General features: G+C 41.5%; 1 protein-coding gene across 1 annotated transcript; it reads left to right on the top strand.

The window, feature by feature from the left end:
• The first annotated feature begins 8,836 nt into the window (after positions 1–8,836).
• SLC44A5 (solute carrier family 44 member 5) lies at positions 8,837–100,822 on the top strand. The gene is made up of 22 exons (XM_054212512.1): positions 8,837–9,012; positions 51,123–51,171; positions 59,890–59,963; positions 65,928–66,012; positions 69,485–69,569; positions 72,328–72,456; positions 73,261–73,321; positions 74,943–75,066; positions 76,279–76,362; positions 78,936–79,048; positions 79,470–79,601; positions 82,076–82,175; positions 85,014–85,106; positions 86,049–86,136; positions 87,379–87,641; positions 88,684–88,778; positions 89,170–89,273; positions 90,554–90,627; positions 92,430–92,500; positions 93,871–93,959; positions 94,559–94,643; positions 95,796–100,822. Exons 1-22 carry the CDS (start codon positions 8,976–8,978, stop codon positions 95,906–95,908), a joined length of 2,148 nt encoding a protein of 715 aa, XP_054068487.1. The 5' UTR covers positions 8,837–8,975; the 3' UTR covers positions 95,909–100,822.
• Positions 100,823–102,982: the final 2,160 nt, after the last annotated feature.

Below are 102,982 nucleotides of genomic sequence, written 5' to 3'. Positions count from 1 at the left end.
ATATTTTTAGCACCGCTATTGCCTTGGTGCGTTTGGTTCTTAATTGCTTGTTTTGTTTCTGACGGTTGAGAGTATCGATGTTGTACTTAATGCCAGTGAAACAACGAAACACTTCAATAGGAAGCTAGCCACGTAAGAGTTATCTTTTGGCATAGATATAGCAACTGATTAAAAAGAAGCTGATTGTAATGTTCTATAGGCTTTACGCCGTAATGACTCCAGGTCCTTACTGCAGCTTTGACTCAGTGCACAGGCTACTGTTTTTTCACACCAACATCAGTGGATTTTATTTTATTTTTTCCTGTACTTTAAGAGTAGTTGAGTAAAAGGTATAAGCATAATTTATAAATTTGTTACTTAAGTATTTCCTGCAGATTTTTGCATGTTCTTCCTCTTCCAAATCTAGTTTCAAGTACACCAGACCACTGGCTTTTAAATTCCAGCACTCAAGTCTGCAGTTTGTGTTCTGTTTTATATAGGGTTCTGTTACACAGGTCATGTATCTCTGCGTTCCTCAGTTGATTTATCATCACAGCAGCCCTTGTTGTGATGATATACAGGGAAATATATTAATCTAATTTGAATGTTTCCAGAGTTTAATTTTAGATAGGCAGCATGGATTTTACTATGCATCTTCTAACTAGGATTACACACACAACAAAATTCTAAAGATGGGTAGATGGATTCAGAATCTGTATGAAAAGCTGATGTCATGGGTAATCTGACAGCGTTGGTGGATAAGGGAAGAGCAACTGATGTCATCAACCTGGACAATGATTTTTAAGGTCCCTTTCAGCCCAAACCATTCCATGATTCTATGATAATGCACACTCTCATAGGTAACAAGCAACTCCAGCTGAGTCAGTCAGGTGTCTGAACACCTGTAAGGATGTTATACACTGAGAATATTTACTAGCTGCAGGAAGAGCTTTAAATGCTGCAGTGCTCAGAATTGAGGCATTATTTCTAGGTGCCTTCAAGATTAGGATCCGTAACCCTTCAGTAAGTAAATAAGCTCTCTTGCACTGAGGCAAAGAGACAGCTTGGGGTGGTGTTGAGGACATGCCTAAGGCTGAGAGACTGAATAAATCAGTACACTGAGGGAATGTTGACATTAGGAAGTAATGCAGACCAATACTGTTGGATTTATAGAGCGAAATGATTGGATTCAAGGCCTGATAAGCATTTTGGAGGGGTTTTGCTTTGGGCTAGATGGATTTCTGCCTAGTAAGTGGTTGGAGCACAGTAGGTGCACTCCTAGATCATCTCTTCCAGTTAGTTTCATCCAAAATTTTGTTCATGTGCTTTGAAATCTCTCTGTGAACCAAGTAAGGTGCAGTAAGTCGGGACAATTGGGAGATTCACCTCAAAATTACACTCCTCACCTGAACTAAACTGTTCATGTAGACACAGCCCGAGAAGGCAGTTGTCGGAAACTGTCCAGTTGAGGAAACTGAGTCAGGAATACACCTTAACGTTTGCTGTTCTCCAGGATTGCCTTACACTAGAAGCACCTTTGCATGTGAAATTTGCTACTTGCCTCTGAAAACAGGTGTCTGTGCACTTTCTGGAAGCAAGCTCCTGTATTAAAAAGCTGCAAACTGTCTGTGATCTCCTGCAGAGTTATAGAGGTTAAAGAACAGAAGTTCCAGAAAAAGGAAGGAAAGAGTGCATGACAAAGCCAAGACAAAGGTGTTCAAGGAGATTTCTGCCAAAGGACAGGAGCAACTAGGGTAAGGTACTAGAACCAACTCTTGATTAAGGTCACTAGTTAATGCAGCTCGCAGTTACGAAGCTATACCCTTGCTCAGCTTTCTCTGCTCCCACAACTCATTTTCTCACAGCCTCTCTTCACATCTCCCTCTTGGGTACATGAATGAGAATTTTTTTTACAATGCCAACAGAGTTTCTACTGAGCCAGTCTGGAGGGGAAGATCCAGTGGTCTGTGTCTGCTAAGTATTTGGGAAGAGGAGGATATGAAAGAAGGCAATGTTATCTGTCAAAGCCAGAGCCACTCGAGCTTTGGGGGTCAAAATTATTTACATGGGGAGTGACAACACATAGAAGTTTCTGTTAGGTGTATCTAACACTTTTAACATTTCTCAAAGAAACAAGAAATACAGCATGTGTCTTTCCTTTTTATTTTCTCAAACCCTTACTACTCTGACATATTTCTTACTTATTATTCCTCTGATCACTTTTACTACAGTAAAAACTGTACAATGCACTGTTTATTCCATTACTATCCTAGAATACTCTTTTATACTAACCACCAGAATGCATGGTGTTGCAATAAACACATCTCTCAAAACGTTAAGTGGAGTTTTAACGGCACAGTGACAGTAGGGGGAGCTGCAGAAAGACTTTTATAGGCTGGATCTTAATAAACATTTATATTATAAAACATCAGCTGTGGCTATGCAAGACCATACCAATGCTAACATTTAATAGCATACAAGAACTTAACCATGTAAATGGATATTGATGTAAGATACAATGTGACATTAATTTTATAGTAAGAGCTGTATAGTTGTTTTGATCAAGTGCAGCAAATGACAAAACACAAAGTAAATTCTGCCCTAAATCACAACAGTTCCATTTCCATAACAGCTGACAGAACTTGTGCCTGCATGCTGAAGACGGAATTCAATAACGACTACAGCTGTTGCTGTTGTTGGAGTGCGTACGGTAGAATTCAGAAAGACTAGCTGAGATTACAGACCTATTGAGGCATGTGCAGTGAAAAAGTAAAGAAAGAGAGAAATCTTGTGTTGGAGACCCTGGAAGAAGAATAATGGGAGTGAGAATATGGGCATAAGAAGGTGAAGGTTGAGATTTTCATCTAACATTCATGTGACCAATGACTCGGCCCTTTGCGACACCGGTAGCTAAAACTAATTTTTACCATGAAAGTAACAAGTCTGGTACTAGGTCAGATCAAAGGTCCATCCAGCATAGTACCCTGTTTATGGCAGTTGCAACAAAGATTGCCTAGGGAAGGGTTCAAGAACAGAGCATTTACCAATAATGTAGTGATATTTTTTTCAAGGTTTTTTTCTACTCTCCAAAAATTTTCCAATTACAAGTTTCCTGAGATGGAGGTGATGCCTTTGTATTTAATCATGCTTCATGGATGCCTCTTCTGTTAACTTGACCAGCTGCTTTTTGAACGTGTTGGGAACCACAGATTAGTTTCTTACATTATAAAGAACTGCTCCTGTTTGCTTGTTTTCAACCTGATATCTGCTAACTTCGTTTTTTGTTCCTACTGCTTGAATTGGAAGAGGCAGTGAACCGTCAGCCCCTAGTCATCCTCTTTGTATCAATGATTTAAGATAAAAATGTCTTGATGTCCCCTTAGCTATTTCTTTTCCAAGCTAAATAATCCTCTTTGGGTACTTTTTATAGTGTCTTGGTTTTGTGGTGAAAGAATCAGAATCATAAAGTGGCTGATGTTCTTGCATAAAGATGAGAGTATAAGTTCTGTTCTGTTCTCTTTTTCTGTTATTGTCCAGTACTCTTTTTTGACTACCTCTGAACAACAAAATGAAATTTTTCATATATTATGTATGATACAAAATATGATTCCTGGGATGTAATAGTCAACTCAAAGCTCATTTTTGTATATAATTACTTCTCTGCAACCCTTGTCTGTATCATTTTACATTTACCTACTCTGAGCTTATCTGAAATTCTTTCAGTCCCAGAAATAACTTAGTATTGGCAGCAAAATTTTCCACTTCAGTGTTTGTCTCCTTTTTCAAATCATTGATGAGTATCTGGAACAGCAAGAGTCCTAATGCGTCTGTCTTTGAGATTCCATGGGTGACCCCACCACTGTAACAAATTTTTGCTTAGTCTTGAAATTTTTTAAAAATATTTTTTAAAAATATTTTTTGTAAGAGTATGTGGAAGGAAAGTGCCTGCTCCTTTAAGGGTATCTGGTCAAGAACCTTTTCAATGCAAAAAGGGAGAACAAGAAGAGAAGAAAGCCATAAACAAGAACATAAAGAGAGTCAGTGGCACTAATTGGTGAGGGAATGTTTGTTTCAGTGACATTATCTGATCAAAGGTCTCATCAAATTGGATACCAAGGAAAACTGGGAAGCCATAAACAAAATATGGAGACACAAACTTGACAGGCAAACATAACAAAGACAAGAAACAAACTGACTCTCAGTTAACTGCAGGCAAACTGGGATTTTGCAACTGATGAGGATGCAAACCTGAGGGTCCAGAGTGTTGGAAAGGCATCCGTGGAGCTATACAAGTTACCAAAGGAATGCACAGGGGAAGGGCATCTGGAGGAATGAAGGAGGAACAGAGAGAATGGGGTATAAAAAGGGCCAGTCGTGTGTGAGAGGGCAGTCAGTGCACTTGTCTGACAGCCCAGCGCCTGACCAACACAAGTCTTCTTATTAAATCCCATCTTCTTATTAAATCTTTTCTTAACTCTCTCTTTGTAATATCAGTATCTATCCTGTGTGTGCGTGTGGTCAGGATGAAATGCCAGCTGCTGGGGGCCCTGTGTGCGTGGGTTTGGTGCCAGCGAATGGAGTGGGGCTGGCAGTGTGGTGCTGCGGCCTGTGGTGCGGCCTGTGCCAGATGCCGGAGCGATGGCGGGCTGGGAACAGCTTCTGTCCCCAAAACCTGCTGCTGGGGGGGACCGGGGTCGGGGAGGCGAGCGAGGAGCTCAGCACCAGAGCGGGACGGTGGGGACAACCCGTGTGCTGGCACTGGGGGCAGTGAGGGCCAGTACCTTCTCCAAAGTGGGCGTGCGTGTCTCGTCCGCTGGCCAGCTTCAAGCTGGACTTGCTGGTAAGTAGGAGATGCTGGTTCCAGGCTGGGGTATGGGGCAGGCAAGGATCCATGCTGTTATCCAGGGAGAACCGTGAGGGTGGAGGGCCTGTGGGATGATGCCTTTGTGGCAACCACCAAGGGAACGAGCCAGCATGGCGGTTCCAGGGCTGGGACCCGGGGAAGGCACTGGGCAGAGAGAGGGGCTGGGAACATACGTGTGCTTCTGCATCCAGAGTCTGTGCATGTGCCTGCACCAGAGACGTGTCTCTGCCAGCCCAAAGGAGGAGGGAATGTAGCATTCGTCAATGTGGGTCCTGTTTGTGGGTGCTGCTGAGAGCAGTGCCTCGTCCGTGGCATCGTGTGAGCGGCCGAGCTGGTGTCCTGTGTGTGCCCGAGTGTCTGTGTGTGTCCGTGTGTCTCCAGGGCACACTCTGCTGTGCTGCTGGCTGGGCCTGCAAACGGGAAGGTGGCAGCCGTGTCCCTCAGCCTGGGCAGAGACCCCGGTCCCCAGGCACGGGCCGGGGTCCAGTGGCCGGGCAGGTGGTCCTGGGACAGGCTGCACAATGTGACAGCCGCTCCTAATGTCCCATAACGTTTTTTAGCCATAAAAAGATTTTTTTCTTTTCCATCTATGGTGGATTAATTTATTTAAGACTTTTTGTTAAGGAACCTTGTGGAATGTTTTCCAAGTAACCTGAAGATCAGTTTCCAAGAAATCCAAGTAACCCGAAGATCAGGTGGATTCCCTCACCTTCGTGCCTGCTGACTCCCTAGGAGGTCTCCAGCGGTTCTGTGGGCCCTCACTTCTCTTTACAAAAATCATACTTCCCAATATATCATATGTTCCAAATCTGTCTGCATTATTGTAGTTTCCACTATTCGCAATGTGCAGAGATGAGGTTTATCAGTCTGTAGTTTTCAGAAGTATTTTCAAAAATTTCCAAAATGTTTACACCTTCAAGTCTATATATGCGTAGGAAGCTCAAGGGAAATATTGTGTTAGCCCCGCATGTTCTCTTCCTGCTCTTGGCCTTTAAAAAAAGTATTATTTTCAATGTCCACGCTTTTTGCAAATTAATGTTCAAACTCTTTTTTGGCCTGCCTTCTTATGCTTTCACATTTAACCTGACAAATTTTGTGATCCTTTATAATTTACTCATTTGAACACAACTTTAACTTATCAAAAGATTCTTCCTTGTTTGCAGCAATTGCCCTTTTCATTCTGCCTAGACATGCTGGCTTGCTTTTGCCATTTCTCAGGCCCTTCTGGAAAAACATGAATATATAAAGATGATCTGCTATGTCTCCAAGTGGTGTCCTTACATAGCCTTCTGTATGCCTGAAAAACTCTAACTCATGTAGTTTTCAGCACTATTCTAACCTTTTTAATTCTTTTTAGCAAGTTTTCTCTTGTTTTTAGTGTATTTTTAAGTTATTCCTTGTTTCTGATAGTCAGAACCAAGTCAAAAGTTAATTCATCTGGAGGATTTTTCACTAACTTCTTAATATTATACATGATTTTAATTTTTTTAAAAAATCATAAGAATCCTTATTTTATGTTTGTCTGTAAACTCTAATGAAAATAAAGATGAAACTTTGTGAGGTTGGTTGTTTTTTTTTGCCAGAACGTGGAAGTGTTGTGTAAGTAAAAGCTTATTTTGGGTTGTTAGCCATAGCCCAACATATATATGTGTTCTGTTATATATAAAATATATATCACATATATAACATATGCTCTATGTTATATATAGCATATATGTTAAATATATGTTAAATACAATGCATAATACATAAGATAAATACTAGATTATATAGTATGTATATTATATATACACAATATTATATATACACACACTATGTAACATATTGTGTATGCTGTATGTTATATATACACTATATGTAATATATGATTCATATATATATATATTATATATTTATTTGTAGGACTGGCTATACAAACTCTATTACCTATGTTTTCTACTGTGTAGTTTGTTGAGATTCCCATGTCCGTTCCTGAAAGTAGGCTCTATATAGACACTTGCACAGAGGGAACAGAATATGTCTATATAGACACTTGCACAGAGGGAACAGAATAACACTGAGCAGTAGAATAATACTGAAGGTTCTCAGAATACGGCTTCAGCTCTGACTAGCAAATTCTGACGTGCTCTGCTACCTTCAGGTTCCCCTGCCTTATTGAGCCAGAAGACCTTGCCTCTTACAAAGCTGTCCTACGCAGCTTTTCTCTCATTTGTCTCAATCTCTGACACAAGAAGGGCTGCTTCCTGTAGGTGAGATTGTCTGAATTGTTCTCCTCGTCGTCAACGCTGAGATAAAATAAAGATTCATCCCTTTTCCACATCAGGTGTTCATCCTTGGGACCCATTTCCTGGAACAGAGACAGGCATCTTGGGAAGCTGGTGGGTGCTTACCGCTTGGGTAGCGAGTGGCCTAAGAGCACAGGTGGACTAGGTTTATGAAAGAACTCTCATTAACTTTGCAGACCCCCAGTGGCGCACGGAACGCATAAACCTGTGCATCAGAATGCATAATTCTGATGAAATGGACTAACTGGAGGAAGCAACTACTTATTTAAGAAGTTAGAGGCACAAATAAATCCTCACAATTTAATGCAGAGGGGGAAAAAACTTCCCCCAGTACTTCCTCTACTAGCAGACAAAACTGCACGTGTGAAATTCAGTAAGTATTAGAGCAACTGGCCTGAACTGAGGCTGCTGGGAGGATGGATCAGGGGCTACATGTGCCTGATTTGGTTTTCTTAAAACTATCCAAGGCAGCTAGCTCTGTGAGACTTGACGTTGCACTGACTGTGGAGGAGGCACATACCCTTACTGCCTTTACTGCATATATGGTTGGTTTATGTTTCCATACAAGCATAGTAACAACTTCCATGACCTATGCATATTAATTTACTCGTGAATAAAATAATCGTGTGCTTTTGAGGGCCTTAGGGCAATTTTTGAAAGGGTACCTTTGTTTGCAAGCCTTGCAAAGTACCTTTTCCTCAAACTGCTCGTGTGTAAAAATGTAAATGATGGCCTACAGATGCACTTCTGTCAAGAATTACATAGGGTTATTTCAATTTTTTTTTCAATACTAAATGTTCTGTGTGTTGGATTCAGCAACTTTCCCTATGTGACATCTGAATATAGTGCCCTTTTGCTGTAGTGGTGGTTTGGGCTGTCACAACTGAAGGAATCTCAGCAATCAGGCTAATTGCTCTTTAAGCGGCCATTGCCCCATTCAGGTAGAACAAAGGGCGGTGGATGACAACTACAGGAAAGTTTATGACGAGCGAGCGGTGTTTGCCGGGACTGAACCTGTTTCTTCGCAGAATCATGAAAACGCCCCCGCCCAGAACCACGACCGAGGTGTCGGCGTTCCCCCCGCCCGGGAGGAGACAGAGAACCCGGCTCCCTGCGAGCACAACGCAGCGCTCCAGCTACTGGGGCGGCCGCTGCCGCCCGCCCCGCCCCGCCCCGCCCCGCCCCGCCGGGCTCAGCACGGCGGCCCCGGACAGCTCCGCGGGGCCGCGCGGTGCTCGGCCGCCCCAGCGACGGCCGCCGCTCCCCGCCGCCCCAGCGCCCCCCGTCTCGGGGCAGGGAAGGGGCAGCCCCCCCGCCCCGACAGCGCCCCGGGCGCCCGCCCCCCTGCTCGGGCCGCCCCGGCTGCCGGCTGCCGCGTTCCGCGGGGAGCGGCCGGCGCTGAGCGCTGCGCCGGGCAGGACGGGGGGAGGATGGAGACCCCCCCGCCGCCGGCCCCCCCAGGTACGGCGCCCGCCGCCACCGGCTGCCGAAGTTGTCGCCGGCGGCCGGGCCTGGGCGAAGTTGGCGAGGCGCGTCGCGAGGCAGGGGCACGGCCTGGGGCGGGAGGTGTGGGGGGGCACGGCCCGTCCCGCCGCCCCTGCGCCCGCCCCGCGGCCCCCCCCCCGTGCCGCCCGGCACCGCCCCCGCGGGCTCGGCGCAGGCGTGGGCCGCGGAGCCGCGGGACGGGAGGGTCAGGCGGGGGCGGGTGGTGTTCCGAGCGGAGCGGAGGAGTGGGGGCTGCCCGGCCGCTGCCGCCTCTCATGCCCGCACGGCAACAAAGGGCGCGCTGAGCGGCGGGCGGAGGTGCCGGGCCCCGGCCGTGCCGGCGCGGAGGGCACCGGGAGACGATGGCGAGGAAGGGAGAAGCCTCCGCGCCTCTCTACGGTGAGCGTGGGGGCTCAGCGGGGCGGGGGCGGCGGCGGCGGGAGCTGGTGCCTTCCTCCGGCCTGTTCACCCGGCGGGTCCGGCCGGCGTGCGGCGGCGGCCGGAGTTTGTTTCCCCATGGCGGATGCCGGGAGCGGGTGGGCGTAGGGACCCCCCGTGCAGCGGGGAGCCCCCAGAGGCGCCGGGGCTCTGCTGGTGCTGCGGCGGGCCCGGCTGGGAGCTGCCGGGAGGGCCGGGCTCGGAGCGGGGGGCAGCCGGTGGGGCAGAGATGGGGGCCGACAGGGCCGGACTCCCCCGGCCCCCTCCCTGCCAGCAGGTGCGTGGCGGCCGCTTTGTCCGCGCTCCGGGGGGAGAGGCTGCGGGTCGGGGCGGCCGGGCCGGGTGGAGGGAGGGAAGGGAAGGCCGCCGGGCGGCAGGTGCGCGGCGGCAGGGAGGGCCCGGCCGTTGTGGCCGCCGGGCCGGGCCAGGCCGCGCGGGGCCGGTGTGGGGCTGGCGGCCGCTCACCCGCCGTAGGGCCGAGGTTCCGCGGCCGGTGCCGGGGGTGCCGGTGTTCGGTCTCAGGGGTGGGAGCGCCGGAGGGTGCCCCGCTCCCCGGCGGGGAAGGTCAGCGGGGGCAGAACCTCATCCCCCGGCCCTGCTCTGCCTGCCCGGCGGGAGCCGGTGTGTTTGCGGCAGAGGACGCGGGGCTCGCCAGGCTGCCCAGCCCGTTTGAAGGTGTCGCTACGAACCGATTTCTTCTCCCAACGTGCGCGAGATTTCCATGGCAAAACAAGTGCAGAACGGGCAGAGCCCCTTGGAAACAAGGCTGCCGCTGTGCGCGTCCCGGCGGCGGCCGGCCATTGGCTGCGTGCGGCGGCCGGGCAGAGCGGGGCCGGTGGGGCAGCCGGTGCCGGGATGTCACGGGCGCGCTCTGCGGAGTGTTTACAACTCGGAAAACTGTTATTTTATAATTCATCTCTGTGGTCTGAACCTTGGTCTGGCTGAAAGAAAATTCACACCTTGGCTTTCTCCCAAAAAGGAAAAGGGGGGGGGGGGAAGCCTTTAGGGAGGGAAAACAAGCTAGAAAGAAATTAAGGGTGTTTCAAAGGTGAAATCTAAATAGGTGAGAGTGTAGTTATTTAACTTCTGAGAGAATCTGTTCCCGCTTCTGTGGAATTCCAATGGTTTTGCAGGTTACTGCAGAGGGAGTAGGCCTAGGACCGTGGATACTCAGCACTGATGGTAGAAAGGTGGGCTTGGAAATACTCTTCTGAAAGAAGAGCAGGCATACAGTATTTATGGAAGGGGAAATACCTTTGGGAAGTGTTCAGTAAGTGCTGTGTATGCTTCCTCACTTGCCGTTTGTAAGCAAGAGCACCCTGGTAAGAAAGCCATGACAGGGACTGGTGAGCGTTGTACTGTCATAATACAATAATTTTTTAACTTCATTTTTTCGGATAAGAAAGGGTGATCCGTTAGTTATTCAAATTGAGGGAGGAGGGCTGTGTATCGCTAATCAATTTGTAGTTCTGAAGAATTATTCCGACAATAAATTTTGCTATTTTAGCTGTTTCATGTCATCAGTGTGTTTACTTCCTTTTATCTCATTTGCATCTGTGGATTTGGTTAGTGATAGCATGTACTGTGTTACCACATTTGCAGGGATCTTGAGTAATTGCTCTAGTCTTGTATTGGGAAGCAAGGTTTGAATTCAGACTTGTTTTCCCTGTTAGATCACATAATGTTAAAGACTTACAAAAGGAAAGCGCAGCATTTCTAAATTCAGCATATACAGTATGCTTTCCTTTTAAATTAGGTTGCTGTAATAGTTATTCTCTTGACTTTGTTGTCTCTGCCAGTAGCTGGTTATTTATTAGCCCACAGGTATATTTTTCATAGGTATAGGTGTCTTAAACCTTTCTCCTTGGAATATCAAGGATTCCTCAGTTTCTGCATTTATAAATGACAACGGCAAATTCTTCTCAAAAGTGCAGGTCTTTTAACTTGCGGCATCAGTCTGATTCTGTAGAAGAGACGAGTCGAGCCCATGGTTGACAGCTGACCTTAGGCTCTGTGAGCAGTTTTGTAACTGCCGCGGGTTTTCTCTTTGCGGCAACAAGGATCCCATCCGATGGCTGGTTATTAGAGTGACTGCTGGAAGCCCAAGGTGTGGGACAGAATGGTTGGCTGGTGGTGCGATTGTGGCTCTGTAAAGGTTCTGATAATCCCACAGGCACTTTGAGGCCTGTTCCTCTTAAGCTCTCCCACGTTTAAGCTGCGTTGTCTGTCTGCATGTGTGAGTCGGATTGTGAGTTCATCTTCGAAAACAAGCTTCTTCGTGATTCCTTAAGTTTAGTCTTCATTGGGGTAGCTGTAAGCTGTCTCCAGGAATTGCATCAAGTTTTTCCTTAAAATGGGTTAAATATGAAGGATTTGTCAAGAACAATGGCATTGACTTTATTGAGGCCTCTCTCTCTAGCAGGGGACTTCCAGATGAGAAAAAACGAAGTTTTTTCACAACAGGAAGGTTGCCACTGAAGCTTAAGGAGGCAAATTACTCATTATTTCCTTTTCTCATTATAGCTCATTTTTGAGGTTGTGGGATCTTTATTTTTTAGCCAAAGTAGTATTAGGGGCTGTGATGTGACCGTTGAAATGGATGGTAAAATTCTTGTTGACTTCACTGCAGAATGAGGCTCTTAGCGGTGATTGTGCCATAAGCAATTTCCTGTGGTAGCGGACTGCAGTTCAGTTGTTAGCTTACAAATCACCAAAGACCAAATGTATGATGACATTGCCTTTAAAGAAAGCTTTTATCACTATTTTAAGGAACATTATTGAGAGGAAGTATATAAAGTGCCAAATTTTATTACTTTCAACTCAAATTTAGCTAGCTAGCTTTTTTGTTTCTGCATGTTTAGATCCTCTCTATGCCTGTGATTTCTTTTGCCAGTAGCAGCTGCAACCAAAACTTGATCTGTAATTGGGATTCCTGGTTACTGCTGTGAAGTGACCATGCCAGTATTTTTTACTAAAAAGAATTGTATTTGTTTATTTTCCCAGGTGGGGGAGGTTCTTCTGTTTCCCTTGGAAGAGCTTTTGATGAACTATGAAACTTTCTATTAACATGTGTTATTTCTTGTAGCTTGGCCTGCATTTCCCTTTCTTAATCTCATCCAGCGACACGTGTGTGCCGTGCAGGAAGGGCATTCCCAATCTGAGGCAAATGGGCTATTTAGCCGTAGCAGCGTCATACGATGTGGAAGCTGTTGGCTGTGACGCTGCTGCAGATAAAGCCTCCTTTGCTCCTGCTGGTAAATCCTTGTGTGCCATGTAATTCATTTCACCTTCTGAGGTTCAAATTTCAAACCAGTGGGTGACATTCATAGTAAAGCTGAAACTTGATTTAGCACTTTATTCATATTTGAATATACTCAGAAGTGTTAGAAGTAGGTGAAACTCAGATTCAGATTGTTTGAACCTTTCTTCCTCTGACGTAAATTTGGTCCGCTTTATCTAGGCTTTGCAGTGCCTATTTTAGGTGGGATAGGTCATTTACTCTTTGAGCACATCTGCTGAACCTAGGTACAGAGCTTCACCAGTGTCTGATTTTGCTAACATCCTAGTTTTAGGTAAAACAATTCACTGTGTAATAAATTTAGGATGCTGGGGAGAAAAGCAGAGAGAATTTCAGAAGCAGCACTTTGTAGTGTGTTTCCTGTTCTTTATTATGGCACACAGGTCTCTCTGAGTGGGAACTTTCTCTCTTAGCATGCTGCTTCATCTTTTGCCTGGTGCTGTGGTACTGTCCTCCACAACATCCTTGTCCCAAGAGTTGCAGTCAATGGCTCAATATCGAAGTGGAAACCAGTAACGAGAGGTGTCTGCATTGGGACCAATGCTATTTAATATCTTCATCAACAATAATGGATAGTGGGATCGAGGGCAGCCTCAGCAAGTTTGCAGATGACACCAAGCTGAGTGGCGCAGTTGATTAGCTAGAAGGAAGGGATGCCATCCAGAGGGACCTGGACAGGCTTGAGGACTGGACCCATGAGAACCCCTTGAAGTCCAACAAGGCCAAGTGCAAGGCCCTGCACCTTGGTCAGGGCGATCCTTGGTATCAGTGCAGGCTGGGAGATGAATGGTTTGAGAGCAGCCTTGCAGAGAAAGACTTGGAGATACCAGTGGCTGAAAAAGTGGGCATGAGCTGGCAATGTGTGCTCGCAGCCCAGAAAGCAAACCATATCCTGGACCACATCAAAAGAAGCGTGTCCAGCAGGTCGAGGAAGGTGATTCTGCCGCTCTATTCTGCTCTGGTGAGACCCTGCCTAGAGTACTGCGTCCAGCTCTGGGGTCCTTAGACGCAGACCTGTTGGAGTGGGTCCACAGGAGGCCACAGAAATGATCAGGGGGCTGGAGCACCTCCCCTGTGAGGACAGGCTGAGAGAGTTGGGGTTGTTCAGCCTGGAGAAGAGGAGGCTCTGTCCAGGGAGTCCTTATTGTGGCTGTTCAGTATATAAAGGGGGCTTATAAGAACGGTGGAGAAAGGGTTTTGTTACTAAGGCCTGTATTGACAGGACAAGGGGCAATGGTTTTAAACTGAAGGAGGATAGATTTAGATTGGACGTAAAAAAGAAATTTTTTATGATGAGGGTGATGAGATGCTGGAACGGGTTTCACAGAGAAGTTGTGGATGCCCCATCACTGGAAGTGTTCAAGGCGACGTTGGATGGGGCTTAGAGCAACCTGATCTAATGAAAGATGTCTGTGGCAGCGGGGTTGGACTAGATGATCTTCACAGGGCCCTTCCAACCCAAACCGTTCTATGGTCTGTATATCGCTTTGTATTGTAGCAAGCACCTATTGTCCAAGTTGTTTAGATAACTAAAATACTTACACCATCCCTCAAATTTGCCTGGGTAGTAATTACATGAAGGAGAAGGTGGTGTGTTGACTGAACAGTAGTTAATTAAATTGAATTTTATTATCTGTTCCAAATTTTTTGCATTAAAAAAATAAATTCCATGAGTACTGAAACTCAGGAAGCCAGGTTTCCTATGCTCGTGTCTTGTGACTGATTGACTTTGTTGTCAAAGTCAATGAAGTTTTGGGGGACATTTAGAGAGTAACTTGCTTTCCTCCCATCTTTGGTTCTCTGCAGTCTAATATGGTGTTTGCTTAACCTTTCGTGTCTGACGGCATGTACAAGGTAGTCTTTCTCTGCCATCTCCTGATTTTCACAAAATGTAAGATTATCTTAATATGCATATCCACTTTTCTAGCAGATTTAATGGAAGTTGATGATGGAATCATAAGTTACTGGAAAGTATAAACAAAATGCATGCAGAAGGTTTATGCAATCACATTGTAGATTTATTGAAAAATAGGTTTAATAAACACAACACTTAGAATACTTCCAAAAGGGTGACTTGTTGAAAAAAGCCGAAGGTACTGCAGTATGTACTTTTGTTGACATAAAAGTGACAAAACAATTTTAGGTCACTTATGTGGCTGCTGTTTCTTTTTTGGCTTCATAAACATAAAATGAATGCAGTAGGGGAGACATACAAGACCATCACGCTTTGTGTATGTGAGCTAGCTTTCTAACACTGCAAAGTATGAGGAACGTTTCTTCCCGGAGCAGAACTGGGCTCTAAATCAGGTGTCTGATGTCGAGATGTGCCTGCATACTCCAAGCTGTATGACACATTTATTACTTGTAGTCAGGAAGTTCATGATCCTGTTGAATGTTTTTATAATGAGTTTGTTTTCTTGGAATAGATAAGACATAAAGTATATATCATAATTCACTGAACAATCAGTATGGTGTCAAGAAAGAATTAGAAAAGCAGTACAAATTTGTTTCATTTTACCATTTTGTCATTAGAAGATTTTAACTGAAATATATCTCTAAAGAAGTTAATAGAAAGTTGTGCCCCAAAACTTTAGGAAGTATAGGACTGATAATCCGAACTTTTTCATGTGCATATTAAATTACAATTTTAGAGAGAAAATAAAGATCCCTATAGAACTACATGAGAGTAAACACAAAGTTTTGCAATAGCTTTCTATATAAATTACATTTGATTATGTAAATATGCATTTCAAGACTGCTTAAATACACGTGTTTGTAATCCGTACTTTGAAGACTTTAAATGCATGTTATTGACTGCAATAGGATATGATATAAATATGTATCTAGACAGCATTAAAGACACATACTATTTTTATTGGACTATGGTGACTATCTCTATTAACGTGTATTTTAAAAAAAAGTGGAGTATTTACCCAATAGAACAGAGAGTTTCTGAACAGCAGTGTGGTTTATTGTGTATTATGGTAAAACCCTGATAACAAAGATAACTGGACGTTCTTAGTTTTTTGTGCGGTTGTGGTATTTCAGAAGCGTGGTGATAGTGATACCTTCACGGGATTCCTACGTTTTGCTGATCTCGGAAACAGTTTAAACTTCTTTTCCTCATTTGTATTATCATGGAGAATTTTAAGGGATGACTTGGATTTATAAAGCTAGGTGTATTATAAGTTTTTGCAAGAGGTCTTCAACAGGTTATTGACGAGATGTAAACAATACTTCAGTTAAATTTACAAACATCTCCTTTGATACAACAATAAGTGCTTACTTTATTAATCTAAGTATCTGAGTTGAATTCGGTGTACCACCTTATAATATGAAAAGTACTGTGTACCAGAAACGGTTAGGTCAGTAAGTGAATAGACAGTAAAACCAGTAGGATTTACTCAATACAAATGGCTCATCTAGTGGTCTAGTGCTTCTTTGTATTTCCTGAGCCAAATTAATTACTTCAGTTTCCGGTCCAATTAAGATTCTGGAGTATGTGAAAGCATCCAGACTCTGATTTATCATCCTTTAGAGCTTGAGTATTGTAGTTCTTTCAGTTTATTGACTTAAGCTGAGCCGTGCTTGGGAGTAAGGTGTTGCTCGGCCGTGAACAGGGATGACGCAATTGGAACATCTTTAAGTAAGGAGATTAACTTAACTGTTACACACAGTTATACGTTGTTCAGTTGGTTATTGCTGAGGGGTATGACTGTCACTGAACATTACCTAAAAAGAAATAGTTTAACAAGCTAGGCTTCTTTATGATTAAATAAACGTTGTTTTGTCTTTTAACAGGCAGGATATTCCCCTCAACTACGTTGAGGGGAAATCTTCTCTGCTAACATACACTTTAAAAATGATGTAATGAAACTAACTCTGACCTTTGCACAGTTTCTACGTGATACAAACTGGAGGGAAGTGTGGGTGTGTAATGGAGCTGTCATGCAGCAGGAGATATAGCACAAACCCAGGGCTCTCAGTGGAACTCCCTGTGCTACGGGAACTCCCTGTGCGTATGGAATTTTTAAAGCCTTTAGTGTTCTTATTTCCCTGGGCTGTGTGCTCTGAAACAGGAGACGTTGGACAGAAACATGAAGCATAACTTGTGGAGTTAGAATTACTCAGCATAACTTGGTAGTTTTGCCAGAGTCAGTGAATCCTTCTGTTCAGGAATCCATGGATATTTCTCTGCATCAGGGCACCAAGAACACTAACAGGTCATCGTTGCCCTGAGGAGTCTCACCTGGGGCTTCCCCCGCCTCCTCTGCCCACGGGAGCCATTTAAGCTCAGGGCAGTGCCTTTGGTTCCCGCTGGAGCTGTGTCCCGGGGGTGTCTGTCCCTAGCCCTCTTTCTGAAGGGCTCCGTGGAATCCCCGGGCGGACCCTGGCCTGTTGCCCTGTCTTGCCTGATGGTCACTGAGCTGTCAGGAGGACCTTTGCTGTCCCTGCTTTGCCTCTGGCGCCGTAGGTGCGAGGTCGTTGCACAGCTGGTGTTTTGGGTATCCTGGGTTCCGGACTTGCCTTGTCTTAGGGAGCAGTCCTGCTCTTACTCTTCCTCGGCTCTCTCTAGTCTGTCTCCATGTCAGTTTGCCTTTTCAATATGACTGTCAAACACTAAAAGCTGATCCTTTTTTGGATTAATCAGCATTTTGTGCATTTGCCACAAAGAAGTTGTTTTCACATCTCAGCTTGATAAAAGAGAAGTCAAAGAAACCTCTTTGTATCAAATGCAGAGACACTAATGACTTTGTGAAAGTGAGATGTGGTGCTTTTCTGATAACTATTTGATGTGTTTATGCTCTGGTGTGCTGGCAGTTAAATATCCTCAGGTGTTCCATCTCTTTCCAAGCTTCTCTTACTTTCAAAACCAGGTACAGCCTTAATGTAAAATAAAACCAAAATGACATCTAGCCCTGCCTATTTTTCTCTGATGCACATACGTGTAGTATAGTTGTTTACATATCCTTGAAAGCCATAGAGTCACAGAATGGTTAGAGTTGGAAGGGACCCTGAAGCCCACCCAGTGGCACCCCCTGCTCTGGGCAGGGACACCTCCCACCAGCCCAGGTTGGTCCAAGCCCCGTCCAGCCTGGCCTTGAACCCCTCCAGGGATGGGGCAGCCACAGCTTCTCTGGGCAACCTGGGCCAGGGGCTTACCACCCTCACAGCAAACAATTTCTTCACAATATCTCCTCTAAATCTCCCCTCTTTTGGTTTAAACCTGTTCCCTGTCGTCCTATTGCTATGTTCCCTGACAAAGAGTCCATCCCAGCTTTGCAGGTAGGGATGGGATGCTCCTCACTGTTCCTTCTAACTAAGGAAAGGCCACGCAGCAATACTTGCACTTTTCCAACCTTGATTCGCATAAGTGAAATCATCCTTTCCCTCCTAGACAGCACTGAAGAGAGCTGCAGCAAGTGACCGTACTCCTTGAGTGTACTCTGTTGAGCAGTCACCTCTGAGGTAAAAGCTCTTTTATTGTACTAAAACCTGAAACCATGCCTTTGGTTGTCCTCTGACAGCTGCTAAGGCAAGGAAGTTTGGCCTAAAGAGATCCTCTCCCTAACAAGGACAAAGAACTAGGGTTCTCAAAAGATGTTTGGCGAGTTAGTTCTCCAGCAGGAAGTCCCATGCTTGTACCTCTTTCTTAAACCAGGAGATAATCCATTAAAATATATGGTTTAGCGTGTGCTTCTGACATGATAAGGATGGGAACCTGTTTCTGCCTCAGGAGCATGTGTCACCAGAAAGAGGAGCTCTAACACGAGTAGGACAGGATTCTGCTTAATTATCTCTTCTGCACGGCAGATAATATATAGAAGAAAGTAAGTATCTTTTTCAGGTTAAGAGATTCCTGCTGGGCCAGTTGCACGCAGAGCATCTAGACTTGCACAAGCTGATGTGCCATGAAATCTGGTAGCTGAATTAGTGTCCTTCATGATCAGTGAAATAAATGAATATGCTGAATAATAGCTCTGGTACTTATTATTTAAGATTATTTATACTGGATCGTACAGTAAAATTAATTGTCTTTTTTCATCACATGCGTTTCTACAAGAGAATTTCTTGGACGTGATCAGGTTGCTAAAAAAACAGCTGACTAACAGTGTAGCAAAATACAGTATTTATTTTTAGATTTTTTTTTTTTCCCCCAGCAGAATGATAAATAGTTCCTACGTTGCTGCTTTGCTCTATCTGACAACAGGCAATGAGCTGTATCTGTGAATACTCCTTTTTGTTGGTTTCGGTACAATGCAAGGTCTGTGCTAGCATCTAGACAACTGCTATAAACAGGAAAATCATAATAAGTGCTATGTCCCTGTGACCAATACTCTTGAACTCCTGTAATATTTACCCCCATGAGTAATTTAAAGGATTGAGTGGGATTTGTGAGATAATAAAGTGCTTAGATATGTGTATGTATATATATATGAAAATATGTATATAATAGGTACATACATATCCATTTTCTGTTAGCGTTTTTCTAGCATCTGTCCAGGTCCCAATTCCACCTGGACAGAACATCAATAACAGAATTATTATGGCCTTGAATACTTAGTTTCATTTGGAAAGCAAGTACCATAAGATGCGCGTACACTGTATTTCTGTTTAGGTAGTTGATGCTGCTCACTCGCGCTCATGGGCTCTCCACAAATGACTGAGTGTTGTCACAAGGCAAGTGTGACGCCAGCCCAGTCTCTTGCCACCAGCGTGGGGGCAGCCACTGCTTTGGGACTCTGTCCCGAGGGAGAACCTCTGTCTTGGCAGCTGTCGTAAGGCTTATTTTGCAATTGTAGAGAAAAATAATAAAAATAGCTCAGCTACGGGAAACTGCTGGCCTTTTCTGCTGATCCCTTTGTAAGGAAAGGTTTCCCTTTCAACCAAGGGAATAAAAAAATCTGTAGGTAGTGAATGAGTGGTTTGGGATACTGAAAAACAAAACAGGAAGAGAAATCAATGAATGTTCCTTAACAAAACAAAAGCAACCCCAAACCAAGTGAATCTGTAACTGGGGATAGTAAACAAATAAACAGCCCCCCATGAATTCTGTGCCATAAGCTATCAGTGACGATGCATAGTCACCTGGAAATGTGGCTCTTGTTTATGGCTAATAGCTTGCTTCTGGCCTGCATAAAAGGTGAACCTGAAAGAGGAACTGGTTTCTGTGGTTAGTGTGGGAGCGCTGGAGGACAGGGCAGGACTCTGTTCTGCCTGGCTCTTCTTTTCTGGCCATTTCAAGCATGTTGGCCCTGCCCTGCCCTGGCTGCTCGTCCTCTCGTACAGGTCTGATGAGCACTTGCAGACCCTTGGGATAGCTGGGCAGTATCTTAAAACATGTCTTCCTGATGTTAGTGCAGTTTAACTTAGATATCGGTCGTGGTTAGTGCAATAAAGGGCAAAGCCGTGTGTGTCCCTGCTTCCCCTTGCTGCCACTGCAGCGTACGGTGTTGTACGTGATTTCTTCTTGCGATCGGGATTGGTTTGCTTTTCACCTCTGTCCTCACCTTTCCTTTTTCAAAGATGGATGAAAACAAAATATTTGATTAGAAGATTAAGTTATGTACTTATACTTCTGTGTGCTACACTTAATATTTAATGACAACTCCACGTTACGCTCTTTCTCTGCTGCCGCAAGTGCGTTACAAAAGCAGCAGCAAGTGACGTTGTTGGCTGCAGCCGCTTCTTGTCCATGTGAGACAATCTCCCAGCCAAACGCTGCTGGTGTTACAAGTGTAGATGCTTCCAAGGAATTGCGAGGTTGCGTTCCTGCAAGGAAAAAGAAAACTTATTGACATTATGAGCATAGATGAGAAGTTCTTGTACTATGTTGTCACTGCAGGCATCTGCATTTGCATCACCTGTGCACCTTGTGTGTGGAGCGTCTGCTGTGTCTGTCATCATTGTCTGTTTGTCTCTCTAAGCTCTATCTGTCTTTTTGTTAAAAAATAACTGTTTTTCTTGAAAGTACAGTTTTAGTTTATTGTCTGCTCCTTCATTGTTTTCTTCTGATTTAGAGGAATTTTGTGGATTTTCCTCCCCACCCTCACTGTACTGGTTTCAACGCTGCAGATCTGACCTGCAGCAAAACAAAAGTGAGTGAAAGGCAAGGGATTTGATGTTTCTTCTGTGTTATGTTTGTGTTGTATGTCACTATCAACATTTTTTTAATTTTTTACTTAAAGTAATTGCTGGTGGCCAAAATATAATCATAGATAGAATACAAGATTTCTGTCAGGATGACTTTGTACTTGATTTCCAGCTGTGAGTTCTTCATAATGCGTGATTTTTCCCTGTAGGAAAAACTGCCATTTTCTTTTGGTAAAACCTCAGTAGTGAAAAACATTTATCAGCAAGTTGTTGGAGGTGATTCTGTTCATTTGTTTTGCGGCTTTCATAGAACTAGGTAGAAAGCACATGGCAGTGGACTTTCTATACAGCTAAAAGTTATTTGCAAATCTTTTCCAAATCTTCTGGTGAGTTATAATGCTGGATCTGTAATAAAATAAACATTTTGGCTATGAGAAGAATCTTCCTCTGAAAGCGCTGAGTATGATGAATATTGTCATGGACTACCGCATTAGAAAAAGATCAGGAAATATTTAACGGATAAAGGAAACTTCTTGTTTTCATCAGTTAGCTTTTAATGACTTGTGTGATACTCAAGACAGGAAACTTCTAGAATATATGAAAAGAAGCTCACGCTTCAGGAAAAGCTTCACGCTTTTCTGGTCACTTTTCTTGAACAAGTAATACGCTCAAAGCAATTGTGAATGTAATTGTATGGATACAACTCTGACAAAATATTGGAGTATCCCAGAAATAATAGGTTTTAATACCTAATGATCAGAACTGTATTTGACTTGATGTACACATTTCTGGTGGTGCACTGTGCAAAACAACCGAAACACTTCTAGCACTGGGAACACGAGTGGGATGGAATGTGGACTGTGTGACAGATTTTTGCTCAAATTCTTTAGTGAGTGGGAAGTTTTTAAAGAGGAGGGGAAAATCCAAGCACGGAGGTAAAGAAAATGCCATGTTTGGGTGTTTTGGGTTTTCTTTTTTTTTTTTCTGTAAGACTGAATGATGGCTTTAATGCATATAGTGAAAACACGTAATTGTTTCAGTGTTCCAGCACAAGCTGGATAACAACTAAGGCAGGGCTTACCAGGGTAGGTATCAAAATCGTACTGAGGGAGACAGGGACTGTGTCTTGACATAAAACGATCGGTGAACATGTAGCTAAAAATGTGTCGCAAGACTATAGAGGTCACAGGCAAAGTGACTTCAGTATTTCCAGATTTCTGAGTGCAGTAATTCACAACTCTAACAGGTTTTTTACTTTTTTTTTTTCAAGTATATAGTGAAGTGGGAAGAGAGGCTGAGGATAGTTATTGGTATGTCTGAAAAAGCTGGGGACTGAAAAGCATTGACTTCCATCCTTAGAACAGAATAGTAACTTGTAACAGCCTTCTGGCATGTGATCTTAGAAAAGTCGGTTTTGTGTCCTAGTATTCCCAACCTGTCATGTTTAAACTATACTAGTCTTCTCAAGTTTTATAGAAGCTTTGATTAGGTTTAGTGATTGAGATCTCGCGCAGAAGGTGGTCTAAGAGAAAAACTATTTGTAATCCTTCATTTTGCCTGTCAATAATAGGAAAACACATGGTTGTGGTTCAGGTAATATTTTTTGTTTTTTCTTCAAGCAAGTTCATTATTGCCTCTCCTAAATCATTCAGGATATACATTTATTATCTTATTAAACTGCATTGTGCCAGTACATGCTCATTGTCTATATGGTTCTGTCGAGAAATCATATGGGGCTTACTGTGTTTCTTTGTAAGCATTCAGGAATCATTTCATTAGTGTATTATCCAGAAGTCAAAACAAAGTAGTAACATATTATAACTATCTCATTTATACGCAGTTTACTAGGGTTATAGTTTGACTTATTTGGATTCAGTTGATGGGAATATAATGTTCAGTTGGAAAATGCTTAGATGCCTTAGAAGAAATTATTGCCGATGGTTAAGATCAAGTCACATTATGGCTTGCAAGGAATTGTGTCTTGAAAACATGCTTGGATTTGACCTTCTTTCCTTTCAATTCATATCATTCTTAATCACAAAATTGCTATGCTTTAGATTCAAAATTTTAATTCAGAAACGGGTTTTTTGAATTGTTTATTCCATTTCTCAGCTGTCAGGATAACTGAAGTCCAATTTTAACTTAATGCCCTTAGGCTGCCTACTAAATATAACTTGTCGTAGACTTGTCTTTAGTGAAGGACATATGGATAAATCTGCTGTTGTTCTCGGGCTCCTGATGGGTCTTGTAAACTCTCCTACACTTACGTCACAGTTTGTTTGCCACGTGTCCTACTGCATCATCTCATTCCTGCCTCCCTTGCCTACCTGATTAGGCGTTTCCATTTCCACTTGCTTTGAAGTTCACCCCTTTTTCTTTTTTTTTTCCCCCCTCCAGAATAATTTTTGTTCCAGTTAATCAAGCTCCATTAATTTCAATTTGGATGGAGATCTGGTATTGTATCTTTTAAGCCAGAGGACAAATATTGCCATTGCTGCCTGGAAAGCGGAGAACATAAGAATTCTAAAGCATTTGATCAGTCCTGTTTAAGAGCAATATGATCTTAAAAGCAAACAAAAAACCCCAAACAAACAAAAAAAACCCCTTTCCATCCTGGGAACAGCACTCACAAAAAGAGAAGCATCGCTATTGCATGGACCAGAGACTCTTTTTCAGCAATAATATTGAGCTTGTTTAGGAGACTGGGGAAATGGAATGGGGCAACACTTGTAATTGTTTCACAATATAAGAGTTTACCACTGGTAGCATGAATTACACATTTCCTGAAGCTGCTACAGATCTAGTTTCCTCAGACTTAACCTCTTCTTGCACTCAGAAGTTCTGCTCAGGAACTTTGAGGGCTATAGATACTGTGCAAAATTTCTGGATCCCATGTAGTTGGATACTTCTGCTCTCCATGCTCAGCTGTGCTGGAGGCATTCGTTCAGCCATCCCAGCAGCGCTGGCAGCTGTTAGAACAATCATGTATGTGCTGTGCTGTGGGGGGGTGTAGGAGGCTGACCCTCTTGGAGGCACAGCCTTACTTCGTGTGTCCCACCCCTTCCGTTTGGTGCACGTGTTGTAAATCTGTGTTTGGAGGAAATGTCACACCTACTGTGTGTTCACTTGGCAGTTGCTACCAACCTGGAGGTGCTGGACTTAAGCCATGTGGTGCGGACATCGTTTCTCCTTCCTCACAGTTCCCCATCTTCCGAGGAAAAGCCTGTTGTTTGTCTGACTTGGAAAGCTGTGGCTTGAGCCAAATTGCTGCTGTTGGTCATCCAGGGATCAGTTCCCGGGAAGCGGTGTGGGGGTGTCCTGTTCTCACTGTTAAGATACAGGTTATATATTAACTGATTGAGTCTGATCATCTGTAAATGGGACCTGAAACGTTCATTGTTCAAGAGAAACACATTCACACAAAGACTAAAGTGAAAGACTGATTAGTGCTTGCGAAATCAAATATTTCAGAGGTGAAAATTTGTGACTGTTGTCATTTATTAATGGAAAACACTCTAAATGTTGAAGAGGCTGGTGAACCTTCCAGTGTCCTAAAAACAGATGAATGTTTCTTTCTTGATCAAATTTTGATCTCCTGTGTGGATGATGCTGTTCTGATTCAGACCACGTAGAATCCCATGTGATGGATCAGCACACCCCCACAATGGGGGAAGGCTCAGGGGAGATGGGCAATAACCATGAGCTCTGGGAATAATGAAGGGAAAGACCAGCAGTTACTGTAAAGAAAGCTGAACGCTTTCAGCTCAACGCAGAAAGAACTACATGGTAACCTTTGTTTTAGATATACAGTGGGTAACATAGTTGTGTGAACTGCCTTTCCTGAGACAGTCAGTCATGTCTTCCTGAGCCAACCAGACCAGCATGGGGCAGGGCAAGTACATACGTGGTGCAGCCCATCATGAAGTCTAAAAAGAAAACGACCAACAAAAGGACCTTCAAAGAGGGCCATGGGCTTGAGCTAGCTTTGACTCGTGCATTTCTTCCCAGTGTTGTGATGATGGAGCACATGGCGACAGGCGCTGGGAATCACATTTGTGTTGTGATCCAACTGTACATTGCAATTGCTATATTGTGCTTGCGTTGTGATTTCCGTACGTGGTGGCATCGCTCTGCTAAACCCATGGAATGCCAAATATCATCAAATAAGTAAACTTGATACTAAACATTAAACCCTCCTAGTGTGGAATATCTAAAGTAACCTGGTCAGAGAGTATCAAACTCTGACACTAATGGACTCGTGACATTCCACAAGGGAAGAAAATCCCCTATTTTCAATGACTGACTTTAAACCAATTTTATTTGCTGTGAGTTACATATAACTCTTACTTGAGTTACAGACATCAGGTTTTCTTGCAAGTAAATTCAAAATACGCATTATTAAAGGCTACCATTAACCTGATGTAAATCTATGGTGACTATAAACGATAAGCATCTTCCTCCGTTTGTCTGCTATTAAAAAATATCCTAAAGCTTTAAAACCTAGTTAACCTTCATAGCTGCATTCAAAAATAACAGTAACTTTCTTGCATCTGTAATTCTATAAATTTGTAAAGGTTCTTACCAGTTTTGTTCTGTAATGTTGTAAAACAGTATATGTACTATTTGGCATTGACCTGAACTGTATATTAAAACAGTAACCTTTTTCTCTGAAATAGCTGTGATATGATGTTTTATTTATGCAACTTAACTTTCTTTTAAAGTAACAGTGGGAATTGTGTTTTTCTTGATCGTTACGCTTTCATACAGTGATCTGGCAGAAAGTCTGGGTGAAATGGCTAGTTTGGTTGGACTCGATGATCTTAAAGGTCTTTTACAATCTGAGTGATTCTATGATTGTGACACACCTGATGGGGTAACGCTTCCCTTTGGATGCAGTATCACAGTATCCGAAGTCAAGGCCAGGCCTTCTGCAGTCTCATTGTGTGTACGCCGTTCCTCTCTTTTCTGTGGGGACTTGTGCTCAGACTGATGAAAACTAACTCTCCCGAGGACAAAATAAAGAGTGTTGTCTTTGGCGAGCTTGGCTGCCGAGCTGGCTTGCTGTCCAGCCGCAAATATGGAAGGATGCTGGCAACTCTGACATGAATTGCCTCGGGCTGCTGTAGAATTGGGTTAAATAGCTTCAAATTTCTGGTTTACAGGTGTTTACAACTCAGTGTTTTTAAACAAAAAGCTGTAGCTCTTGTTCCTCTTGTGAAAGTTCGGGAGCATTTTAATATCCCGTGATGGAAGCTGCTGTGTGGCCATGGTCTGTATAAATACAACTACACTAGTATGGAGCACAGAAGGGTGAATGTATGTTTGACGCCGCGTCACAGACTGTCAGCCTGTTAAACTTGCGATGGCTGCTAGTAGGATTAACGTGGTTTTCTAAAAGCCAGTGTAGAAAGCATGTGGGAGTAGTGGTGGACTTGTCTCATCAACTACCTCGCTACCTAATGAAGTACCTTGTGTTTAATCTGACATTTGGTCCTCTTGTACTGATGGCTGAGTAACAATGCTGTGACAATTGCAGTCATCCCATACAGGGTGGAGTGGTGTTAGGAAACAGTATGTATTGAACCAGACTGGACACGCTCTGGCGTCTGCTCAGAGCTCTGGTTTCTCCGCAGCTGTGTAGCCTGATAGAAAGCTGGACTGTGACTTGCCGAATCTTTGTTCTAACCTTGCTATTGCCACTAGTCTTCTGGATGACCTTGGGCAAGTTACTCTTTAGTCCTTTCACCGATTATAAATTACAGAAAACTATAACATTTTGTATATGAAGGCATTGTATGAGAGCTAGGTATTGTTCTTCTGTTTCTTCTCAGTTAAAGATCTTGCTCGTGTTGAAGTAGCAGCAGATAGCACAATGATTTTTAAGTAGAAGTGTAATCTTTAAAGTCTTAAAAAAGAAAAAAAAAAAAAAAAAGTCTGTGGATGCCTGTGCCAGTATATAGAAATTTTACTTCATTGGATACTTTAGGATTGATGGATGAAGAATTTTTTTATATCGTAAATAATTTTTTAATATAACACTAAGATTTTAAACATTCTTTAGTTTTTCTTTCCTATGTTAATTAATAAATTACTCAGAGAACTTCCTTTAGTTAATTCTCAAAACATGGATAGCTATATAGTCAGAGAATTGCTTCCTTCAGCTCCTCGCCTGACCAAGAGAGTATTTGTTAGAGTGAGAGGGCTAAATTTAATGGTATCACTATATAACTGTTAGTTTAACTTATACTTTCAGTAAAAACAGAATTCTAGTGAACCAGACTCAATAAGTCTAGGAACGATTAGATAATTTTTATTGAAAGTTATCGTTGAGCCCAGTTAACTTTCCAAAGGGTATATCTGTCTCTGATAGAAGAAATCATTACGTTTTAGACCATGGAAATTTCTTCACCTTGTTTTCCTGTTGTCTGCACTTGTCAAATTCCTTAAAAATAAATTTTCTTTGTACTCAATGTGTCTTGTGAGATACATAGCTCAAAACCTTCTCTCTTCAGTTTCTGTCAGCTATTTTATGCTGTAAAGGTGATCCTCTGGATAAAGAAGTTTTACTCAGATGCTATGCAGGTCATGATAGCCAAGGGTATTTCTGAGCCATTGTGGTGTCTTGGCTGCATGTGTTCCTCGTCAGTGGACGGGCTTTTGAACAGATAAACCCTCCTGCTGATCTGGTGTCTGTGTGCTTTGGAATGCCTTTTACCTACAGGGAACGGGGGATGCAAAGTTCCCTCTCTGTTACCTGTAATCCACAAAGGGATTCTCTTCATGAATCTCCCTTCATCTTCTTCTGGACATTTGAAACACGGGCTTTTTATTCAAGAGCGGAAAGGTGTTCTGGAAGCAGTCAGTGATCCTCTTCTCCAGCATTAAGATAAAGAACAAAGATCTAGCAAGAGCTACCCTGGATATAGTGGGAGGTAAAAAAAATAACTCAAAGCAAGAACCCTCTGCATTTATTTGGATTTCCATTGTTTTCTGATTTATACCTTTTGTGGTGAAGACACCCTAAAGGTGACTGTCCCATCACCCCTCATTGCCACAGATATATGCCTTGAGTGCAGGTGTAATTAGCGTCCTGCAGCCACAAGTAGTCTGTCCTCTGAAAGAAGGAAGAACATCGTAGGGTAGATGTCTTCTACTGTCACTTCTAACCATGAGGTCAGACTGATAAAAGTGTCTGTTGTCTTGGGAGTTTGGTGAGGCTTCAAAGAAGTTATCTAGACCCAGACAGACAAGCTGCAAATGTTTGTAACAATTGTTAATTGTTAAGTTGGTGCCCTGGAGAAGAGAGGATCAGTCTGACCTTCAGAGTCCTCTTGTGTTCCTTCTGCCCGCTGCTATTCAGTGTCTGACAGCTTATGGGAGCTGCTTTCTATGAGCACCCCTAGTGATGAAAGATTGATGTTAGCATAACTTTCAACAGTCTTGAACAAGGAGCATACACGTGCTCAATTAATTACTGTTTTATGATGGTAAAAATTATTTACCCGTGTCTCACTTGCTAATAAAACTAGGTAAATTGAATATTAAGTCTAATTTAGAGACTGACTGTCTTGCTGTTATCACTAATGTGTAAGTAAATATTCCTGTAGGGAAATGTAATCGGAGGCGTGTAAAACAATGGGAAGCAAGAAACTTCCCTGAGAAGGGAAAACAAAAGAAAACAACTTGGCTGAGCGTGGGGTACTTTATAGCTGGCTGACAGGGAGTGGTAGGGCTAGGATATGTCTACAGCGCTGTCGGGATTCAGAATTTAAGAGACTTGATCGTGAGCTCACATTACGTGGAGCTGTTGTGCACAGATCTCAGAAGAGGTTACTGCTGTAAAACGTGAACAGGGAGGTTCCCACGGGGGGATGTTCTGGCTGGAAGACTAAGGGAAGTCCTGAACAAAGTGCCCCCCCCTTCGGTGAGGGTGCAATCAGCATAGTCTAGACAAGAGCCCAAATTATTAGATTGCAGGCTAGGCTGGATAGTAACTGTTCCTCTGTTCTGGAGGCAGGGCATGGAGCAGGATGCAAAGCAGGATTCACAGCAATAAAAACTCACAGGAGCATGAAAAAGACCCAAGTAGGAAAGCTCCTGGAGTGAGGAGAGACCTGGGTTCAAGTCTCTGTGGTAGCATTATTTTTATTTATATGTATATATATATATATATATTTATTTCTTTTTTAGATGACAGCTGTTCAATATAAAGTCAGTGCTCTCACAGGTTGGAAACCAAACCTTCCCAGCAAGCAAATGTACCCGTCTACCGGTCCAGTTTTCCCCTTGGCTTACTGACTATGATCTCCCAACTTTTACATTCCTGTCCCTGCAGTGGTCTGCTCGTAACAGGATCCCTCAAGTTTTCATAGTTTCTTTTTTTAGGCCCCTAATTGAGTTTATAGACCTGCCCCTTCACCTCAGGCCAGCCTATAGTGGATTACTACAGTGGAGAAAACCTTTCAGAAAATAGTAAAAGGCCAGTCAGAAAGCTTTAGATTCTGCTCTTTGGCATCTTTTTCTGTAGCATAAGGTTTGCTGCTTAAAACATCAGATAAATGCAACACTCTTGCTATTTTCAGTGCAAATGTTTGTAGGTTTTCTTGGAATTGCTGCTGTGTGTAGTGATTGCAACACATTTGAGTTGCTCTTTAAGAACTCCATCTGTCTTTTTAAAAAAAAAAAAAAACACCCAGAAGATAGAATTTAGATGAAGTAGAGAAAGATGAAGTTTCTGAAGCGTTATTTCAGTCTAGTTCAAGTCTCATTCAGCTTACGGGAAAGACAAACACAGGCCCTTTCCTGTGGAACAGAGAGAGAAATCTGTCCTTTTAACTGAGCAAGTGATAAAAGATTTGCAAATGTTACTGTAGAATACTTGATAAATGCATGCATAAACAGTGTTCACATTAATAAAATGTGTTAGTAAATATATCCATAGTCATGGGAAGACTAATATCTATACCTTTAAAGTCCAAATGCTCTGGTGATGTATGTGAGTATTCATTGTTGAAAGTTTAGAGCTATGCTAATTCCAGCTGGTGAGTGGATGCTTCAGTGAGGCTAAAGCTTGACGCCGCAGAGTTGTGGCTGCAACACGGTGCCTCAGTGGAAGAGGGTTTTTGTTACTGCTGTTCCCCTTGCTCCATTATGTGGATGACCACAAGTTTTTAATCCTTAACGTCACTCCATGACTTTTCTTTTAAAAAGTGCTGGCTGTGAAACTACAGGAGTTATGTAAATATCTGAGTATAAAAATATATCTGTTTACATTATTTAGTCTTTGCAGCTGTAGCGATCCTTTCTGGAAGACCCTTGCACACCACGGTGTTAGTAATCCACATAACAGTTAACCTGGAAAGGCACTATGCCGTGCCGCATGGACGGCTCAGTCTTCAGGGCTGTGGTGTGTCCTCTGGCTGCAGGAGAACCTGGCCAACGTAAAGGAGGAGCCTCTAGGCACCAGCAGTGGCCACCTTGACACCACCGGCATGGCCTTGGCTTTACCTTAAAGTGAAGAAGCATGTTCTCATGTCAGCATCCTTTCTTTGACAGTAGAAATATTTAATAGAGTTGTTTTCTTCCAAGAAAATCCTTTAAGACCTCTACAGACCAAAATGCTGACGAACTTCTCCACAGATGACAGCATGCCATGCTGTGATTTGAGGTCGGTGTGCAACACTGTGCAACTTGGGGTTCCCAGCATCTGAAGGAACGTCAGATTATCATACTGTCCTCTTCTTCCTTCTAGTGTTAGCACCAATAAATGGTATTTTAATCAATACAAGCAGCATTATAACTTTTGTGTTTGTTTATTATTAACAAGATTGTACTTGTTAATAATACAAAATGGCTTATCATCTCTTTGGAATACCAAGGGCTTTCTTTGCTGTTTTCAAAGCAGCATATAGTGTTAGTGGCTTGAGGGAGTATAGACATTCTCTTCAATCTTCTGTAACTTAAAAGGGCTTAGCTGGAACCAGTTCTACAATGTCGCATATCAAAAAAAAAAAGAAAAAAAAAAAAGGCCTTAGAGGAAATCAAACACAGCATTTCAAAATATTATACCAGGTTCTTAGAGACAAGAACTGTTTTAATTCCAGGTTTATAGAATCATAGAATCTTCAAATCTTCATGGTTGGAAAGGACCATCGAGTACAACCATATATATAAACACCTCCCCACACACCCACCCCCAACAAAAACAAAACACCAACCCTACCGTCTCTGCCACTAGAGCATGCAATGCCACATCCATTAGGACCTCCAACTTAATTTCAATTTTGAGACCTTTCTATAATAATGTGTAGTAGCTTAGTAGACAACAGAAATATTGTCCAAAGGGGGTGATAGCTGTTGTAACATTCTCGTTTTACAGAAGCACTAGTTACAACTGTCAGTGATTTTACATTAGTTTTTAAAACGTGTTACTGTGTTTCTGTAACATTTATTTTTTGCTTTGTACCCTTCTTTGAGCTGGTAAACAGTCTGTATAATACCAATAAAAATAGTCTGGTGTTAATCACACAAAGTGGCAGTAAGCCCACCTCCATTTTAGGCAATGCACTTTCTAAACACAAAAACTGAGCAACTCTGTGATTAGTATTTCTCTTGAGAAAAGAATTTCCAGTCTGTTGGTGTGATATCACACAAACCTAATGAAGCCTGAGAGCGCTGCATGGAACAAATTAAGCAAGTCAGGGCACAAATCTGATCTTGGCTAAATAGATTAAAAACTGTAGCAAGTCAAGTGAAGTTAGTGAGTTATTCTGGATTTATACCATTTTATTTAGACCGGAGAATGGCCCATACTACTGTAAAAATAGAAATGGAATCAAATCCCTTAGTATGAATGTCCTCTCAGACTTTTGATATAATCTCAAAATTTGGCCGTCTGATAGTTGAAACAAAAACGTTAACATGCCTAATAATGGAAATAAACAGTTGATAGAACGTGTGGCAAAAGGTTGGAACACAAAAAGGATTTCAGAAGCATACGTAATGGCATTTTTATTGGGATACTGATTCTGGAGTTGCTCTGAGGCAATTTGTTTTTTCAGTAGCCTCAGTGTGTAGTACACACCAAAAGATCATGTTTTCAGATTTCAGACAAACAATATTTACGCTACAGCGCCGTCAGCATGGCATTTACCTTTTTTGCAATAGATGTTTAATTTCTGTCAAAATTAAATATTAGGGGTCCTTAGATTTATTCTACCCACAGAAAACTGATTTCCTGCAAAACCAACAGAGTTTAATCTAACTAAAAGTTAATTACATCTTGAAATCTCTTTAAAGGCCTAGACCGGTCTTTGCTTCTGTTGTCATCATCCCCCACCTTTCAGAAGCGAGAATCTGCCCTCCTCTCCCCCGGCGAGAGGGACGCCTCTCCCGTGGATTCCAGCAGCAGGCATGGTGGGCGTATGCGTGCGGAGAATTTGGTGCTGTTCTTTCAGGTGCCGCTCAGCTTTAGTGAAGGTTTTGCTTTATCTCCCCATTGTATCTTTAGAAGTCTTGTTTCTAAAACAGAATTATGTCTCTGTGCTGGTCTTTTAGAATTCCCTCTCCTTATAACACAATCTTGCCCAACACCAAGATTCTTAAAACGTCGTACACATTTATCACAACAGAGGGAGGAAAAAAGTAGAGGTTCAGAAGATTATTGAAAATGTTCTCTTCAACCTTTTGATAGAAATGTAAACAAAACTGATTAAGTTGTGTTGATAATTTCCACCTTTATTTCACTGAGGTGTGCTGCTGAATGCTTGTGGAAGTCTTTGCACTTTCTTAGGGAACTCACCCTTAATGGCAACGAAAGAAATTCAAACAGTAATTCAGTCAAGTGGCATCCTAAAGCGACAGAGTGTGATGTGAATGGTTTGAGAACACCACCGTAACTGAGACTGAATTACAGCCTCCTTAACGTGAGGTCTGTGAATACTAGATGTATAAAACATTTTTATGTCTAAGGTTGAGCAGAATGAAAACCTGTCACCCAGCCGCTGCCCTGTTGCATATATATATGGCTCAGTGGAATGACAATAAAAAGGTGGTTAGGAAGAGAAGGGAGAATAATTTGGGATTCAGGATGGAGGATTATTTAAGGGCATGTGAACTAGGAAAACGAGGATTGAAGGACATGTGGTACAGAAGGAAGAGGATTACAGGGCCTGGAACGTTGGAGGACACAGATGATTGGAATATAATTTATGAATATTTGCACATACTCTGCTTGTACTTGAGCCAGGGGAATTCCATGAAGATCTGCCTGTTCCTGAGGGATTACTGTTTTAACAGAACAGGCATTTCTGCTGAACTAGAAATGAAGCGTGTAGTCTGCTAGCTAAGTGTAGGTGATGCAAGCGTTATCATGCAATAACACATGGACACATGTCACCTGGAGTGTTAAAATCTTGCATTTCAGCGTCACAGTGAAGAAAATCCTTCCAATTACGATTTTAAATCTATGTGTGTGTTTGCTCACAGACACACATGGAAACAAATTGTAGGTAAAATACAATAATTGCAAAATTGCTAGTTAATAGTATTTTCTAGCTTCTCCAGAGATCTGGAATATTTAGTGAGTGCTAATAATAAATTCACATATTTCACATTTATGTGTAGTATAGTGCAGATGTAGTGTCTTCTTCCTCACTTTCCTTTTTTAAAGAGATTAGTGGATTAACAGAACGCTAAGGAAAAAGTAGGGTATAAGCACGCACTATGAAATCTTCCCTTCACCCACTGACAGTTTAGTTTTGCAATACCTTTTGTTCGTACCAACCAGATGCTCATGAGAATGAATGCTGCGGTGCGGTGGTTCACTGTAGAAGCCAAACTCAGACTGCAGACCATGAAATTTATGTTGGTGTGCAATTGCCTCAAGGTCTCAAGAGATTAGATTAACGTACTAGGGTAATGCATTCTGTAAGCTCAATTCTAATTTAAGCATGGTATCTAAAGGGCGTGAAAAGAGTTCTGGGACCTGCCCTGTCTGCAAGTAAACGTGTCCCAGGCGTGTTCTGTCGGTGTACCATTGGGAAGGACAGAGTAGGGTTCTTCATGGCACCAGTAGCAGAGTTACTGGCCACTAGCACCTGTCTTACTGCTGTAAAGTTCAGCCTAGCAAAGCATGTTAGCAGCACCTTCATGGCCAAATCTTAGTCTCATGTGCTTTGCAGCATTTGGCAAGAATCAGAGGCAGACTGTCCTTCAGCACATCTTTTTGCTGTCTGCGTACTAATAACTGACTTCATACGTGGCAGAGAAAAGTGGAAGTAACCTGGGTGTTAACGTGTGCCATTTTAAATACAGTTTTTATTGGGACATATAACAACAATAATAACTTATTGCTTATTATTATAATTGTTCTTGACTATACTTTTCAGAGCCAGATACCCCTAATAGAAAAAAGCATTGCAGTGGATTCAGCAACAAAAATATAATACTAAATGTTCACATTTCAGGATTTATTTTGCTTCTGATTCCTATGATTTCACAGTTTTCACAGGTTATTACAACTTTGTCCCAATAGTCTTTTATAAGAGCAGGCACTCTAGTTTCCAGTTATGATCTACGCAATTATTAATATTTATCAATTTAAGATATCAATTTGTGGGAATACGTTGGAGATTAAACTCCATGTTTTACTTCTGAGGCTGGGCAGGAGTTTTCTGATCTTTCAGCAGAGTAAAACAAATCCTTATTTTTATGGCTTCCATCTTCTCTCATGTTTTTGCAGCTCTTTTAAAAATTGTCTTGGTGTTGCTAAGATTAATATGTATTCTGAGAATCTCCCCAAATCATATTTTACCTTCTACTTTGGTCTGGTTTTGATTTGTCTTTGAGGTGTTTCTTCTACACAAGTTACTTTTCAGCCTGTTAAATATTCATGTTTTAAACATTCACGTGAAATATTTGGGTCCACAGTGGGCTTTGTTTCCCCCCACCCTGCCCCAGAAGCTGGAATACACTTTTCATGTCATTTGTGTGTAAAGTGTGAGTAGTAGCCTGGAGTTGCTACAAAGCCTGTAAGGGTACTTCTTCCCTCTTAGATAACAGTGAGGATCTGAAATGGCATCTACATTTGACAAACTGTCCAGCTTCTGGACCCTGAACATTTTCTTTTTAAGATGCTACTACTTGCGTTCCTATAATGGAAGCAAATGTTGGGCTGGGTTGGCCTTTCTAAGTAGCCTTTATTTTGAACAGCATGTTTAGACTGTAGAAGGCATTGTAGAAATGTTCCTACAGGTTTTATCTTTTGTAATTACCTCTTCACTAATTCCACATACCTTATGGCTGATCGGCATCTAATGATTCTTATATATGGAGTATACTCCTATAATCATTTCAGTCCAGACTGAGCATTCAGGACTGTTATTTATGCTGTTGTGTCTGTGAATTTACATCCAGGTTTATACTCTTCAGCTGTTTTGGTTCTAAATTGATATATCAATAGCAATAGAAAACGTGTTCCTAATTGCATCGCAGACTGGTAAATCTGCAAACCAGTTATAATAAACCAAGTCTCTTACATTGAGCACATCATGTATTTTGCTATTGGTGGGGAAGGGGGAATCTGAGCCAGCTCCGTGTGCTTTAGAAAGGAACTGGACACCTGCTTCTGCAAGAACAGGTTGTTTCATAGAAAGACTTTTCTCATAATGCACAGTGCTCTGTATAGAGGATCGGGTATTCATGTCTGCAAAATATCATTGCAAGTTAGCCTTTGTACAGGTTAAAGAGTCACCATATATCAGTTTTTTCAGATCTCTAGCTAATGTGAAGTTTTTCAGACTTAATCCTCTTGCATTCCAAATAATTCAAACAATTTTCAGGTCACCATTGAAATAGTATTTTTTTTATTGTAGTGCCTGATAATGAGATGTATGAAGACACTTTTTTCTGCGTCAGTGTAACAATATCTCATTAATTGGATATGTTGGAAACACTGACAAATTCCTTTTAGGAATGAAAACCTTTAACTAATGTTGAATTACTTAATTATTAATAGTCTTATAACCTTGGAATAGAACCTGGCTCAATGGATGCAGACCAACTTGGCATAACACTTTGTGCCTTTAGGGGTCTATAGAAACAGAAAACATCAGTAGTCACAGTCCCCTTCTTTTGTATAAAAACACATTTAGCTTTGTTTGAACTCAAGCTTTTGATTCCAGAGGATTTTTTATAAAGACAAAATAGAGAATATAGTGGAAGTCTGTTTTCTATTAATAAGTGGAAAAAACTTGGAACAAAGGGTCACTTCTGACCATTTCTAAGCAACTGTAAGAGATTTATTTGCTCAAATAAATTCTTAAATTAAATCTGCCTGTGTTATCTTTTTGTGAATATATTCACTGTTCCAGATACACAGAGCCATTGTTAACACTGGTAAGGCTGCAGAGCACATCCTACAGTAAATGGCAGTAGTCTCAGAAATGAAGGCAAAATAAAAGAAAATGTGGCTGCCTATTAAAATACTGGATCTAATTAACATAATCTTACAAACTCCACTTGTAACTGTATATCTAATGGTTCAAAAACAACCACGGATAGCTGGTTCTTTGTTCATTGTACCAGACAGTGTGCTGTGCATAGACTGCTTTCAGAAAGGCAGGCATTCATAATAATGCATCTTATGTACAGTGTTACACAGACATAAATTTTAACCTCTGTTAAAGCAGCAATAGTCATGAGTCACCAAATCTCCATCTGAATAGTTTTCTTTAGATCATTCTTTTTTCTTTTTATTTTTTTACAGAATATCTCTAAAAGGTGTGCATATCTATTCAGAGGATAGACAGTGAATTAGCAAGTGTCTAATGATAAGGCTTCTAAATCTTATCTGTGAGTTAATAATTTTCTGGACAAATCTATTGTTTGCCTAACGTTGTAATCAGTCTAAAGCATAACCAATTATTTTTGTATTCAAATATCATACCAGATACTAGTAACCAAGTGCAAAAATTGGTCATGCAATTGGGCAGTTAGACTTTCATGTGAAACTGTGTGCATGGTTGAAAAAATGCCCTTTGTAGAGGGAAAATAAAACATTTTCTAGCTTTTGGAAATGGTTTAAACTGTCAACGTACTTGTGAGATGTTAAATTGTCCACACTAATGTAGTGTAATTTACCACGTATTGCGCTGCATATATGATCTATTGGTATTTCAGCAATGTTTGGGCAAAACAACCCTTCATTGTAGAGGGCATTCTTTTAAGAGAAAATGTTTTACTAATGTTAAATATGCTGGAATTTCTGATATGTTGGTCTGTGAGAAAAAATTCACAGTCAGTCTTCATGTTGTCGTCCTGCTGTCATGGCATGGTTTGCTGGGGATCCGGGCGGGGAGCCCCATGGCTGGGCTGGCCGGGCAGGGCCTGTGCCACGGCCTGTGCCATGGCGCCCAGGCGAGGCCGGCAGGGATGGCCTGGCGCCAGGAGTGAGACCTGGCCATCCCTCGGCAAGCCTGCGGCACAGAGGCAGGGCTGGTGACCAGCCAGGGACCGGCGGGGTGGTTGGAGTGAGGGCCCGGCCTGGTGGTGAGTAGGGCCAAGCAAGGCCTCCACCTTGGGGTGGCTGGGGGCCAGCAGGGAGGGCGAGTCTGGCCAGGTGTCCGGTGTGTGGCACACAGCCCAGGCTGGTGGCCCGGCACAGGCATGGCTGCCATGCAGCGGGAGCTGTGGCTCAGGGCTGGGAGGCTTGGCCCTCACCCCTCTCCAGATTCGGGGACAGAGGGTGGCCCTCAGCTGCGCCATGCTGAGGCCCAGCCTGCAGCCAGGCAGAGGGCTTGCAGGGCCATGGCACTTGCACTGCTCTTAGTCATGCATGGTCCAAAAAGCTATGCCTAAGGCATAGAACTGAATTAGAGGCAGAAAACACCTTGCTGTTTCCAGTTTTTAGTCTCTTTTTAAGAAAAACAATGGTTTTATTTCAGATACGAAATGTGGGCGTGCGGTGGAGGGCACCACAGAAAATGCATTGCAACAGCTTGCCAATAAAGATAATTAATACAATGATGACATCCAAAGACTTGTTAAGCGGAATAAGTAAAATTTTACTAATTCCCCAAGCTATGCAGGGAGATTTTCTGTATGTTTTTCTGTTTTCTCTTGCAAGCAGCTAACCATAGCTGGCTGCAGTTTCCAGGCCAGATTCTCACGGACTGGAGGGCTGAGGCTGGAGTTTCCAAAAGCCATGCATTAAATTACTAGCGACAATTTTCCCAGAGACTTTGTAAGAATGTACTTTATAGACTTGTATCCCCTTTTCTCCCAGAACAAAGGACTGTGGGTGTGAATATTTGTGTATTCTATTGAAAAACAAAGGTTGGGAGACAGTAGTTTGTTGAGTGAATCAGGATGTCCGGCTTGCAATTTTTAGAAATTATTGTAATTTCTTAGTGTTGTTCAAAGAAGTGGAACTTAATGTGTATGCTTCTGTCAGTAGATTACACCAAGGCATACCCTCATGTCATTTCTCTGGTTTTGAACTGACCGACACTACAAAGTTCTTATTCAAATACTTCTACTCAAATAGAGGGGAAAATGTGATTTGCAATGCTGCTTCCAGTACTCTGTTTACATCTAAAAGAAATTTTGACTTTGTTAAATAAGTTGTGACTTGAAGGTACTGCATAGACTGTCATAGTTTTATAGTGGATACTTGTTAGTATAAAAAAATAGGCAGTAAGAGCCAATTTTAAATTGCTATTTGATCATAGTTCTTAAAGGAACATGTTTGAAAATCTATGAATTGTCTCTATTTTGAAGTAATTAATCACATAGGACCAAGCCTCTGCCTCACAGGAAATTATAGTCATTATCAAAGGTCAGAGTCCACTACAGTGCTAAATATTTAGTGGAATAAATTTTGTTAGTCTTAAAAATGTGTTGTAGAGGAATGTTAATAATCTAATTTTCCCTTAACAATAAATTCCAACTTGTTGTAGAGCTGAAGGTGATCTTGCTTATTTTATGCCTTCCCTTTGATTTCAGTATCATCAGGCTCATTTAGTTTGTAGTAATAGGGATGGAGTTTTTGTTGTTGTTGCCCAAAAACCAGAAGATTATTTGAAATTCCTGTTTTCACCTGCAGGAATACAGAGGAACACCCTAAAAGTGGGGTCCTAGTTGTAAAAGTGAACTCGCCGGTTGCTGCACGTACTCAACATGCAGCTTGCCAGAGGGCGGCTGAAATGGAGGGGTAGTACATGTGTCCTACGCCAGGACCAGGGCAGTACACAGCAGGAATGGAGCCTTCAAGACATGAGGAGCCAAAACAGGGAGATAAAACTGACGTAACTGTCTACAAAATTTGGAGGTCTGAAACGTTTTCAAGACACAAGCTGCATTTTAAAATGATAGAAAAGAAAAAAAAAAAAAGAGGAAAGGATAGAACCTTATCTTACTGTTTTGCCATCTGAGAACTGGATAAGTAATCATAACTGAAAAGTAAAACATTAGTTACATTTTGAATTATGGAACAACATGAGGCACACGGTAGCTATGTACGTTTTATGTTGGAAAATTTAACAACATGTTACATTAGGATTTTTGATGTCCAGTTTTCACAAAGAATGTTAGCTCGCTAGACAAATTCAGCTAACCTAAACCAGACAATCATTGGCCATTCTTAGTTTAAATCAGCAGCCATTAGAAAAGGCCTGGTATACAGAGGAGGACAGCTTCTCAAAGTCATGCATTGGTGTTAAAGCTCTGATTACTGCAGTTTCAAGACGGCTTTTGTGAATTAGACATTGGTTTATTCAGAAGGTTGTGGGTCTGACTGTCCCTTTGCTAGCAAAGTTATTGAATGCATTTGTGCTAATAAAATAGTGGCAAATAGATGATGTAGACAAAGTCCAGAATAATCCAGCTTTTGTTTCCTCGTGACATTTTTATATATGAAAAATGCGTATAATTGTACTTCCTTTCCTAGCAGAAACAGTGCAGTGGTTTAATTATTAATGGTAAATGCTGATAGATAATATCCTCCTCCTGAGGTTATGAAAGTGTTATTTTAATGTTATTTTAATGATTTATGGAAAAAGTCTCAGATGGTATGGTATCTGCATGCAGCATTTTACAGCATAAGATAAACTAGAAAAGGTTGCAATGATATGTAGTGGTATAAAGCATTTGGGGCTAGAGACTCAGCTAGCAGAAAAAATAATTGGCTAGCGTCTCTTGTCCTAGATCAACTGGCGTAGAGCAGCCTGGAAATGGAAATTTGGCATTTTCTGATCCTGGGTAGGAAGCATCTGATTCTTATTTCAAATCATCACTTTTTCCAGTTAAAGCATCATCAGAGACTTTATTTTAGATGCTGTTTTTCCTAAAGCATGAGAGTATGTTTCAAGACCAAGCACCCAGCTTGATTAACAAGTATAAATGTTGGGAAAAGGAGATACTTAACAAAACAGTTGCATCAAACAACTGTATGATAACAGCTTGCTTTTCCCTAGAGTTCACCCAGTCTTCTGGGCCTGATCTCACTTGGACAAAATGTCTCATAGAATCACAGAATAGTTGAGGTTGCCGAGACGTACTCTTCCCGCACACTTTGCTCCATTTTGGAAGCATCTTGGTAGCTGTGTTTTTGCTTGGAAATTCCACGGAACTTGTGGCTGCAATAGTCCCAGAAAAAGAATAAGAAATGGAAGATGTGAGACAAAAGAACAGACGTTATTCCATCTCTAAAGAAGAATCTGGGGGGAACCGCTAACAAGCACATTGAAGTGGAAGCCTTAATGAAGCTATGTAGGTGGTCCAAACTACCCGCAAACTTACTATTTAGGGAAATGTGAAACCTCCACTGGCTATCAGTCTTCTTGATTGCATGGCAGAATTGCAGTTTAGCAATCGATTAAGTTGTAGTATGTTAAACCATGCACATTTTTAATCCCCTTTCCGTCATTAGTTTGACAACTGGTATATTTTAAAATCTGCCTAACAGCCTATGTTATCACTAGTATCAGAAGAATGTTAGGTGGGGACGTTTGAAATTTGATCATACCACACTGGTCAAACAGATTTCGATGTTTTGTCTAATCTTAAGTGAACATGTTAATTGTACAGGCACCACCTCAGGAAAAAAACATTGCACAATTCTTGGACAAACTGATACTCAGCTGGGTGTATGAGGTGTTGTCATTCACTTTGCTGTGTGGCTGTGACATGGAGAACATCATGCTTCTTTGGATACATGACTAATTAGGACAATGCAATAACATTCATTTTAAAGTTTTAGATACTTAGAGCCTAATTTCGTGCTTAGTTTTTGCACGGTGGAAAAAAGGTCGTCCATTTCCATTGGACCGTCACTGACCTCTGGATTCCCAGACAGTTCTCTTGATGATATGTACATATGTAGTGCTTATGGCCTGGACTGGTTGGGAAGCGAAGGAGTCTGGATGATGAGTAAAACTGGCGCAGAAGTACATAGTACTTTGGTCATCTTGAAACCTCCTTAAACCCACGTCTTTCACTGTGTTGTGTTTTCCCCCCTCTTCTATCATGTCCTTCAGTAAGACTTGTGATACTTCGTTTGTGAGCAGCGCCAAATGCCCTCAGCTCCACTGTAGACAGTGGCAGTCATTTTTGAAACTCAGACTGAATGTGGATGGAAAACTGTGACTTGCATGTGAAGGTTTGCGTCCCTGCAACTGTGTAAAGAAAAGGACACTTATGTGATGAGGTGATCTGTTTGTCTCATCTGTCACCTCCTCTCCCCTCTTCACCCCTCGTTTTTTTGCAAGTCATGAGCCATATCAGTAGCATAAAGGCCGTACTGGATTCAAATGTCATTTGGGTTTCAATGCTTTGCCTAGTTCATGAGTGCGCCCTGTGTGACCATTGTCTACCTAGTCAGCCCCTTGAATGCTCCGAGTGGTGGCTGTCCATGGACAAATAACCTGAGCATAGTGGCCAGCCAGTGTAATTCCAAAACACCCATTGCATATCCTTTTGCCTTTCCAGAAAAACAGGAAATGTAGTGGAAAGCTGATGGAGAACTACAGGAGGAAAGGAATGTGTGGACATGGGAACGAACTGGAAGAATCATGTGGGAGTGGTTAGAGAATGTAGAAGACGGAGAGCATTTACAGCAGTGTCAGTTGTTCTGCTGTTGAATCACAAGTTTTTTCCCCATGTGTTAATCTTCCTGAAAATTCCAGAGAGGGAATGAATTCATGCTGATCCTGTGCAGTAGCAAGTATATAGCACCATGAAGAGTTGTTCCCTTGGGTGTGTAGCTTATTGGGAAATTTATTGCACTGTGCATTACAAAAAATTGCCTGTCCTAGTTGCTATTTGTTACTGCCGTTCCTGTTTTGTGAGTTCATCAAAAACCTGTTGCAAAACATTTTACTTTGAAGTCTGAGTGATTGTCATATGATAGAGCAAATGGTTTTTCATTACTGTTAATAACTTTCCTCTTGAATTACTATTAGCAATGCAATCCAAGCCACCAGTTAGATCTTTTTGAAGCTTTGCATTCTGGGAATTTCTAATAAGATGAACGATAGAGTACTTCTGGCATCTGGCAGAAAAAACCCCCTAACTTCTGTGTAATACCATAATAAGAAATTTTTAGTTAAAACATTTAAAGGAAGGAAAAATGATTTTTTTATATTGGAAAGAAAGAACTTGCTGGTCTGGCTGTATGTTACATATTAAATATTGGAGTAGGGACAGGATTTGTGGTTGATCCACTGTGAGCTACCCGAACGTATACGTAACGCTGTTCTTTCTGACAGTAACTCTTGCAGCTTCATGGAGTACCTTTCTGTTTGCCATAAGGGAATGTCTTCCAGCCTCCTGTTCTGCAAGGTGTGTCTGAATTTAGATCTCTTGCATGTTGGGCTGGAGCAGTCTGTTTGTTTAGTGGCACACAGGCACCATCATCTCTTGTGGCACCTGTGTTTTTAAGGAAAAAAATGCCTTGGTTGTTTTTTTGGGGTGTTTTGGGTGTTTTTTTCTTTTTCCTTTTTTTTTAAATTTTATTTTTTAATAGAAGCTCCAGGGAAGGATGCCGGGCTGTGAATTTTGCCCTGAATTATGTACCCAAGTACCACACTTTTAGAAGACTCTGGCATCTGAATTTGTGAAAATATTTACTTTATGGCTAGCTATTGCGTGCAGGTTTCAAGGTCTCAGTGTTTTTGAGCTCACCAGGTGCAGGGATGAGGAGGAGCGAGACCTGGGCACTTGGCCCAAGCTGCCAACAGGATTATTTCATACCATGAACTCAATATAAATTAGAAAGTTTGCAGGGACGTTCTCTCTCGCCTGCGACAGTTGTGATCCCAAGGACTCTTTGCCTGGTGCCGGACCCCTGAGCCCTTCCCTTTCTCCTGAAGCCCCAGCGCTCGCAGTGTCTGACATTTGCTGTCCCCTGCTGGGAGTGCACAGCTTCCTGCTGAGAGAATGGGCTGAGTATAGTCCTTGTATATTTTGTATTGGTATTGGGATCAATATTGGTTCTTCAGTGTTATTAATGTTAATTATCCAATCATAGAATCATAGTATAGGCCAGTCAGTCTCACCTCTGTGCCTGGTAAGATTATGGAGCAGATCCTCCTGGAGGCACTGCTGAGGCAGAAGAATAACGAAGAGGTGATTGGGTACAATCAACATGGCTTCACCGAGGGCAAATCGTGCCTGACAAACCTGGTGGCCTTCTATGAGAAGGTCACAACATCAATAGACATGGGGAGAACAACTGACATCATTTACCTGGGCCTGAGCAAAGCCTTTGACACTGTCCCGCATGACATCCTGGTCTCCAAGCTGATAAAATATGGGTTTGATGGACTGACAATTCAGTGGATGAAGAACTGGCTTGACGGCCGCACCCAAAGAGTGGCTGTCAATGGGTCCACGTCCAGGTGGAGGCCAGTGACAAGTGGAGACCCTCAAGGATCAGTACTGGGACTGGTCTTGTTTAACATCTTCGTCAGCGACATGGACAGTGGCACAGAGTGCACCCTCAGCAAGTTTGCTGATGACACCAAGCAGTGTGGGGTGGCTGACATGCTGGAGGGAAGGGATGCCATCCAGAGGAACCTTGATAGGCTGGAGAGGTGGGCCCATGCCAACCTCATGAAGTCCAACAAGACCAAGTGCAAGGTCCTCCATCTGGGTCGGGGCAATCCCAAGCACTGATAAAGGCTGGGCAATGACTGGCTTGAGAGCAGCCCTGAAGAAAGGGACTTGGGGGTGCTGGTGGACGAGAGGCTCAACACGAGCCGTCAGTGTGCACTAGCAGCCCAGAAAGCCAATCGTATCCTGGGCTGCATCGGGAGAAGCGTGGCCAGAGGGTCGGTCGAGGGAGCTGATTCTCCCCCTCTACTCCACTCTGGTGAGACTCCACCTGGAGTACTGCGTCCAATTCTGGAGCCCCTACTACAAGAAAGATATGGACGTGCTGGAACGTGTCCAGAGAAGGGCCACGAGGATGATCAGAGGGCTGGAGCACCTCTCCTATGAGGACAGACTGAGATAGTTGGGGTTGTTCAGTCTGGAGAAAAGAAGGCTTTGAGGAGAGCTTATAGTGGCCTACCAGTATCTTAAGGGGGCCTACAAGAAAGCTGATGAGGGACTTTTTAGGATGTCGGGTAACAGTAGGACTAGAGGGAATGGATTAAAACTAGAGATGGGTCGATTCAGACTGGACGTTAGGAAGAAGTTCTTCACCATGAGGGTGGTGAGACACTGGAACAGGTTGCCCAGAGAGGTGGTGGAAGCCCCATCCCTGGAAGTTTTTAAGGCCAGGCTGGATGGGGCTCTGAGCAACCTGATCTAGTGGGAGATGTCCCTGCCCATGGCAGGGGGTTGGAATTAGATGATCTTTAAGGTCCCTTCCAACCCTAACAATTCTATGATTCTGAGTACCTGTAGAGAGCTGCACTGAAGATGCACTTATTTATTTGGTGTTCTTCTACTGGCAAGTTAATCATCGCCTGCCTCAGCGTGCTGGCTGCCACTATCCTGTTTTGTTAGACTTCTGTTTTGCTGTTGTTAGGTGGCCTATGTGACATAAGGCTGTGGATTCCACTATAGGAACCCAGAGTCTCTCTAGCCCTGACTTTAATCACCTAATGTTGCCATTTCTTAAGTTATTTTATTGTCCCCAATAGCTTCTACTTGTACGATTTTGTTCAACCTAAATTAATGTTTCAAGTGCAAAGGAAAATATTTTACTTAGTTTTTGGATATTTATCAATTTGTAATGTTCAAGGTACCAGAGCTCATATGCATGTGTGGGCACACGAAGAAACAACCAAGAGAATTTCTCCTGCCATGCAAGGTTCCTGACAAACATGACATACACAGTCTAGCCTGTGATTTAATAGAGGATCAAGACATTAAAACTCTAGTACAATTATTTAATGCAATGGTATTGCTGAGTCACATTTCAATGTGTCGTATCCATTCACGGAGACTTTTATGCTGAATTCTCAACTTTTAAAAGATGAACACATTTTTGTTTTGTTTCTGGAAACAAAAATCTGTCTGCATGAATGGCTAATAGGAAATTTAAAAAAACCCCAGCAACCCAAAGCCAGGAAAGTTTTTTGTCTTTGGAATTTAAAAATGGAATTCAGGGCGAGTTTTATTCATCCCCTCATTAGCTTTTCTTACTGACAGAGCAACAAACAAAAGACTCATACTGTCATGATAAGAGATATTTCAAAGAAATCTACCATTTAGTATGACTTATTACACAAGAGAGGAATCATAGTGTGCTTTTATTATAATTGAAATTTATGTGTATACCAGTGTATGATCTTCTAATGAGTTATAGCTGAATCTTTCAAAGGGGAAAAAAATCCAGTATGCCTGTAAACCAGGTACAAGACTTACTGGAAGAGCAGTTTTTATATTAATGTCAACATTTTGACTTACTAGAGTGCTTCTACACGTGTGTCATACAGTAATAATGTATTATTTTATATTACTAGTATCATTAGCCTGTTTCTGTGTAAGGAACATTACATGTGACTTACAACATAGCTTAAGATTGCCTAAAAAAAAATCTTTAAGTAAAATTAAATTAACTGCTACTAAACAGTAGCGTGTCTCAAACATTTATTTGGATCCTTTGCAAAATTGGACTGTAAACCTTGCAAAGGTTAGGCTTTCATATATATCAGGAAGTTTCTGCTTCTGAAAGGGATAGAAGAATTATGCAAGAACTTGTGTTATTTTGTTTTTTCGTACTCCTCCCCAGAATAGAAAGGCAGAAGCATCGAAATCTTCATATGATTTTTTAGACAAACATCAGCTGGGATGAATCTCATTCATTCCTAATAAATCCCGAGCATTTATTAGCAGCCTGATTTGTTGGCTTGTGTATTTGTATCCGAGCATTAAATTAGCAGATAGTGTACGTGTACCCTGAAGGAGGCATTACTGTTGCTGAGGCAGTACTTTTGATTACTCGACCATCCCTATTTATTCCAGTAGAGGGAAGCAGCACATACATGTACTGCTCTGACGCCTCTCTAATAAAAGTGCGATTCTCTTGAAAAGCCACACCGATCCTAGCCACAGGCACATCACATGTAATCGATGACCAAACACCAAGGAAGAAACCTGAAGAAACAAATAGTTATTAAAGTAGAAATAGCATTTTATTAGAGTTATGTGGTATCTTGCTGGGGAAACGCCATGTTAGTTGGTTGTACATCTGTGTTTAGCACTGTCTGTTTGGGGCCTTCTGTTACTGTACTATAATGAGATTTTCTGAGCAGCTTTGACGGAGGTGCCAACTTGAGTAGGAGCACAGAATCGTAGTCAATCGGCTTCTCTGCTTTTCTTTTTTTCTGTATTTGCCTAAGGATAGCAGGAAGTCTTGGGAGGCAGTTCAATCAACGTTTAATATTGTACAAAAAATCAGTCTACATCCTCAGCAGATTGTTCTTACCTTTGTTTACTGGTACTGGTTCTACTAAATATCTCATTTGGTAGACATTAGAACATTGCTGCTAAGTTCTGTAATAACAAAATGGGCTGTGACTTCATATCACAGGCACCATTTGTGAACTATGAGATCATTCTTCTTTGTCATTGTGTACTGACAATGACAGGGTTGACTTCAAAATGTTATTTTTGTGGTTCCTGCATGTACTTCTGCCCTGTCTGTAAAATTACTGCAGAAATGCCTATACAAGTGTATGTGCTTCTCATTACAGAGTTCTACAATTGCTGTTTTAATCATATTCCACAGAGAATGGAAATTTCAGTCTGGTCAGGATCACCACAAGGGGATTCTGTTCCTTTGTGGCTAAAAGGAGAGGCTGCTAGCTTTTTTTTGTTTGTTTGTTTTTTAATGGCTTCAGACTTTCGGATTCACGCACTAACTACAATGCCTGGTACTTCTTTCTCTATGTAGGCATTACACTATCTAACTTAGAATTCTAAGACTTTCTAGCGCCAGCTCCTGTTCTGCACTTTTGTGCTATGCAGAAATATGAAATGTACATTTTATTAAGGAAATAGTTTAGTAAATTATGACTACTTCTACAGATAAATGTTCCACTTGACAAGAATGAAAATTTGATATACAGCAGACAGTTTACATTTTAGACTTAAACAGGTCAGAATAAGTCTTGTTTTTCTACTTGCGTTACTTTGGGGGAGCTTGTCAGGTGTGGAGAGGAAGGAAGATTTGGCCACCTGTGACAAGGAAAAACTATTTTCTCTCACAGTAGCACAGCCTACAAAAGCACAATAATTACCAGCAGTGTGATACTTTATTCTCAGTTACCAAATCATCAGTATTTTTTTCGGTTGTATTGACTTGCGTAAGATTATTTTACAAATGGTATTTAGGTGCAGGCATTTCCCTTTCTGCTTATACATCGTAGGTTAATACAAGCTGGTAAAAGTTTTTCCTCTTCTTTCATACTGTCATCTGGCCTGGAGTAGGTGTGCAAGGCACCCAGTGATGGCTTTCTACTCAGAGAAAGGCCTGCCTACCTTGTGAATTTCCATTCTGATTGGAGGAGTCCCTGACGCTCAGCTTTATTTTAAAATCGATTTAAATAGTATTTTTGTATATCTGTGCTTGCTGGAGAAAGTGTGCTAGCAACACAGGAGTCCACAGCTGATGCCTCACACAGCTCGCTAAAGTGACCCAGGTACAGTAACATGGATAGAGATGAAGAAAACTACTATGGAAAACACGGTAATTTACCTGCTTTCTTATGACACTTCCTAAGCATCTGATCTGAACCTCATTTATTTCAACTGGGTTATTTCAATTGACTTTAATGGGCTTGGATCCAGCCTCAAATGGTTCTCTATAACTTCTTCAGTTATTAGCAATATCCTAATTCTTTTCCAGCATGACATTTGCAAGTTTATTTAAAATGCAAATCAAATGTAAACTTTATATATGTATTGTCCATTTTTATTTCAGATAAGTAATTTAGATTTGTTTTTTAAAAATCATTCAGTAGTAAAGTACAACAATTAAATTCATATGCTGTTTGAAGTCAGAATTGGCGAATGAAATATCTTGTGAAATAGTTTTTGTGATGATATTATGATTTAATTTACAAAATTTTCCTATTATAAAGCAGCCTGTGAATAGATCTGTCTCATCTGCAAAGAGAGAATATAATCTCAGTTTTTAATCCTAGCAAAAAGATGACCGTCATTATCCCACACCACTGCTTTCTTCCTTATGCCTACTGAACTCTTAAACTTGGAATTTGCTTTCTAAATACGTTTGGGCTTTATAGCTAAGGAAGTAGTTTGCTTTTACTAGGAGCTATGTAAATACTAATGACATAAATAATTGCCACCTCACCCCCAAAGGATCTTCTCAGTTCTTAAACAATGGTAGTAATTAAGTAGAGAATTTGATATCTAACTTGGAAAAATGAGAATGCAACAAACAGCGGTTTTCTGTTGTTCCATGTTCCATGTTTTGGTAAGGAATATGCCAGTGACACTACAGACTACTTCTGTCAGTGAATTTTAATGTATTTTTAACTTAGAATGGAGTTACCTGCCGTATTCTGTGGTGGATTTATCCCAGGAGCTGAGCAGCAGAGGGAGGCAGTCTGAGCTGCCCGGTGCCATGCTGGCGCGCTGACTGCCGGCAGCCAGGAGCACTTCTCCAAAGAAGTTTGCAGTTCTGCAGTGTTTTTACTGCTGTTAATGACTGTTGCTATCTCACAGCATCCCTCTGCTTGCCTGACGGAGATGGACGTCTCCATCTGAATCAGAGCTTGTTTTCTGGAGTGCTTTGTCTGTTTTTCTTTTCTCTCCTATTAATTAGTGGATATTAGTTCTCATTATAGCAGTATTGTGGAGTTCACCCACTACACTTGAATGTGCTCCATAAATACATGTATCTTTTGACATGTATTTTCTGTGTTCCATTTCAGAAGCACACAGGTATGACATAAATAACAAAACTCGAGCTATTTACAATGATGGACACTGTGTAAATAGCCATCCTATTATGGAAAGGACACTTGTGGTAACACATTGCATCTTCCCCAGCTGGTTATGTTATTAAGCCATTCTGCTTAATGGAGACCTTGTGGAAGCTGATGAGATTGCCCCTGTCAACAAGCTTTCCCAGTGCAACACAGACTGACTGCAGAAAATTCTATAAGCAAAATAAAAGTGTGTAGCTTCCCTGCTGAAAGTCTATTGTGCTTTTGAAAATCTACCTTGTTGCCATACCAAGGAGATCAGAAATCACTCCTTCCTGTCTGGAAAGTAAACAATGCATAGTATGTGAGAAAAGATAAAAAGAAACAAGCATGTTAAAATCCACGTGGGCGCACAAGGTCTCTGCTGGCTGGAACCAGACAATTACGGCAGCGTGGGACGAGGTGGGCTTTAGGAGATCTGTTTGGCTGTCTCTGTTTGGTATTGTGTGTGGTACACTTGCTTTCTGGACCACGGTGGGTTCCAGTAGTACCCATGTAACAGCATAACCTACACCTTCCACTCCCCAGCACTGCTGTCACATCACTCGCACAAGGTTTTGGCTTTACCAGTCTCTCTGTGTTAAAATGTATTTACTTTAGGAGCTTGGTAAGGTGAACCTGAACACCTTAGATGAAGGGCAAATAGAATTTTACTATGTGCTGTATTTATTGTACCGGTCTCTGTGTATTTTGATAAGGTTTTTCTGATATAAACCAAGAACAAAGTCTGGCATTTAGTTAATAAGTAAATTCTGCTTTTGAGAAGTTCCTGAATTCTTTTCTAATTGAAGAAAATAAGTATTTTTTCTGTGGGTGGGGGAAAGCTTAGGCTGGCAACACCCTTTAATACCAGGTATAGTCAGAAGAGGAGATCCTTAAGAAAGCAGGTGAGAAAGTACTCTGAAACTGTAATCTGTATTGTAGTGTTGACATTTGAATGAAGGAGTAATTTTCCTTGCACAACGTTTGCTTCAGTAAATCTCCATAATTACTGAACTTAAAAAAAAAATCCCATAAAGCTAAATAGCCAGCTTCAAAAGAAAAATCCAAATCCTGGTCTGTTCAATGAAGGGCTGCTTCTTTCTCTCATACGGTAGCTTGAAACTTGAAAATTTAAATCCTGACATAAATTTTTGTTACTCTTTCCTGAGTGAACTCATACTGCAGTTCATCTTACTCAAGTCCAAAGTTTGATGCACAGATCGGTGGGTTAGTATTTGGCAGTTTCTTAATATAGTTTGCTTTTGTTTAGAGTGAATCAGTTGGAACTATGCTAACCAGGATAGCCATGCGGAAAAATGTATCACGTTTGACTCCTTCCATCTGCAAACTCTGGCCAGATGTTACTACCTGTCTCTAGGGGGGACCTAACTTGACCTTCTAGTCATTCTGAGATTCATGTAGAGCAACAGCCATGTTCAGGGATGTATCCGTAACCAACGTTTACTAAACCCACTCTGCCTCCGGCGCTGGGAAATGGTGGTGGGTGTATCCACTTGGGAGTTAAGAGATGGGTGGAACACATGCTCTTCTGCCTGCTGTGCAGCTGTACCTCGTCTGCGAGTTGGAGAAAGCTGGTGCAGTTACCCGTCCCATGCAGGGTGGTGTTAGAGCGAGGTCAGCACGGACCTCCTGCAGTCTGCAGCCATGCTCTGTCATTGGGCCCAGTGCAAAAAGGGCAAACCTGCAACTCTCTGTCTGTAAAGTCCTGTAACCGGAGCGGTGGGAAGTAAGAGTAAGTCTGCAAGACTGTGAGCGTAACAATAAGTACGGACATGACTCCAAACTGTTATTTTAGAGAAAAATCAGAAGGACTTAGCCTGTAGCTTCAGAGAGGTAGGTTCACTCGCTGCCAACACACTTAGCATGCGGCTGTGAGACATAATCCTTGTCTCTCAAATATCAGCAACTTTCTACGGTGAACACTGTGCATAGGTGTAGTGATAAGATGTACATTAAAGGTAATTTTACATGTGCTAAATGTGAGGCCCTCAAAATTTTTAAGCTGGAAGAAAAAAGTTTTGATCTCATCTACAAAAAACTACGTAATTGTATCAGTGAATTACTGATATTGCCTGCATTAAATGATTTTAACAGAACTGATTAAATAGGAATATATGGAAAATGTTCTTTAAAGATTGTAGTTTACACACCCCTCTCTATAGATTTTATTTTCAATAAGAACATATTTTTATGCTGTTTTATTTTAAATGCAGGTGAACCAAGGAAATTTGACCCAAAGTTCAGAGGACCTATTCATAACAGGTAAATACCTTAACTCATTCTATTTAATTCTTCTGGGTTTGCAGTGAACTGGGGATAAAAAAATTTATTAACAAAACTTGTGAATTTGATTCTGCATTTCTTTTAAATCCAGAAGACAGTCCTTACCGGACTTGAGGATGCATGATTACTGGGGAATATTTGGCTGTGTGCTCGTAAATTCGTTCTGTTTGAATGCCAATTCTATATGCTTCATATTGTCTAGTAGCTGCTGTCTTACCTTGTGCTGCTGTAAGCAGGACCGTTTGAGGCGTTGTTAAGTCCTGGGGTGCCACGGCCATCTGGTGCGATCTGTCTTGTTTCCCATACAGCACAGGATGGAACCCTGGCACACTCTGTTCGTCAGTTTGCAGCTGGTTTACCTGCTTCTGCAGTCACCTCACCAAGGGATTTATTTAGTTCTCTCCAGAACTAAGTGGTGCGTGGTGTGCATCATTACAAGAGTTCTGTGGGTGGCCAGCAGGGGTGAATCCCTGGCAGAAATTGGGTGCTGCCTGAACAGTGGCAGCAGGGAAGTCCTGTCGGGGATGTGGCTGGCTGCTGGAGCAGCTCGGCCCTGGGACCCTCACTGGAGGGGAACGGTTTTTACATGTGTGAAGAGAGTCTCTGAAGTGAGCGAGACTGCCTGCGGCACTGTGCCCTGCGGAGCTGGATCCTCAAGTATTGCAGTTTAATGGTATTTTAGAGCCATCTATTACTGTGCCTTTCCCTCTGGTGCGTGAGGAGTGGTGAAACTGGTTTGTATGCCAGCAGGACTTCCCCTGGTTTTACTGGTACTGTGCGATACAGTTAGTATCTAGTTTTGCACCGTTCTGGCACTGTGGTTTGCTGTTACATCTGTGTAGTTGCTGTGACAGCTTCTGCAATTCCAAGTATACGTATATATAGTGTGCTATTCTATTTGTACATTCCACAGCAGCTTCTTTAAAACACAACCAAATGAATACAATACAACACTGCTATACCACATGTGTCCGGTACATTTTATTGTGCTTTGGTGAGTTACTATTGTTGGAAAAAATATAAAAAAATCAGTTCCCTAAATATTAAGGGTATGGCTTCATTGTACAGTAGACTGTAAGGCAGGGGTAGCTGCATTGATACTTTATTGAGCATACTTTGCAATGGGGTGTACTTGGATTTAGATTCAACCTACCATTTCTGCACAATACCCAGTGACTTGCCTGGCCTTTTGGGGTCATCAGTGCAGTACTGTGCAGTACGCTACAGACGTGCCCTTGAAATAGGTTAAGATTATTATTAAATTTTAAAGGCAGTGAATGAACTGAGTTTTTAGAATTCCTTTTTCTAGTTACTACGATTAAATGAATGAGACTACACAGTCTTTCAAGCAAATAAAGACTATCTAGTTCCTATGACAAAATGCCTTCTCAGAAGATATTCCGAAGAGTTGAACAGGAGGAAAATGGGCATCTTCCTTGATTTGTTTCTGACTTTGGGGGCTTCCTGCATTTCTGTAGGAGAAGAGATACTCAGAATCTGAAAGCATATGTTGTCCAGACAAATGAGTGCTAGTAATGAATACGTGGGTGGGGACAGAGCTGTTTGTTTGCCTTGCCATAATGGGCGTAACTCTGTGTACAGCGTGGATGGGGAAACAACTGTCTTTGCTTTCTGCTGATAAAATAATTTGTCCTGCTTTTAATTTCGTTGTCAGTTTTCATTGGTCAGGGAAAATTTTGTCTTCATTTTTTTAAAAATGGAGAAGTTTCTAGGGAGATGATAGGCTGCAAATTGTACATATCTGCATTGAGGAGGAAAAGGTCCCATCCCATCATGGAGACTGCTGAGGCTGATGCGGTTTTGGAGCTGCCGTGGAGCAGATACGATGTTTTGAAGTTGTTGAGCACCAAGCTATTCCCCAAACCACTGAAAGCCTGGAAAACTGAGAAACAGAAAGCCAGGTCTTAATAATTGTGTATTAATGTCTATTAAAGAATGGGTTATTCCCACAATCTTTGTCAGATGGATCCTTTGCAAGGAGATTCAGTTATCTCAACCTTTTTTTTTTTTTTTTTTTTTTTTTTAAATAGAACAGAGCTGTTGCAAGTGTCTGAAGTGTTGGGCAATGGTGGGTAAAAGGAGCGTCTAGCAAGGCAAAGTGTACGGTGTTTTGCTAGTACCATCATTCTCAAGGGGGCTGTGTGTGGAGTTTGGTATGGTATTGGAGTATGGTTTGGTATTGGAGTTGGGGTGTGGTTTCAGGCAAGCATCTCTTTATTGAAAAGGATTAAAATGCAATGGCTGCATTGGTTGACTCTGAGCCAACCAGCTCATGAAGATACAAGATGATGTTATCAAGATTATGTCTTTTATTGGTATGATTACATACTGCAGTCCTTTCAGTTTTCATTCTCGTTCTGCAGTGTTCAAGCCTGTCTGCCTCTGTTCTCCATAGAAACGTTAGTGTACAGTGGAAATATGGGTTGAAATAGTGGATTGTATCTCGCTTTGTTATTTATTATATTTTACTGTATCATACTTTATTGCAAAGCCTCCTGCCAGAACAATGTGGCTTGACTTCACTTCGCGTACTAGTCAGTGCTGCAGATGAGAGCAGGTCTGTCACCTCTTAGAAGGTTCAGTAGTTCACAAGCAGAGTGGAATCGCTCAGAAAGCATCTAAGAAATCGTGGGCGATTTGTCAGTGTTTTTCCAGATGTAACGTAGAGAATATGTTCTAAACTAGCATTTCCTATCCTTTGTGAGAAGAGTAAATTAGAGAACCACAAGTTATTTATCAGTTTTATCTTTCTCAGCAGAAAATTTATGACAGAGAAGAAGACTGCAGCCTTGTGGTACTCTCACTTGCACATACACACTGTTCTCGTCTTCGCAAGATGTGTTTATTCTTTCTCTTTCTGAAAACTAATAATTTTAGAAATAAATGGAAATGTTTGTTTAGGGAGTTGATCCTAATTTGAGAAGTGTGTTTATGATACTGCCAGTGAGACTTTGTATGCACTGTGTATAGGAGTGAATTTAAGTGATAGTTAGGGATGTTATTAAGTGTTCATCTATGTACATTGCTACCAGAAGGTACTTGTAAGATTTTATATATAGTATCCACCAAGGGAGTAAGCTTACAGGTTGAAGTGGTAGCTCTGCAACTTCTCAGCTCAAAATGATGTGGCAGGAGTTTTGGTAGACAACTTTCTGGAGGAGAACAGAAACTCCTGGTGTTCCTTGTCAGTCTGAGCTGGAGATGTATACCTGCCTGACACCAGAGGTGACGATCGCTTTAAGTGAGTTCATATGAGGCAAAATCTGGCACATTGTATTTTCAGTCTAAGCTATCTCTGACTCCTCAAAGGCAGAAATTTCCTCCAAGCCATCTTTCCCTAAATTCCAGTAAGGGAACGTATGCAGTCAATACAATCATGGCATATTTTTCTAAACTGCTTTGGCAAAATCAAATTATTAAATCCTGACTTACCTCCAATTTTGTGGAGCTTGTCTTAACTCTTTCCCTTGCCCCTGGTTATTTTTCTCCCTCCTCTATGTAGTTTCTTGGATTTTTCTCATATTCCTCTTGCTGGTTAGACACATTGTAGGGTTTTTTCCTTGTTATGTTTTAAAAACTCCTGACACCTCCTGGACTATCTTTAATTGTTCAACATCTTTCTAGAAATTCAGTGTTCTGGTTAAGACAAAGATCACCGTTTCCTCTGTGATTAGAAAATTTATTTAATGGATTTATTTATTTATTAGAAAATTTATTTAATGATTTTCATGCAAATTGAGTATTAGTAAATTTCCATAACCATTTAGCTATCTTCTCTAAGAGTTTGAAAAAAACTAATAAAAATGCCTGACTTTAACTAGCAATACAGACTTCACCTTCTCACAAATATAAATGTGTCACCGATAGATATCTGCATGGCAGATCACTTGATACTGTGGTCAATATTGAAATAATAAACAATTTTGACATGTAAATTATCCTTTGTACTTTTTAAACTAAATAACATGCTAAAGATGTTACTTAGACTACACTAAGAGTCTACCACAGAAAAATGTTGGTAGAATATAAAATCATTTTTCTTGCTACTGGTATTTTGTTAGTCCTTATATGTTTTGTTACTTGTTGTTGTCTATGTTATCATAATGTGCCATGCACTTGCTAATATGAGTGGGGAAACCTACAGTTTTCTTTGAGTCCTTGTTTCGTGCTTCTGGGTTGGGGTAAACAGTGTCTACAGATGTTGCTCATTTGCAGATATCCGAATTTGAGTTTTCCAGAACTAAACAATACTTCCTTAAGCATGGTGCCTATAACTAAGACATATCAACTTAGTAAATCCATGCAGGCCAGTGCAGGTCAGTTGTACTCATTAAGAAAACGCAGAAATTAAGATGATGGAAACCAGCTTGTAACGAAAACTTGTATAAATATCTTTTTCTGTGCAGTTTTGGCTTCCGCAGTAGAAGTGGCCATTCATGGGGGGATTTTGAAAGGAACTTTCTCTGCAAACATTTAGTTTATGGGCTCCCTGCACATTTATTCAGGCGCGCAGGACGATGCCCTCAATGTCACTGTGCTGATGGAAATACCCATTTGAACAGCAGATCTTTCTTCTCAGTTCAGCCCCAGTGAAGAAAGGGGTCCTCGGGGCTATTCATGGCACTGTGTGGCATATATATTGTATAACATCACCTTGGCACCACGCGATTTGGGGAAGTCTCAGAACCCAAGCTGTTGGTCAAGCAGGGAGGAGAAACTTGGAAGTGAGGACAGTAGTGGTCACCTTAATCTGTCAGCAGAGTTGACGGTGGTAACCTGAAACTCACGCTCTGAACTTCTTGAGCCGTGTTTTTCCTCTGTGGTTGCACTATTTGTAGGTGCTAATCTACTGCTAGTGCTGTTTAACTAATAAACATTGTAGTTTATTGCTGGTGCAGCATCTTGAGTGAAATTGCAGTTGTGACAGATTGGGCGTGAAACTGCCAAACAGAGAGAGGTTCTAGTCGGTCATTAACGATTAAGTGCATGAACTGTCAGTGAATAAATGGCTTTTATGCACTAATCCTGTGTGCAGATGATTTTATCTTTGCATTCATGTATTTGCTAGGATGCCATTGCACATGCGCAGGGTATTGTTTGCGTGCGCCGCCATGTGTAATGCGGCAGGAGAAGCCAAGGAGGCAGTGTGCTTCTGAGAGAGGGTGGAAAGCAAATCAGGCACCATAAATTAAGCTAAGTGACAGCAGTAAGCAGTAAAATGTGATGTGGGAGCCTGAACTGTGCACTTAACCAAATGAAGGTCTTTTATTACGTTATCTGAAAATGATGAATGTGATGGTTTTATCAGCAGTTTATCTCTATGGAAACTCCTGTATTCAAATACATAGACACACTGGTTTTTGATTCAGATTATGGAACTAAAAAACATCAAAATTTCCAGTACTGGCTATTAGCATTTTTAATATTTTTATCATCTATACCATAAGAAATGTAAAGTGCTTTTTCTCATTAATCCTTGAATGTTTACACATAATTATTATATAAAAGTATGATAGCACTGTCTGTAAGAAAGATTATAGAGCCTGTATGATAATCAGTAGCCTCAGTTCCTATTCTCATAACCGTATTTCCATTAATCCATCTTCTTTAGGGTTCAGTTTAACAGTTCAGTCTCCTGAGTGATTTTACTCTGCTTCATTAGCCTAAAACAAACCGAAAAAGCAGATTTGCCATAACAGATCACCTTCTTATTTTGAAAAAAATCATATCAAATCTGTTTTCAGTCAAAGCATGGCTGGATAATTTCTCATTAAGTTTCAGTAATAAGCATGGGCTTCCAATATCTCCCATTTATGAAGAGGCAGTTGCCATTGTTACAGTTCCTGCAACTTTGGAAACGCCCAGAATCTTCGCAGTATAACCTTGTATCTTTACAGAGTTATTTTAATTTATTCATTTATGATGTTTTACAATTTTTTTCCTTTCCTGTGGAGTGTTGTATTTATGAGGTAATATTATGATCTCACTGAAAGTGAGCTACTTGAGCTAACAGTGATATTAAATGGAGCCAGGGTTTCACCTGTACTATTTAAGCAATGATTTTGTATGAATAACAATTAGTCTGTACAAACTATTTCAAAATTTTCTGAAGCCGCTCAAAAGAGGATTTCATAGAATCATAGAATGTGTTGGGTTGGAAGGGACCTTTAAAGGCCATCTAGTCCAACCCCCCTGCAGTCAGCAGGGACATCAACTGGATCAGGTTGCTCAGAGCCTCATCCAGCCTGGCCTTGAATGTCTCCAGGGATGGGGCCTCCACCACCTCCCTGGGCAGCTTGTCTCACCACACTCATTGTAATGAACTTCTTCCTAATGTCTAATCTAAACCTACCCTGCTCTAGTTTAAAGCCATTGCCCTTCCGTCCTATCGCTACATGCCCTTGCAAACAGCCCCTCCCCAGCTTTCCTGTAGGCCCCCTTCAGGGACTGGAAGGCTGCTAAAAGGTCTCCCTGGAGCCTTCTCTTCTCCAGGCTGAACACCCCCAACTGTCTCAGCCTGTCTTCATAGGAGAGGTGCTCCAGCCAGATTTATCTACTTCTTATATATTTTTTAAATACTTATATAACAGCAATACTTGGCAACAGTGAGTTTTACTAGGTGCTGTACAGAAGTTTGTGTATTACAAAGAAGAAAAATTCCTGCATTCTCGTAGAGAGTTTATGGGTACTTGCTCATGGTGGCTCCGCAAAACTTTAAAAGGAAGCTTTAGTGCAAATGGGTATAACCTTTAATTTCATTTAGGTATCATAAAATGAGACCGGTGAGAATTGGACTGGAAGAGGTTTTTGAGACTATAGGAGTTGTAATTAAGGTACTTACGGTGCCATATTTCTCTTGAGACATCTTGAATTAAATATTGTACCTCTTAAAAAGGGCTCTGATGGGGTGAGAGCCAAGCTTGAGCAGTCTCAGAACTGCTTCTGAACAGAGGCTGGGAAAACAAGCAGCATTATTTTAGCATCACTTCTTCTGCTTTAAGCAGTTGTCCTTTCTTAGATCACTGTCATATTGACCTTGAATCATGTACCACCTTGGCCTCACTAAAAATTTATTTCGGTGAGATGCTAAAACCCTGTCCCTCTAGAGAAGTGTACAGGATTTTTCTTTCCTTTTCCACACCTGGATAAACTTTTCAAGTTCTCCAACTGTTTAAAGGATCTGCGTTCTTTATCTCCTTTATGCTAAAGAATAACGGTTCTCTGTAAGAGGAGACGTGGTTTGGAAAACGGAAGGAATGGTAGATGCTAAAAATGACTGTGTGTCAGTTGGATTTGGACTAGAAGAATGCTTTTACTGGTGAGATGCAGCTTGCATCCGCTGGGCTCCTTGCCATGGCCTGGCAAGCAGAGATGACCATCGCTCGTTTCATGAAGGCCCTTTGCTCTAGCGGGAGGCTGGCGCTGGTGCTCACGAGGTGGTGGCTGCTCCCTCCTCGGTCACAGAGACGTGGCACAGGATGGGCTTGGGTCCCGCGGCCGGGGACAGCCCCAGCAGCACCGGCCGTGCTGACACACCAACCCTTCTGATTGGGGCCGTCAGCGATGATCGTACAGCCCTTCTTCACCAGAACTCTGCCAGATAGGCAGGGCATGGCAAATGACAACAGCGATTGAAATCCTTCGGATGAGGAGGCTCTGGGCAGCACACACTTTTAATTCACTCCTTTGTTAATTAAATCCTGTCAAGACCATTAGCTGCAAATGTTTCTTAACCAGTGAGGCCTGCAGAGGCCTGTCAGACAGTAACTGCTGTGCTTCCACGGGCCTTCAGCAACAAGGGCTTGTGAAGGAGAGAACTGCTTGCCCCGGCCGGAGCCGTGGGGCCGGTGGTCGCCACGAGCAGGCACTGACCTGTCCGCTTGGGAGTGTCACGCGTCATAGCGATGGCACTCCTCGAACGGCTCTGGCCAGGGTCAGACACTGGAGAAGAACCAGTCTAGCGGTCTACATCTCCATTCCTCTGCCTGCGTGAACTTAATATGCAGACCAATAAGTAGAAGACAATAATTTAATTGAGTACTCTCTTTTCTCACTGGCTCAGTTTTCAGACTGGAGAGTGCTGTTCTTTGATTGCTTGTCTGTAAGAGAAGGTATGGCTCTTCACAATATGTTGGGCGTTTTTTTCCTCTCCCTAGAGCATATTTTGGTTGTATTAAATGAGGTGTAGCAGCTGAGTCAGAATTTTGCGCTGAGATCAGGGGTAGTTGTGTATAGGCTTTTTTCATTTCACGCTGCTATTCTTCTATTCATAAGCTATTTATAATACAAGTAAGTTGTGCTGAATCTTTCTTTCATCATATCATTGGCAATATTTGATACCAGCGTTACGGACACGCTGAGGCAGATGTCCTGTAGTGGCCAATACCATAAGTGATCTCATGGATTCAATGCTGTAAGGTATTACTTGTTTTAAGAATATTTAAACCTGTTGTTCAATATGTATTTATTGCTGTCTACAGTGCAAAAGGCATACACATTTATTTGCTGTTCTTGCTGCGAAAGCAGGGCCTTACACCTCAAATGTGATGTTGTGAGTAAGACTTCTACTAAGTGCGGATGCAGACATTCAGATGTTTAATACCCTGTGACACTCGGTGTTTTCAAAGGGTCATATTAGACACCTTATTTTTAAAAAGTGCTTCTTTCTGTCCCTAGGCACTGTACAGACACTGTTTGCTGTGTGATCTTCATAGTCGTCATTCTGGGTTACATTGCATTAGGAATTGTGGGTAAGTAAATGCAGGTATAGTAGCGCTTTCTCATACCCAGGGGAGGCAACTTTATGAATGTTACAATTTTTAACTGGGATGTCCCTTTTGCTTATATCTGTGTAGAGTTTTCCAATCAATAAATAAATAAATTAACATTCAGTGTCTATTGTAATTAGGGAAGAGTTCAAAACTGTGTGTTTATTGATGAAAAACTCAAAATTAAGTATGTTCAAGTAAAAATGACATGGTTTTATAATTTTGCTATCATAAAGTGTGGTGGAAAAAATCACTTTCATTTGGCGTTAATCTGGCAGCAAAAGTTAGAGGTAAACACTTTGGTTTTAAGAGGCTTTTTGTTCTGAAGATATTACTGAAAGAACCTATGTGAGGCCCTCATGGCCTAATTGAATTGTTCCCACTTTGCTTAATTCCAAATTGACACCAAAATTGATTTGACTTGTGAAACTATTTGGAGCAGAAATAGTCACGCAACTCCCAGTTATAGGAGATCGGAGACGCACTTACCAGAATATACATGCAGTGTATATCTCTGCTTACTAAACCTGCTCTGAAACAGGCTGAAGAAAAGGAGATAATTTATTAGTCCTAAGAAGGAACAGCAGCTGCTGGACTGTGCACAGCTGCTGCAGACCTGCCATGCCTCCCACTTGGTGCTGGGAGTTTGCCATGTCCCAAGGACATCCCTCTCCTGTCCGTGCTGTTGTCCTCCTCTTCCTACCTGATAGACTGGTTCTTCATTGATGTCCTGCTCTCTCCTTCAGTCACTGCTCAAATGCAAAGCCAGAGCTGAAGAAGCTGGACTCAGAGGAACATTTGCTGTTTTCTTGAGCATACAAATGCTCTGGTGACTGGTGACTGCCCCTGTGCAGGCAAACAGTATTCTGAAGTGCTGCTGCCCAGACAGAGGGACAGGAGAGCATGGGCAGTTTCTAGCTGTACAGTATTCTTGTGCTGCCAGATCTTGTCTCTCTTTCCAGCACTGTATATATCTCCTATTTTTTTTTTTTTTTGCTAGAACTCTATGTCAACTCTGTATGTGCAGTTTCCAAAGAACCCCACCTGCTAGACATTGCAGAAGTAGATAGCAGCAGAAGGGGACCGGCCAGTTCCTCGCTTCTTCATGTCTGTGGTCTCAGACAATGCAGTTACTGTGATGTGAGACAGAGACTTAGTCATATTCCCTGCTCTGCACATGCAGTGCTTTCCCACAGGACACAAGGCATCCGAACAGCTGTCTCCTGCAAACCGTATGAAATATTGGTTAGAACTAGAACGTGTTCCTGGAACCAGATACCAAATTTGTAGCTGATGACTTTTTCTACCGTTCTTACAGAGAAGATTGGAATTTTCAATCGAGAAACATTTCTTTCAGCTCCAAATCCAGATCCATGTGGTCCCTGCTTTTCATCTTTCCTTGCACTGTGCTTCAACTATTCTTTTAACTCTAATTTGTTTCTAAGGAAAAGATGAGATCAGCTTTGATGCAGTTCCAGGGGCCAGCCCTGGACAAAATACATGAGAGTCAAAGAAGTTTACAGAATGGTAGGGGTTGGAAGGGACCTCTGAAGATCATATAGTCCAACACATTAAAAGAAAATAGATTATAAGTCAATCCTTAGTCATGAATTATGGCTTATTATAGGGGGAAAAAAAAGTAGTTTTCTGCAATTTCTTTTAGAAGTGTGACTACTGCTCTGGGTCCTGTTTAATTTGGCTTGAGAAGTAAGCAATAAATGCTGGTTCATTGCAGAACTGCTATGACTGAAAATCTGAGTCAAATTTTGCTGTCAGTATTGTAGGTATAGCACACATAGGCTTCAGCTATATGTGTGTCTGTGTAACAGTGAGGTAGAACTGTGTTATGTTTCAGGGGGGCTGAAATGTAGTCTGAGTAAAAGGTAATCAGTTCTCTTTGAAAGACGACAACAAACAATTTTTGATACTCACCTTAGTTCTGCTTCGGTGACAGCTGCTGTTGAGTGACTGTACTGAATAGAAATAGCTATTCCATGATTTACTTTCTTATCAATCTTTTATCTTTACAGATGAACTAAGTGTGCTAATTTAACATTCCATGTAGTTTTCCTTCATATCAAACGGACTTAACTCTTCATGTTTATTTCAGAGACTCTAGGCTTATCCGGGTGATACTTTACAAATGTTTAGCCTCTTAATTTTAGATTATTTTAATTCAGAAAAGGCAGCAAGTAAATTTTCTTGGAAAGGAGCCTCACATTCCAGAGGGCGGGTTAATTCAAAGTGGTAACTCTTGTATTGCTCCAAGGGATGCTTAAACAATACCAGAGTTATCAACGTGGCTTTGCAAATTCTGTATCATGTGTTCTATTACCTGTTTCAATACATAAGTAAATTGCTTGTGTTAAAAAGCCATAAGAACAATTTGGCAGGTCAATTTCTCCATACATTAAAATATTACAAATATGCCTTTAAGGGAAGCAAAATAATGATATGAAAGGCTGCCCTTTCAAAAATACACAGTAGAGGGAATGAAACAGATTGTATAAACAGATTTGCAGTTCATTTTTAAGTATCACAGGATGCCATTGTTCTAATCACATTTTCTCCTTGACAGGGCACTTTCCAGCCTTTACAGCCACTGACATAGCCCATAGAGCACCGAAAAAAAAGGTGTGCATCTGACAGACATTTAGTGACAGACATCAGCTATTTTTGATACTATGCATGCGTGTTGGCTCCGCATGAATAAAAGGACTGACATAACTGCAGGCCTCCTGAAAATGCTATATCGGTGTCGTAGGATGTCACATCGCTGCTCTGAGGGCTGAATCAGCTGTGTAATATGGTTCAGCTATTCTTTAATTTTCTTTTTTAGCCCAGATGTTTGTGCCAGCACTCAGACTGCAGCCTTATGAGCATCAGAGCATGCTGGAATAAAAATTTTATGTGACTGGATTCCTTTTCATTTAGTGCTTGATAGCGAGTCACCATTAGTGCAGTACAACATGCAAAACATGGTGCTGCTCTGTCAGGCTGGTTCTTACAATAACCTTTGTCACTTGGTGAGAACTGTTGAATTAGGTACTTATTCTTCACTGACTAGGCCAGAAAAATTGTGTGTTTATCACATGGATTCTTTCACTGTCATTTCTCTGAGTTTGCAAAGAAGGTGACAGAGGATTAAGTTTATTAATAAATGTATATGTAGTAAATGAGACCCAATTATTTTTTTTCACTTTGGAATTTATCTGAGAGGTGTCTTCATCCATCCACCCAGCAGCTCATCCAAGAGATGGAATTTCACAAAGTGTGCTGAATCTATTTTTTAAAAGCTTTTTAATTGTGTTTTATTAAAAACATGACTGAAGCCTTAGGCACACAGGACAGCTACTGCCAAGCAGGAGTAGCTTTAGACAATTTGGTAATGGCAAAGCAGGTACAATCTGAACAGAAATTCTGTTTGGAAGTGAGCAGTGTGTTCCATTGATTATAGTCTGCTAATTTCTGCTAATAATTGAGAAGCACAGCGCAAAAGATAAGTGATTAAATTTGAGACCAAGGATTGATACAAACCCAGTGGAACCAAGGCAGCCTTTTGAAGTATTTCAGCAGACTTTGTATAAGAAGTAAGAGGAATGTGAGGAGAATGCACTGCTCTGCCCTTTGGATGAGCTGAGTTTTACCCTGTTGTCTGTGTTGGTCCACCCAAATGGGCTGAAGGAATCGAGCTGGGGTCACCTGGGCCCTTCTTATGGAAGGATCCTGAATAAGACTGAGATAGCAAAAAGAAAAAAAAAAAACCCAACCAACATCATGTTGCAGTGTTTATCTCCTTTCTCCCAGGTTTGTCTGAGGAGTGAAAAATAATTCCAGGTTTAATATGCTGTGCTACTTAGGAAAGGATATTGTTAGCAGCAGCGACTACTTCTGAATTATCTATACGAGGCAGGTATAAGTCTGGCTACAAAATTCTCATCAGTACTTTGAATCTGGCATTGTGGGGCTTATCTCTACTGCTTCCTCTTTGCTGGTGTTAAAGAAAAAATACAGTCAAATGCAAAAAATGAGTCCCTTTAATAATATGTCAAACTAATTTTGGGGCTGGGAAAAGAGCGATGTATGAGAGTCATTAACATCATACACGTAAGGCCTGAGAGGTCGTTCAGATCCGTATAGGAGCTTGACCCATTTGCAACCAGGCTTTTGTGTGCAGGAAAAGCAAGGTCATATGGAAGTAGAAAGAAAAACTCCTTCTTGTCAGAGTTGTGATAAAAGAAAGTGTACATGGTGTAACCTACGGACTCATTGCAATCGCCAGAGAGCCGTCTGCTTTCTGATGTCGTGTACGCATATGAGTTATCAACTAACTGTAGGAATTCCTAAGAGAGAGTTGGTGCCTCCTAGATGTTCCTGCTTAGTAATGCTACTGAAATAAATAAGCAGGGACTAACAAACTAAAAAGTTAATGGGGTTTAACACTGGTGAAACCCTTTAGCTTTCTCTGAGCATCAGAACACCAGAGTTAATCTGAAGTGAGTTTAATCTGAATGTTCAGAAAGTGTCTGATACCAAGCAGCAGGTTAATTTCCAAACTCCAAAACACAGGAAAACTAACTAGCAGATTCATTTTGGTAACCAGGTGAAAAGGTTTTCATTCCAGGTGAAAGGTAGCATTACAGATTTTCTGTAACTATTTGCAAGTCGTTGAAGACATGTTGTGCATCTGTCCTGAACATTTCAATACATTTGCAGTCTGCTGCTCAGAGAGCTTATATAGATTCTGTCTCTACTGCACATGTCATTATTGTTGAGCGTTGTTATTCTTACCAAAGTGACCTTGAGGAAAATGACAGTTTCACAAATGACTAAGTATAATGTCACAAAGTTGAGAGAAAATGGGGTAATTACAGAGAAGCAAGTTCAAGGTGGTTTGCATAGATCAAAGCCTGGAGTGTATGCTAAGTGGGCTCCTGACATTCAGTATATAGTGCATTGGGGGGAGGTTGAATCTAAAATCTTTGTAATACCTGTAATCTTTTCCACATAATACAAGCACGAAGAAATGTTAGGGAGGAGATCAGCAGTCTTTTCTAATAGTTCTCTAGCAACCTGATTTTAGGGTGTCAGCTCAGAGTAGTGATATGGAATTATATTCTGGCATTATATCTTACTTTCAGATGATGCTTAAAAATAAATGAGATTTCCATTATTTAGACTTAGTAGTCAGAACAGTTCAAAGGCTAGTCATTGGCTAGTCAAGAAGGAAGCTTAGTCAGGTCTGCACACTACAGCTTAGAAATAACAATACCAATAGTGATAGCTGGAGCGTACTTGATCCTCAAAGGGAAATAATAGTGCAGGTGAAAATGGCTTGGAGAAGAAATCCTGCTTCGAAGTGGAGAAAAGAAGTTTAACAGTTCAATACAAACCTCTCTTCCCATTCAATACTATGGTTCACGGTAGCATTTAATTGCCAGGTGCAGGACTAATAACTGCAAAATGGAGAGTTGCCAAGTGAGAAGTCAGGAAATGTTTTCATTTACAAAGTGAGAGTTTGTTTCATTCCTAGTGCGGATGGAGTCCATTAGATTCAGTCACACACCCAGCTAATGTCATTAATTTTGATGCCATTGTGGTTGTCTGAACGCTCTTTGTCTACATAGTTAGCTCCTCTTCTTTCCCCTTTTAATAGCTATTAGTTTTTAAGCCCATTACATCATATTTCAGGTAGAATGAAGATGTGTGTGCCCTGAAGGTAAAAAGTGAACTGGTTTGCTTTCTTACTGATTTGTCCATACCTTTGTCTTACCGCAGTTTAGTTTGGTTTATATTTTAGTTTTTCATTAGGAAATCTACAAATCAGTGGTGATCAACAAAGATTAAAATGGCCCATTAGAGGTGATACATTTTCATGCTAGCCAGTTTCAACTATTGACTGTGTACACTTGATTAAAATATTAAAAGATATGTGTATATTTGCAGCTTGGGTGCACGGCGACCCCAGGAAAGTGATTTATCCAACTGACAGCTATGGGCAGTTCTGTGGTCAGAAAGATACCGCCAACGAGTGAGTACTAAATGCATTCACACACCTTTATTACTCATGCACTATGAACAAAATGTGAGGTTTCAAATGTCTCTGTCTGCTAGGGGTTCTTGTGGGAAGTTGAATAGACAGCGACACTCTTACTGCATTTATTTCAAATAAAGTTCAGAAATAGATGAGTTGCTTAGTGCAAATCTAGACCCAAATTGTTACTATAATGCAGTTATTTTCATAATTCATAGAATATTTTTGGTAAAGTATCAATATAACTTAAAGATTTACATCACTAATTGCATAGAAAGTGAGTGCCAAAGTTTGGATAGTTAATAACCGGTTGCGTAATTCTTCTGTCCACCTTGGGATAAGAGTAGTCGTAAAGCATTGTGCCCTGGTTCTCAGTTTTTCTCAACGTGCACCAAATAACAGAAAAGATCATGAGGAAAAGCTCTTGTGTTTTACCCAGTGCTGGTAGAGAGGAGACTGAGTGGTCTGGGAGACAGGCAACTGTAACCATACCTTCCTTGGGGTATCAGCCAAACTGCTCTACTTGTCTCAGTTTCCCAGTCTTTTTAAATTTTGACTTATGAGAGTTAATTAGTTGATATCAACAGAGTGTTTCTACATAAAAATAACTGCTCAGGAAAGAAAGACGTTGCATCAGTGTTTTCTGTGAAAATCTACATTTTTCATGATACAGAATTTAAAGAAATAGTTTTTCTTTTTCCCTCACCTTCTCACTTTTAAAAAGCAAGCATTAGGGACCCTTTATGCCCTTGTTACTGTCAAGAAGCTGGATGCTGTGCAGGAAGCAAAACAGAAACTAGTGTTTGGTAACAGCTCTTTGCTGCTGCTTTCTTTTCGCATTTAGTTTTCTGGGGAAAAAAACTGAGGAAGCCACTGTCCAGAGAGCAGTTCAGAAGGGGAGGAGCAGGAGTTAGGGAGTGGAACAGAGGCAGAGCTAGGGGCTTTACATCCTCTCAAGGGTTTTTACAGAGGAAACTGACTGGATAGTGTATGAAGATCTGTTCCACCCTCCAACTAAGATTCCTCACAGCAGTTGTTGGAGAGTCCAACTTCCTGAAGGGGAAAAACTAGGAGAAAAAGTTTTAGTGTTGTGTGTGTTCCCCTCACTGCACCCTCTGTCCTCACCCCCATATTCGTCCTTGTCCCCTCTGTGGTGTGTAGGAAGCGGTGGGCATATTGATTTGGGAGTCTCAGACATATACGCACTGTGTGGCATGTAGCCAGATGCTTCTCTCTGATTCTCATCATCCACTCATTCTTGTTTTTCTCTTTGTTACTCAAGTCTTCCCTTTAGTTATATCTTACAATGTGATTTCCAGTTTGTATTCACAAATGTCCCTGCATATATGTGATTGCTGGAGAACAATACAGCTACTGAGGCTGCATTTTGGCACTTATTTGCTACGTTGAGGAGTTTCTTATAAAAATATAAGCCAAAAGACACATTATACAACTTACTGGAGAAGCAAGAATGTTTCTGGCAGTGGGCCAGGAGGCCCCTCTGAACAAGTCCCTCTAGTCCCTAAGGGTGGAGGTGTGGGATGTGTTGTCAGGTCTTCGTTGATACCATTGCCAGATTTTTCAGACACCCTGAAAGTAGGTGGTGTAAAAGGCTAAACCCAGGACTGCGGTTTTCCAAAGTCCCCAGTGTCTTAGTCTGAGACTTTTTCATTGGAAAGTGATCACAGTCTCTGTGTTTTGGATCTTGTGCTTGGAACAAGCATCTCCAGCAATCTCACTGAAGAGTAGAAAATAGAAGCTAAAAACCAAGCCAACGCTCACAGCCCGTGCAAAAACCCATTTGAACTCCAATGAATTCCACGCAGTCAAGTTAATTCTACCTCAAGTTGTCATGAGGGTCTCTCTTAGGCCTCTTTGCATCTCCCTGTAATCCATCCATTACTCTTCATGTAATATCTAAACTTGTTTTGCCTTCTACAGACCACAGCGTAATCACAGAATACAACACGATTTCAATATAGAGAATACAGGCCTAGTTCTCGGTGACTGTTTTCTTGCGTTATGTACATGTTTAAACTTTCTTTTCTGCTGTCAATATCAGCAAGTGGGATAAGGCATAAGAAAAAGAAAAGAGATTTCATTAATGGCTTTGAGCAGCTCACAGATAATAAATACTGTCAAGAAACTACTAAAGAACGATGACATTTCAGCCCAAAATTTTATTCTGTTGATTTGAAGAAATAACAACTAATGATAATGAATTGTATTTGCCAGGATGCATGTTTTGTTAAAAGCATAAGTAGAACATATCTCAGTGAAAACAATCCAAGTTTTAAAGGCAGCTTGAATGGCTGTGATGCTGTGTAACGGCTTTGAAGGCATAGGCGTGTTCAGCAATTGTTGGGGGCCGCGTGCTGGTGGAAGATCAGAGGGTCCATCCTGGAGTGGGGGAGACAATGGGGAGATGCGGGAGCAGGACTGGTGCCAAGCCAGCAGATTGCAGAGGGGCAGCCTTGTTCGCCCAAGCGCACTTCGTTGTTAATACTGACCTGCTGCCTCTGTGCCCATCGCCACGGTGGGGTCAGTGGGGGCTCAGACAAACACTTCCCATGTTCTCTTTGCACATCACAGCCCATAGCGGGGCATATGCACCGTTACTTCTTGTAGGGACACTGTGTAGCCCTGGCATGGCTAGCTGGCTTCGAAGTCTTGTGTGAAAAGGGCAGGACTACTGCCATACCATCTTCACTACAGCTGCCTGGCAGTTTTCTGACATAGCAAAGATTAACTGCATATTTTTCTATCTTCAAAACCCAGATATTTTAATCCAGAGATTTTGGGGTAATCATTTTTCAACAAATCCAAAGTAGGGTGACAGCTACCTCAAGGTCCTGAGTTCCAGAAGCTGTCAAGTGTGTGGATTCTGGGGTGCAAACCCCTCAGTCTGTGCCTTATTTACATAAAAGGAGGTTTATCAGCGTTATTAGCAGATGCTATTATCATTCTGCTTCCTGGACAGCTGCTTTTGCTTTCCAACCATAAAAAGCTTTTGATTGATTTTGGTGCCACCTTCTGATCAACAAAAAAATAGGCAGCTTTTACAGTGTAGCATTTGCTGATGGTAATTTTGCGTGCAGTACATACACAACGCGTTCAGCGTAAGCAAAGGGACCACAGTGGTTTTGCAGGGGTGTTTTACAGACCTCACTTCATGGAGGCAGGACTACAGGTACCTGTAACAGGGCCTGGGTTTGTTTCAGCCTAAAACCTTGCTGTGGGAAAAACTTCTCAAAATTAGCATTCTTTAGAACAAATACTTCTGGTTTCAGAGATGTTTGGCACAGAACATTCAGGGCCTGCTTGGGATTTGTTTTTTTGTCTTATGTTTACACTATGACTGTTCACAATAATAGAATTTAAATCTCAATGTATACTATAAATTTTTGAATGGTGGGATGTATAAGCACCCATATTTATAATATTAATTATCTTATATCCACTTCCCTAGGAACAAGACCATTTTGTTTTACTTTAACATTCTGAAATGTGCCAGCCCCGTAGTGTTAATAAACCTACAGTGCCCTACAACACAGGTGAGTGAAATACAGAGATAAAATATTTTCCCTGCCTCTTAGTCATGGTGCTTGAGAACTAGACATAGATTCATTTGGATTTTAAAATTGCTGTTAGTATCCTTCAAAATATAATATGTTTGTTTTATAGATAAAATGTGTAGCACAGGGTCTCCGTAGCCTGTGATGGTCAGAAAAAATAAATAGAAATGCACATGTGTATTTTGGATAAGAGTTGGCCAAAACAAGTCTCTTTATTTGAATACAGCAATTTGTTAGTTATGAATTCATCAGACAGCTATCCAGTAGTAATCAGTGCATGCAGACGATAATTCTGATTGACATCTAGGGTTTTCCAAACTAGACATGTTCAATAAAATATGGATATCCTGAGTGACAGGAGCGTCTGGGGGTAGTGAGAGCCTATGGCACTTTCAAAAGTGAAGATCTTGAAGGCTTGTTCTTGCCTTATGCCACAGTCTGTGCTCCCTTAGCTGTGCTGCAACTTCTCGTGAAGTTGTGAATTAAACCCAGCCACTGACCGTGAGTGGGTTACAGTTATCTTCCTGATCTTTTTAACATCAGACCATTTTACTGACCTGCTTTGTTGAACAATTACACAACCAGTTATGTCACTTCATCTTACGAGGCAACAACTTATGGTATGGGGCAGATCAGAGGAATTAGGTGCAGGACTGCTCTCATCCACCTTTGCTGCCAAAGTAATTGTACCGTGTAATTAAACTGCAGGTGGCAGAGTATGGTCTCAGCCATTTTGACAACATTCAGTGAAGTCCAGTATTAATTTGAATGAGGGTTGTTGTATGGTAACCAATTTATTGATTCCAAGTGTTAATTGTCTATTTATTTGGCTGTCATTTTAAAATGTTTCCCATTCCAATTTGCCCTTACTCCTCATCCCTATCCTTGATAGATGTTTCTGGCCTATCAGTTAGTGTGACTGTATGGACTATTTGACACAGCTGAAGAGATGGAAATCTCCGTCAAGGAAGAGCAAGAACCCTCTTAACACTGAGCAGTTGCTGTCAGAATGGAAACTTTCTCTATCAGCAGCAGATTTGTTACCGGAATCCCCATCTGTCCACATACAGACACTGGCACTGTTACCCTGCCATCTTTAGACTCTGTTCTGGGAGCAGTTCAGCCTGCTCAGAAATACTGAGGTCCTTGTGTGGGATTTGGCTGGTGCTGTGGTCAAGGTGGCAGTGGTCATGAATCAACTAAGGTGAAATACTTGTTGAAGGACAGTTGGGGCAGTAGAGCAGTTATTTTGTTTATTTTCAGACACACGTCTCCAAAACTTAGAATGTTTTTGAATGCTGTTTGCTATTGCAGATGGTTAATTCTCTGGTCTTTTGTGACAATGCAGAAGAAACCTTTGTTTGATAATTCCTCTTTTGAACTGCAGGCAGGGTCTTTCATTCCTGTCCCATGAGAAAAACCCCCAAGAACTGGCATGGGAAGAGCTTCCATTCTTGAGTAAGACCATGGATTTGAAAACTGTCATTATAGTTCACTGAATCCACAGACAGCACATTTCAGCCTGTTTCATAGATGGGAAACTGAGGTTATAGTGGAGCGTATGCTTGTTAGTCGCCTGCTGTCCCAGCAAGGACAAAACTCTTCTTTCTCTGTTCCTTGGCCTGTGGGTAGTCCATAGGACTGTAGTACTCATCTAAAAAGACGCTCTTGCAGCTTCTACCCTCTTCTAAGGATTAGTGCATGATCTTTTCCCCAAATTCCTTTAGGTGAATCATACATGGCAGAACGCCCTTGAGGTAAATACAGTTTTATGTGTGATGTCCCTCTGGCACTTGAATAGCAGCTTTGGAAACAGAGAACAGCCTTCTAGAAAATGCTGAAACTTGCTAAGAAGATGGACTTCCAACCACCTCACAGTATTTAGGAACACTGAGGAGTCAGAACTTGCGTGATTCCAGCGACCAGCAGAGCTGTCATTGTGCACTGGGGGCAGCTGCTTCTCCAAGACATAAATCTAAATCATAACTTCTGAGTGGATGCATTCGTCAAACCCCAGTCTTCACTTGATTTCTCACAAATCGTTTGTAATGGCTGTACCTTGAGTGGTATGAATTTCATTCCTGGCGTGCGCACTCCTCTTGCTTTGTAAGTAGGGGAGATTCATCATTAGTCAGTAGTAAAAAGTCACCTTTGAGTGATTTACAGCTAACTTGACTTGAACAATATCTGTGGACATGTATTTGCCTGAAGAGATTGTGTAGAAAGGTGGAACAATTTTAGCTGCACGAGACTTTTTTTTAATAGAGTTCTGCTTATAAGTGTAATAGCAAGAAAGTGTGTGTATCCTGTGAGAATAGCTACTGCACCACATTGCTCATATACACTGCTGCTGATGGAAGTAGAGGAGGACCCGTCAGGATTTTTTCCCGGTGTTCAAAAAAAACCCCATTTTTTTTTTCAACAGATTGAAAGCTCTGCATATCTACCAGAATGCTTAGAACCTAAGAAGATACAGAGAGTGTCTTGATATGCCAGATACGAGGAGAGACTTTGAAAGTGTATTTATCAAAGATTTTTTTTTTTAAGTATTCATCTAGGGAATTGAGAGGAAAACCTATGTTCCTTTCTAAATTCTGCAGTAAACATTACTGAAGGCAATTCCATAAAATAGTGCACTTTTCTAGGTGGCCTTTTTCTTGCTTTTTAATTGTGCTGACTTTCCTTATCCTTCTATACTCTCAGTGTATCTTTCCTATTTTTTTTTCTTTTCTTGCAGCTTTGTGTCTCGAAGTGCCCAGACAGGTTTGCAACCTACATTGACGTTCAGGCTTCCTACAGATATAAACCAGACCAGTGGAATTACTTCAGGCAGTTCTGCAAACCTGGTTTTAACAATCCTCGCAAGGTGTGTATGTATCAGTAGGTGGTGGGCTACATTTTTTCTTCAACCAATATGTAATATGCGTGATTTTACTGAGCTGCATCAAAGCTTTGAATTATTCTGATTTCACCATACAAAGACTTGTCCCATGTACGTGGTTTGACAGTGATTTAATCAAGGGTGAAGGTGTTGTATGCACACCAAACCCCCCGCTCTTTAAATGATTCCTTTTTGCTGAAAAGAATATCTGCAGCTACCTGGGTAGTTGCAGTACTGTGGCAAGCAGTATCCTTTAGTACTTCGGTACTCTACAGCAGTAGAGCAGAGTAACTCAAACCAGCTCTTAATGCTCCCGAGTCATCTATAGCTACTTAGTAACTTAGCTAGGAAAATGAATCTATCCTTCATGTATCTGATTTTATACTCAAATATACAGTGTTATTTCTCCCATCTTCAAAACATCTTGCAATTCAGCTATTTTTTAATTGTGTTAAATTCTTACTCTTCCTGAAGAGAAAAGGTGAAGAGGAGGCAAGGAATAATTTCCCAGTCACTTCTGGCTTAGAAGACTGATCCAAACTGAACAGGTTGTCTTTTTTTTTTTTTTTTGTCTGTCAGTAGAAAAGGAAAGAAGAATAGTCTTTTCCCAAATCTCAGTGACAGTTTGGATTCTCACTTACATCATGAATGTATCTGCAGCTCCACCAGTCAAGTTTGGGGAGGAGGCTCCAAAGCCCGGTTTGGGGCATTTCCTCAGACTGGGTGAGAAATAAAAACCACGTAGTTATTTTACTATGTATTCAGCATTCCTGTTTTTCCCCTTTTTAGTCTGTTGCTCAAGTCCTACGTGATGAAGATTGTCCTTCGATGATCATTCCAAGCAGGCCTTGTGAGTGATTCTACTTCTTACACACATCTTAGCAGATTATAAGCGTTCACATTAAACCACAACTCCAGCCCGAAAAGTGTTTTGTGGTAAGGTCACCAGGAGCTGTCTGTTATCTGCCAGTGATGTCCGTTCATTTTTAAACAGTTTAAAAGTATAAAGATTTGTTATTGTTTCTAACTGGCATCTGTGAACATTCAGCATGTGATTGGGTCAAGCTGAGCTCTTTCTTGCTCTTGAATCATCACTGATAACAAAAGCTTTACGGCGGAAATTGTGTCTTTCAAAACATGCGAGTGAGCAACCTCATTGGCATCAAGGAAACGCCAGGAAGGTCGGAAGGATCGTGTGGCCAGATGTTGAAGTTCAGACGATACTTGAGCCCAGTTACAATGCAGCTCGCTTTTCAGTTGCAGCGCTGGCTATGCAGGGCATGCAGAGGAATTAAGGGACCAAAAAATGTTTTTGTCACTATGGTCTTTCAGAGTATTTCAGAGTAGATAACCCCGGGTCTCGGAGCTTATCTCAGCTGCAGAGGTGTAATACCAAGAGTATCTGTCACTGACCCAGAAGCTCATGCAAATAAGAAATTGCTGTTTATTTTTCCGTGCTTTAAAATAGACATCACGTAAACCAGGGACATGTTATCAAAGAAGAGAAAATATGGATTAAATTTAAAAGAAAATATTAAGAATTTGTCTGAAAACTGATGTACTGACCCAAAAGACAGAAAACAATTTGCAAAGAAGCTATTATCTTCTTTTAGAGCACAACAAGGGGCAAAGATTACAGAGGGAGCAAAAAGAGACATGTTACTTAATTATTGCCTCAGAATAATTGGTAGGATAGATATTCTAGGCTGAATATCTGGCATCAGTATTTGTTGGAACCTGGTAAGGAAAGCACAGAATTGCTATATAAAGTTAAAGTAGAGCTATGTTGGAGGACTGACCTGCTCTTCCCTTTGGAATGAAAACCAGGAGCTTTTGCAGCAAAGAGCAGGGCAGCATAAATGAGCATGTAAACATCTGTCTTTTATAATCTCTTCTGCCATCTGTCTAACCAATAGTTTCTGTCTTTTTTCCATTGCTTCCTCTCCAAGAAAATCTGGTGATAGTGGCTGGTACTGCAGCTTATCTGGCATATGAGGAACTGACACTTGCTGTTATGTATTGTTTTGGGTGCTAATACCATTCGTGACCCGTCATGTTGAGTCTGTCGCTGGGGGCTGGTTTCATTATTAGTATGAAATGACATATTTGAGAAGCTGCAGTTTTTATAAGCTGCCCAGATACTGACAGAGAGTAAGTTTCGCATTTATTACAAATTCTTAAACTGCTACAGATACCACTGTTGTTATTTGGTAGCACCTGGAATCTCCAGTTGAAGGCTATGATCCCACCGTGCCTGAGCTTGGACAAAAAGCCACAGAGCATAAAAGTCGTAATCTTGAATGTAATGGCTCTTCCAAGATTTGTCAAAGTCAACATATCATTAGATAATCAGTTGAAAAACAATTGACTGTAAATCTGAAATTATATAAATGTGTTACAAAAGACAAGAGATAAAAGCGGAGCTTGACATGAAATGTAATATATGTGTTTTGTTTTGATATTTTGAATAGTTCTTAAGAGATGCTTCCCAGACTTCTCCACGAAGAATGGTGTGCTCACCGTGGCAAATCAGACTACGTTCAGAGATGGAAGAGGGAAAACAAGAAATGTAACTGATCTTAGGGAAGCTGCAAAGTAGGTTTTACCCTTCTTCAGTTCTACTTGGTTGGATTCTGAGATTGTGAAATCATTTAGGAACTGAAAAAAAATAACCAGAATCTGTTGTAGCAGATGGCTGAGGGTCCCCAGGCAGGACTTGCTAGCAAATGGTCTCTCTTTGCCTGGGCACTTGCGAAGTTCCAGTAAGGAAAACCAGCACTGGGGTACACAGAAATAAGCAAGGAGCCAGAAGTTTTAGTCTGATTGTCTCAGAGCGACTATCAGTTTTTAAATTGTTCCTGTTGGTTTTCCTAGCAAAAAATAGTATTAAAGAAAGCTAAAGGAGGTTCAAAATGAAATCCTTGTGCTGCAGGACTCAGGCGACTCAGTAATGGCCTCGGCTATTTCTATGATGGCCTTTCCACTAACGTGGATGGTCCTAGTACTTTGGGCATCTCACCTTGTCAGAGTGCTCCTGGTTTTAGTGCATGTTTAAAGGTCAAAAAGCGACGTTCTGGGCTCTGGTGCATGACAACACCTCCCTTGCAGATGGACGGCAAGCGTCTCCAACCCTTTTCATCAGCCAGGACGAGAGAAAACTGCTGCAAAAGCCTCACTTTTCCAGCTGCTGCCAGTCCTTGCCCTGTCTGGAGGACAGGGTACCTTTTCTTACCTCTTGATCCAAGGCTACCACATTCCAGCGCCTTACCAACACTGATAACACCTGCGACTTACCAAGTTCCCTTCTTCTGGCATCTACAACTACGTTGTCAGTTCTTTGATAAAAAGATCCTTCATTTCATCTTAGGAAAACATTAATATGGGCAAGCGCTTTGCAGGATAGGAGAACAGTTCCATAAAGTCAACCTTTTGCTTCACTGAGCTGTTTTCCGCTTCTCTGCTATGAGCAGTTCTACACTCACAACTGTTTGGCTCTTGGTACTTAGCAGATCTTAATATTATACACCTTTTTTGTGACAAAATAAGCAATTATATCTGGTGATAGTTAGTACTCATAAAGCTTTTTCAATAAAGCTTTTTTAGGAGCTGTATAGACGTTTTTACACAGGTTTTTTCTTTGGTGTAACTCTGATGTTGACTTGGTTACAGAACTGGGGCTGGAGGATGGTAATATGCTCATATCACTAGCAAAGATATTTCAAATCCTTTCACTGAGCCTATTTGTTGTTTAAATAAATTCTACTTTTCTACCCAAAACAACCTTTACTTTGGTTTGTCTTTTCTCAGTGGCATCAATAATGTCCTGGATGCAAGATCAGTTGGAGTGAAAATTTTTGAAGACTATGCCATTTCTTGGTATTGGATTTTAATGTAAGATTTTCATGGGTATTTTTAATTTTTTCGAAATTCACTTTGGAGCATGCAGAGAATTAAGGAATAGATCTTGTATTTGTTTGTACCAATCCCACTTTTAAACTCAAGGAGCAACTGTAATTTCCTTTCCTCACACGATAATAATGCTGTTATGGTTCTGTACATGACCTAAGGATAGCACAGCATACACACACGTCGAGTGTCAGTAGATTTTTAGTATCCTACCAGGCAGAAAACCAGGAGATGCTGTCTTCTGTTGCAGGACCCATCTGCGTGGTAATTCCAAAAGTGAAAAATCTTAATTAAGAGACTTTGAAACCAAGTGCAGTTGCTAAGTGTCATTAGTATATATAAAAACCACATAATATCTAAATTCATACTAGCAATATATAGTTAAATCCATTATAATACATAAATCCAAAATAAATCCATAAATTCAATGCAGCAGGCAAAGCAACATCAAGAACAAAAACTGCTGAACAATATTAACTTCATCTTGCAATTAATACTCACTAATCACCAATTAGTAAAAATGCAGCACTGTAGCAAAAGAATTAGCTATTTTGCTGAAGTAAGTATGTAAGTATATGTGCATTCTTAGTCCATTAATACTGTTTTTGATGGACCAGGGTGTTTATCAATTTAAACAGGGGCAGAAGTCTTTGACAGGTGAGAGCCTATAACATGCACATATTAAGCACACATTATTCAAGCCTAAATGCAAATCCACAACAATAAATACATCAACTTTAGATGACAAACTTAATGCGGAAAATTAGTCTGTTCAGAAACATAAGTTGTCAGCTTTTGAAGGTGTTCAGTCACTGGTGGGAGGACAGCTTTCTTGTAGTCTCATACTGTGCTCACAGTAGTGGCAAGAAACTCACTGGTATTCAGCAACCTCGGTTCTCTCTAGATCTCTTACTGAAATCAGGGTTATGGTGCAGATTCTTTCAAATTGCTGAACAGATAGGCTAGGAAGAAAATTGACCATTTTTTGAACAGAAATTCTAAATACTGAAGCCAGTTTCCACATTTCAAATAGGATATAAGAAATTGTTGCTACTTTTAAAATAGTTGGATAGAATTTTCTTCAGACTTTTCAACAAATGATAGCCTACATCAAACCATTTCTGGACAAACATCTTTAAGTGCTAGGGTCTGGGTGATGACAGTGAAGGGCTGACAGTGAAAGGAAGCTGGATTAAAAATTAAATATAGAATCGCTCTAGTCGTCTTAGCATACCCCAAAAGAACTGCTGCTTTCAAGCCTCAGTTGAAGGGAACCAGTCTATTGAGGACAGCTGTTACCAGGTACTCTGTTTTGGTGTCACTAGGGCTTAAGGTAACTTACTGCTTTCAAGAATAGAGTCATAAGTTCCAAAACTACAACTTCTTTTGAGGAATACATTCTGAATTTCAGAAAGCCATTCAGAGCGGGAAAATACACCATGCTAGAAAGCCTTTAAAGGGCTAGCACTTAAGACCAGCTTACAAAGGTTTAACTAAATAAGCTGATGTTCTTTTTTTTTTTTGTCCCTCTGCTCATCTGGCTTAGTTGGCCCAAAACATCTGGGTTTGATTGTTCATGATCAGGCTGACCCATTTTTTATCTTTGGTAACGGCCTAAATAAGCTGGGAACGTTCAGAAGAGACGTAGTAACTTCTCTTCTGTAGAAGAGTAGAACAAGTAGAATAAGTAGAACACAGGCAAGAAGAGGTTTTAAATTTTTTTGAGCCTGTACTAATACAAAATTCTGATGTAACACCTACTAAAAATTCTGAGAAATTAAATGTTCTGTGAAGCATCTGAGCTGGATGTTTGTTGGATGGGATTATTATTCACATTGCTTTTTCACATTGCTTTAGAAAGTCTCGCTGAGTAAAAAGGCCTTTTGCAGTCATTTTTTCCTTTCTGACTTGCTTTCTGGGAGTGAAATGAAAACAAATATTTCCTTACCACTGGCTTAATAAAGTGAAGACGCTCTGTAGATGGCTTTCCTGGGGGCCTCATTGGTAGCTCTTAACAGTCTCTTTTTATGCATCACAGTGCCCTGATCATTTCCTCTTCTGATGGGTAGAGTCACTGGTTTTGCTCCTAAATTTTATTTTTTTCCTAGGAAAGCTACTGGAATGTTACTTTACTAACATTGTTTCTTTGCAAGTAGGGATATTTAATGGTGGCCATAGAACAGCAGCCTCCCCACACATAGGTTATTCCCCCCGTTTAACTTTCTGTACTGTAGACTAGACCATGGCCTGGAAAAGGCAGGGAGTTGTTCAGCTGGTGCAGATGACCACGAAGGCATTGTACGAGTCCCATTGAGCCCGAGAACCCCGTGTGTGCAAACGTTTCTGGCTGTGCACTGTGAGATCATCATATATAAGCTATTAGTTTGTAAGAGCAGATAAATAGCCATGAGGATCTGTTTCATAAGGAAGATTTTGAAATACATTTTTACAAATCATTCTCTTATGTGAGATGAAGTGACCCTCATTTGGAGTAACAAGCATGAAAGTGAAGATTTTCACACTTGTTTTCCCTGTGTTTCTGTTTCTTGTCTTTCTAGTGGGCTTTTCATTGCAATGATTGTGAGTCTGCTCTTCCTGGTGTTATTGAGGTTCACGGCTGGGGTTCTCTTCTGGATTTTCATCTTTGGTGTGATTGGAATTATAGGTTATGGTAGGTGTAATCTTCCAGCCTCAGAAACTATTTTTCCTTATTGTTTAAGTTTGGGAAAACCAGTAATTACATCAATTAAATGTACAATTGGGAGAATTAATGCTTAGTTTTAGACACAGTTAAGTGAGGAGGGCGTAAATGGCATAAAAATTTAGTAACGGTCCAGCTGTTCTGATACTTAGCACCGATGTAGTAACCTGAATTATCTACCCACAGTATACTTACTCTGTATTCACTTGTACTGATAGTTCTTTTCTACATACGTGATTTTACAGTTGATTAGTCTCACAATAATGCATTTTTGGTTTTTGCTTACCTGACATGCTGAGGACAAAACACTTGGCTACCAAAAGACTTTTTAAAAGAACTTGTCTTTGCACTCTTCAGAAACACTCATTTTCTATTGATTGTGTTTTAAAAGGCATCTGGCATTGTTACTGGGAGTACGATCATCTTAAAGGAATACCTGGATCTGACCTCACTGTTTACGATATTGGATTCCAGACAGACTTCAGAGTTTACCTGCAACTGAGGCAAACATGGTTAGCGTTTAGTAAGTGCCCTTTAAACTTGATATCTGTTAATGGATATTCAGGAGAATCAGTCACTGTCTTGCTACAGTTTCTGCCTTGTTAAATCTCCTCTGCATATGTCACTCAGAGAAGTAAGCAGAATTCTTTTTCTTTGTATTGTGCAAAAATCGACTTTTTTGCAAGGAGACTAGTATATTTCTAAGGGGAGATAATGCAATCACACTAGTGATGAGAGTGAAAAATTCTTGCGTTATTAGCATTCTGTGTGTTTAGTCTTCATAATGGGGAATTAGAAGGCAATAACTAAGTTAGTCCTGATGAAGTTGCATAAGGAGAGGAATTTTTCTCTCACAGTCTGTTTATTCTCCCTCTTTGAGGGCCCCAGAAATGAGATTAATAACTCCACATCTTTGTAGGACTGTTTACATTCAGGTCACTGAATTTTCTTGGAGGCTGATGTAAGACTGTGGAATGAACCATTGCAAATTTCATCACCTTTATTTTCAAAAGTGCTTCATCGCCTTCTCTTACAAGGATAGTGTATTTAAAACAAAGTCCTACTGGAACAAGACAGCCTGCAGCATACACATCCCTCCCCAGGGAAGGAGGGGTGGAAGAGAGAACAAATACCTGCCAAATATTACTTGCAGTGCTGTTGCTGCTCTATTAGAAGGCGCGTGCACACATGCTGATGATGAATGGGACATAGCCTAAAACACTGCCTCTCCCTATTGGGAGCTAAATGAATAGAGCAGTACTTTACTGCTTAAATCTCCTTTCTCTGATTCGTGTCTTCATTTAGCTCTGTGTTGGATCATTGAGCTCATGAGGCATCTGCTACGTATTGTTGAGGCAGAGCTTTTTAGTATGCTATCCCTAGAGAATATCAGGACTTTATTATGCTTTTCCTTGTAACTCTCCAAGCTCTTCCCCTGCCTGATTCTTAGCAGCCCATGTATAGTTTGTCTAGAGGTCAGTGTCACTTTGAGATGAGTAAATTGAGGTACTCAGGAATTAAATTACTTTTACAAAGTCACCCAGCAAAGCAGCTAAATATCCTTGAAGAAAATGTAGGTCCTCTTAGTTCTAGTCTTGAACGCATCATGTACTGGCGTTGGTTTTCTTTTTCACAATGTTTGTGACATTTAAGCTACATTAACTTAACAGAGCTGAACTGGAATGACACCAAATTTAAAGAAACCTGGTTATGTATTCCTTCATGAGGAACCGTATCAAAAATAGGTGCTGAAATGCATGTGGCAAAAACTTTGTTCTGAACGAAGTCTGTGCCTCTGAGCACCACAGCAGTCACTTGCCACCTGCAGTTGTGATGGATTGGGGTACTGATAATACTTGGGGTCCCAATTTAACATCATCTGGGTCTGTATTCTGAGACTATGTCTAAGCTGTGGGACCTGAAGCCAATTCCCATGTCCCTTTGCAAACCTCCAGACAAGCCAAGGCTTAGGGACGATATCCCTTCTGTCTTCCCCCACAAAACCTCTTGGTTGCAGCTGGAAGGGAGAGGTCCTGCTGTGTGCAGCCACCCACAACTGCTGGGCTGGTTTAAATGCTGTCTAACCGTCTGAAGCACCTGGAATTAATGATCTATCTCAGAGTCAGAGGCATTAAAAACTCTGTCTTCTCTAGATGAAGTCCAGGGAATTTTTTTACTTTCTGCTGCAGAAGTAGGTTTTGAGCTGACACAAATAGAACTCGGACTGAAGCAGACTCTTTAAACCAGATCTGGGTTATGTTTCAAACACTGCTTACACCTAAGAGTGGAAATGTTCTGGGACATGGTGCTCTCAGCTTTCCGAGCACCGTGCTGAGATACAAGTTTGTATTATTCCAGCAGCAAAACTGGAAGGTGAAAATAATTTGTCCCAAACTGTCCTATCTTAGCCTCATTTTTTTAAACTCAAATGAGGTGAAAGGAGCTCGTGTCAGGTTAATACTCAAAAAAACCTATTGATTTTTGTACACCTAAATGTTAGAGTATTATATATCAGGAAAATACACTCTTCATGAAAAATTCGACTCTGCACCTTGTTTTTATTTATTTTACTGTCTCTAACTACTACAAATTAGTATAAACACGCAAAGTGTTTGTTTATGGAAAGTAGAATTTGTTACGGGTGAACTATATCTAAGGCCAAATACTACAGTCACATTTAAATAAATTATTCTCTTTGGCTGAGAATGGTATGTTCCGTCTTTCTTCTAAAATTATAAATGCTAATGTCGGGGTCCTACACATTCTGACTAACTCTGCATGTCGAGCTTCCCTATGCTGGAACTTAGAAAACTATGAAATGGGATTGAAGACTGGCAGGTGCAGTGGAGAAAGAGAGAACTGCTCTCGCAGAGAATTTTATGGAGTTCATGAACAATAGTGTAAAATACAAGGGAAAAAAACACCCACCAATTTACAGAGGCAGCATATTGGTTCATTTCTTGATAAATCTAACTGGTTTTGTTTGGTTTTTTTCAGTGATATTACTTTGTATTGTTGAGGTCATAATCATACTGATGCTGATCTTCCTAAGGAATCGGATCCGGATTGCTATTGCACTGTTGAAGGAAGGTAGTAGGTATGTTTGTCTGATTTTAATATATTTTGAATTTTATTAAGTGATCTCTAGGGTACACTCTTCTTGCGCTTCATCTTGCACTACCAAGGGCAGAAAGTTGGGGGTTGAAGTACAGCTCTGGATTTGTTGAGCCGAATGGGTATATAAGGAACGCCAGGTTCCTTATATAATGAGGTTATTAATTAATTATTAATTATTAGTTAATTAATAATTAGTTAATTATTATTAGTTATTATTAATATAATATTAATGAGGTTGTGCTTATAAGAGCTTTCTCTTTTGCAGTAAGACATTTCTTAACGTCTCAGCTCCCTGCCTGCAGAGTACATACGCTGTTAGTGGTACATGTAGCCTTGGTGCAGGGAGGTGTATCAGCAGAAACACCGAGTGTGGTGCACTGTTATCAGGAGTCTGGAACCAGGAGCGGCCAGCTTTGCTCTCTCATTGCGTTGTCTCCGGAGCGACGTACTAGTGGTAGAGGACTGGTGGTGTTTTGGCTGTGGCTTTTATCTAGGAAAGACTGGATTCTTCTGGCTCCAATCAAACTTTCGTGTGGACATGCATAAATCTGCAGAGAGAAAAGGAGACTTCATGACCAGACACTGCAATAAGGTTCAGTCCAAGAGACTTCTTTTCAGCTCAGAGTAAAGAAGAAAGCAGAGCAGGATGTGAGAGTTGAAGGCCTAGGAGACCTCTTCATTTTGTGTTTGCTGAAATCTGCATAGACTTTGTTCACAGTGGTTCCTGTTTTACACAGTGCTAACACTTGGTTCTTGTTTTAAAAAATGGGAATATAACAAAGGATAAATGGACTTAAGACACCAGGCCCTTGGATTTCATTGCAAATAGGCCAAGGTCTCACAGGCCTTGGAAGTAGAGCTCTGTTGTTAGAGTATGTGGAGTTAGCTCTGAGTTTATCTGTGTGCACTTGCTTGTAGTTTTCTGCCATCTCCGTTGGCATTGTGGTTCTCAGGAATCAGGATTTGGGTTTTTTGTAATGGGATTAAGAAATACCGAACTTCTGCATTCAGCCAGGTACCTGTTTCTTGTTTTATGCTACTGTGCAATTAGAGCATAGCAATTAATTTTGGCAGCATTAAATTATACTCTTTAATTCCTGTTCATTAAAATCCAGGGACACTTTTAACACTCTGCAACACTTCTGTGAACACTTCTGTTCACAACCTTGACAGGTAGAAGGATTTCAGAAAGTTCATAAACTTCCTGCTGAGAAGTAATAACGTTCTGTAGTTTTTCAGCAGCCTGGAAAGGTCACTTGATGGTGATGTTTTTACTCTCATGCATAATGCATGAGGTGAAACACTGTGTAATTACTGTAAGCCTAACAGACTGTGCCCTGAATTCAGGAAGATGACATGTAAGCTGCTAATGACTGGAAATCAAATTACATTTTTCAATACCTTTTAACCGCTCTTTCAGAAATACTACAATGATAATGCTAATAATTGACTTGAAATCCATAGTTAGAAACAATTAACAGTTGTTACTCAGTTTGTTGGAGTAACTGTCCGTGGTCTTTGTGGTAACTAAGGCCCACCATTAACTGCTGAACACTGCTAATACGTAGTGATTATTTCTCCGACAGCATAAGGCTGTGTCCTCTTGTGTGACTCTTAATGGACTTTTACATCTTTAGACTTGGACAGAAATCGACGTGTTGCTCTTGTCCTCTTGATTGCACAGGACACTTCCCTTACATTCCCCCAGCATTTACTAGTTTAGCAGCAGGAACTGAGTAAATTTGTCTCCTTTTGCATTCTGGAAACTGCCTCCTATAAAACAAAGAGCATCAGAAGTGACACAAGTCGTAGGAGAAATACTGTAAGAAATAATGAGAGACAAAAAGGCTTGTGATAAGCTTACACGGTCACTGGAAAGAAAACTTAAGAGTCGGGAAGAGGTAGATGACAAGAGTGTAGAGAGAACCAACCTGTAAGCTTGAGTGAACAAAACACGTGCTCTCTGAAATTGCAGCCCGTGGGATTCCCAGCTGGAGGTGCTCCCCTCAGCGAGAGCTGCAGCCAGTTTCCCGGAGGGACTGCATCAGCTCGTCATCTTACCGAGAGCCGTACCGGCATGCTCGAGCTCCTGCTCACTAGTCACGTTCCAGCCACAGGAAGTACTCGTAGAACATCAGCCTCTAGAACATCAGATGTGGTGTTAAAAGGAGGTCTCTAAGCTGTCAGCAGTGAAAGGCTATTATTGCTTCTGCCTGCCAGCAGCCAAAGGCTCGCACCCTCATTTATGACACATGCAAGGAAAGTCATGTCATCACAGGAAGGTGTCGGCATGTCCTGGCATTACAAAGACAGGTCGAATGGGAAGTCCCTGCCCCAGAATAGTTAGTGCTTACAGCAGGAAAGGGGCTGGGAACAGTCCTCAAATACAAATTGTCAAGAGGTGATTTCAGGTGTGCAGGAGCCAAAGGAAGAGCATGGGAGCTGAGCAAAGCGGGACGAGGAAATAAAGGGTAATGTCTGCAGCAGTCAGCAAGATGTGATTGAAACGGGTTTGTGACCTGGAAAGAGCCGGATCTGTGAACCAGTAATGGAGAAGGAGAAAGAACAACACAGGCTTGAACTTGAAGAACTGGTAAAGTTGACTATAGTGCTGCCAGTAAAAGTGGAGTGGTAGAATGACAAAGTGAAGATGTGAAGACATTTGAAGAAAGAACGTGCAGTTTTCTGGGATCCCAACACTAGATTATGCTACCACTATCAACAAGTAGCTCAAAGTAAAGGGGATAATGCTAGGACTGATAAAAAGCTTGTTTCTTAAGTTATTATATCTTACAGGTATGTTTTGTTTCTTTCATAGGGCTATTGGCTATATAATGTCTACATTGTTCTACCCAATCGTCACCTTCATACTCATTGCAATTTGTATTTCCTACTGGGCTGTGACAGCTGTGTATCCTTCTGTCTGTGTGCCTCTCTGGAGGAACAGTCTCCTGGTCTGCAAGAACAGATAATTCTCTGCTATTTCACCTTAACCAGACCGGTTAAGAGCGCTATTTGGTCATTTAGCACGTGCTGCACTGATGCACACTCTTCCTCATGGCACATTTGCATGTGATGTACAAATCAGACAGTGAATTTAATTTCTTTAAAAAGAACTGGACTAAAATTCATGCCGAGGCAGAGGGATCATACAAGGCCTTGAGTACTAAATAAGGTTGACTTTAAGGGATGAAAAAGGGGCCCTCAGCAAAGAGTGAATATGGCCTTTAATGTGCCGCATGGTCTGTAGGCCTGATGTTGAAGGTCTCTCAGATAGCTGGGGGTGGGATGGGCTCCAGGTGTGTTTAGTTCCGAAAAGTATAGGAAAGGAGTGAGAGAACCTACAGAGCACTGAGTCCTCTCTAAATGGCGTAAGAGCAACCTCTGTCTGGTCCTGGAACAGCAAGGGTTCGGCAAGGTATCAAAAAGGGGAAAATTGCTTTTTGAAAACAAGTTGTTCTTTCACATGCAAAGAGGGTTGGTTATTCCTGTTTAGGACAATGTTAATTTATCTTTATGCTCTGTGTTTACTTCCACCAAAATATGAACTGTCAAAGAACTACTGTATAACCTGCCTTGTTAAAGGTGGATGTGCAGGAGAGACTGAGTGAACTTTCAAGGTCATTCCCCCTGCCCATTCTGATCAGGGGCTATTGCAGCCCTGGGATGGAGTTTGCCTCAGTTCTCTAAGTGACGAGAGTGTTCCGTCTTGTCTGTCAGCCCTTCATATACACCTCTGCAGAGCAAGAGCAGTTTTTCTGTTATTTGCACAAGTTCTTTAGAGCTTTAGACCCACTCCTAAGTTGCTCAAAGCCTATAGTTCTGTAATTCCTCCTTAAAATATTTCATCCAGTTTTCTGGCTACATCAGGAGAACCTGTGTATAAAGTAATGGCTAATCAAACACTGTGCAAGTATGCAAACCTGACTTGTGACCCAGAGGTAAGTGTAACAATATTTACCTATAGTGAGAGCTATGCTAATTGCATTTCTTAATCATTATTAAATTAAACGGTAGTAGAAAATGTGCATATTTTAAGTAATGATTCCCTATGTTAAATCTGAATATAGTACATAGCGTTCAGATAACACTTCTTTGTTCAAAGCAATTTACAGACATAAACTAATTTTTCTGCTAAACTGTCCTGTGAGGCAGGTAAATATTAATTGTTCTAATTTACAGGGTGAGAAATGAAGACACGGAAATACAGGTTTATTTGGAAAGGTATTCTTAAATTTGTGAGGATTCTATTTTGTGGTCCTCAAAAGGCAATGGTAGACTTTGAAAGCTATGCCTCAAACTTGCCCAGAGACCAGTGGTGTTTTGAAGCAGAGGTTTACCTAAATATTGGGGTTCTTTTGGCACAGCAATGACCTTTATGAAGCTCCAAAAAATTTGTCTTTTGTTTTGATTTGTATTCAGTCAAATGTTTTGACTTGACTGTGGGGTTAAATGTAAGTATTTTTTCAAAACTAGAAATATTTATCACATGTTATATCAGGGTTATTTTCAGGTGTTTCAATTTCAATGTACTGTTGTGGTTATGTATATCCCAAACAGTTCCCCACCCTGCTGATGTCTGAACACTAAAAAAGAAAGAGATTAGAAACTGACGGGTTTTATTTCATGCCCAAACTGAGCAAATACATGGAATGAACAATAGAAATACGGAAAAGTAATTCAATGTAAAGACTACTCCTGTTTTAATACTCTGAGATAGGTAAAGGAAATGGCGACCCCATCCACAGCTTGTATAAAATGGCATAACTCAGTTCAATTCAGTGGTGGTGATTTACCCAAACTGCAGATTTGGCCTCTGGTTTTCAAGTTGGTTTTTTTTTTTTTTTTTTTTGTTATGTGATCAGGTTGTCTTTAATGAAACCGAAGCACTTATGTATCTTAAAAGTAGACTTCTGAAATTCAAATTCCATTTATATAGGTTTCAGGCATGTGGTGAACAACCCTGTTTGCTAACTGAATAGTTTAAAGTTAAGCACCTGCATAAGACATTAATGGGAATCCTTAAATATGTAAACAGGTTACATAGTATTGGAGTGCTGTGTTGAATGGGCTAATGAAACATCAAGCAGAATTACGTTATTTGTATTAAGCTGCTAAACTTCAGAGACTGTACACAGAATTCATTGCTTATCATTGTGTTGTTTATTTTTCTTTCTATACAGACTTTTAACACAACCAACGTTACTAAATTGTGTCCAGGTGCTCAGTGTACTTTTGCTTTTTATGGAGGAGAAAGCCTGTACCATAAGTATATCTTCATCTTCCAGTTAGCCAATGCCTTTGTCTTTCTCTGGTTGGTGAACTTTGCAATTGCACTGGGTCAGTGTACCCTTGCTGGTGCCTTTGCCTCATATTACTGGGCCTCTCGAAAACCAGCTGATATTCCACTGTGGCCGCTCTTCTCTTCGTTTGGACGAGCAATACGGTAAGGCTGTGGAGCTGGATGTGAGCCCTGTCATGTATCCAGCAAATGCTCTTTTACATCTAGGGAAGCCAGACTTAGAGTATCAAATGAAAACGGTTAGCCAGCGTTGTGGTTTAACCCCAGCAGGCAGCCAAGGCCCACCCAGCCGCTCGCTCTCTCTGCCCCTGTGGGATGGAGGAGAGAATCAGAAGCGTGAAAGTGCGAAAACGCGTGGGCTGAGATAAAGACAGTTCTGTAGGTAAAGCAAAACAAGGGATTCATTCACCGCCCCCCATCGGAGGCAGGTGCTCAGCCATCCCCAGGAAGGCTGGGCTCCATCACGTGAGATGGTGATTTGGGAAGACAAATGCAGTAACTCTGAATGTCCCTCCTTTCTCCTTTTTCTCCGCAGCTTTTATTGCTGCGTCATATGGTGTGGGACATCCCTTTGGTCAGTTGGGGTCAGCTGTGTCCCCTCCCAGCTCCTTGTGCCCCCCCAGCCCATCGCTGGCGGGGTGGGTGAGGAGCAGAAAAGGCCTCGAGGCTGTGCAAGCCCTGCTCAGGGCTAAAGCATCAGTGTGTTATCAACGCTGTTTTAGCACATTCCAAAACATAGCCCCGTACCAGCTACTACGAAGAAAATTAACTCTATTCCATCAAAAACCAGTACAGTCAGGAAAATGTAGTTGTTAGGGGGAGGCTGAATCCTGTAGCCTGATAGTGACAAGGCTGCTGCAGCTCCGTGGCCCCAGGCCCAACCGGTTACAAGGCTGAGCAGGTATTCTCAGCAGGCCACACGCCCAAATACATGTATACAGCACATTATACACAGCTGGCCACACATCGACAGACACACACAGCACTCACACAATCACCAACAGCACCAACAGCTTCATCCTGTTCCTCTCTCTGGCAGTTCAGGATGAAGATCCATTAGTATATGTAATTCCCACTAATGGACCTTCCTCCAGTTACAGTTTTATTTATAGATATACATGCACATGCATATATAATTGTACATACACACATATGTGCAACGTAACAGTCATTTATTTTGTTTTAGCTACCATACAGGTTCGCTGGCATTTGGAGCCTTAATTCTTGCAATTGTCCAGCTTATTAGAGTAATACTGGAGTACTTGGATCACAAACTGAAAGGTGAGATTTATGAATCTGCTCTAGGTTATTAAGACCTCCATTGGTCTTAAGAATTCCTTACTTTCTCAAGATGTTTTTTCAGCAATGAAGAGAGATTAATTCCACATTATTTTTAGCCATTGTAGTTCCATTTGAAGCCAGTGAATTTGTGCTGATTTACTCAAATTCAGTCTATGTTCTTGGGAACTTAATGCAAAGCTCATGCGGGATGTGGGTCTGATCTACTTGAAAGCTAGTTAATTAAATTTGGCTGAGAAAGAGAGTGCATACCTAGAAGAAAAAAAATAATGTTTCTGCTTTTGTCGCAATTTAAGATTTTCTTCTGAATAGCTTTCTATGTTCTGAAGACTGTTCATGCGTTCTGTGTATGATGTACTCTCCTTTTTTTCAGGTACACAGAACTCCTTCACCAGATTTCTACTCTGCTGCCTCAAATGCTGTTTCTGGTGTTTGGAAAAATTCTTAAAATTTATAAACAGAAATGCCTACATCATGGTATGTGCTGTCTCAGCATGTGTTTTTCCCTATCTGGGACACTAAAATACCCTAGCCACTGCTAGTTGGTCAACAGCCAGCAGTAATAGAATCTGCTGAATAAATAATGGGATTTGTGGGAGTTTTCGGGAAGTGCATGTGGTCCTACCATTAAAAAGTAAGATCTTTTTTTTTCTTCTTCTAAACTAAGCCTCTTTTCATGTCTGTCCTTGTCCACCCTCCTTGTCCCCCAAAGTAAGTGGGAAGGGATGGCACAACTGCTTAACTCCCCCTCTGATTCAGCAGTTGAAATCCTGATTTCAACAGGAACGTTAGCTTGTTTCATATTGCCTGTTGATGACACTTCTGTTTGGAGGCAGTGTCTGAATAAGGAGGTCAAGAGGCATGTGGTATTTGTATTTCCTCCTGGAAGTTAAAAGCACAAATTCTACTAGCAGCAGCAGTGAGATTATTCTAAAATAACCCTTCGTAGCTTCCAGAAGAGAAATTCCAGATTTACACCGAAATAAACATACACAGATTACAGCCTAGGATGTGTTCTGACTTGAAGAAATTTCGGTGATTGAATGGTACAGTCATGGGCTTGTTGTCTCAAAGGAGGTGGCTGTAATGGGTCCGTTATAACCCATGTCCCCGCAATTGATGTTTCAAATTAATGCCATCTGGAAGAGGAAGTATTCTTTTCGACTGTCTTGTTTACAGTTGGTAAACTGCACTAAGAGCTGTTCTAGTGTATCTTACCCTTGTGGACACTATTCCAGGAAGAAGAAATGATTTTGTTCCTGAATAACTTTAGCTGCTTTACTTTAGGCTGATGTAAATCCACTGACTTTGGTACTGGTATTGCTGATTTCTTGTTAAATGAGAGCAGCGTCAGGTCCAAGGAGGTACCTGCAGAGGTCAACTCACTTCTGCTCTTCAAGTGCCTGCTCCTTCCCACTGACTATAAATCTAGTATAGGTAACTAGCACAGTGAGAAGAATCCCTGATCAAGTACCTTATCTGCTCTACTTGGCAAACTAAGTCCTGAGTCTGCTTCCTGCAAGATCTCGAGGGGTGGCATGCTCATCAGCAGGTGATTTGAAGGGGAAAGGTGAATAATGCTGTGTCCCAACCTGGTGGGAAGCACTGAGAGGTAGGAGGTGACTGGGGGAAGCGCTTTATGTCCATCTGAGTTTCAAGGACATGTATCAGAGCTATGCATTACATGCAGTAAGATTCTGGCATACAGGAGGTATCCTAATTATTTAAAATACTTAACAGCTACTATTATTTTGCAGATTGCCATATACGGTAAAAACTTCTGCACCTCGGCAAAGGAAGCATTTTTTTTGCTCATGCGGAATGTGGTGAGGTAAGGGGCCATCTCCCAGTCCTTGGAAATGTGAGCATTTCCTGCTGTTGCACTCGGAAGACACGGTTCTTTCCTCTCCCATGTCTCCTCCAACTGTTATTGTAAGCTGCTTCAGTCCTCAGACGTGGCCCTCACGTCTAACACTCGGTGTGGGACAGCAGTCTGTCCAGCACAGGAACCTGTGCAAAGCTGATACAACCTAACAGTTTTGTCGTGATTTCTCTTTTAAATTCATAAGCACCCAGTAGTGGCTCCAAGGAACCAGGGAGCCCCTGAGAGGAGATCTGAGGACACTGTATGTGTATTTCTGGAGCTTTGGTCCACTCACTGTCTGCAAAAAGGAAAGCAGAAAGACCTAGGTCTTCAGATTCATCCAGAAAGCTCATGGGGTGTCAGAGAGTGGCAGTAAAGAAGAGAGAGTATTTTGCTTTCAAAACCAGTATCTTTAACATAACCAGATCTCTCCTGGTGCTGGGAACTCCCCTGGCCCTTTTCCCTGCTACCAAGACTGCTGCCAAACTCCCTCTTCTCATCAGTACTTTTCCTTATTGCTCCTGGCTCTTCCTGTTCTACTGTGAGATCAAAAAATAATGGGAGAATAACTTAGGAGCAGGCCATGTTGGTGCAATAGCAGACAACCTAATTACCAAGCAGGAGACACAGTAAAACTGGTTAGGTGGTTTAAATTATTAAGTGAAGGACTGGGAGGAGGAGAGGAATGGAGGGGGAGGCTGAAAGGCAGGAAAAAGGAAGCGATGCTTAAGAAAGAAGAGGGGAGGACTGGAGACGGGGGAGTTCTGCCTGTTGCCCTGCATTAGTACCAGTGCGGTGGTGGCCGCACCGTGCAGTGTTGGTGGAACGGGAAGGTGAAGCTGCCTCCGTTTGCTTTCAGAACATCACCTCACTGTCCTTTCTGCTTTTGCTTTTAATCAGAAAGAGCAATAGCTAAAAGCCAGGCATATAATTTAATTTTTTCAAATGGAGATTTTTTTTATCTTGTGTATTTTGCTAATTCTGAATTCTGACAGGTTAATGATGATTTGTTCTCTTTAATATTTCTTAATGTTTGTCTTTCATGGTAGTCAGTGCTGTCTGTTACCATATCCGTAGCCTTCGGTGCTGTCGGGAGGCTGGTGATACAAAGCGCATTTTCCGTCCCATTATTTACCTGCAGTTTCTGATAAGACAGACTGGCAGGATTTCAAGCAGAAACTCCCTGCTGTTGCTTTCAATGAGGGCTGTGGATTTATTGTGAATTTTTCTGTCGGCCGTCATTCATTCATCTGTGATTGTCTCCCTGCCTTCAGTGTTGTACCATCAGATCTTAAAATAGTAGATTTGGCATGTTATGAGGTCATGAAATGTGGCCAGGTAGGAGCAAGTGAAAAGAAGACCTACCTGCAATCTACACAAACATTGCTTTTTGGTTTGGTGTGTACTTTGCCTCTTCTGGGCTGGCTTATCTGTGACCCTTGCAGAAAGGCTGAAACAAAAATATTTTGATGTTTTTGTTTTTTGTTTTTTTAACCAGCAAGAGCAATAAACAGCCTTCAGGCGCTGTAGTAGAGTTGCTGCTCAGGGCTTAACTCAACAAGGGGCTCGGTGCTTTTTTGCCCCATGGGATTAGGCTGTAGCAAAGCCCATCTCAGTGTTGCGTTCCTGCGTTGTTGTATGGTCAGCCTGTGAAACCAGCAGAAGAGAGCTTCCTGGTCATGTTTTGTCAATTATCCATAGATTTAAGGAGAAAGAATACAAATGTCTGGTTTGTGATGGTTATGTATCATTTGTCCTTTGCTGAACAGAGTTGCAGTTCTGGACAAAGTTACAGACTTCCTTTTATTCCTGGGGAAAATTCTCGTTGCTGGTGGTGTAGGTAAGCTAATTGATTTCTTCTAAACGGTACGTTCTATTTTCTGGCACCTACGAGTATGCCCGCCATATTGACATATGCTTAGTTAATGGCTGGATGTTCTTATTGGTCTGACTATTTGGGAAGCTGTTCCCGTGTTTCTAGGATTCGCATGTTTGAAGTAAATTTTTTTTTTTTTAATTTTTTCCCCTTATCCCCCTGCCCTGGTGTGTTGTTGACGTCATCTTTTCCATAGTTGCTTTTACTGCTCTTGCATGTGTTGCTGGCGCAAGGACTTCTGTAGCCAAAGCATCATAGCTGGATCAAACCAAATTCACATCCAGTGCATCAGCCACAGTCAGTTCTCCTTTCATAAGAACTGAACAAAACTGCAAATGAGATTCAGCTGGTAGCAGACAGCGTGCGTACAATGGGAGGTGGTACAGGGCTGCAGGAGGTGGGCCTGAAGCGCTGCTGTGTTCAAGCCCATTATAGCTATAAGCTATAGTAAAAGAAATAGAATATTTCTAATATCATTATAGGGTTTTCTTAGTTATCAGTAAATATCAAAATATATTATTCATGTTTTTCTGTGACAGAAAAGTGATTTTTTTCTAAAATGAAGCACTTTCAGAAATTCAAGTTGCCGATATTCCCTTATGGTTTTTCTAAATTGTCACAGCAGTTTCAAACATTGTTTTACAAATAACCGTATTTTGTATTCTGTATATTTTAGATTACTAATGAATTATATTTCGATCAAAAGTTGAAAATTAGTACCATTAACAGATATAAAATATTTTGTCATTCTACAGTTAGAATCACCTTCAAACTGGGGTAGCAAATTTGATTTGAAACATTCCCTGAAATGTAAGCCATGAAATACTGAAATTAATTCATGTCCCGGTTCTCTTTGAGAATAAATTCTTTGGGTAGTTTCCATTGTAGATGCATTCGTCTGTTCTAAACTTATCGTCATGCTTATCACTAGCACTGCTATTTCTCCTTTTATTCCAAAATAGTTAAGTATTTCTTCAGGCAATAAGATTTAAAGCAATAGAATTTTTCTCACTCTTTTTTTATTTTAGAAAAGATCCACCCAATGGTCTTTGCTATCCCATGTCATTGTCTTGTTTATCATTATTTATTAATTTTGCTATTAAATCCAGTAGAGCGATGAAACAAACCATTTCATTAAAGTCTCTCTGGGCCCGTGAATATCTCTTCTGTCAGAATATAGATCCAGCAGATAATTAGCGTTGAGGAATTAATTGTTTACAAACTCTTATTTAAACCAGCCTTGGGTCTGTTGTCTGTTTTGTCTCATCCATTCTGTAGGTGTTGGGAAACCAGAGTTTGCATAGGAATCAACTCATCTTCTCTGCTTCTTGCAGGCGTTCTTGCGTTCTTCTTCTTCACGCAGAGAATACCCATCTTTGCCCAGGAAGCACCGATGTTGAATTACTACTGGGTACCTTTGTTGGTAAGGCAACCATCAGATCTCCAGGTAGAGGTGCTCAGGGCATGGTGTGGTGACAGCTTCTGTCACCTGCTCGGTGGCACGCTGTCCCCTGCAGGGAGGACTCCAGTCCTTCGGGCAGAAGCGGCACCGCAGTGACTGCACCTTCAGAAGAATCAGGTGTCACATCGGCTTTGCTCAGACTTATAGCAAAGGCGGGTGGTGAGGCCCTGGTGACAGTGTGTCTCCTAATGGAAGGGACTTGGGATGCGTCTCGCTCCTTTTGTAGCCCCCCCCACTCCAGAACATCTCCAGGATGAGTAGTTCTTTAGAATAATCTTGAAGGAGTTCAGAATATTCTTGGCATGCATTGTCTGTGGGAGTTGATGTGGCTCCAATTTGGCAGCTGGAAAACAAGTGGCTACTGCATGTGAGGGTACAGTATCCTGAACCCCTGATCCCTTTCCACAGCAGCAGTAACCTTTGGTAGAGCTACAGAGCTGCCATTAAATCCTCCCAAATTTGCTTAGCAGACTAGGCTTTTGACTTAACACTGCCATATTGGTGCCAAACTAAATTTGGGGGTTTATTGTGGTTTTGGTGTTGGTTTTTTTTTGTTGTAGACGGTCATTATTGGCTCCTACCTAGTTGCACATGGGTTCTTCAGCGTCTATGCAATGTGTGTTGACACGCTCTTCCTCTGCTTTTGTAAGTACTGCGTTCTCGTTCACTAATACCTGCAAGTTACAGGAAGAGGAGTAGAAAACCACCCTGTCTGTTCTGTACAGAATTCTGGTGATATGCTAGCAGACTGTGTGAAAAACAAACCGCTTCTGCATTTCAGATTGGCTCCTTCATGCATTCTGCAGTGCAGAAGAGTTTTAATATTCAAATTTAATTAGTTTAGGTATTGGAGGGTAGCTGTAAGGCTCATGGGGATAGCTGGCTTTTGTTTTTCAGTTTGTGTCTGGGTGCTTTGCAAAGAGCCCTGTACAGCAATGATTCGCTCAAACCTCTTGTTAATAACAAAGTTATTCTTTGGTATATAGGTGGTCCTTTGTTTTCAACTCAGTAGCCCTGAACAAAATATTATGGTGAATTACCTCCAAAATTGTGTAAAATACCATTTAAAAAACTATCTGTCCCTTGGACCCCCCAGTGGCAGGCCATCATGGGCACTCTCAAGGGGTCTGCTCTTCCGTGTGCCCAGTGAGAGAATACTGGAGTCCCAAAAGAAATCTGTTGGTCTCAAATTAGGACATGATTGTAAGAAGACAATGTACTTATTACAAAATACATTCCATTTGCTAGATTTACTGAACTAAAGAGATAAAGATACAATTTTTCTACAATGATAGTTATTCAGGTAGGTCCCAGTAGAAGCTACGTGGCAGTGATTGTTCTTGCAGCTGGTGAATTATTTGATGATGCTAAGGGAATACCGGAGTACTACTAGTGAAAAATGGTCCAGTTTTAAAAAGTGCTTAAATCCACAGCTCTCTTTGGGACAAATTTTCTAGCAAGCAGTAGTCAAAATGCCAGGCTTCGGTTGGAGGCATGAGCGTTTCTGAGAATTCCCACCTATATTGCCAAACCAAAATGCTGGAGCATAAAAAGGATGTATTGCTGGCATTTAAAAATGGCTAGATGTTTGGGTCTCTGCTTTGTGTAAAACCTCTTCTGGTTTGAGAAAATAGGAATTTTGTCGTGTCCTTCATCAACTTAACAATACAGCTAAATTGCCTTGATTGAGGTTTGTTTTTTTAATGTTGAGTCTTTTGCTCTCTCTCCTTTCTTCAATTCTCTGTGTGGCTGTACTGCTGTTGGCTCTTTTTGGCTGCTTTTGCTGCATAAATTCAGGTGAAGACCTGGAAAGAAATGATGGATCTACAGCAAAACCCTACTTCATGTCAGCTAGCCTTCACCGAATTCTAGGAAAGAAGGAACTAAGCCCTAAGAAGGCAGTGGGATAACAGACACTAAACCTCAACATCAAAACAGTGTCACTTCTAAGCAAAACATGTATAAAGTAGGCAAAAGTAAAAACTGTAAATGATGCTTCTGGTTAATGGGTGATTCTTTTTTCCTTTTGCTTATATCTAAAAAAATGAGCAACATTGGTAACATTTAACTAGTTTAAATGCTTAAACTAACAGCTGTGAAAACAAGGCCACGTTTTAGTTTATAGAGTGCCTGTGAAAAGGAAAATGTAAATTTGAAGCTTTTTTAAGCCTATAATGATGTTTTAATAACTTTTGTAACACAAGTTGCTGCCTTAGATGACAGCAGTTTTGATAATGTTTCTTTTTATAAGTGTATATTTGTAAAAGAAATTCAGGCGATTTTTTGAAAGCACTAACATATAACCTAATTAGCCATAAAAAGATAGTTTGAGACTCTCTAGTTAACCAGGAGATGGTACTAAATTTGTAAATATGGTGCTATGATTGTATTTTTTTGTACAAGCTGGTTCCCAGCTATTTAAACTGTGATTATACATGCATTAATGATTCCCTACACTGAAAAATGTAGTGATATTTTAATCACATCCACAACTGCGTCTTTTAAGAAATGGTGGTACCTGCAGGTCCCAAAGGCGGCAGTCAGAGAAGACGATAGTTGATACTGCTTAAAGTGACGTTTTCTGTGAGTTGTGCTTAAAAGATGATGCGACCGAGAGAAGGTCCCACTGCACTTGAAGTGATTTGTGGTTCACACAAATGAGGTTTCATCTGGTACAAGATGGTGAATGTATCGTTTTTAGCTGATGTCTAAGTGAGATGCACTTGTGTTAATATCCCCCTGTCTCTAACGAGTCTCTGATTGTGTTCTACATTATGAGGAAGTTGAGCTTCATTGAAAGGAAAACCAAATGCAGTCTTTTTTTCCTTGGAAGAAAGTCTTGGCCATATACGCGCACAAGGAATGCTTCCAGCTCGGAAGGGCTGCTTAGCCAGCGTGGCACTGACCGTGCGGGCCTGAGGCCAGCTCTGCTCTTTCTGCGGGTCTCCAGGCTCCCCGTGGCTCACGCAGAAAGGCGTTAAGACACTGAACTTGAGTCTTCTCATGATGCAGGATGAATTATTTAGTTACTGAAAGATGCTCCTAAAGATTTAGTTTGCTTTTTGATTATTGAATTTGCCCAGTGATTAGTACAAGATCTATTGTTAGAAACTACATTAACATTCTGTTCAGTTTTGTGGCCCTCCCATGAGCAGAGCTGTCACTGAGGTGAGCAACAGCTCTGCTCATGGAGAAACTCTTACACACGAGTACTTCTCAAATCTGGTAGTGCCATGAGCTGAGCTGAAAAGGTTTTAATTTATTAGTCTCATGGATGCCCAAGGACCCAGCCATACTGAGGCCTGCCCCTAGTTTTCATGGATTCCACCGCACTGAGCAAGGTGTTCCATTACTGTCCGCTTCCCAGGAGTGGCACGTGCCAGACCTCTGCCAGACCTGCTGCAGGAGCTCAGTGCCTGGAAATACTCTTCTAGCTCCAGGATTCTGTTGGTGTCTCAAAGAGAAAGGCAAATTCTTTTCCAGATGATCTGAATGCAAGTTTCTGGGGAAAATTTACTGATGATCCACATGCCGAAGTGATTTTGCTCTCCAACTTACGGCTCCAGTTTGTGATGACTGTACTAGAGAGGCAGAAACACTGTCCTTCAGGCAACAGCTCTGGGGTCACCTTGATGCACAAGGGGTCACCACCCTTGTGCCTGCAGTCATGGGCACGGTGGGATCTTGAAGTCCTGGGAGCCGAGGGCAGGTGACAGGACACTCGCACACATTCGCTGTGACCCAGCAGGCACCGCAGCCCTTTCCCCGGAGGCAGGAGCGAGTGGTTCAGTTTAGGATTCAAATAATCTAAAACAAGGGCGTACAGTGTCAAACCTAACTACTGATTGTGGGCAGCTTCAGTTTTTGATAAACCCTCGTGAGATACCCCAGGGGAAACCTGACTTTCAGAAAGGGCTGAGAAACCCACCTTCGGAAGAAAAATCAGACTCTTGGCTGGTGAAGTTTTTCATCACCATCGTCCTTCTTTTCTCACTGTGGGCATGGCATTGAATATACAAGCCCCCATTATTCTGATCTCTTCTGAGAGTTAAGGCAGTAACTTTTTGGGGTTTGTGTCGCCATTCTGTGATCAAAAAAGCTGCTGGTCTGATTACAGTCCATGTGCTAAAGCTTTTTTTTTTTAAAAACATACCACTGTGTGATTAGTTTGCAGCTAAAGAAACTGCATTGAGTTAATCCGTATTTCTACTGGACTTGAGTGTCTTACTGGGAGCTCAACTGAAAAAGCGTATTTCTGAATACAGTGTGCTTTTTTTATCATATGAATGTAACCATAGATTTTACTAGGAATAAAACACAATAGAAATAGTATACAGTTATTTGATTAGAAGACTTTTGTAACAAACCTATGCATTTACTAAAGGAATTTCTAAAAGTGAAAGTTTTAAATTGTATTATTATTTATATACAGTAAAAATATATATATATGTATAAATTTGCTCCACTCACTATTTTGTGAAATTATTTAGAATGTAAGTGATCATCATTTCTGAGGAGAAAATTTAAAAGCCATTTTCTTAAGGATATAATTATGACAACTGTGAAAATACAAAGCAATACCATGTAGATTTTGTGATCGATAAATTGAACAAATAAATCATAATGATTTAATATTAAAATTGGCTTTTAAAAAACAAATTGCTATTAATGAATTAAGTAGAAATTAATGCAAGTATTTACTTGGGAAAGAATCACTTAAAATATTTTAAGACTAACTTATAATGGTTCCTAACTAATCCTGTGGGCCGGAGTCTGCAGACTTACACCACAGAGGAGGTACCAGTAGCGACGTTTAGGGATTTGGACATTTATTTTGTTGCTTGGTTTAATATAAAAATTTAAAATTCCATTCTTCACTTTAGGGAGTGGAACATGCGGCCATCTATAACACGGTAAAATATGTCATATCTATAACATACTAAAATCTGTCATACGTGCTTTGCTCCTGAGCCCGCGGGAGCGGGGGACCAAATTCCCACACGTTCCAGGCAGCACAGGATGGCCTGGGGACAGGCGGGACAACCGGCGGGTGGTTGTCCGTGCCAGTGACAGAAGGGACAAGGGGCCAATGGTTGTCCCGTGCTGGGGGGGTGAGGGACGCTGGAAGTGAGCACCTCCGTGAGAGGTGCCGGGAGGGCAGGGTGGCTCTGCAGAAAGACCCTTCTACCTGACAGAAAGGGCTCTTTAGAGGATCCTGAACATGCAGAATGTAGAAACCAAGAAACAGCAGAAAACACCCATTACCACATCCACGCAATCACATTTGGTTTAGTTCTGGTTGGATGCATTGTGTCTCCCTACAGCATATTAATGGATGTTTTAGACCAAAGTTTTAATGTCAAGCCTTCAAATTTTGTAAAAAAAAAAAAAAAAAAAAAAAAAAAAAAAGAAAAAAAGAAAAGGAAAAAAGTGACCCCAGAAACAAAACAAAGAAACAAGAAAGATGGGATCATTTCTTATGCTGAGGGTTTTGTTTTTTTTCCAAGTATGATTCAGAAGCTGGCTCTTGGGTGTTACGAGGATGCTGAATGGTCTTTTGAACATTAGGATTTAAAAGTATGAAATATTTTACTGTTGCATGTTCTGCTGTAGAACAGGAAAAAAGATTTTGGCGGACGCAATGTCAAGCTGATTCTGGGACAGTCAGTAAGTGTTCTGAAACTGGGTTATCAGAGACGGATTATGAAGAATAGACTGACTGTGTTCGGAAATGTGGAATGTCTCCCTTTGGCCAGTTGCTCAGCCCGGACAGCCGTGTCCTCCCTGACAAAGTGCCTTACTGGCTATTGCTGTACCTGGCTTATGTTTTGAAGTTTATTCACACCGTGTAGACTATAAACCAGAAAAGGCTAGATAGGAAAAACAATACTCTCTTTATTTCAAATCAGCTGCTGTAAAATGAATGGTAGACAAGCTGCCAGATGTGTTTGAACTGCACAGTGTGGCGCACGCAATTTCCCTCTTGCTGTTGTCGGATGATGAAAGTAGCCTGTGGGGTCTGGGAGAAAACATGACAATTGTGGTGTTGCAAATAATGAAATAAAAGCAATGCAAGACTGTTCCATTTTTAGTACTAGATTATTTTTTTTATAGCTTTAATTTATGGCATAGTGAACTTCTGCATAGGGCCTGTTCTTCTTCCAGTTACAACGATCGTACTTCTTGCACCGGTGTAACTGCGGGGAGAACTGGGCTCTTGCTACTTAAAACAGAAGGAAAAAAGCTAGCAAATACATAGTATATTACTGTAATACACCTATTTGCATGTTCATAAGCATAGAGTTCATTCTTCATTTCAAGACTGATAATTTGATATTCTGGAAGTGTTTTATAAATTATTCTAAATTTTTTAACTTTTGATACAGGCAATGGTTTTCGAGGTAATATGTAATTTGTACTACGATGTAATCAAGTTAGAAAGATAACTGTTTCTTCATGTTTAAGTAACACTAGTGCTACTAATATTAAAATTGTCTGTTACCCTATGCTACAAAAAGCCCACATGTACTTGTCCCAAATAGTGAGTTGTAAAATCAGAAAAAAGGCTCTTTAAGGTTTAAGAGATGGAAGGGAGGTTACTGTTTCATTAATGTGATTATTAAGGTTATATTACTATCTTACCAAAACCAAATTAACACGAGCATGACCATTTGAGCTCTAAAACCTGTTTGCTTCTGCTATGCAGAAATAGGAACGTACTGTTTAAATATCTTTGATAACTAAAGTGTTTAATATTTAATTTTGTTGTTACTTCACTGTTTTGCAGCTCTTGGGGATTGTTCTAATAAAGATTTCGATACCAAACCGGGTGCACATGTCTGTGATGAGCGACGCACCAGGCCCAGGCCGCTGTGGCTGCATGGAGCCTCCACCGGGCCAGGATCCCCCCTGGCCCTGGGATTCCCCCCCAGCCCAGGGCAATAGGGTGTGCGGCAGCGCAGGGCAGTAGAGGGCAGGCTGTTATAAATAATAAATGTAATAATAAACACAATTAAACGTAATAATCATAGAATCACAGAATGGTTTGGGTGGGAAGGGACCTTAAAGCCCACCCAGTGGCACCCCCTGCCCTGGGCAGGGACACCTCCCACCAGCCCAGGTTGCTCCAAGCCCCGTCCAACCTGGCCTTGAACCCCTCCAGGGATGGGGCAGCCACAGCTTCTCTGGGCAACCTGGGCCAGTGTTTCACACCCCCAGCTCTCTCAGCCTGTCCTCCCAGCAGAGGGGCTCCAGCCCTCCCAGCATCTCCGGGGCCTCCTCTGGCCCCGCTCCAACAGCTCCGTGTCCTTCTGCTGTTGGTGCCCCAGGGCTGGAGGCAGCGCTGCAGGGGGGTCTCCCCGAGCGGAGCAGAGGGGCAGAATCCCCCCCTCGCCCTGCTGCCCACGCTGCTGGGGATGCAGCCCAGGCTGCGGGGGGGTTTCTGGACTGCCAGTGCACATTGCTGGGGTGTGTGGAGCTTCTTGTCCACCAACACCCCCAGGTCCTTCTCCCCAGGGCTGCTCTCAATCCATTTTCTGCCCAGCCTGGATTTGTACTTGGGATTGCCCTGACGCACGTGCAGGACCTTGCACTTGACTTGGTTGAACTTCATGAGGTAATAAAACATGACTTTTTGGACTGAACCTGTTTTGAGATCTTATACCCAAGGTGTATTTTAAATCAGCCAAATTCACACCTTGGAATTCAGTGGAAATCTCTTTTTGATTTTAGGAGACTCGCTAAAAGCCATATTTTTCTCCCGTCTTTGTGCGAGGGCAACAAAACTTTCCCTGCACACCGCGGGTTGACTCAGCTTTCCTGGGAAACACTGAAATCACGGCTGGAGCGGGATCAGGCCAGAGTTCTGGTCTGGCCACTGGCCCATGTGACAAGTAGGGGACAGCAACTGCCTGCAGTATGTTTTTCTGGCTGATGAGGGGAAAAAAAAAAAAGAAAACAAACAAAACCAATGCAAAATCTTTGCAGAGATGCGGGTGGGTTTCAGCAGAGGCAGCTCTGGAGCAGTTCTGTGGAGGCAGGACAAAGGGAGAACGGGCTGGAGGGCAGTCGCGAAGGTATTGTGTGTTGTGAGCCGTTCCGTATGTGGGGAGCCTTGTTCGAGGATGCTTCTGGCATTCAGCCGTCGCTGCAATGCAACCTTGAGATAAAGTTTTTGAATTAGCAGAAAAAGCTGTGACGCCAACAGTTTTGGGCATTGCTGTCATCTTGGGCAGGGTGGGACCAGTGGTGGGAGGAGGTGACAGCTGGAAACGCTCCACTGGGGACAGTAGGGCTGGATGGCTGGGATCCGCTGGCTGAACAGCACATCGGTGCACTCACGCTCACGGGGCACGCAGGAGTTCTGCATTCAGAGTTGCAGCATGTATTAAGGGAAAATGGCCAGTGTTATCAGGCTTACACCACAGGACAGTATTTCTTGGGGAGGGTTAAACACCCTCAGTGTTGGTGGGTTTGTGCTGCCTGTCCGCTGCGGGCAGTGGTACCTGCACAGCTCTGCCGTGCCCCGGGAGGGGTGACAATGTAGAGTTGTGACAAGGCAAACACGTACAGGGAGGAGAATGGCTCAGCCCGGAAGTCTTACATGTGGGAAATTTCATCCCAAACTAAACAGGGAAAGGTGAGCTGTAAAAGCGATCCTCAGAGGGACACGGGTGTTCCTTGGGCTGCCAGGGGCCATGCGGCACAGGCAGCGGTACTGGCCTGGGAGAGAACAGCTGCTTGGAAGAGCTGAGGCACTGCTCTTTTACAGTAAAACCTCGTGAAAGCATATTTTTTTCTTTCTTTTTTTTTTTTTTAATGTTTGATCGGACGCAAATTTGGCAAGCAAAACCTGCATGCTTTTTTGTTCTGCAAAGCTCAATTCTCGCCATTGCAATAAACAACAACAATAATGGTAGAGCGCTGTGTATGTTAAAGGACAATATCATTGTCTGAATTTGGGTGATCGTGTATAGCCCTGCAGA

Source organism: Rissa tridactyla, chromosome 8, assembly GCF_028500815.1.
Source record: "Rissa tridactyla isolate bRisTri1 chromosome 8, bRisTri1.patW.cur.20221130, whole genome shotgun sequence".
Classification (NCBI taxonomy): domain Eukaryota; kingdom Metazoa; phylum Chordata; class Aves; order Charadriiformes; family Laridae; genus Rissa; species Rissa tridactyla.
Note: the sequence above shows the minus strand (reverse complement) of the source record. Positions and strands in the feature narration are given on the sequence as shown.

Bases quoted from the DNA above. Each gene is read 5' to 3' on its own strand.
- SLC44A5 (XM_054212512.1), top strand. From the start codon at position 8,976: ATGGCGAGGAAGGGAGAAGCCTCCGCGCCTCTCTACG. The intron at 59,964-65,927 runs GTAAGTAAATGC...GTATATTTGCAG, and splicing joins CATTGCATTAGGAATTGTGG to CTTGGGTGCACGGCGACCCC. The intron at 79,602-82,075 runs GTAAGTGCCCTT...GGTTTTTTTCAG, and splicing joins GCAAACATGGTTAGCGTTTA to TGATATTACTTTGTATTGTT.